The sequence below is a fragment of the Dermochelys coriacea genome, chromosome 19, assembly GCF_009764565.3.
Source record: "Dermochelys coriacea isolate rDerCor1 chromosome 19, rDerCor1.pri.v4, whole genome shotgun sequence".
Lineage (NCBI taxonomy): Eukaryota > Metazoa > Chordata > Testudines > Dermochelyidae > Dermochelys > Dermochelys coriacea.
Window position 1 is genome coordinate 1,151,512 of NC_050086.2, and position 143,362 is coordinate 1,294,873.

The following is a 143,362-nucleotide window of genomic DNA, read 5'->3' on the forward strand; positions in this document are numbered from 1 at the left end:
AAGGAGTACTTGTGGCACCTTAGAGACTAACAAATTTATTAGAGCATAAGCTTTCGTGAGCTACAGCTCACTTCATCGGATGGATCTCTATTTGTTAGTCTCTAAGGTGCCACAAGTACTCCTTTTCTTTTTGCGAATACAGACTAACATGGCTGCTACTCTGAAACATATAAAACACAGCACTAGCAAACGAACAGCCTGGTACTCTGGTGTGTATGAGCTCCACTGCGCATTCTGAAATCATAAACAAACAAGGCAACAGACCCTCCGCAGCCACGCTCTGAGCGAGAGCTTCTCTTGGGGGGAGTGAACACCGAGGAACAACCAGAGCTAGCGCCGCACTTCTCTTTTGTAATGTGCTGGGGAGGCTCTAATTCACCACAGCTGACCCAGCCTGGCTACCGTCACAATCACTGTGCTCAGTGCACGCAGGCCTGCTCGTTCGCCGGCTCTTTCCTTGCTGGCCCCAGGACTGGCTCTATACAGCCCTACAGTATGTCCATGCAATACTTGTGTTGCATTTCAAATTTCCTTCAATTCATCTTAAATATGTTGCAATTTAGTCTAGAATGTCCTCCAAGGGAAAAAAAATCTCAAATTATACGGCAAAGAAATTAATGGGAAACAATGCAATGCGGTCACTGTTTCTACAGGGCCTCTGAGGTTGTATGCTCAGTGCTAGTGAGCCAGGAGAGGGATCCATCACTCACGCAAATCATCAGAAACTCTACTGCTTCCTGTAGAGTCACCATGTGAATTTGCAACATGCTCATAGAAAATTTGTGCATTTTCTTTTGGAATCAGGGGACAGTGAAAAGATTTACATTATTATTATAGAAACATACTAAGAAAAATAGCTTGGAATGGTTTTGTCTTTGTGGGAGATGAGAGAAACAAATCCATTGTTTCCCACTTTTGAAAGCCGAGTCCCCCTTCAAGAAAATCCTAGCCACAGCCCTCTTTAAATTCACCCTGTTAGGAGGCAGCATGGGGGAAACTAGCTCTACTACTGTACTACATCCCCCTGGCTACTCCTCTGTGCCCCATGCTGGTCCAGTCTATTCAGACAGCACAGAGAGCTTTTCTGCTTGCATAGTCCTGGTGGAACTGTAAATTGACCATAACCCAAAACAGCTGTTTGAAATTCATGTCTCTGTAGCTTTCCCTATTAACTTAGCTATACATACATTTTCAAAAAACACTGTTTGGGTTGAAAGAGGACTGATTACAACCAAGGAAAGTATAACATAAGGATTGCACCATCAGACCCCAGATCTTGCATGAAGCGCTATTGACTTAAAATAAATATTCAAACCCTTGCACCGCTTATTAGCAGGGTTACATAAAGAGCAGCTCTGCATTTATACACTAGCACTAACAACACAGCTTTCATTAGGCATATTTATTAATATTATTAGGAATACAGTGTTCTGTAACTCAGGCTCAAGGCATATTTTAATATGACTGCAATAACCATATCAAATTAATCCAATTTATTATGACACGCAGAACTGAGTCTGACTGGTAACAAGCTGAGAAGCCAATCAAAATCCTGTCTGATATCTGGGGATCTTAGTGAGTCTGACTCTAGGGTGACACAAGAGTAGTGTTCTTTTTACAGTTTACTATTAGAAACCTAAGAGACTTACTATTTAACAACAAATATTGCCTAGCTTCTTATGGTTAATTTGATTTTCTAGTCCTGCTCCTCTTTATTGTTCAAAAGCAGAGATAGGCAAAAACTGGAGCTACTCTGGGGTTTTGGACGAATGGAGAAAAGATTCAACTCTCTTCCCTTACTTCTGGGTTTGATTTTGCAAAATAAAATCCTGACTCCACACTTTTTGTAGATTACCCATTTGCTAATTTTTCATTAACTGCACCAGGGAGCTGAGCTCATTCAGTGGAGAGGGCCAAATTACATTTTTAATTAGGGTTGATGCGCTGTGACTATAAGGACATATAGTACCCTCCACAGTAGATTTCCCAATGATACTGAGGGCAAACTATGACCCTGACGTTGTAATTTGATTTTTAGGACCACTGATATTTCTGCCCTTTGTTTAAGTGTCCACTTATGTGTGGGTCTGAAGTAACCGTGCATATGAATTACACAGGCAGCTGAAAGCCGTTCTGTATGCACAATTGTCCATCTATGTTTCTAGGATCCCGGGATGTAGCCATTAGGCTTCAGAATCACAAACTCATCAGCATGAATAGGAGACGCTCACATCTTTCAGAGATGTTGCAATTGCATCACTCTGAACAGCACAATGACACCCCCCCCCCCCAACCTACAGGGAAGGCTTTGGACTTGGCTCTAAACTGCTCCCCCTGCCCAGAACCTGACATCCCAGAGCCCTCTAAATCCCCAGCCCTATGGAGTGGCTACATCCCACAGCAACTCTGAGCCACAGGCCTCCAAATTCCAGTACAGATCCCTGAGCCCCCCAGGTCCTCCCCAGCACTCCCAGCTCCCCCCAAGCCCCCCAGCTCAATCTGAGTCCACCAGCCCTCTCAACTCTGCTAATCCCAGAGCTCCCCCAGTTCCCCCAACCCCAAAGTCCCAGTATTTCCAGATCTCCACATCCAAGAACCCCCCAAGCCAGCCCTGCTCCCCCAGCACTCTCAGAACTCCCCAATCCCAGCACTCCCCGCCCCCCCAACGCCAGAGCCCTCCCCCCAGCGCCAGAGCCAGCGCTCCCCGCCCCCCAACGCCAGAGCCCTCCCCCCCAGCACTCCCCACCCCCCAACGCCAGAGCCCTCCCCCCCAATGCCAGAGCCCTCCCCCCAGCGCTCCCCGCCCCCCCAACGCCAGAGCCCTCCCCCCAGCGCCAGAGCCAGCGCTCCCCACCCCCCAACGCCAGAGCCCTCCCCCCCAGCACTCCCCACCCCCCAACGCCAGAGCCCTCCCCCCCAGCACTCCCCGCCCCCCAACGCCAGAGCCCTCCCCCCCAATGCCAGAGCCCTCCCCCCAGCGCTCCCCGCCCCCCCAGCGCCAGAGCCCTCCCCCCCAGCGCCAGAGCCAGCGCTCCCCGCCCCCCCAGCGCCAGAGCCCTCCCCCCCAGCGCCAGAGCCAGCGCTCCCCGCCCCCCCCAGCGCCAGAGCCAGCGCTCCCCGCCCCCCCCCGCGCCAGAGCCCTCCCCCCCAGCGCCAGAGCCAGCGCTCCCCGCCCCCCCAGCGCCAGAGCCCTCCCCCCCAGCGCCAGAGCCAGCGCTCCCCGCCCCCCCCAGGCGCCAGACGCAGCGCTCCCCGCCCCCCCAGCGCCAGAAGCCCCCTCCCCCCAGCGCCAGAGCCACAGCGCCCTCCCCGCCCCCCCCCCGCGCCCAGAAGCCCCTCCCCCCAGCGCTCCCCGCCCCCCCCAGCGCCAGAGCCCTCCCCCCAGCGCTCCCCGCCCCCCCCAGCGCCAGAGCCCTCCCCCCAGCGCTCCCCGCCCCCCCCCAGCGCCAGAGCCCTCCCCCCCAGCGCTCCCCGCCCCCCCAGCGCCAGAGCCCTCCCCCCCAGCGCTCCCCGCCCCCCCAGCGCCAGAGCCCTCCCCCCAGCGCTCCCCGCCCCCCCAACGCCAGAGCCCTCCCCCCAGCGCTCCCCGCCCCCCAACGCCAGAGCCCTCCCCCCAGCACTCCCCGCCCCCCAACGCCAGAGCCAGCGCTCCCCGCCCCCCAGCACTCCCCGCCCCCCAGCGCCAGAGCCCTCCCCCCCAGCGCTCCCCGCCCCCCCCCAGCGCCAGAGCCCCCCCCCCAGCACTGCCTACTCCCCTTCCCCTAGCGCCTGCCCCACCGAGGCGGGCCCCGCACAGCCCCCGGCCCGGGGCAGGTTAACCGCGGGGAGGGGAATGAACCCCACGTTCAACCTTAAAACAGACCGCGCAGGCTCCACCCTCGGCTCCGCCCCTCACTTGTTATTGGCTGGTAGGGAGACCCGCCCCCGCATGCCCCCTTCTCTGAATGGCTGCTGGGCTCCCTTGGCCACGCCCGTCCCTCCGGCGTAGCTATTGGGCTCCTCTCCCCGCCCCCACCCCTTGCGTGCGGCCGCGCCCCCAACCGCTTTGCCCCTGCCGCACCCCGCGTCGTGAATGGCTGTTCCCCATCCTCGCCCCGCCCTTCCAGAGCGCCTGTCGCTGTGATTGGCCGGTGCCGACCCTCGCCACGCCCCCTCCCGCTCTGCTCTGCCCCTCGCCGCGCGTGGCCGCCCCTGCCTCCGCCCCCGGCCCCCATTGGCCCGGCTGCCGGGGGGGCGGGGCGCGCGCCCAGGCGAGCGGGCTCGGCGGCCGGGCGGGCGGCCGGGATGAGGGCGGCGGCGGCGGCAGCTGGAGCCGCGCGGAGTCGGCAGCACCATGGAGACGGGCGGAGGCGGCTTCCTTGTGCTGCTGCTGCTGCTGCTGCTGCTGCTGCCGCCGCCCGGGGCCGCCGCCGAGGAGGGTGAGTCCGGCCGGGGGGCGAGCTGGGGTGCAGGGGATCCGAGACGCGGGCAGGGGCAATGTGTGGGGGGGAGGGGGCAGTGTGGGGGGGAGGGCAGGGGCAATGTGTGGGGGGGAGGGGGCAGGGGCAATGTGTGGGGGGGAGGGGGCAGGGGCAATGTGGAGGAGAGGGTGAGTAGGGGTAGCGTGTGGGATGGGTGGGGAAGGGGCAATGGGAGGAGGGAGGGTTGTGACAGCGAGTATCTGTGTGGGTGGGAGGATTGATTGTCATTGAGCCATGAGCTGGGCTCTGACACGAACATCTTCAACCTTCCTGTGCCCCATGTGGTTCCTCCCAGCCTCCCGAGGAGGGTCCTTTGCCAAAACAGGGTCCTTTGCATTGAAGAGAGGGGAACAGTTTGGGGATGAGGCGATGGAGACTTGGGGGATACGATGAATGAAGAGTTTCTGCTATCTGCATATAAATAAAGTGTTTCCAGCATGTTTATAAATAGTTGTTGTTGTAAATTGCATTTCCTGAGTGTCCCTATAAACAGCAGCTAGTCCTCATCCTCCTTTCCCTTCCCCTGAGCAGAGAGGAGGATAGCTGGAGGCTGGGATCAGGGGAGTGGAGTCTGCAAGAAGCCTTTCTTTCTGTGGGGAGTCTGTCCTGGACTCAGGTTGCTCATCCCTTCCCTCTAGACTCGGTGCCTGGTCCCTTTCTATCTTATGCCTGGAGATTCCTTGCACAGATCATTCTCTTTGGCACGTGCAGCTTTACAAGGAACCCCTGGTTTTTCGTGCTAGTTTTGTATGCTATGTGAAGAGAAAAGGCAGAATGGGGAAAAGCAAGCAGGTTGCTCAAAAAATCAACAGCTTGGAGGGTACACATGTTTCTCAGTCTGCCTCCAAGATCCAAAACCTCCGCAGACTATTATTCTGGCTGTGTGAACTCCTCCTGGTTCATAATGGGATCAGTATCTAAAGAGAACATATATAATGCGAAATCATGGTAGAGCTGTCAATTTGTGGTTGTAAAGATGTGAATTTTTAGTATTGTACTTGTGCTATTTTGGGGACAATAGAACATGTGACAGTAGGTGAGTTTTATTAGGCTGTGCAGGTTTCAGAGTAGCAGCCGTGTTAGTCTGTATTCGCAAAAAGAAAAGGAGTACCCGTGGCACCTTAGAGACTAACAAATTTATTAGAGCATAAGCTTTCGTGAGCTACAGCTCACTTCATCGGATGCGTGAGCTGTAGCTCACGAAAGCTTATGCTCTAATAAATTTGTTAGTCTCTAAGGTGCCACGGGTACTCCTAGGCTGTGCAGTTATCTTTCCTTTCTTAATTGACAGAATAACACAGAGAGACAAGGTGGGTGAGGTAATACCTTTTATTGGACCAACTTCTATTGGTGAGAGAGGCAAGGGTTTGAGCTTACACAGAGCTCTTCCTCAGATCTGGCCTGAAGAACGGAATAACATAGAGGCTACAGCCAGAGATGGGAAAAGGTTGGAGTGTAGTCTGGCCAAATCGGTGAATTTTCACTTCCTCTGTCCCTGGATCTATAAACATCTAATTTAGCTGAGAGAGGTGTGTCGCTTAAAGATTTGGACAGCAGTTTTATGGTTTCCAGGAACAAAGAATCGAAAGCTTCCATCCTTGTCTGATTAATTCTTACTGTGTTTGCTGGGTTGTAATCCTATCACTTAAGGAGAGTGTAGAAGATGGACATCTGGTGATGTGAACAGTAGAGTCACTACTAACTCTAAATTCCAGGGCAGACTGGCTGACATTGTGGATAATCTGGTAAACTAAACCATATAGATTGTGTACCTTATGTACAATTGTCATTCAGGTGAACTAACATGAGGTACTAGTATAGAGCTTGTAATTAGTGCTGTAACCAGTCTGTCCTTGTATTATTGGTGAATAATGCACTAAGTGAGAACATGATATATGACTTAGGCCCTATGTGATAAAAGTTCATAATTCAGGTAGCTATTGCAAGTTCTGCAATATGTTGTTGCTTGACTGGAGTTTTTTTCCTCTTTGCTATGCACGTGTATAGTTGGAGAAAAGTTCTGCTTTTCTGTGGTATGCTGAAGTTAATTTAGAGTCCCAAAATTCTCCTGTTTACATGACTAGAATATTCTCTGGAATGGAAACTCTAGATTCAATTCCTTTTCCTTTCTTGAATTAATCCAGAGGAGATCCTGGTAATAAAGTCTCATCAAGTGTAGTTTGTTTTGACTTGAAATCCTATTTCTGGCTGCTAATTTCCTGTATGTCTAGGTGCCACGTGACTGCTATTGCATTAAACTGCCCGACATGGCTTTGTTTTGTGTTGAAAAGCGTGAACTGCTGCTTCTGTTTCCATTGCCATTGCAATGTGGGTTCTCTGGAATCCTACACTTCAGAGCATCCTTCATTATAGGTTCCCTTTTGGCTTACAAAAAATGCCCCATGGATATTGTGTGCGGTTCCCCATCTGGTCACTTACCCAGCTGTGTATTTATCTGTAGATAGACACACAAGCTTGCCAACACTGGCTGCCGCCTCCAGGTGTTGAATAGATTACCAAGAGCAATGCTACTGACAGTGGATCTCACTGGAACTCTGCTGAGAGACTGAGTGTGCCCACCTCTGGGATGGGACAGTATCTGATAAAAATACACAACTCTGAGATTGGAGAGGGGGAAGGAAAGTGAACTCCTGTAGGTTGAGCTTGTGCTTGCTGTACTAAATTTATCCTGAGGCTTCAACCTTCTCTCTAATCCCCCCCATCCGTCTGCCCTTACCTCTGCTTACCTCAACTGCTGCCCCTTCTTCATACTTTTGGGTGATGATGCTCCCTATGTCTGGAAAGACCCTCACTCCCCCCCGTGCTCTTCATCACTGACCTCCCCTCCTGGACTGTCTTCTCCTCCTCCTAGCTCAGGCTTTGCTTAAAAGTATTTGAATAGATCAGATTTACTTCCCTCAGTTCCGCCTCTGTAAAGAGTGATGATAATCCTTCCTTTCTTGATGGTAAATTCTTCAGGGCAGGAGCTGTCCCATGCTAAGCTTGTGCAGTGCCCCGCACAGCAGGGCCTTTTACTCCTATTGTAATACTAATAACTGGCTTATATTTTAAGCTTCTTACCTTCTCCCTGTATCTATCACGGCTGTGTTCTATGCTTATCTTCTTTAGAAAGAGATGTCCTTGGGGCAGTGACCCTCTCCTGCAATCCCTGAAAAATGCTGTGCAAAGCTCTGATGCTGCATTAATGGTTAACGATACAAATAACAGGATGCATGTTGAAGCTGTATTGAAAAGTGTGGTTCTGTCTAAGTGCTGTGATCACCTGGAAATTCTTGCTGGCAAGTTCCCTTTCTTTACACTTGATTACACAGCAGCTCTCTGAACTTGCCTTCTGGAGATGCTTAAAAATGTCCTAGGAGGAAAACTCGGATAGGCTGACTTTGTTCTAGGCTCATGTCTCTCACCCCTCTACCACCTTCCTGCTTTGCTTTCACACTCAAAACCATTGAATTCAATCTGTCTATAGTGTATTGATCTGCTCTCTGCAATATTTTTCATTCAAATAAAGCAGGCAAATAAAAGGCTAGGAGTTCATATACTTTTTTTTCTAAATGAGCCCAGTGAAGCTTAATTTAACAGCCTTTGCATTTCTGAAGAGCTGTAGTTAAAATACACTAGGGTCACTAGTGTTGCTGAAATTCCCATTCACACCATGAAGATGGTGCTCAGTGTTGCACTGTGGTGTGAAGTGGCCCAAGCCCTAGAGAATGCTAAGTGTTGTTGTCAATGTTCTATCTAGAAATGGCATGGCAAGCTTGGTTTCTTTCCCCATTCTGCTTCCTGCTTTCTGATTACGTTGCACTCTGCTTTTCCCCCAACATGGAGCTCTGTGCTCATGTTGGCCTGTGCTTTCCACTTGCATGGTTGTAGTGATGGGTAGTGGTTTGATTTATCACTGATTGATCAATCTATTCTGTCCTGCATGTGCTCGCTGCATTTACAAATTCCCATGGGGGAGAGGAGCCAGGACTCCTCTGAATGTCTGCGCCATTCCCTTCACAGCAGAAGGCCTTAGCGTGGGAGGCTGGACAGTGAATCTAAGATCTGACACTTTATTCCTGGAAGAGCTACCATGCAACCATTTGGATCCGAGAGCTGTTGCTTTTAAAGACATGACCTGCTCCGCTGTACAGTAGTCTTCAGAATGCTACTTATTCTGTGGCGTTCAGATTTGGCTTAGAAATCTTGTGCAATCTGTGCCTATAGTGTGGTTTGCTTGAAAGGAAATGTTGAGTTCTCACTGTAACAGCAACCTGGCCTCTCCTGCCGTTGTAGGTGAAATGCACTCCTTTTGTAACTAAGAAGCAGTGGGGGACTTTCACATGCAGGAGCTGAATCCTAATCCTGGACTGTGTGAAGTTTCTCAGACTGAGAAGCAGTCCCTACACTATTGAGAACGTTCCTGCATTGGGTTGCTCTGTTTCTTCTAGGACCATAGAAGAGTTGGCCACAATTGCTTTTGTTCAGTAGATGAAAACAAAGTTGAGCCCTGGTCTTGACCCCCCCTTTCTGTTCTGTGCAGCAAACCCTGATCCTGGCTGCATGGTAGAATTTGCCCATGGTGAATTCTGGGGGAGGGAAGCTCCCTCTTTGAAGTTAAAAAGTTCCTGGTGGTTTCAGTGCATCACAGTGTCACTGTTCTAGCCTTCTCTCTTTCCTCTTGCCCCTTTCACAATTCATCCATGCCTAAAATACTGTATTGGTGCCCCAAATCTTATAGCGCTGTCCTTGCCACAATATCCCTCTGGGAGTGTGGTGGAAGGATCGGAGTCTGAACACAGTCCACCAAGAAAGCTTACGGTACGTGGATAGAAACATGCTGAAAGCCCAGCTGGATCTGGTGGTTGTGTGGTTGCAATGTTCATATTAACAAAGCCTGATTTAAACCTTGATCTGCAATTAAAATGACCCCCAACATCAAGCTGCATTGCTGGTTTTCATCCAAGATCATTTGACTGAACACTCTGGCTCATTTGAGACGGCTCCTCTGCCTGTCTTCCCCTCTCAGTAATTAGGGCAGGTGCAGTCCCTTGGAATAAGGCAGTTTACTGTCTGCCAGCCTTGTATGTTTTTAGCTCTGCTTCACTCTAGTGACGCCCTTTGGCGACTGCAGCTTTTTCATTCCAAGTGATCCCACTGATTGCACCTATTTAGTTCCTGACATGGGTTGCATTGACCTTGCCTGTTAGCCTCTGTCAGCTCCAACCTTTTGCTTTTCCTCTAGGAGCCTGAGGAATTTGAAAGTTTCTGTTTACACAACTCAGCTTTATGGGTAGGGAGACCAAAGAATGATGGTTTGAAATGCAGTGGTGTTGTAACTTTGTCGGTCCCAGTATGTTAGAGAGACCAGGTGGGTGAGGTAATAGCTTTTATTGGACCAACCTCTGTTGGTGAGAGATTTCAGAGTAGCAGCCGTGTTAGTCTGTATTCGCAAAAAGAAAAGGAGTACTTGTGGCACCTTAGAGACTAACAAATTTATTAGAGCATAAGCTTTCGTGAGCTACAGCTCACTTCAGCTTACACAGAGCTCTTCTTCTGGGAAACTCGTTGATGAATTGATCATAGAATCATAGAATCATAGAATATCAGGGTTGGAAGGGACCCCAGAAGGTCATCTAGTCCAACCCCCTGCTCAAAGCAGGACCAAGTCCCAGTTAAATCATCCCAGCTAGGGCTTTGTCAAGCCTGACCTTAAAAACCTCTAAGGAAGGAGATTCTACCACCTCCCTAGGTAACGCATTCCAGTGTTTCACCACCCTCTTAGTGAAAAAGTTTTTCCTAATATCCAATCTAAACCTTCCCCATTGCAACTTGAGACCATTACTCCTCGTTCTGTCATCTGCTACCATTGAGAACAGTCTAGAGCCATCCTCTTTGAAACCCCCTTTCAGGTAGTTGAAAGCAGCTATCAAATCCCCCCTCATTCTTCTCTTCTGCAGACTAAACAATCCCAGCTCCCTCAGCCTCTCCTCATAAGTCATGTGCTCTAGACCCCTAATCATTTTCGTTGCCCTTCGTTGTACTCTTTCCAATTTATCCACATCCTTCCTGTAGTGTGGGGCCCAAAACTGGACACAGTACTCCAGATGAGGCCTCACCAGTGTCGAATAGAGGGGAACGATCACGTCCCTCGATCTGCTCGCTATGCCCCTACTTATACAACCCAAAATGCCATTGGCCTTCTTGGCAACAAGGGCACACTGCTGACTCATATCCAGCTTCTCGTCCACTGTCACCCCTAGGTCCTTTTCCGCAGAACTGCTGCCGAGCCATTCGGTCCCTAGTCTGTAGCGGTGCATTGGATTCTTCCATCCTAAGTGCAGGACCCTGCATTTATCCTTATTGAACCTCATTAGATTTCTTTTGGCCCAATCCTCCAATTTGTCTAGGTCCTTCTGTATCCTATCCCTCCCCTCCAGCGTATCTACCACTCCTCCCAGTTTGGTATCATCCGCAAATTTGCTGAGAGTGCAATCCACACCATCCTCCAGATCATTTATGAAGATATTGAACAAAACGGGCCCCAGGACCGACCCCTGGGGCACTCCACTTGACACCGGCTGCCAACTAGACATGGAGCCAACTAGACATGGATCATAATGCTCCTTTCTTGCCTTTGAGTCTATAAATCAAGGAGTCCTACGCTGACTGTGCTCTGGGATTGCTTTCATATTTAATGAAATAAATACCATGTCTAACTCATCTGCAGAATTTGGCATCACAGTGCTATGGAGCCTAGAGAGCATTGCTGCAGGATTTCGACCCTAGTGTACCATTGTGTACACAGAGCCATGTATGTTACACGGTGGTATCCCTACATTCCTGCTCATTGTTGGAAAGCTACTGAACTTTCACAGATTTCAGAGGGTAGCCATGTCAGTCTATATCAGAAAAAAAACCGAGGAGTACTTGTGGCACTTTAGAGACTAACACATTTATTTGGGCATAAGCTTTCGTGGGCTAAAAACCACTTCATTAGATGCATGCCTTTCACAGTGGCTTCACAATGAACTGGAAAATGAAAGGATTTTGCCCAGTGTGCTAATTTAATTTCCTAGACACCTGCCTGTCTTTCTGGGTGTCCTCTCTCGCTTTCCTGGGGTGATATGTACTTGATATCACTATTCCCTTCTTGGCTTGCCCTATCTTTTTGCCACACTCCTTAGATGTCCAGGAGACCGAACCACTTGCCTTGAGAGGAAAAGAGCTTGAATGAATGTTGTTAGCAAGGGATGAATGGAATCCAACAGAATAAACTGATTCTTAGTCTCTTAGATGATCTTAGATGATGATTATCAAGAGAGTTTATATGCCTGTGTCTTCAAGATGTGTTTTTCAACAAGAGCCTGCTTATTACCCGGATATATAAGGAATCTACAGGCAGATGAGACTCTGAAAGGCAGAAGAGAAAAATAGAGAGAGAAGAGTGACACTCAAGTGTTTAACTGACATACAAGAATTTTAAGGAACCCCTGCAGCACTTCAATCATCAGATTCCTAAGGCCTGCCAGGGATTCTCATCCTTCTACAACTCCCGTAACCAGACATTAGCATCAATTCAGTCATCCGGGGCTGAGTTCAGGTGTGCTAGGTATAGTGCTGCACAGAGCTCTACCAAACATGGGCAGAGCTAAGTTGACCTTGACTATGTATTCTGCCTGGCAGTCCAGGAATTGTCAGTGTTAACCCTTTACAGTCTCTGTCCCAAGCCCACACCTTCAGGCATAGCTGTACTCTGTCTGGACCAATAGCTCCATCTCAGCCAAGACAAAGAAATTTTGAGTATCAATCTTGAGCTGTGACAGTTTCATGGCACCAGAGACCCAGGGGCCAGTCTGATAAAGGAGGTTTCATTCTTCTGTTCAGATGTGTCTCAGCCATTGCTATTACATTGTGATAAAGTGCCCTCCTCCAGCATCTGCAAATCCTTCATAGAGTAAGTTAGTGGGAGCAGACACAGTTACAGCAAGGCTTACGGTTTAAAATAATAGACCATCATAAAAGTAGTTTATTGCATCAATATGGAGGTTTTCACACGCTCCGGTTTTTGCAGAGTAAGAGCTCTAACTATTCAGCTCCACTGATTTCACAAATTAAACAGAGTTGCCATCCCTTGTGCTGCATCAGAGAGCAGGGTTATTTTTATTCAATCTAATACAGCTCGTAGGTCAACTCAAGCTCCCTCTTTGCAGGAGAGAGTTAGCATTGTACAGCCAGAAGCAGTAGTGGGGGAGAATCACTGTCCTCTTAACCCCCAAGCAAAACAGAGGAAAGTTGAAAACCTCTATTGCAGTTAGCCCCATGAATGAGCCACCCACACAATGGACTGTGCTCCCAGCTGACTGGAAACTCAAGAAATTGGAACAGCGTCTCCGTGCAAACCTACTTAATTGGCCTTCTAGTAGGAATATCCCAGTGCATTTCTCTCAAAGCGGGTTGTCACTTAGATGGTTTGAGCTCCTGGGCCCAACTATCCCCAAACAGAATACCTGCAGCTCCTGCTAGAGCCAACCTCCCAGCGACCAGGGGTCATAGTTAGATACTTGAGTGTCACTCTTCTCTCTGGATTTTTCTCTTCTACCTTTCAGTGTCTCAGACATCTGTCTGCAGATTCCTTATACATCTGGTTCATAAGGAAGCTCTTGTTCAAGCACACATTTCGAAGACATTGGTATATAAACTCTGTCCTCAGGAGGCTGCCCAACATGCTAGGGGGCTTGATGATCATCATTGAGAGATTGAATCAGTTTATTTTATTGGATTCCACTAGTCCCTCGCTTGACAACAACGTTCATTTGAGCTCTGTTGCTCTGGGGATGAGGGCATCTGTTTCCTGACCTCCAAAGGAGTGTGATTGTAGGAGAGGGAATGCCAATCCAATAAGTTAGCAAGTATTTAACAACTCTGGTGCTCAATTAAATTCGGGAGTTGGTGCCATAGCAACTGTTACGGTATGGCTTAGCTTTCTCTGTGCTGAGCTGGTCAGAGAGTTTGAGGCCAGAAAGGACCCAAGATCATTTAGTCTGACTTCATGCATGGCTCAGGCCACCAACGCCCACACGCTAAACTCAACAACCAAAATTAGGCCAAATTATCACAGCCCACAGGAGACTACACTGTTATGTGCCGCAAGCAGAGAATAGGAGGGACTGAGGTGCACCAAAGCCCGAGACGCATTCAGTTGGCAGGGAATTGATTGAGAGAGAGACCTGGATAATCCTGGCAAGTGACCCTTGCCCCATGCTTCAGAGGAAAGCAAAAAAAAACCCTCAGATCACAGTCAGTCTGACTTGGGAGCAATCCATTAGACCCTGAGCATGTCAGCAAGAACCAACGAGGCAAGTATCTGAGAGAGAATGCTTGCCTGCCCACCCATCCGGTGTTCTACCTCCAGCCAGGGCCATCTCAGAAGAAGAACAAAAAGCTTGCTCCAGAATACATTGGGGGGAGGGGGAGAAATCCCTTCCTGACCCCTGCAGGTAACCAGCTAAGTCCTGGAGCATGAGATTTTTAGGAACATAAGGCATGAACCAGAAGAGACCCCAAAGGCAGCTGACCCCTGCTTTCCCCCCAATCACAAGCAACCCTGCCATCAGGGCCAGATTAATGCAGGGGCTTTAGGGGCTGCAGCCCAGGGCCTTGGGCTAAAGGGGGCCCCGCATAAATAAATCCATAATTATATACAATTCAGTGGTCACCAACCTATCGATCCTGGAGCCTCTGGCTCTGCCAATGGGAGCTGTGGGGGTGGCACTTGCGGGTGCACGCAGCGCAGAGAGACACGCTGTCTCCCTCTCCTCCTCCCCCTCTCCTGCCAGGGGCGTGCAGAGATGTGCCGGCAGCCACATGCTTCTGGGAGTGGCATGGGGGTATGGCAGGCAGCCTGCCTGAGCCCTGTTGTGTTGCTGGCCGGGAGCCACCTGTGACAAGTGCCTCCCAGCCAGAGGCTGCACCTCGCACCCCCTCCTGCACCCCAACCCTCTGCCCCAGCCTGGAGCCCCCTCCTGCACCCAAACTCCCTCCCCAAAAGAAACTAATATTACAGCTGTTCTAAGGTAAGACGTAGGCTATTTTGAATTAACTATATTCTACATGTTTTAAGACTGAAATGTAACCACAGAACGGCTTTATGTTAATTAAAAGGCAAGTTTAGTATAGCGTTAGTAGCCTTGATGCCATAATTGTGATCATTTTATTTTAATTTAGGAAGAAGACTTGTATACAGGGGCCCCACACAATCTAATAGCCCCGGGCCCACAGGAGAGTTAATCTGGCCCTGCTTGCTATATAATCCCACTCTGATTTGTTCAGAATTTAAGTACCAGGTTGTATTAGATAGGAAGTATCAGGTTCTAAGTGCTGGGGAAGCTGCTGCTTGTGTGTAGGTTCTGCAAAGTACATAATGCAGCCAAAGTGTGGGATGGAATTTAGGTCTGGCGTTCTGGCATGCTGTGTGCTTTACCTGGCAAACTAGGTAAAGTAGGTTGGTCAGAAAGACCTGGAGCTCTTGCGGAACCTGGCTGCACAGTCCCTTGAACAAGCAGCTTGAAGATACCTTTGGAGTCCCTGTTATAAAGTTACCTGGTGGATGTGGTGCACCCTGTGATACTTGAATTAGCCAGCAGAGCATGCTGAACGACACTGCCATCGGCTGGCCAGCTGGTATTCAGAGAGCATTCAGTCTTCAGCAGACCGCTGAGCTCCCATTGCCCTGTGGGGACTCCAGGAAGAAGGAATGACTGTGTATACGGTTAACCTTCTGCTCTGCCAAATACATGCAGTCAGTGCTCCCCATGGGGCTCAGTTACTGAGGCAGGTAATCTTGGTAGCGCAGACACCTGAGCTTCACTTGAATCCATGCACGCTGACAGGCGATAATAAACTCTCCTGAAATTGAGAAATCCAAGAATTCAGCATCAAACGATTTATAAATGATGTGATTTTTCCAAAACATCCCTTTGTATTTTTCCAAATATTACAACACTGGCCATCTCTGTCTCTCTAGGTTCATGTTCTATGACAAGCTAAATGTTCTCTGAAATAAAGCAGAATTTTCTGCACCTTGGGGTGTTCAGTAGCCCATGGATGAGTGGGAAGAATGGAGCTGCAGCCTAATGCAAGGGGAAGGATGGGCAGGATAAAACATGTGGGATGCAGGCTTCTGGGACTCCCACCCTGTCTCTCTGCTTGGCACACTTCAGAACTAGTGTCAATGCCTATGGGACGGTATTAAGAGCAGGCATGCATCTGGGATTTTGGAGGGTGAAAGGTAGATCGTATGGTTTGAGAGGGGAAGGAGGGTCAGGGAGCAGCTAAAGCAACAGTGTGGGATACTGGGGTCTGAGAAAGCTCCCGCTTGTTCCTGTGGCTAGGAGCCCTGGGGCTCGGGACATGGAGTTGTGGTGTGTACGAGAAGATGGAGTCAAGGAGCACAGAGGACTGTACCCAGAGTGGCCCCACAGAGACTTCTGGGACTTAAATTTACTGTACTTGTTACTCCACTGCAGCTCTGAACGCTGATTTGCATATGCCTGCTTTCTTAGCTACTGTGCAGTGGTAGCACTAAGAAGAGATTTGAAATCTCAGTACTTTCCTGTCATGTTGTGGTGCTGGCAAGGAGCAAACGAGCGCTTTGCTGTGCTTTGAGAAACATGCTTAATTGCCACTCCACCAGGAAACAATATTTGAACATCTCATTAGCTTTTAAGGCCTCTCTTGTATGTGTTTTTATTCTCTTATCCAGATGTGCATATATTTGCTTAATTTTTCTATTAAGCTTCAGTAGCAAAAACATCTGTCTCTTTGGTCTTTGGAGATAGTCTCTCCCAGGGGATCTCTCTTCAAATGGCAGCACAAGTGGATTTTATAAATATAATTTAAAAGGGCAAATAATTAATTTTGTAAAGTATTAATTGCTCCTTTGAGAGCTCCCTAATACAATCATGGCGTTCTGTTACCTGATATCAGATCTGATCAATCAGCGGGTCCCTTGGAGAGGGGATTACGTATTCCATTACATTTCAGTTACTATACAGCTAAATGGACTGCATACAAATTTGCCTAGCAGGTACGATGGTGTGTTGCAAATATGGAGCTCAGCAGCATTGCCTATTGGTTGAAGCATGTGGTGCAGGAAGGAGAGAATCTAGCTTCTGTTCCTGGCTCTAGAACAAACACGATGTGCCTTGGAGAAGTCTCTTCCAGTTGTCGGCTGAGCGTGACACCCACTTAGGTCTGACATACTTGAATTTATTCATTCAAACCTTTGTTTGAACCAGAAGCATGCCTTGGGATTGCAATTACTATTAAAATAATGAATGACAGATATACAGAAAAAGACAATGGCCAGCTATTTTCTCCTGGGGCATCAGCGAGTCACAATGGGTTTCTCCTACAAAGCTCTGACAATCTATCCTGTATTATGCGCATCCAAATTGCGTATTCATTAGTTCTCTTCCAATCACCATTAAGTATCATGAATATTGCATATCTTATGTAACTCATACAGTACACATGTAAACTTTAATTGGCATAACTTCTGTTTATCTTAGCTATTTTCCTGTGGTTATTTCTCTTATCTAATTGCTTTATTACCATTGATCATGTAAATTTGGCCAGGTCACTTTGACCCTTTACTCTGTGTAGGGACTTTTTACCTGTTTTTCTCTAATTGTCTCTTGGCAGTACATTTTGCATATCTGTTGTCCCAATAACTCCCTTCAGTTTATGTAATATCTGTGGTCAAAACATCCCCTTTGTCCTATGCAGCCTCGGCTGTAAGCAAGTTTGCTGACTAGGAATACACTCGGGTCACACACAGCTGAAGCCAGCCAGTCAGTACAAACATCACCTTCGTCTGTCCAAACTTACTCATTGGATGCAACTTGTAGCACTTCTCATGACCTTCTTTGCCTCTGTTTTTTCATCTGTAAGGCGAGGACAATGTGCTCCTCCCAGGGATGATGTGTGGCTTCATTCATTACTGCTTGTAGAGTGCTTTTGAGGCCTTCAGTAGAAAGGTGCTAGAGGACAATGAGTTGTTCGTGTAAATTGTGTGGCGGTCCGCATTATTAACTGTTTTCCTTGTTAGCCTCTGTGTCTGTCACACTTTGTTGCAGTTAAATCTAAAGCAGCCCAGAGTAACACAGTTGAGGCAGGGAAGAAAACCTGTGGGGCTTCCTTTTCACCCTCCACCCATCTCTTCCCCAAACCCCTTTTACTTCTAATACTATAAGACTCCGTTATGGGCATGTAATGATCCTGCTGGCTGGGTCATCCATGGGGAGTGAACCCAAGATCTGTGGATTTAAGAGCATGAGCAGGTGTTGCCAGAACTCCAGGTCTGTGTCTATTAGCCTGGAGGTAACAGCAGCCTTATACCTACCCATGCCGAACCCCGAAAGGGACACAGAGCCAAACTATGTTAACATGGGTTATGTGCAGATGAAATCTGGATCTTTTGCCTAATAATCCCCCTGGAATTGTGGGTACACTGAGATCGCTAGAGTATGTCTTGCTGACATTTTTAACCACAAAGAGCTCTGTCTGGAGAGGGCAGAAGAGTGTCTTAAAAAAGTGATGTGAAAACTGAGTCTCCTCTCCTTCCTCCCACCTCCCCAAATCAGAAACCCCTGATCCTAGAAGAAGAAACTGGCTGCCAGTGACTTGCTCTTGCGGTCCGTTTTTTAAATTGTCATTCATTTGTTGAGGGTTTTTATTCATCGCTCTAGATTTTAAAATAACGAATGCCCCATTACTGGGCTATTTGGTGATTATGTAAATAGTCCCACGAGTGTGGTGAATAATAATAATAATTCCTCTAAACTCAATTGCGATCTGGATATACAGGTGCTTCATTTGCACATTCTCAGCTTGAAATGAAGCTGCGGACCGTGAAATGCAGGGAGGGAGGGAGGTTATTTGCGAGAAGTACTGGTTTTGTCAGAATTTGTTACTGTAAATAATTTCAGCATAGCTGTAATCCACTCTACTATAATGTAGGAAAAGAGCATTATCTGAACTGTGGCCAGTGGATTGTGGCCAATTTGATTGGGCTCTGGAGTAAAATGTGTGGTCTGCATTGTAACAAACACCCTGCTGCAAATGAATGATTTGAGGATGGAGAGAGCCAAGGTTTGTTTTCATTTCACTCTGAACTTCACTTCATACAGATTATATTTCTTTTAAGTATTGCTCATTGTGCTGTCCAGAAACAGCCCTGTCTCTCAATTTGCTGCTCAGATACTGAGAAGCTAATGCTGCTAAGCACCATTGGTAGTGATCAGCTGAATTTATGAAGTGGTACAATATGGTGGGTATGGCAGGGGGCATAGCAAATGGCCAAATCAGCAGTATTATCATTTGATGGAAGAACTAGCATCTGCTAGGAAAGCACAGCAGAGGCTGGCAATTGAAGGTTCACAGATAACTAAACTCGATGGTGGGGGGGAATTCTGCATGTGAATTAAAACTTCTTTGATTCTATGGAAACCGAAGCCCTGAGCCCCCTCCCACATGCCCAAATTGCTGCTGCTGGTCCAGGCTGCTGCAGAACTCATGGAGGTCACGGAATCCATGACTTCCACGGCCTCTGTGACAGACATGCAGCCTTACTCGTGAGGGAATCCGTAAGGAAAAAAAACATTTTAATTATTATCTGTTAACTGAATAAACAAGCTACCCTCTGTTCGTCTGTGACGGAAGTTATAGCCATAAATTCCTGAGAACTCAGTATCTTCATTGTATCCGTTTAAATGTTTGAGTCTTTATATTCCAAAGTGGGTGTTAAAAATGAACATTTTAATGACTATTGTTGATAGTCTCTTCCAATAAAAGGCCCATGTGCCACACATACACCCGTGAAATATTTATCACTGTGATAAAAATGCAGATGGTTCCAGCCTATTATTTTTGACATGAGCCTGTAGGAGATTAGCCTTTATACCCTGTTAGTTTTAGAGGGAATCCCACTGCAGAGAGATGGGGTCTTTATGACTTTCAGAGGGAGGAGTGAGTTTGACCCTGCCTCTCTCGGGGTACTCTGCCAAGAGACCTGGTTCACTTCTACTCTGGAATAAATGAATGACTTGGTATATCCCCGGCATGGAAACTACAGCTATTGAGAGTAGAAAAGACCTGCTGGGTCATCTCGACCGTCCCAGGATCTGTCCCTGCTGGTGACCTGTGGTGTTTGGCCATTACATAGGGGAATCGAAGTGGGCGTTTATATTTAGTGTAAAACGATATCTAGTATCTGAGGCCTGGTGGTGGCAACGGTGCATTTGGAAAAGGCAGCACCATTTTCCAGTGTGTCGGAAACTGACCTCGCCTAACCCCTTCTGAGTAACTTGGATCAGAAACTGGGGAAATTTCCAGCAATTCTGCCGTTGTAAAGGTTTTGATGTTTTGATGTTTGTAAAGTGGAACACCGTGCTTTGCTCCAAGGAGCCGGGTGGGCTAACCTGACCTAATCTCAAGCATTAAAGTCAATTTCAATGTGGTATTTAATGTCAAGTGGGAGTAGTACTGAAAATCACTTGTTGTAATGTCATGATATTTCTAGATCAGACTTACACATGTGAGTCATGTGGCTGATATTTTGGTTGTAGTATGAAGGGCTGTGTTGCAAGGCACTACACAGAGGCCAATGCTTAGCTGTCTTTAGCTAGCTAAAGATTTTTCTACTAGTACCCATCCCCATGGTATCTGAGCGTTTTGAACTTCTGGGATGAAAGCTGTGCCTCATTGAAGTTAGTGGGACTTTTGCCATGACCTCAGTGACACCAGCATTTCTCCACTGAGATGTAATTGTGCGCTATAATGTGTATCCTGGGGTGGTTCTTGCCACTGTAAAATAGACCACCCTCATAGCTATGATTACAGGATAGCTGGGTAGGGCTGCTGAAGTTTGGTGAGGCAGCTCTACCATCATTGATTTGTCAGAGGTGCACAGGAAAGATTGTAGAAATGAGATTAAAGACTCCACCTTAGCAGTACAGTACAGACCCGTTTACACGCGAATCCGCTGAACATGTGGTAGCGCTATGCCTCCCAGTGCTACCTATTTAACACGCGGTACAGGAAGTCGCTATGTAGCGCTACAGTTTGCTCACTGACATAGCAATCGACAGGAAGTGCAGAGCGGAAACATGTTGTAAGTCTTTACCGCTGACGGGGAGGGGGAAGGGGCAGCAACGTTAAAGCGCTGCCGCGGCAAAGGACCCTGCAGCGCTTTAAGGTCCCTGTCCCTTTTGCCCCCGTTGGCCGCTGACAGGTGGGGGGGGCAAAGGGAGCAGCTGCCCTGGGGCCGGCGATTTAAAATGGCCTGGGACTCCGGACACTGCTACCGCAGGAGTGGTGTTGGGAACCCTGAGCCCTTTAAATTACCACGGGAACCCCGGGCAGCGTGGACCAGGTGGCCTGGAAGGGCTGGCTGGGGGTGCTGACCCCTAGCTCCGCCCCTTCTGCTGGAAGCCCTGCCCCTTCCAGGGGCCAGAGCTGGTCCTGCCCCATACCGGTAAGTGTCCTGAGTTACTTTCACTCCTGTGTAGTAGTAGTAGTAATGTTTTTATTAGATTACGCATTTGAGTTTATATCCTTGCAAAGCGCCATTAACAGATAGGCCTGCAGTATTTGGGACGCTATTTCAGCATGGCCCTCTTAACCCGTGGTCTGTTAACACGCGGTTGTGACGGCTTGACTCCCGACATCTGCGCGTAAACGGGGCTGTACTGTAGTAAGTTCTTGAACTTAACAGCTCTCAATTCACTTACATGTTTGTAACAAAATATTGGATGGTCTGTTCCCTGTCTTTCTCGCCCCACCTGCCCCACGTTCAGGGCTCTGTGGTTACCCTGCGATAGTTGCTGACCTTTCAGCCCCCCAAAGCACATGTCCTCTGGCAGTTTTGCTGCTGTTGTTGGAACAGTAGAAGTTTGCAAATGCAGAACCTGCAACTCGGGTCTCAGCTGGTCAGGGAAGGCAAAATGGCCTTTGAAATAGTTTGAAGATGTGACAGTTGTCATCATTAGTCTTTAAGGTGCCACCGGACTCCTTGTTTTTTTGTGGATACAGACTAACACAGCTACACCCTGATAGTTGTCGTCATTATGTTTCTCGTGTCCGCTGGTGACAAACTGGGATTTTAAACTGTTTCAGGGTCTCCTTTAGAGCATGGTAGCGTCACTCCTGTGAAACTGCTCAGTGGGGTGTACGTCTGAGGCAGACTGTGCCCTTTTAAAAGCGAGAAGTGGTCCGAATGCTGTTTCCAAATGGTTGAGCCAGTTGGTCATTTCAGAGGCTGGATGTTCAGTGTAGTTCGTCAGGGTGGTTGAGATGGGTGTGAGTTCTATAAATTCACTTTTTAACGCATCTGTCTCCCATGCAGTTGTTTTGCTGGATTCTAAGGAGTCACAGGCCGAATTGGGCTGGACGTCGCACCCATCGAATGGGGTAAGTGAAAACATATGCAAATATGTTCTGTCGCTATAATACAGCTCCGGTAACTCACCCGTCCCACCCCGGTCAGCCTGGTTAACTCTGATTTAGAGCAATGGTGTGCATCCAGCAGTACTCTCCTCCTACAAGTGTCATGAATCTCTCCTGATTTTGCGTGGTGATTCTGGGCTGTCTGTATTTATGGGAATGGCTTCATGGCTCGAGTGAACTAGCTTCAGCAGCTGAGTAATGCCACCTGTGGAAGTGCATTCATTGGTGCACTCCCTTCAAGAAGGGGAAGACGGAACTCTTGATCCCTATGATCTCCCCAGGGGTGTCAAATGCTCTGTACTGTGGAGGGCCTTTACTTTTGGCTATTGCTCATCTAGATAGGTATCTGCCTTCAGCCACTAATAGTGTTAGAATGATGGGTAGACAAAATTCTGCTTAAAATCCAGATCCCAGACGTGAGCTGAGAAGCAACGATGCGTCTCTGTGATGTGAACAGCAGGCTTGACAAGCTGACACAATGCTGCTGTGACATGAACAGTGATGTTTGTCAATCCCAGACAGCTGGGGAGAGGAGCGGAGTGAGTGTATTGATTATGTCAGAGGAACACTGCAAATTGAGCATAGCTCATGACAATGCGCTTTGCATTCTTGTACTAAGAGAAGGAACTCAAGTCAATTAAAGCTTTTCTCTGTAGTTCACTTTCCAGGCCAGTTGCGTTAAGGACAGGTTTCAGAGTAGCAGCCGTGTTAGTCTGTATTCGCAAAAAGAAAAGGAGTACTTGTGGCACCTTAGAGACTAACAAATTTATTTGAGCATAAGCTTTCGTGAGCTACAGCTCACTTCAAGCGAATGCATCTGATGAAATGAGCTGTAGCTCACGAAAGCTTATGCTCAAATAAATTTGTTAGTCTCTAAGGTGCCACAAGTACTCCTTTTCTAGTTGCCTTAAGGATTCACTCAGTTCCCCGATGAGTAGAAAGGGCCGGATCTCTGGAATTCTTGGGGAACTTGACCCCATATGTATATGTGACTCCTGAATGATTTATAGTTTGTCTAAGTGAATGGCTGCATTGCTGCCTTAGTCTATAGCTGTGCCCACTTTCATCTGAAAGGGCAAATCGGTGAAATCAGATGTTTCTTGCTGCTCTTAACTCCCTCTTCAGAAGTGATTCTGCATGTTTGGAGCTTGGCTCAGGGGGTCAGCTGGACTGAAGCTGTGGGTGGCTGGGAAGGAACTCCATTAGGGGGTTTCTTCGGTTATCTCACTCAAACTCTGCCACCTGTGGAAGGACTTGCTTTGAGCAGCCCTCAGATCACTTCTTTCTCAGGGCTAAGATGATCTAATCACCATCTCATCAATCAGCACTTCCCTGGCCGCTGCAGGGAAATGCCCCTTCACTTACACTTGGGTGAGCTTGTTCCTTGAGAGAATCAATGTCCTTGGCCTGCTTTCAGGCTGGAGATTGTACCTGTTGGGTTTGAGGCATCCAGCTCCTTCATCCCCAGCCATCTCTAGCTTCTTTTGATATTTGGCAGTGTGAGTTGCTTCTGGGTGATAGTGCAAATACTACCTCTACGGGAAGGTAAAGCCATGAGAGACAGCCGGCCTTGGGGACTTTGCCCCTCGCTCTGACCTGAGTTGCTCAGCATTGCTGGAGTCATTCTTGGCAGGGAGGGTGGAGTCCTTCCTTCTCCTGCCCACCAAATGACAGGCGAGGAGAAGTTGGTCTGACATTTCCTCTCTCCTTACTCTCTCCCCTCCCCCATGGTGCTCTCTAATTAGGAGAGTAGTTTCCTCATTGGGGAGCTGTAATTACTGATGTACTATACTAAAATACAGCCTATGACCTAAAGCTAGTGGAGTTGCAGAGAGACTGGCAGTCACCACCTTCAGAACAGTACAGCTGGTGCTTGGAGAGAAGAGGTCAGTCAAATGAGATTGGAAACTGGCCCTAATAATACTCTTAACTGTGACATTAGTCACTAATAAAGGGAATGCCATCCCTGGCCCTGCTGGAGTGAACTGGGGGATAGTGCACCTTGCCTCTAGCTTGGCAGACAAGACTTCTCTGGCTTTTAGAAATTAGATCCTTTTTAGACATTAAATCCTGTGTCCGTCGACTGTTACTGACTGTGTTTCTCCCTCCTAAATATGTAGAAACTGGAAAACACTGCAGAGTGGCTATGTTGGGATTTGTGTATTCTGTGGGCTTCAGGTTTTTTTTAACGCCTGTTATAATGATGCAAAGGTTAAGGAGTTTTTAGTGGCTGTACTTACAATGATCTTGGTATGGAGGGGGCTTTACTTAAAAGACTGGTTCTCACTAAATAGCAGATATCAAGATGTGTCTGTTCTTTTTATAGTGGGAAGAAATCAGTGGAGTGGATGAAAACTACAAGCCGATTCGTACCTACCAGGTCTGCAATGTCATGGAATCAAATCAAAACAACTGGTTGCAGACGGGCTGGATTGCCAGGCGCAGTGGCCAAAGAATCTTCATTGAGCTGAAATTCACCCTGAGGGACTGTAACAGCATCCCTGGGGTGGTTGGCACATGCAAGGAGACCTTCAACCTCTACTACATTGAGTCAGATTCTGATCTGGGCCGCAGCATCCGTGAGAACAAGCATACAAAAATTGACACCATTGCTGCTGACGAGAGCTTCACCCAGGGGGACTTGGGCGAGCGCAAAATGAAGCTGAACACAGAGCTGAGGGAGATTGGGCATTTGAGCAAGAGAGGCTTCCACCTGGGCTTCCAGGATGTGGGTGCTTGCGTGGCTCTGGTTTCCGTGCGGGTTTATTACAAAAAGTGCCTCTCCACGGTGCAGAACTTGGCGGTGTTTCCAGACACTGTGGCAGAAGCAGCTTTTGCAACCCTGGTGGAAGTTAAGGGCACCTGCGTCAATCATTCTGAAGTAGACCTGGATAGTCCTCCCAGGATGCACTGCAGTGCAGAGGGGGAGTGGTTAGTCCCCATTGGGAAATGTACATGTAGTGCTGGCTTTGAAGAGAAGGATGATGGGTGTGAAGGTAAAAATGGCCATTCATGCTCTATTTCTATTTCAGGCCCCAATCAGTCCATCACATTGTTATACTGTGTCCAGCACCCTGGTATCAGAGCACAATGTAAACAAACGGAATTGCATTTTGTCACTCTTGTGTTTGTGGTTTTTTTTTAGTTCATTATGATTTACTAATCCAATAACCAGAGTTTTATTTGGGGACCAGGGAATAAGATATATTGTTTTTTGTGGTGGTGTTGGTTGTACTGTGCCGACTGATTCAGCAGCATCTAAGAATAGCTTCAGATATTTTCCATAACTTTGTACATGCCATAAAATGACTCTAGAACATTAATGTCCCCATTGTCGTGCTTTGCATTCAATTTAATAATTTAATGACTTTACAGCTTGCAAGGTTACATTTAATGACAGCTGTAAAAATGGATATAACCCCTACTTCACTAGTGTTACTTTAATGATGCTGAAATTCACTTCAGTTTCTCTCTTTTTTAAAATGATGGTAAGAAGAAAAACTCATCATTACCAAGGGGCTGAGTGAGCCAGGGGCTGGTGCTGTCCTTGGAATCAGTGTTTGGAAATGCTTTTGGAATGGAAGAGGATTTTGTTAATATCTTTTTCTTAGTTCTTGGTCAGTATCTAATCTCAGCTCAGCATTGTAGCAAATGCTTCTGTAAATGAAGTTAAAAATGTCAAAGTAACTAAGATGCATCTCTTCAAATAATTTCAATTGGCGCTTTGAGTGGTGTTATCTGTGCAAATATTAGGAAGTTCTTGTGTACCCTTTTGTCATGGGCCTAGTCAAGTGTCCCCTCTTGGGCACTGTCCAGACTGCTGTGAGGGGAACCAATTGCTGGATCCCAAGTGCTTGAGGCCTAACAAGTTCCTGTACCGCCCTTAGTCTGGGGTCCCAGCATGCAGATCCTCTGTCTAGCAACCCCTCTTGTGAGCTGAGGCCTCCATGCCCAACGGTCCAGCTCCTATGGTCAGTGCTGACTCCCCCTCCCACCGTACTCCCCCAAAGCTTAAACACACCCTGTTCCAGAACTCCATCTGTGTGAGCATGCTGGTCCCACAGGTTAACGTTTCAAGGGCCTGAGATAGGTGTAACACAGTGCTCATACAGCCTTTGCACAGGAATCTAACATGATTGCTCTTACTTAATCATACAAGAAATACACAGTTCTAGATAAAAATAATAAACTTTCCATGCATTTGCCTTGGTTTCCTCCCTACTTCAGAGCATTCTTTGGGCTGGGGTCAATCTTCCCTGCGGGCCTTCAGGGTCCTTCTGCAGCTGGTTTGTCTTCCTAATCATGGCACCTCTCTCTCTTTCTGTCAAGGTCAGCTTGCTTTGACTTTGGTTGGTCACACAACTAAACTATGGATGGAACAAGCAAGCCATATGAACAAAGTCTGAAGGAACTGGTTATATTTAGTTTGGAAAAGATGAGATTGAGGGGGAACATTATAGCGGTCTTCAGTTACTTGAAAGGCTGCCATAAAAAAGATGGAGAAAAGTTGTTCTCTTGCCACAGAGGCAGGGCAAGAGGCAATGGGCTCAAGCAGCACAGCAGATTTAGATGAAATCTCAGGAAAAACTTCCTAACTGTAAGACCAGGAGGACAATGGAACAGACGCCTCGGGAGGTGGTGGAAGCTCCTTCACTGGAGGTTTTCAAAAGGAGGCTGGCTAGCATCTGTCTTGGATGGATTAGACACAAGTCCTGTATCATGGCAGGGGGTTAGACTAGATGACCCTTGTGGTCCCTTCTAACCCTGTGATTCTAAAACTGAGTGACTGTCAGGGTAACTTTATTTTTAAGATTGCAGTGGCTCTGTAGCTATTGCCAAAATGCAGATTGGGTGAAACCCCAGCTACACTCTGCTTCTGGAAGGCCATGCAAGGCTGCAGAAATCTCGCTCAGTGAAGAGGCGAGAGGAGACGGGACGTAAATATGTCATAAAGTGCTAACATTTCTCTCTGGTAGAAATGCACCCGTGTATTAGAAGAGTGAGCTCTGCCTAGGGATAACAGTTCAGTTGTCAAATGAATACTTGGTGCCATGCAAACCTTAAATTCCCTTTACAAGATGCAGTGTGCTGGCCATCTCACTCTCCTCCTCCTCCTCCTCCGGAAGGTGGGAAAGCCTTTAATGGTGCTCTTGGTAGTAGTGATTCACTTAATGCCCTCTTTAAGAAGACCATAATAAAACTATTGAATGGAAATCTTGGTATTGTTCATTGCTTCAGTGCTTGTGTGGCAGCTTGCCATGCTCTTCCCATCTGTTTGGAGTGGGGAATTTACATAGTGAGTCCCAGAGGGCTCTTGCTAATGTTTCAGGTTTCTCCGTGTTGAGTTTAAATTCATATTCTCTTAGGAAAAATATTTGAAGTAATTTAATGGATATAATTAAGTTTTTTGTTTTTTTTTCCCCATTCACAGAAAGCAGGTCATTAGTCACTCTCTATGGAGCTGCATCGGATGTCTGGTCAAATATCAAAATAATTTTGAAAAGTGGAGATTTCTTTAAGTCTTGCATTAGCATAGTGCTAAGTGAATAACGTTAAAGATTTATGATGAAAGCATCCAAGTCAGCAGGAATTCTTCGACAAGGACAAAAAAAATAGCTTCACTTGAAGGCAAACAACAATGGCTTTTTGTGGATGTTAAAATCGACTGGCTGTGCAGCAAATCTGTCTCCAGTGCTTTGCTCCCAAGATCTGTTCTGAGAAGGGCCCTACTCCAGGTTAAAGTTTTCCAGAACCTCCTTCCCAGTGAAACTGTGACTCTAATCACTGACACCGGTGCTTTTGCCTACCAGTGAGGGAGAGAATCCATTGGAGGGAGCAGCAATTCCAGCCCATGTGATTGCGGGCCAGCTCAAGCTGGCATGCCCCTGGGGAGCAGCAGCTCTGACTTGGGATAGTGGGAGCGGCTTGGACCGGCAGTAGAAGTCCTTTCCCAGGGTATCATTTTGGTTGCAAGGCACCATGCTGATGTGTGAGCTGGGGGTAAAGGCCAGGGTCTAGGGGAGAGTGTGTGCAGCGCTGTCTCTCACACACTGAGTTGGCCTGCCAGAGCGTTTGCCATGGTCTTTTCTCTCCCCCAAGGAGAGGGCCTCATCAACCCTGCTGGGCTATTCTGCTCCTCTGTCTGTTGAACACCCCCTCCCTTTCCCTCTGGGGCCATGTCTGAAACATGGGGCTTGACTGTTTTGCGATGAATTGCTCTGAGGCTCCATTTGCCTGTGGGTGTCACTGCCTGATTTGGTGCTGTGGCTGTGAGCAGGACCCTTACTCTGTGAAGTGACAGGTATAGAATCCTAATCTTAACGGGTTTCTCTGGTTCATTCTTTGTTGGCAGCCAGAAGTACCTGTTCTTTTGTTCAAGGACAGTTCCCCATTAAACTGGGATTAGCCCGAGGCAGACCATTTGTCTGGTGTAATGGGGGCCTGGCAGTTAGGCGGCCCTGCTCTTTGCCAGGCCTTTCCTCATGTTACACTTCAGAGCTCCCTGGCCTCTGTCTGTTTATCCTTCGAGACCTTCTTTGACACCCTTCTGGCTGCACCTCGTGTTTTGAGATTTGCTGGGAAGAAGTAACATGTGCGGGACCACCAGTCACCTGGCATCACGTCTGCAGTGAGCTCCCCAGGGCTGGTAACTCTCTGAACGCAGAGGGGCAGCGCCAAGCATGAGAGGGAGAACTGCCCCCGCAGTAAGATCCTGCAGGATCATGCAGACTGCCCAGCTGAAATTGTGACCTGCCTGGGGGCTCTGCAGTAAGAGGATGCCATGCCACGTGAGCGCTTCAGGCAGGGGGCCATAAATATGCCTGAAACATGGCTGCTGAGGGCACAGTTCTGTGTGTTTGCCTGGCGCCAGGTTATAGAGGTGGCGGTGAGCTGGGTCAGAGCTGGTGCTGCCCCATGAAGAGATCAGCAGGAGTCAGGCAGCTCTTTGTGGCCTCCCAGCTGCTCTTCCCATGAGGGCTTCCAGTCACTAGGCACGGAGCTATATGGTAATAAAAAGCCATGGCGTGCCAGACCAAATCCAACCCTGCTGTGAGCAGTGGCAGCCCAGCTGACTTGGCATTGCACCTACTAATGCAAGCTTGGATCTGGCCCCAGTCTTTTAAAACATGTGGAAACAAGAGACCCTGCAGCAGGGCTGTGGCTCAGACAGAGCAATGAAATTATTGGAGCACCTCTGCCGGAGTTAACATCTTCTCAGTATTCAGCCTTAAAGGGGGGTGCTGAGCAAAGCAGTGTCTGTCTGTCAGGACCTGATCCCCATCCCCAGCCTCTGCTCCTCTCCCCCTACATAAGCCAGGCCCTAATGTTTTTTCTGTTTACTCCCTCTTCCAAATGTTTCCTGCCTGCCCTGGTTCTGACGCTGTCATTAACGGAGAGTGCACCTACTCTGCACCCTGCAGGAAGGGTGAAGAATTAGGCATTCATTGCAATGAGGAAATGATAAAGTAACTAAAGCTGGATGCGTCTGAAAGCGTGTGTTGCCCTTTGCAGATGAAAAAGCCAGGGCTGAGTCTTTCTCCCTTACCAGTGGCACTGGCCCTGCTCTGGACTGGCCTTTAAAAATGAGCCCTTGAAGACAAGACACAAGCTGGCTCCTGAGTTAATTCCAAACCCGGGTAGCTGCCAAGCCAGGAGCCTTTCCCAATAAATCGATTTTTCATTTTCAAAATCTGCCCCATTCTCCAGCTCACAGTAAAAGTGAAGAGCGGATTCTATTATTTTAGATTTGTAATGTGCTGGGTGCACAGAGCTCACGGACAGATGTGTTTGATTAACTCTAACTCCAAATAGGAAGAAAAAATAAATTAAATGGTGGCAGGGAATGAGAACCACGCGAATAGGCCCCCCCACTGACAATAGTATCCTTTTGTGGTTCTCCTCGGCAACTTCTAAACCTGAACTATAATGACCCTGATTGCAAGCATGGTGCACTACATCTAGATCAGAGTCATGTGAACCAAATGAGTGATGGGGTCTGTAGGAGGTGTATCAAGACTTCTGGTCAGTTTTATTTCCTACCTTGTTGATCAGTATCTCTTTAATTGGGTGCTATAAAATTGGGCATTAAAGCTAGCATCTCTAGCAAAGCAGAAGGGATGGGGATCGACATAATGAGAGTTGGATAAAATGAGTGGGGCAGAGTCATGGACTGAATTGGTGGGGAGGATGCAGAGCTTAAACTTGATGTGGTAGAGAAGGAAGCTCATTTAAGACATGCTTTTCTCAGTGGGGAAGAAACGGATTTCTGTGTCTTCTGGAATTTGCAAGGCTGGGTTCTAATTAGATTATAACTCTCTAGTATTCTGGTGATTAAAGTACTGAAGTTATTGTAGTGGTGAGGGAACATTCATGGTTTAGCACAGTAATCAGCAGAGATTTTTATAAAAGGGCTAATAGGATTTATAGCATGCACTGATCACTGCTGCAATAAATCCAAATATTTTTGCTGTTCATCTTTCTATACAGCTCCTTTCATCCTACCGGAACCCAAGGCAGGTGACAAACTTTGTATGTGTTCTCATACATTATAAACCACTTCACCAGTCACTGAAATGCAGCCACCTCTAGGGTAGAATGAGGTAGCTGTTGACTATCTTCTCAAATAAGATGAGGTTCTGTCACTATAAATACGTTTGAAACATTCTTCTTGTTTAGCTGGGGCTGCAGCCAGATGCTGCTCTGTGCTTATCTTGATTTTGAAATCTAGCTCCAGTGATCACATAGTGAGTGAATTAAAGGTCTTATTACACTGCAGCTGATCAGACCTGTCCACTCCTGCTTTTTTCCTGACAGGCTCCCCAGCAGCTGTGTCCTTTTACCCTTAATATCATGAGACACATGCTTTGGCCCCTACCTATAATTTACTTTCCAGTGTATGCAATATCTTTTGTGTAACTGAAGCCCTAATGTAGAGACTCTGCCTGATATTTGTTCTAAAGTTATCTCTGCTTCATCTTCTCAATCCTTCTCTTCTTTGTATCTGCAAGGAGAATTTCAACAAAGCCCAAGGTTAATATTTACAAGCCAGATTTGTTGCAAATGAGACAACTTCCACCAGAGGGTAAATTAATATGACGGAGACCAGTTTCCAAAAATAGCTGTCAGCCGTTTTTCTTTGACAGAAACATAAATTTGTGCTGTAGCTAAGGTTTCTTTTCAATTTATTTCTGCCCAGTTTTGACGGCCCTGGTGGGAGCTGGCTGCGCGTTAGTATTCTGCTGGGCTTGCAGCAGGCACTGGAGAAAATAGCCTCTTTATATGTCGTTCTTACTTCACCTCTATCCCCTGCCAGTCAGCATCTTTTTCCCCCCCCAAGAGGCTATGATCTAATTAGCAGGCAATTCCACGGGCTTTAGGACACCTTCCTTGTGGGGATAATGGCACCGAAACCAATTTTGGGAGGGATGTGGAATCTCTACTGCTTTGTCAGGATTTTAAAAATCCTGTTAAAGTGAATTTAGTGCTGGTGAAAAGGGTCAGCTTGACAGGTCGGGATGGTCTCTTGTTGCAAAACCATGCTCTGAAGTGTCCTCTGTTTGCCAGAATCTGCAACGGGCGACGGGATGGATCACTTGGTAAACTGGCCTGTTCTGTTTGTTCCCTCTGGGGCATCTGGCATTGGTCACTGTTGGAAGGCAGGATAGATGGGCTAGATGGACCTTTGGTCTGACCCACTGTGGCCGTTCTTATATGCAGAAGAGGTCCAGGCACAGCAGTGGTACTGCATGCTCCTAATTCCTTGGTCTGCCTCAGGGTTAACTGGGCAGGACTGATCTCACTGGAGTTCAGCTTTGTCTTGTATCTGCTGTGCTATAGGAGCCAGTGAGATGGCAAAGGGACAGTCCACATTACAAGCCACTACCTTAAAGAAGAAAAGGAGTACCTGTGGCACCTTAGAGACTAACATTTATTTGAGCATAAGCTTTTGTGAGCTACAGTTCACTTCATCGGATGCATTCAGTGGCCACTGAATGCATCCGATGAAGTGAGCTGTAGCTCACGAAAGCTTATGCTCAAGAAATTTGTTAGTCTCTAAGGTGCCACAGGTACTCCTTTTCTTTTTGCGAGTACAGACTAACACGGCTGCTACTCTGAAACCCACTATAAAGAAGCTGCCTGTGAGCAGTGGATCAGTCTGGAAAGTTTCTCAGGGGGGGGGGGGCGGGTGTAATAGAATGTGCCAGGATGTGAACCATTGCCAAAGGGTTAAATTATCTATAAATGCAACAAAGCTTCTTTCTCCAAGTGCCCACCTCACGAACCCTCTTCCCCTTCTCTATCCTTTAGTACACTGAAAGCAAAGCTTAGATTGTGAGCAATCCCCATTTATACTGTGCCTTCCTGCCCCTATAGTTCTCCTCTTCCTCCTAACTACAGGGAGTTGGATTTAATTATTCCTGGTCCCAGGTTACTAGGTCTTTTCCTTAAGAGGCGCTGACAAGAACTCAAATTAAATCAAATACTCAGGTGACATTAATTAGAGAGAAATTCTTGACACTAAGACCTAGCCTACCTTAGAAAGCAGGGCTATGACACAGACCATCAGTGTGTGTTAATGATGGGAAGAGCACACACTCTGACATGAATATGGAAAGGCTTTAATATTAACATAACAAGCAGGGCACGTTCTAATTGACTCTGTCTTGTGCTCTGCACATTGAGATGGAAATGTGGACTTTGCTCCTGGACACCTGAAACTGTGGTAAATTTTAATCAAACTTTCCAACAGATTTCTACTGGTGGCGTGAGACATAGCCTGGGCTTAGCCCAGTGCTCAGGAACACCATAAATGCGATGGCAATTAGAAATGGACATGCACACTTAAGAACATCGGGGCACCATCCCAGAGGGGGTGATGGGCTAGTATTATACTTTCATAAGGTAATTCACACTGAATTATGTAAAAAGAAAAGGAGTATTTGTGGCACCTTAGAGACTAACAAATTTATTTGAGCATAAGCTTTCGTGAGCTACAGCTCACTTCATTGGATGCATGTAGTGGAAAATACAATGGGAGATTTTATATACACAGACTTATGTATCACTTTTAGAAAATGCACTCTTACATGTCCTGGACTTTGAGCCCTTTGTGCGGCAAAGGGTTTTTGGGGATGAGGGGCTTATCTCGTGAGCTGTTAATCTGTTCATGGGAGAGATTCCTCTGATTTCTCCTTTATTTGTTTAACATATTGAATGAATTACTGTGGTAACTGCAACCACACTTACTGTAAAGGAGCAGGCTCTAGAGATACATTCTGTAAACGCTTGATGGTCATGAGTTCTGTCCTCGGCTTATAGTAGTTAATGCAGAGGAGGAAAATGTACATAAACACTCTCCTAACAGATCAGGGTGATGGTACACTAAGCGCTATGTGCACCTGTTTTGCTGTTGAGGGACACGCTTGTCCCACAAGCTTTATTGGCAACTTACTGGCCTCATCAGCTCATTATCTAAATGTTGTTGGGTAACTGTTGTTGTGAAGCACATTCTCTTCCCAAGTTGCTGATTGGATTTTTGAGCAGCCAGTCAGACTTGACACAGCACGGAGCATTGGAGCTGTTAATTCACTGTGTGAGTAATTGCAGACGTTGCTTATTCGCTAATAAATCTACAGCAAATAATGGCCCAAATCTCTACTTACCCATGGACTTGGGCTGGGACAAAAACCTCTTAAATATGGATTTTTTTTTTTCACTTCTCTGGTACGACATATTCACTTTATTTTTGGGGCAGGGGAATCTTGTGGTTCCCCTTACTCTCTATTGGCCATTGAAACCCCATCACCCCACACTGGTGATAGAGATTCTGCCCTCTACAGGAATCAATCTGTGGTAAGATAAGCATGCTCAGTGAAAAAAACAGGAGTACTTGTGGCACCTTAGAGACTAACAAATTTATTAAAGCATAAGCGTTCGTGGGCTAAAACCCACTTCATCGGATGCATACATTAGGTCTCACCCTTAGGGCTGTGTAACTGTCTAGCGTTTTGTTGATCGCTGAAGCTAATGGTTTGCCCCATTGTCTTTCAAGTGTGTGCTAGGATGTCTTTACCTATATCTAGTGTGTTGCTTTTCTATTTTGCTCTTTCCACAGCCCCCTGTTAAGCTAGATTAATACAGTCCTACAGGAAACTCTAATAACCCAGTAAAAAGGAACTTCCCTTTGCTGACCATGTCCCAGTCAGTGTTCATGAAATTATTAACTTTTAGCATTCTTAGATGGTTACGTAGCAATTCCAAGACCATCACATGCACAGGCAGAAGTGACATTCAGGAACTTCTAACTTGTTCCTGTCTAATGCAAAAGCACCTTTAGAAACAGCGGGAAACAAGGAGAGTCAGCACCAGTTGACCAGCTGTCTCTCCAAACCCACCAGCAAGTTCCCTATGGGAGCTCTGTCCTGTGTTGCAGTTACTTCTGAATAACCGTTCATCTTCTGACTTGCTGCGTCAATGGCAAAGGCCCCTAGTCAAGTGTGAACTCAGCAGAGGGAACAGTCAAGGTTCAGTCAGAAAAGTTCATTTTGAAACGTTGATAGAAAAATAAAATGTGCAAATGAGAATCCTAGGAAAGGCCTTTTCCCTGATCCTGAAGTTGGAGATACAGCCATGGTCAATGACCAGTAGCCTTACACTGCACCTCGGAGTGATGAACTTCTGTTGAGCTCAGCTCTTCCTAGCTGTGTTAGACATTTGGAAAAGGAGAGTCTGTGTGCCAGGCTCCATCTCATGCCCTGTGTGCCATCCCTCTGTGAGCAAACTGTACTTCTGCAGGAAGTCAAGATGCTCCCATCGACCCTGCAGTTTCTCCAGGTGTCTCCTGCCTCTTCCATTCCTTCTAGTCTTCCCAAGCAGCTTCTGCCATGAGACTGTGATAGAAAGTGAGCTGATGTTGGGAAAGCATAGTAATGGACAAAATGAGTCTGACTAGGGACAGCCAAGCAAAACTTCCTGCAGAGCCGAATGTTTGTTGCTAGGCTTGGGACTCTGTGCCCAAACCGCTACAAATGTCGCACTGCTAACTAGGTTTGAGTCCCCATAGACAAGTCACCTAACCCCAAACTCTCCCCAATTCTCCCACCAAGACACCTGGGTCTGCCTTTCTTCTGTGTCCCCACTCGTATTGCAAATGTGATGCTTCTCCACCCATTCCTTCTCAGAAACATTCCAACTAGTTTAAAAGGAGCCTGAGGAGGAGGGAAGGGAATGCGGTGGAGCTAGTGGGATTGCTGATGCAGAACTTTCAGCAGTTGTGTAGATTTTTGCAGCATACACAAGTTTTTCCTAAATTCTGTAGATGGGAAATGAAAGCTGTGCCCCGTGTTGGGGGAGGATTCTGGCCAGTCACATCACTCTCTCTTGCATTCCTATCAGCTTGGAGCTGTTTGGCATGTTTGTTTATGTGGGGATTTCTGTATTGGCCAGAGTCTGTGGGACTGAAGGTAAAGTCATTAGCTGTTCTGGAGTTAGGAGGCTGCTTTTCCACCTGAGAGGCTCCCAGCAATGCTGCTGGGTGCTCTGGGGAAGGGATTAGCAAATGGGATAATTAACAACCTGCAGATATGGTGTATGCCTTTGGAAGGCTTCCTCACTGGCTGAAAGGGGCCCTTTATTTTGCAATGTGTTTTTAATTAGTAACCATACTGTGCCCTTTCTAGCACCTTCCACCTGAAAGGTTCGAAGGACTTTACAACCACTAACTCAGCTAGCAGATGAAGTGAGCTGTAGCTCACGAAAGCTTATGCTCTAATAAATTTGTTAGTCTCTAAGGTGCCACAAGTACTCCTTTTCTTTTTGCGAATACAGACTAACACGGCTGCTACTCTGAAACCAGTAACTCAGCTAGCGTTATTTTGTTCGTCTCTAAGATGCCACAAGTACTCCTCGTTTTTTCAGCTAGCGTTGTTAGCACTTCCGATGAGAGACATGGTCCAGGTCGATCGTCATTCCAGTTACAAGTAAACGGTCCTGGAGAATGGTAGGTGCCACTGGCACTTGCTCAGAGCTGTGCAATGGGGACAAACAGCTTCGTGCTTGGTTATGCAATGGGATTCCGCAGTGGGCGGCATTGTACCTCTGCTGTGTAATTAGGCCAGAGCATGTTATAAATAGCTTGAATTGGCTGTTGAATCTAGCTGAGTGCACAGTATAATTATGTTCTCTGACAGCATGTAATTGTTGTCGGTAATGATGAGACAAGATTTACGATGGCAAAGCCTGGCTTGTTATCGGGGCTCCTCACCCATTCTTTACGTACTCCGAACACTGAACATCCAGAGACACAAGGTGGGGGAGGGAATAGCTTTTACTGGACCAATTTCTGTTGGTGAGAGAGACAAACTTGCGAGCTACACAGAGATTGCCTTCAGGACCTGAAGAAGAGCTCTGTATAAAGCTCAATATCTTTTCTCTCACCAACAGAAATTGGTCCAATAAAAGCTATTCCCTCCCCCACCTTGTCTCTCTATTAGCCTGGCACCAACACAGCTACAGCAACACTGCCCTGTACCTCTAGACTATAGCCCAAGAGTGCAAACGCAGCAAGGAAACCTTCAGTCTGCCTGTGCTCTGGGTGTTACTTTCTCTTCCTTTGGCAGTTGTTAATGGTCCAGCTATTTCTCAGATGCCGCCATTCTGCCTCAACCTTTGGGGGAAATGTCTCTTGCTGAGCAGCCACCATCTCTGCCCAGTGACCATCCCTTTGTCAAACACAAGGACTTTGATTTGCAAATACCTCCTCACCTTTCCCCATCGCAATTCAACCAGCTAAGATCCTGCTGCAGCACAGGCTCGGAACTGTGGTCTGCAAAGGACAATTAAATTGGGCTAGGCCTTTCTTGCACTGATGTATAAAGAAGGCCTGAAGTATCTAGTTTGGTTTTTACTGCAGAAATCTTAGGCAAGAAGTCTTTTCTTTCCTGTATTTGGCTTCTTGAGCCCTTTAGCTGAAGAGTTGGTGCGCAGAACCCTTAACGAAAAGCTTCCCTCTGTAGGACTTTTCTACAATTCAGATTGGTTATGGGTCAACTTGAATCTTTGAGTTAAAAGGCCACAGGGTGTGTTGCAAATCTGGCTTTTTAACACACATGGTCAATCAAAGTGTGTGCAGATAGCTGCAGAATGACTTATCCTGCAGCAGCAACAAAATAGCTTTAACTAAATAGGGAAACAAATCTTCACAGTGTTTAATCAGCCCTCATTTACATACAGAGCGGGTTGCAAGTTTTTTACCACAATCTTTTTCCTGTCAAAAAGGGGATTTGTCGAACCATAACAAGAAAATCTCACTTTGGATTACATTGTTAGATTTTTTTTTTTTTATGGAAAATTTTGAAATGAAATTAAAATTGTTTCATTTTAGTTTTTGAAAACAAATAATTGGTGTGTCCCCATCTTTCTTCCCTATTTGCCTCCTCTCCCCCTTTTGACACTGTCAAGATTCCTTCCCCACTCTGAACTCTAGGGTACAGATGTGGGGACCTGCATGAAAACCCCCTAAGCTTATTTTTACTAGCTTAGGTTAAAACTTCCCCAAGATACAAACTATTTTACCTTTTGCCCTTGGACGTTATTGCTGCCACCACCAAGCGTCTAACAAATATATAACAGGGAATGAGCCCGCTTGGAAATGTCTCTTCCCCCCAAAATCCTCCCCAAACCCTACACCCCCTTTCCTGGGGAAGGCTTGATAAAAATCCTCACCAATTTGCACAGGTGAACACAGACCCAAACCCTTGGATCTTAAGAAGAATGAAAAAGCAATCAGGTTCTTAAAAGGAGAATTTTAATTGAAGAAAAAGTAAAAGAATCCCCTCTGTAAAATCAGGATGGTACATACCTTACAGGGTAATCAGATTCAAAACATAGAGAATCCCTCTAGGCAAAACCTTAAGTTACAAAAAGGCACAAAAACAGGAATATCCATTCCATTCAGCACAGCTATTTTCTCAGCCATTTAAACAAAACAGAATCTAACGCATCTCTAGCTAGATTACTTACTAAGTTCTAAGACTCCATTCCTGTTCTGTTCCCGGCAAAACAACACACAGGCAGACGGAGCCTTTGTTTCTCACCCCCTCCAGCTTTGAAAGTATCTTGTCTCCTCATTGGTCATTTTGGTTAGGTGCCAGCGAGGTTATCCTAGCTTCTTAAACCCTTTCACCTGTAAAGGATTTTCCTCTGTCCAGGAGGGATTTTAAAGGTGTTTACCCTTCCCTTTATACTTTTGACAGACACTGAGTACAATATAATGTATCATGCCCAGGGCATGTGTGGGGTTTTGTTTTATTTTATCATTTTGTAACTTTTCAAAACTTTCCCAACTTTGGAAGAATTGCAGCGTGGCAAAGTTAGTGTTTCAGTTTTCCTTTTGCTTCTAACTTGTCCAAAGCTGGGGAAGTTACAGAATGTTAATGGGGAAAGAAAGAATGGGAGAAAACTCAACGTCTACCTCAGGCACTGTCCACGCTACGCAGTTTTTAGCGACATGGCTGTGCCATTACAGCCGTGCCGCTAAAAGATGCGCAGTGTAGCCGCTATTTGTCAACAGAAGAGAGCTCTCCTGCTGACAGAAAACTTCCACCCTCAACGAGCAGCATTAGCATTATCAGCAGGACAAAGCACTGTTCACACCAGCGCTGGTCATCGACAAAACTTTTGTCTTTTGGGGGAGTGTGTGTTTTTTTTAACACCTCAGAACGACAAAAGTTTTGTTTTCCACTTGCTAGTTTAGACATAGCCTCATTCATTGTTACCAAAAAGAGAAGAGACACGTCCAAAATTTTTTTTTTGTTTTAGAATACTGATTTGAAACGGCAAAATTGATTTGAATCAAAATGAAATCTTCCTGCAAAAAAGTCAAATTTTGAATGAAATTTTTCATTTTGAAATCTTTCACAGGGGGATGGGGAGAGAAATTGGGTTTTCAATCAGCGCTACATGCAGGAGTTGTCCAGTATCTTAACCTTGCTAATTTTCTGGTCATCTATAGAGACTTATGGATTGGACTGAAGAACTTATGGATCTAAAGGTAGAGGAGGCCTGGGATTACTTTAAATCAAAGCTGCAGAAGCTATTGGAAACCTGTATTCCAAGAAAGGGGAAAAAATTCATAGGAAGGAGTTGTAGACCAAGCTGGATGAGCAAGCATCTTAGAGAGGTGATTAAGAAGCAGCAGAAAGCATACAGGGAGTGGAAGATGGGAGGGATCAGCAAGGAAAGCTACCTAATTGAGGTCAGAACATGTAGGGATAAAGTGAGACAGGCTAAAAGTCGAGTAGAGTTGGACCTTGCAAAGGGAATTAAAACCAATAGTAAAAGGTTCTATAGCCATATAAATAAGAAAACTAAGAAAGAAGAAGTGGGGCCGCTTAACACTGAGGATGGAGTGGAGGTTAAAGATAATCTAGGCATGGCCCAATATCTAAACAAATACTTTGCCTCAGTCTTTAATAAGGCTAAAGAGGATCTTAGGGATAATGGTAGCATGACAAATGGGAATGAGGATATGGAGGTAGATATTACCATATCTGAGGTAGAAGCGAAACTGAAACAGCTTAATGGGACTAAATCGGGGGGCCCAGATAATCTTCATCCAAGAATATTAAAGGAATTGGCACCTGAAATTGCAAGCCCATTAGCAAGAATTTTTAATGAATCTGTAAACTCAGGAGTAGTACCGAATGATTGGAGAATTGCTAATATAGTTCCTATTTTTAAGAAAGGGGAAAAAAGTGATCCGGGTAACTACAGGCCAGTTAGTTTGACATCTGTAGTATGCAAGGTCCTGGAAAAAATTCTGAAGGAGAAATTAGTTAAGGACATTGAAGTCAATGGTAAATGGGACAAAATACAACATGGTTTTACAAAAGGTAGATCGTGCCAAACCAACCTAATCTCCTTTTTTGAAAAGGTAACAGATTTTTTGGATAAAGGAAATGCAGTAGATCTAATTTACCTAGATTTCAGTAAGGCATTTGATACCGTGCCACATGGGGAATTATTAGTTAAATTGGAGAAGATGGGGATCAATATGAATATCAAAAGGTGGATAAGGAATTGGTTAAAGGGGAGACTGCAACGGGTCCTACTGAAAGGCGAACTGTCAGGCTGGAGGGAGGTTACCAGTGGAGTTCCTCAGGGATCGGTTTAGGGACCAATCTTATTTAATCTTTTTATTACTGACCTTGGCACAAAAAGTGGGAGTGTGCTAATAAAGTTTGCAGATGATACAAAGCTGGGAGGTATTGCCAATTCAGAGAAGGATCGGGATATTATACAGGAGGATCTGGATGACCTTGTAAACTGGAGTAATAGTAATAGGATGAAATGTAATAGTGAGAAGTGTAAGGTTATGCATTTAGGGATTAATAACAAGAATTTTAGTTACAAGTTGGGGACGCATCAATTAGAAGTAACGGAAGAGGAGAAGGACCTTGGAGTATTGGTTGATCATAGGATGACTATGAGCTGCCAATGTGATATGGCTGTGAAAAAAGCTAATGCGGTTTTGGGATGCATCAGGAGAGGCATTTCCAGTAGGGATAAGGAGGTTTTAGTACCATTATACAAGGCACTGGTGAGACCTCACCTAGAATACTGTGTGCAGTTCTGGTCTCCCATGTTTAAAAAGGATGAATTCAAACTGGAGCAGGTACAGAGAAGGGCTACTAGGATGATCCGAGGAATGGAAAACTTGTCTTATGAAAGGAGACTTAAGGAGCTTGGCTTGTTTAGCCTAACTAAAAGAAGGTTGAGGGGAGATATGATTGCTCTCTATAAATATATCAGAGGGATAAATACAGGAGAGGGAGAGGAATTATTTCAGCTCAGCACCAATGTGGACACAAGAACAAATGGGTATAAACTGGCCACCGGGAAGTTTAGACTTGAAATCAGACGAAGGTTTTTAACCATCAGAGGAGTGAAGTTTTGGAATAGCCTTCCAAGGGAAGCAGTGGGGGCAAAAGATCTATCTGGTTTTAAGATTCTACTTGATAAGTTTATGAAGGAGATGGTATGATGGGATAATGTGATTTTGGTAAGTAATTGATCTTTAAATATTCAGGGTAAATAGGACTAATCCCCTGAGATGGGATATTAGATGGATGGGATCTGAATTACCCAGGAAAGAATTTTCTGTATTATCCGGCTGGTGAATCTTGCCCATATGTTCAGGGTTTAGCTGATCGCCATATTTGGGGTCGGGAAGGAATTTTCCTCCAGGGCAGATTGGAGAGGCCCTGGAGATTTTTCGCCTTCCTCTGTAGCATGGGGCATGGTTGACTTGAGGGAGGCTTCTCTGCTCCTTGAAGTCTTTAAACCATGATTTAAGGACTTCAATAGCTCAGACATAGGTGAGGTTTTTCATAGGAGTGGGTGGGTGAGATTCTGTGGCCTGCGCTGTGCAGGAGGTCGGACTAGATGATCAGAATGGTCCCTTCTGACTTTAGTATCTATGACTTCTAAGACAGGGTTGAACAAGGCCTGGATGTCTGTTACTCTTAAAAAAGCAGTGATGTCCCCACTGTATTTGAAAGGGGAAGATTATACCTTTCAGGCCCTTTCTACCCATCATAAAGAAGCAAATAAAGACACAGTGTTTTCCTGCCATGAACCCTAAGATGGGGACTCAGCAAAAATGGAAGAGGTTGGCACAGCTGCAGGAACTGAGTTGAGCATCAGTGCTTGCTTGACATGAGAGTCTTGACACAGTGAGCTTCTCACTGAGAGCTTAGTGGGTGCTATAATCGCTTACTCCCAGAGGTCAGATGAGGATGAGGTAGCAGCAAGTAAATCCAAATGCCTCCCCTCCAGTGCCTTAAACTCAGGACTTGATTTAGTGTCTTCTGCCAGAAGCTGGCAGTGAAGTTTCTTCATACAGAGGAAATGCAAACATCAGCTTTATAAAAGGCAGTTGCTGGCACTGAGTGAGTTATTGGCAATGTCTTTCCCGTATTGGCACTCAAATGCGTACTGCACTTGTCCTTGTAAATCCTAAGGGTTATTTGTTCGCATTGCACATCAACCGTTCTCTCACTGTCCTCAGTATTCATCCTTACTTGAATGGCAGAATTACTGGAATGTGGAACAAATAAGACTGAACTAGAACTAAGATGAGAGGGGCAGATGTGGGGATTCAGGAGCTGCAGAAATAGAATATATTTATATAAGATGTGTAGGTTTTAATCACAGGTGTTTAAAGAGACTCCATCTTCGCTAAATAGGGACAGTGCTTTTGTGGCATCTTTCCACGTGGCTGGGACGGTGTGACTGAATAGTACTTGTTTAAATGGGAAGTCTGGTGCAACATCTGTCTTTGTTCTGTTTATACAGTGTCTAGCACAGCGGGGTCCTGGTCCATGTTTGGGTTCCTTGGCACTATGATAATACAAATAACTAAGAATAATAATACCTAAATCCTGGAGTGCTCCATGCCATGTTGGGAACAGAGACACTTACATTAGCCAGGTAAAAAAGCAGAATTCAAAAAGGTTGAAGACAGTCTGAGCCTTGAGATTTGATGGGGGCCACACACACTTTCTCCTGTGTCTTTCCTTATGAGAGATGTTTCTGCTGTAAATTTCTTTTTCGAGTGCTTATCAAGCTTGGGGATATTTTATTGTCCTGTAAATACTATTGCTATGTTATGGTGCGTCTGACATAATTAGGGCCCTGGAAATCATGGCAGAGCTAGACACAAATTACCCAATGACTCTTAATTTTAGCATAAAATACTCAGAAAATTACAAGAATCACAACTTGTTTGCATAACTCCTGTCAAGCTTAAGGTTATAGATGCTAGGTGGACATAGTGATTGTTCTGCTGAAAGGCAAGGCAGGCGATAAACATTGCACTCTCAGCCAGGGGAACTCTGGAAGGCAGGTAGGTTCCAGGTTTTTATCTGGGGTAGGCTGGGGATATTCCTGTCTAATGTACGGACTGACCTGTAACTTAGTGAATTATGTTACGAAATTGAAACCGACAACTGTAAACTACAGTTGACGTCTGTTGATGTTTCTGCTTTTATGTGGCCTTGGGGAGAGCTCTACATAATAGAAATGTTTATAAGGGTTTTTGTTCAGTAGTGGTGATTGCATTGAATTCAAGTGAATATTTTTGTGGACTTCACATAGTGGGATATTTCAGTGCTGCCTTACTGAATACAGTTGGGGTATTTAATTTTCCTTTAGATAAAATCACTGAATTTAATTTCTCCTAGTAAGAGCTTATTAATATTTCAAGACATGCACAAAATTCTGGCAACTGGACATAATTTATTTCACTAGTGTTCTTAAAATTATTTAAGAAGGGCAAAAAACATACTGTAGTGTTGTCCTAAGGATTTCAAAGATATTGAGAACACATTAGACTGTAGACTTTGAAAAGTATTGTTGAAAACCAGTCCTCTAGCAGAAGAAAAACTACCTTTGATTTCCCCCCTGTTCCAAAGTGGCACAGTCTGAAAGATCCATTTTAACAGTAAGGTAGCAAGATAACAGGAATTTAAAAGGGAAAAGCATGATTGTCCCTTGAAGAACTGATCAACTGCTAGTATTGATCTCTCTTTCATACTGACTTTGTCCCTCTTCCACAGGCATGGAGATTGTACAAAATTTCCTTTTCTTCCTCACAGTGGGGCTCTGTTCCAGTATTGCTCACCGCCTGCAAAATATTGATGACACTTTTTGCAATAAGACAAGGCAAGATTGCAAATCCAGCATGTATGGGGAAGACAGGAGAGCTCCTCTGTTAGACAATGATAGTTGTTGACTAGGCTTTTTCTCGAGCTCGGGAGCTGTACCACTGTAATGATGCTGGTTCTGGCAGGACCCAACTGAGAGTGCCAAGTCAGGACAAGTATCAGAAGGGTAACCGTGTTAGTCTGGATCTGTAAAAGTGGCAAAGAGTCCTGTGGCACCTTATAGACTAACAGATGTATTGGAACATAAACTTTCATGGGTGAATACCCACTTCGTTGGGTGAGTTTAACTACATGCATCCGACGAAGTGGGTATTCACCCAGGAAAGCTTATGCTCCAATATGTCTGTTAGTCTATAAGGTGCTACAGGACTCCAAGTCAGGACAAATTGCTTCAAGCAGGGCAGTTACAGCCCAAGGCTGGGGTTTTCACCTCTAAGGCAAACCAAACCAGCCAGACAGAGATGACTTTGGTTTTACCCCACTGACTAACCACAAGTCACAAAAGCAATTCCTCTAGACACTCCAGTTTCCCATTATCACCACCAGTGCCACTCGTTATGGGGATGAATGGTTATGAAAACTAATACCCCAGTAAAAGAAAAAAGGTTCTCTCGATCCCAAAGGACCAAGCCCCAGACCCAGGTCAATATACAGATCAGACCTTGCCCCCAAATCACGCTGTTGCCAATCCTTTAGAATCTAAAATATAAAGGGTTATTCATAAAAGGAAAAAGATATAGATGAGAGCTAGAATTGGTTAAATGGAATCAATTACATACAGTAATGGCAAAGTTCTTGGTTCAGACTTGTAACAGTGATAGAATAAACTGCAGGTTCAAATCAAGCCTCTGGAGAACATCCACAGCTAGGATAGTTCATCAGTCCTTTGTGTAGAACTTCCATTTGTAGCAAGGTTCCTCCAGAAGTAAGAAGCAGGATTGAAGACAAGATGGAGATGAGGCATTGGCCTTTTATATTCTCTTGCCATGTGGTCTTTCTTTCTTTGTCCCAAAGACAAGCTGTCCATCACCTGGCCTGGAAAAACCTCAGAGTTCTGTCCATGGGCAGGTCCCTGCACACCTTGGTGAATTGCAAGGCGTCTACCTTCTCTCAATGGGCCAATTGTATAGCTGATGGTCTTTAATGGGCCATCCAGCAGACTAGGCAGAGCTGACACCAACTTGTCTGGGGTGTCATCCAGAAGCATAGCACAAGTTTGAAAGTATAGGGCCAATACTTTAAATACAAAAATGATACATGCATACAGATAGCATAATCATAACCAGCAAACTATAACCTTGTCTTAGACACCTTATTTGACCCCCTTTATACAAGATTTGGTGCACTATAGGACTTTGGTTGCAACAATGATCTATATGGTCCCAGTTCATGTCAATAACCTCACAACCACTTACACTTAATTATAGATTCCAAGGCCAGAAGGGATCATTGTGATAATCTAGTCTGACCCCCTGTATGGGGGAGGCGGGGAAGCCTGTAGAATTTCTCTCCCCCTGCCCTGCCCACCCTCCTCGAGGGGGTTCCCAATAGGTGCTGGAGCAGCATATAAATAAGACATTCAATAATATGCCTATCTGAGTGGAAGAAATTGCTCTGTAGAGATTGGTGTGTCCTTAACTAATTGAGCCTTCCTGCCGCTGCCTGTCTCTCCTCCTCTTCCTTGCAGATGCCAGGTGTCGATTGCTTAGTTACAAGAGGGCTGGTGGTGATTCCTGAGAGGTGCCCATAGTAACGAACAGCAGTTCAGCTTTGATCTGTAGTGCAGGGGCAAAAGTCCGGACAGGAAACGTGAAGATGATTTTTCCCGAGAGCCCTGAGTTTTCTTCTCGAACAAGCTGTGTGGCCGCTGTTCGATTTAAAAGGTGCTCTTCAAAGGAGCTGACCCTTATTTTAAAGTAAGACCTGCTGCATTAAGTCACTGATCGAGTGCAATAGTTTTAAGGAACAAATACCCGATGGTTTTTTCAGATATATCAGGGAGGGGCAATTTCAAGTGGGGTAAACTCCAATTAGCTCCATCAGTGCAAGCTACACGTATGGGTCAGCACCAGGCTAGCTGTCCCAGGTGCTGGGCATTGATTGCTGAACAAGAGCTATTCCCTAGCATAGACCAGGCCTGGGATGAGGAGCTGGGAAGGTAGTGAGATCTGTCAGACTTCTGAATGAGTCTGCGTAGAGAGCAGTGACACAAAGGCTTCTCTTCCAATTTTCCTCCAAGTAAATTTCCAGTAATGATAGCAGATGTGACACTTTGATATCAGCTGCATCTCCATCAGGATAAGTGTCCTGCACACTCTGCTGGTATTTCTCATCTTGATGTAATTGGTGTGTGTAGCCCAGGAGTAAAACGCAAGAGATCGCAGCCCTAATGAAAACGCACTTGAGCAATCTATCTCATCTGAAATTACTTCTATCTGAAGAATAATTTTTTTCTCTTCCTAGGTAGGTGTAGAGAATTGAACAGCTTGTTCTCTTGTGGTCAGTGGCTGGGCCAGTTTGTGTCTTGAGCAGCCAGATGGTATGCTAAGCAGCAGGACTGTGTTCTGCTGTATTTAAGCTTTTTCTTGCAGTACCAGAAAATAAAAGATTTGCAAGAGCAGACCAGTATGCTGCCCAGAAATCTGCCCCATAGCTGGGCATACCCAGGGGCAGCTACCTCTGCTGCCTGGTGTTATGAATTACTGTCTGAGTGCTATGACCCAAATCTGTACATCACCAGGTGTGCAGTGGAGGGAATGGCTCTTCTGCACGCTGCCTGGCAGGGTTTGGAACTACGTAGGACTCTGTCTGTACTTGCTATTTGGGAGAGGCAGGGGTTGCTGCTGTTGCCCTCTACCCGAGGGTTTCTTCGCATGACTGTCACAGTGCTTCCAAATTAACCTGATGGCAGTCTCGGCATCTGAGCAGCTGTCTGTCTATGAGTGTGGTCCTTATTTCGGTTGCTCTCTTTATTCACTCTAGGAGGAGGATGGAGTGGAGCCTGTGCTACCTGCTGCTAATTTGGAGCTGTCACGGTGAGCCTCAGAGAGCCCAAGCAGGGAGCAGTCAGGGCTCTGTAGGGATGACACGTCTTTCCATTCCGACTGCAAACTTGTTCACAAACCCACCCAAAGTGTTAGGATGAAGCTGATGCTGTCTGCAGAATTGCTGTGTGTTGATTAGTCCTCCTGCTGGAGTTCACTGTCCACAGTGCGAGGCCAGGCGCCGTTACTTCTAGGGTGACCAGACAGCAAATGTGAGAAATCGGGATGGGGGTGGGGGGTAATAGAAGCCTATATAAGAAAAAGACCCCAAAATTGGGAATGTCCCTATAAAATTGGGACATCTGCTCACCCTAGTTACTTCCAGTTCAGAAAGAAGCCCAGGCCCTTCTGGGGGGAGGATCCACAGGAACTTGCTTCCTTGTGGGCAATAAAATAAATGTCTTTAGACTCTTCTGCTTTCTGCTCCATCCCAAGAGTGTGAGCACTAGCAGGGCTCTCTCTCCAGAGCGCTGACTGAGCTCCTGCCTGCATGCACCGCAGGCATCTCAAACCAGGGGCACAGCCACATTCTCCCTTGATGGCCCTCTGCTGAGGGAGATTTCCAGGGCTCCCAGCCTGCCCCTGCCCCACCATTCTGCGAGTGCTAGGAGCTGTGAAGGGGCTGGTGTACAGCTAGTTTCAGATGGCCACTTAAATCAGACTGGCAGGGTTGGGATAGGTCAAGGCAGGCTCAATGCGGGCTGGACGCTATCTCAGTCCCAGAACCATAGACTGGGCTGCACGTTCTCTGCTTAATGCTGGCAAGAAATTCTGCTGTGATTATTCCAGTTCATTAGACTGGGCTTCTCCTTTCCTTGATCTCCTAAGCACTGCAGCTAATTGCCAGATACCTGGTGTGGAAAGATTCAAACGGTCAGTATAATGGGGGCCGGGGGAATAGATGTGCTAGAGAAAGATGGTTCAAATGAAAGCTAATGGAACTTGTGAGGAGGGCCAGCACACATGTGGCAATAGCATTTTACAAGTCAGCCGGCAAAACTTCCCCCAGGGCCAGGCGAATGAAGGGAAGCGGCAGCTCGCCTTTGTCAGTAACTGATACGTCTCGGTAGTAATGGAGGGAAACCCAAATGATGGACAACTTCAGTGTGATGATCTGATGCTCACAGGGGTCGTGGCTGCATTGTCCCTCAGAGTTGTGAATCAAACACTCCCATCCTGGCAGCAAGCCGGCAAACTCCAGGCTCAGCATTCAAAGTGTGTACAGTTATCCAGACTGGCTGAGCTTTGCTCGACCCATAGGTTGTGTGTTCCATGGGCTACCTTGGCTCTCTGGTGCTGGCAATGGGTGAGTGTGAGAGAGACGCTTCCTTCCCCACAGTCAGAAATAGAAGGGAAATGAACATACTACCCCTCCAATAGCTTCCGTGGGAAGGAAAGGGGTATGTGGCCAGCTCCCATCCCCCACCCCCATCCTCCAAGCATCTCTTTGGTGGTATCAGGGCTATTCTGCCCCTATTTGGGGTGAGGAGCAGGGCATGATGCTTATTTGGGAGACTGAGTGGCCCGTTGTGAGCACCACCACTTTTCACTCCAGATAAGCTTTGGCTGGAAATTAGTTGGCCTGTTTCTACATCAGAGCCAGGTTTGCTGCTGAGGACCAAGCCGCCGTGCTTCTCACCCAGACTTCCTTAATGATATTTTAATGTAATCTTTAGAGTGTGAAACTTAATTACATGAACTCTGCAGCACCTCGTAGCTCCTGTCGGTGCTGGAGGAGCATAATAAAACCTCTGCTATGCTCACAGGACAGAGGAGAAACCTTGGTGCTTTGTCCGGGGATTAGTTCCTTGAAGATCTTGGGCTTAAATTTACTTAAAGTAAATTTGAGACAGCAAGGGGCAGATTTCCAGAGGTGCTGTACGTTAACAGCCCAAGTGCTCAGCGTCCTAAAAACCAGACCTTTCGTATCTCAATGTGGGAACCCAAAGTTAGAAACCACTTTGGAACATGTGGGTCTTGGCTCAAATGTGTAGTGAGTGCCAAAAATGGGGAAATTTTCCCAGATCCAGGTGATCACCCAGTGGGAATGTGCATTTATTAGCAGTGGGAATGTCTCTGATCTACCTGGCATGAGATTGTGGGTGAATTTCTCCAAAGTTTTAGTACTTTGATATTCTGATCCATCTCCCGCCGCTCCCCACCTGCCATGGGGCTTGGGGAATCTATGACATGCCTACACAGAGCACTTGTAGCTCTTCCTTGACAAGGGTTCTCTTTTCATCCATGTGTGTTAAGAAGCACACGTCCTCCCTGATAGTCTGATACAATATTTGAAATATAACAGTGAGTTAAGCTTAATAATGGCAATCAGATGGATGAGAGGCCAGGAGTCAGCTTGGTACAGGGGGCATCAGTGGTAGCTAAAATCCATGGGAAGAACTCCGGAGAGAAATTGCAGTGAGAGCAGTTTTGTAGTTCATACTACTGAAGGCAACATAAATGGCAGGTGCAGCGACAAGGGAGACTGATGTTTATACAGTACTTCAAATGTCCAGTTTGCTGTAGACCGTGTAGTTAGGACCCTTTTCTTCACTGACATTAGGAAGGGGGGTGGCTTGCAGCTGTAACTGTGCTTTCATGTTACTTCAGTCACACAACAGGCAGGACACAAGGAAGTAGCCACTGTGTAGTCCACATGCGGGGCTCCACCTAGGGACCTGCAGTTTCCAGTATGTGTAAAATGCATAAGACAACCTGTGAAGAGCTGTTCGGTCCTTTTGTAATGAAAAGTCACTAACAATATGTGCGGCGATTGTTCTGAGTAACCACTTCATTTGCCTTGCACTGGAGGAGAAGGTACTGGCTAGCCAAAGACTGAAAGGGGATTTGTGGAATCACTGGAAGAATGTGCTAGGTTTTTCAGATGACTAGACACCTGAAGGCCAATGCTACTGGGAGAAATGAGATAGAATAGGATCATCACTAAGAAAAATGAAGACTAATTCTTTTATAGGGAAAAGGGGCTATTTTAACGGCTGCCCCTCTATCTGTGATTCATCTCTCATCCTTGCCCTTTGTCGGGGAATAGATTATTCAGTTAATCCTTGGCTCACTGTGGGGGGCCTGTTGCTCACACCCCTCCCTCTCCTACTGCTGATGTACTAGACCAAATCCAGTTCAATGGTTCATCCAGCTTTTTCTCTTATAAAAGGTTTCATCCTGGCATTTCATTTAGTGACAGCAAAATCTGTGATTTTATACAATGGACACCAGAGAATTTGCCCTGGTCTCCAGGATTGTTTTTTCTTCCTTTTTTTTTTTTTCCCAGGTGGATGAAATGACTGAGTTCTTTTGAGACCCCTTGGCTCCTCAGTGGAGCAGAGGCTGGAAGTCCGGTAGCACAGGAATGATTTCTCTGCAGCTAGGGAGAACAAGGCCAACTTACCAGAAAGATCTTTGTTTGTTGGTCTGTGAAAACCCAGTTTGACCCAGTCTAGGCAGGCCTCCCCATGGGGAGGTGTTTACAACCTGAGTGATATATCTTAACTCCCCCTCCCCTCCCTCCCGCCCTATGTTTGGCTCCTGGAGGAGCTGTGGGAATCCTCCCCTTTGGAGTTGCATACAATCTCTGGCCCACGGTGATACATAAACGTAATTCAATATGGTTCCCAAAGATATTGCATGATATAGCTGTTACAACTGAGACAGGGGCAAGGCACCAAAGAGGATCCCGTGAAATGCTGGGTAAAATCCAATTTGCTAGCTGGCCGACAGAAGTTTCTGCTCTTCCCTTCTGGTGTCTCCTGTCTCTGAGGGCTTGTCTACATGCAGATGTTTGTGTTGCCTTATCCGTTTCTCAGCTGATACTGTTTACAGTTAAAGCAGGATGACCTCCCAGTGTGGATGCAGTTCTAGCAGCATAAAGGGGTTCAGGGACCAGGCCACTTTAACTCTTTGTCTAAATCAATATAGTTACAGTGAAGCAAAAGCTGTACGTGGAACAGCCCGAACACAGCAAAAGCCACTGCAGAGTTTCTTTAACACAGAACAGCATTCATGTTCTGTACATCCACTTCTCTGCTCTGTCTCTTCTTTCCCGACCTGGCACCTGAGAAGCTATAGGCAGAGTTGGAACTCCTCTTCCCAAAGGAGTGGGACTAAATGTGGGTCCTGCAGCCTTCTGCTCGACTTCTATTTTCCCCATGGGCAGCGCCAGCAGCTTGTCAGACTCTGACCCCACTCGGGGAGGGTAGTGCTAAGTTGGCAGCACATTAGCGAATGCTCTGTCGCCTCCCGCTTGGGGGCTTTGCTTTGACGCTTCCCTGTTGTGACACACCAAGTTTAGTCTGACATGGACTGGCCCACAAAGGTAACTACCATCTTGAAATGTGGGGGTTGAAGATTTTGGAGAGGGGAGACAAATCTTAGCTATCATACAGGTTTCAGAGTAGCAGCCGTGTTAGTCTGTATTCGCAAAAAGAAAAGGAGTACTTGTGGCACCTTAGAGACTAACAAATTTATTAGAGCATAAGCTTTCGTGAGCTACAGCTCACTTCATCGGTAAATGCATCCGATGAAGTGAGCTGTAGCTCACGAAAGCTTACGCTCTAATAACTTTGTTAGTCTCTAAGGTGCCACAAGCTATCATACAGTATCAGCTGGTTCTGCCCGTGTCTCCCCTCTCCTAGGAACCCGAATGACGAGTCTAGGGCATTCAAATCAATTGCGGATGGTGATGGAAAAGAAGCCCTACAGGCAGAGGCAGAGTTGACAAAGTGAGACTCGCAGAAGGGAATGCACTAAAGCTGCAATCCCTCTCTCTGAGCTCAGCAATCCCACTGCAGGTGGGGCTCAATGAGGGGTGGGAAGAGGGGTTTTATGGTAGAGCACCAGTGTGCCAGTGTCCATACTCTGCCTGTTTGCTTCTCTCACAACAGTGTCTGTATTTTCTTCCATCCCAGCCTTATGCCCTTTCTGAGCTGGTCTGTCCAGCCTTCTTGGCATTCAAATCCTTCCTGAAAGCTCCTTCTACTTCCGCCCCTACAAGCACCCTGCCAGGTGTCCATGGCTCGGTAGCAGAGCAGCAGGTGCTCTAGTATACGTGCAAAATTAAAGTGGGGAACTAAGACATGTACCAAGTGCAACCCTGCCACCTATACTCCACCTGTTTTCTCTTTCTCTTTGGAACCTCTGCAGGGCAGGGGTTTTAACCTCCTACTTCTGCCCAAAGTCCAGCATGCTTTGGGTGCCACTGCACTGCATCTGCCTGATACAACTTGCACCCTGTCAGAAGAGAGACAAGTTCACTTGGTTCAAGACCACAAGGTAGAACAGCGGACGGGGTGACTGCCCCCGGGAATTCTTCGAGGCGGGGATGATGGCTCCCATTCTCCTTAGTGGTCTCCAGAGCAGTTCCCCTGGGTTTCCATTGTCCCTTCACTCGTTAGTCTTGCCTCACCCGATCAGACACGTAGTCCATCTAGTTCCATGGCCTGCCTCCCAGGTGCGGCCAGCGACTTCTGTTTCAGAGGGAGGAGGCTGTCTCTAGAAAGTTCCTGGCAAATTGTGCAGTGCTGAATGTGCCACTTGGACTTGTCCCAGAGGTGGTGTGATGTGGGTTCTTCCTGCTTGAACTTGTGTGCTGCCCTAATTCTGACCACCCCTCAGTTACGTTTGCACAATAATGGTAGGTGAGTGTTAATTGGGTGGAGGGTAAAGGCCAGAGCCCTGATATCTGTTCATCCTGTATCATTGGCACCCAATGCCACAGAGCAGACTGTAGCACTACAAAGTAGCTGTCTATGGAACTTTACAAACGCCATTGTGGGGAGCCACACACAGATAAATATTGATTTTTATTTCTCCTCTTTGGCGAAGAGCAAATTAATTCCAGCTCATGTTGTTTGTGGCTATTTGATTAATAGGCGGCAGCGCTACTCCAGCTGGGACAGTGGCATTTCTCTTTATATGAATAGATGTCAGCTTGGAACATCATTTTATCTATATGACCGAGTTGAAATTTGCAGCAAATGCTCTTGCCTTAGGGGAAACGATGTAACTGTTTTACCGCCATGTGACAGGAGCTGGCTTTGGAATAGGGACTTTGAAGGCGCTCAGCGTGTGTGATTCATCACAAGGCCTCGACACAGCAGCACAATTATCCTCTGTGAAAGCCAGTTCCCCTCCCTTCTAAACCTCCATCCTATGCACCTGATGGAGTCTAAGGAGAAAATTTGTTTAGTGCTATGTTCTGCCCTGTCCCTCACCCACGGGGAAACAAAGAACTTTCTCCTGCAATGCTGGGTGCTTGTATTTGTTGCCACTGTGCTTCAAAGGGGGTCTTTCTACAGTATCTCAGTACCTACCCCATGGTGTGTTAATTTGTGTATAATACCTAGAGCTTTGGGTGAGCCCTGTTACATTAGCAGAGAGTTGAAGGGGCCAGTTTCTGAGCAGAGGTTAAGGGGAACCTAGAATGTAATCCACTCCTCTTTTGCCCCTGCCCTTCAATGTTTTCCCTGCAAGAAACACCCACCACTAAGTGGTCAGCCATGTTCTGTTGGGAACAGATTATCAACAAGCCTCAGAATGAACCTGTTACTGCCCCCCCTCCACCTCAGAATACAGTAATGGGGTGTATAATGAGTGTGTGGAGCACTTGATGTGGATAGAACAAGTTAATCCAAATCAGCTTGCATTCCCTCTCCAGCTAAATAGCTCCTCTGGCTCCATGCCAGGGACCTGTTTGAAGGAGGCTGGGCTGGTGGCTCTATGGCTGGGAGGATGTGAGGGGATTGAAGGTTCCACGTTTAACTCGTGAGGACGTGTACATGTCACTAGTAACGGTCCATAAACATACTGGTCTGAATCACTAGGTTTGGCATGTTTGTCCTGTCATCTCTCCTTTATGGCCTTTTCATGAATGCATGCTATTAAACATCTCAGCACAGAAAATTAACGCACGTTAAAGGTGTACAAACTTTGTCAAATGCAATTTCTCACAAAAAAATGAAAGGAATTGATTTTAGAAGACTACTGAGCTGTAGTGTTAATTATAAATGATCGTATAGGCGTTTGAGGGAGAAACTGCAGGCTCTATTGATTCGTGCTGGCAAGCATACAGCATTTTCACTATAGCTATGAATTAAACAACATGAACAAGTTCAATAGTGCTAATGCATACTGTGTCCTCCAAGTTTTTTGCCTCTCTGCTTTAGAGATGTCTGTAGGGTTTGTGGGTGAACAAAGTAAGTTGAGACAATGAAAAGAATACAGATCTGTCAAAAACGTTCAAAAAATAAATGCTTAAGAGGTATATTAAAAAAAAACAAAGGTAAAAATGACCATATTGAACAGCAGAAGAGCCATTGTTAAGGGAAGAGAAGAATTCCAGAAAGGGGGAGTCTGATTTCACAAAGACAGCTATCTAGAAGAAACAAACTCATGACCAAAATTTGGCTGCAAAGCCACAGTGAATGTGGGAAAATCCCAAGGAGGAGATGGATTTATTATAGGAGTTCAAGTAGAAGGTGAAAAGTCAGTGTGGCAACTGCTCCAGAAATTGTTTACTGGTCTGAGGTTTGGGACAGCGTCCTCAGGCTGTTATGGAAACGTGATGAGGAAAAAAGCAATCTGTTTCCTCCTACACTTACTGTTAAACAAACCCTCTAGATTTAATACATCTGAGCCTCACACAAGAACAAAAAGGGGAGAGTAGAAAGAATAGAAGAAAACGTGTTTAATTAGAATCTCCGCTTCTGTTAGGGTGTTTGAACTGTAAAGCTCTACCCTTTGATCTGAACCACTATACATCAGTGGGCAGCTTTCTACCGTCTATGAATGTGCCACTGCCATGTGATGCAGCATCACAGGTTTCAGAGTAGCAGCCGTGTTAGTCTGTATTCGCAAAAAGAAAAGGAGTACTTGTGGCACCTTAGAGACTAACAAATTTATTAGAGCATAAGCTTTCATGAGCTACAGCTCACTTCATCGGATGCATTTGGTGGAAAAAACAGAGGAGAGATTTATATACACACACACAGAGAACATGAAACAATGGGTTTATCATACACACTGTAAGGAGAGTGATCACTTAAGATAAGCCATCACCAGCAGCAGGGGGGGGAAAGGAGGAAAACCTTTCATGGTGACAAGCAAGGTAGGCTAATGCCAGCAGTTAACAAGAATATCAGAGGAACAGTGGGGGGTGGGGTGGGAGGGAGAAATACCATGGGGAAATAGTTTTACTTTGTGTAATGACTCATCCATTCCCAGTCTCTATTCAAGCCTAAGTTAATTGTATCCAGTTTGCAAATTAATTCCAATTCAGCAGTCTCTCGCTGGAGTCTGTTTTTGAAGTTTTTTTGTTGAAGGATAGCCACTCTTAGGTCTGTGATCGAGTGACCAGAGAGATTGAAGTGTTCTCCAACTGGTTTTTGAATGTTATAATTCTTGACGTCTGATTTGTGTCCATCTATTCTTTTACCTAGAGACTGTCCAGTTTGGCCATGGTACATGGCAGAGGGGCATTGCTGGCACATGATGGCATATATCACATTGGTAGATGCGCAGGTGAACGAGCCTCTGATAGTGTGGCTGATGTGATTAGGCCCTATGATGGTATCCCCTGAATAGATATGTGGACAGAGTTGGCATAGCCAGACAATCCTGCTGTCAGGGTGCCAATGCCTGAGATGATGGGGCATCCAGGATTTCCAGGTTTATGGATCTTGGGTAGCAGATAGAATACCCCAGGTCGGGGCTCCAGGGGTGTGTCTGTGCGGATTTGTTCTTGTGCTTTTTCAGGGAGTTTCTTGAGCAAATGCTGTAGTTTCTTTTGGTAACTCTCAGTGGGATCAGAGGGTAATGGCTTGTAGAAAGTGGTGTTGGAGAGCTGCCTAGTAGCCTCTTGTTCATACTCCGACCTATTCATGATGACGACAGCACCTCCTTTGTCAGCCTTTTTGATTATGATGTCAGAGTTGTTTCTGAGGCTGTGGATGGCACTGTGTTCTGCATGGCTGAGGTTATGGGGTAAGCGATGCTGCTTTTCCACAATTTCAGCTCGTGCACGTCGGCGGAAGCAGTCTATGTAGAAATCCAGGCTGCTGTTTCGACCTTCAGGAGGAGTCCACCCAGAATCCTTCTTTTTGTAGTGTTGGCAGGAAGGTCTCTGTGGGTTAATATGTTGGTCAGAGGTGTGTTGGAAATATTCCTTGAGTCTGAGACGTCGAAAATAGGATTCTAGGTCACCACAGAACTGTATCATGTTCGTGGGGGTGGAGGGGCAAAAGGAGAGGCCCCGAGATAGGACAGATTCTTCTGCTATTAACCCACAGAGACCTTCCTGCCAACTGGACTCCATCACTCAGCCGAGTCATGATAGGACACAATGCAGAGCCTTGACCTTTGAGTGTGTCTATGTCCCCCTGGAGACCTGGGGGGATGGTGGTTCTCATGCTGCAGGTCACAGAGTCCTGGTTACCATAGGTACCACTGCAGAGCAGTCTTCACTTGCTCGGCCTAAGGATTATATGGTGTAGCTTTGTGTGCACTGGCAATGGCTTCATGTTGCTTGTGTCTAAGTCACTATCTCACGCTACAGTACTTGCGTGGAAGAGCTGGAATCCCATCTGTGGGACAAGATCAGTCTCTGTTCTAGGGGTCTGGTCTTGTTGTGCAGACATGGGAGTGGGACTCAAGACCTGGGTTCAATTCCTGGTTCTGCCATTCTTCCTGTGCGACCTTCAGCCAGTCATATGATCTGTACCTCCATTTCCCTATCTTTAAAACGTGGTTAATACTTTCCTACCTTAGAAGGAAACGGAGGATAAATTAATTTGTTTGAGGCTCTCAGTTACTATAGGTTTCAGAGTAGCAGCCATGTTAGTCTGTATTCGCAAAAAGAAAAGGAGTACTTGTGGCACCTTAGAGACTAACAAATTTATTAGAGCATAAGCTTTCGTGAGCTACAGCTCACTTCATCGGATGTATTCAGTTACTATAGGGTGCTGTGAAACAGAGAGGATGTGGCAGTTCTGTTGGGCAGGGGAAGACACAGATGTCCTACCATAATCTGAGCAGCTTTGTCCTGTGCGTCTGAATGCTGCATCCCTACTAGCACCTGCTCTCCTTCCAGAAAAGGTCAGGCATGAAAGTTGATGTCACTTTCTTCCTTTGATAGAACCATCTCCACTCCTCCCTCCACTGAAATGCAGCAGCTGTGTATGCAAGAGCGAACCTTCCACGGGTGCATCTGCCAGGTTATCTGTCTGCCAACCTACAGCACAAATCAATGATGCTTGTTTTGCTACTATTTTGAGCACACACAGTGTTTTAACAAGATGGGAACAAGTGTGCTTGCTGTAAAGAATGCATGGTAAGCGAGGTCGCTTGCATGAGCATCAGTGATGGGACTAGGAGGGAGGCAGGCAGTTTGGTATGCTTGGCACCACACGTTTGGTCATAGAATGCTACATTATTGGGTCATTACCATTATTTAACATTTATGTTGTGGAAGCACCTGGAGGCCCAGGAGTGGGGTGCAGATGACAATAAAAATTGGGATGCCATTATGTAAATCAATGGTGTGTCCTCATGTGAAATACTTTGTGCATCGTTGCCCCCCCCTTCAGAAAGGATAGTGCAGAATTTGGGGCGTGGGAGTGGGAGAGGATTGGAGAAGCATTCCAGAAATGGTTAGGAGGCCTGGAAAAATTCTTCTAGAAAGAGACATTGAAAAGTTTGGGGTTGTTTTCCTTAGAAAGGAGACGAGGGGGTGTGATAAAAGCCTATGACATATCGAATGGATATTGGGGGATTTTGTTCTCCCTAACACAACAAGGGGACATTCAAGGAAATTCTTCATCATCATGGCAAATCCCACAGGAACGTTGCCTCCTTGCAAATCGAGCACCATTCTCTTGCAGCAAGAAGTGAACAAACAGGAAGGGACAAATCCAGTAGAGGGGAAAACGCTGGGCTTGAGGTTTTTTGTAAGGTTTGCTTAAAACAAAGACTTCCAAAAATATACACTATTGTGTTCTCTTAAATGGACCCCAGCTAAGAGACTAAGAGTAGGATCCAAAGGCCACTAATATTCGTATTCTCTGAGTCCTAGTTTGGCTTCCTCACCATGATTAAGGGCCTGTGGTTTGTTATGACTTGGGCAAGGCATGGAGATCTGGGGAGGCAATTGTTGGCAACTGCATGCTGCAGACCCTGGTTCCCTATTTCAGTGCATCATCCTGCAGCTTCCCCAGCATTCCGGTGAATGCCAGGAAGGCAGACAAGGAGAGAACAGCTGCTTCAGTGGCAAGATTTCTCCCGATCGCTCTATTTTTGCTTTCAAGAATTCTGAGCTGACCTGACCGGGCTTAGGAGACTTGGCTTGCATCCCATACAGAAGTAGTGTTGACAACGGCCAGGCAGTTGTTAGGTTTTTGCATGGCTGTAACGTTGTGCAAGAATCCTATTTAATTTGGGTTTTCAGAGACAAGAGCGGATTCACTGTCCTTTTACAAATAGGGAAATAATCCTTGTTTTAAGGTTGAACGCTGCAAAAGATGCTATCGATACCCACTGCAGCAAAGCTCCTCTGCTGTACACAGCTGAGAACGGGCAGTAGCTCATTGCAGCGCCTGCAATACCGACTGTATGCAATGCTTCCGTTTCTGCCGGCAGTTTGAGAAGATGTCTCTTACTGCGTGAAAAAGAAGAGTGGGTGGCTCTGCCTGAGTTACAGACCTCTGGGAACATGACACATTAGTCTTGGGAAAGCGCAAAGCTGGAAGTCTCTCCCGTGCTGAGTGGGACTTGCAGTCTAAGTTGTGACAGCATTTTGTTGTTGTTACTGGACACATTTGGGGAAGCTTGTTGGCAAAGTCTGCTCCATTCTTTTCCCTAATGCTCTTGGTTTGCTAGAACTGAGACAGGACATTGCAGGGATTAGGACTTAAAAATGTGGGTTTGGGGCAATTCCTGAAAGGCTATTTATGTAACATTTAAAAAAGAAAAATTTCTCTCAGTTGTGTGTTAGACCACAACTCTGCCAGCCAGCAATCCATACCTGTGCCAGACTCCAGGGAGTACAGAGAATGGACAGCTGAACTTTGCTCTCAAGGAAGAGGAAGGATTAATAAGATGCTTCATGCCCCGCTTTGATTTCACTTCCAGGGCAATGTGAATTCCAAAAAGATTTTGCAATAGATGAAAATCTGCCTTTCACTTTGTGTTGCCTGAGCATTCCATTGTCCTATGAATAAATGTCATCCACAGCTGATGCTATATCTCTGGTACTTTGTCCTAAGATCACAATTGTAGTTGCCAGTATTCTATCACAGTAAAAAATTAATGAACTCCACGGAGTGCCCTGGAATAATCTCTTGTAAAAGGAACAATCTCAGCAGTGAACTCCTTAACAGCGATAAGATAGGGTTGTTTTGTGGAACTGTGCAGCTAGGAAGTTTAAAAGTGATTAAGTTTAAATATTCAGGAAGCTGATGCAGGCATAGCAGACAGCAGCACCTCACAAATGAGAGGAAGGAGAAGCCAAGCAAAGCGTGATGCTCAAAGTTATGTTCTGCTCACATGTTCGGCTTGAACTCAGGCTGAGTCAATCTCATTGCAGCCCCTATTGGCTCAGCTGGAGGTAGCTCCCGCAACGGACACAGGAGCTGCCTAACAGAGCAAAGGAGTCCCGATTGGAGCTCCAGCTCCATAAGCAGTGCAAGAAAGCGCATATATCCAAGTCTGTCTGTCTGATCCCTCCATGACACTCTCACGCATTTGTTTTCAGGCTTCTCTCGTCCCAAATGCTTTCAGGGTCACCATTGAAACTACTTCCTTGTTTAGTTGAACCTCAAAGGTAATTTACAGAGAATACATGGGAACCAAAAGTTGTTTGTAAAGTTTATTAGGTGATAAGTTTATATTCTTATCATTCAGTATCGATGACTATATTATACCACCTCACCACCCACAGTCCATCTCTGGTGTTGATAAAGCCACATTCCTCCTATTTGCCCAGGCATGCAGCTTTGTGGCTTGATTCTCATTTACAATGAGTCTCTTTACACCACTCTGGCAGTGTGAAGGGGCCTTAGTGTAAATGCTCTTGTTGTCATCGTTGGCTCTTCCCTTTTTCAGTACCTCCCTCCCATTCAGACTGTCACTAAATCCTACTGCTGTGTCTGTGTCATCCCTGGAACTTTCCCTGTCTCTCCTGACTCTGAAAACCCTGGCCATGCATTATTCACTGCCTGCCTCATCCTGCAGCCCCCTCCTCCTTGTCCTTGCTGAGAGCCCCCTTGCTGCCCCCCCCATCGCTCTCCTCATGCCTCTCCAACCTGCTGTAGCTAAAATCTGGCAATTGCCCAACTCTTTCCTTGACTCTGCAGATAGATTTCTGAACACTGAGACCCAAAGCAAAGGGGTCCTCAGGAACTGGGAAAGGCTGGTCACTAACAACCACTCTGTTTGCTTGTGCTGCCAGAACTCGGCTTGCCATAACAGTCTGTCTGTCTCTTCACAGCTTGCCCTACTGGATTTTATAAGCTATCCCCCCGACTCCCTCTCTGCTCTCCCTGCCCCGAGCACAGCTTCACACATCGAGAAGCCTCCACGTTCTGCACGTGTCAGAAGAACTACTCCCGGTCCCCATCAGACCCGCCATCTGCCTCCTGCACCCGTACGTCTCTCTCAAGCAACATCCGTGGTTCGGTAAATGGAAGGGAGAGAGAGGAGCCAGCCAGATCTGCCGCATGTGCATGTATGCTGCCTTGCCCTAGGGCTGGCCAGGCCCATGACAGGCCAAGGAGCTGCCCCCCCACCCCGGTGGCTAGGTCACCAACACCCAAGCAGAGCCGCTTGCCCTCGGTAGCCGTGTCCCAGGGCATTAGCATCACCGGGCGTTATTCTGGGTATTTCAGTAGCACCCACAAGGAGCTAAGTGCTTTCCAAACAGATACGAAAAGCCAGGCCCTACCACAGGGAGCTCACAGTCGGAGGTTACAAGGCCTGAAATCTGAGGCTATAGACATGCCAGTAAGGACTGCAGGCATTACCCCAATAAAACTAGGGCAAGCTTGTATAGACACAGTCTAGCCTGGCACATGTTTTTAATTAAATGGCATCAAGTTAATTAAATTTGATTAATAGATACTACGGCACTTTAGAATTGCTTATATAATAAGAAGCAGACTTCGTGGTTTGACTGACAGCTAGCATGGGTGAGATGCATCTTATTCTTGGACTCTCTGCAGAGCCAGATGGCTTGGCTCTAAGCTATTTCACGGTGGGAACCCAGCAAAGCTTGGAGCAGTGTGAGTAGCTGGCATGTGTAAAGTGTCGGCAGGTATCAGACACTAAAGGTATGTGGGCACTGCAATAACGGGTGTGTCCTTAATCGGAGTTAAAACAGTGAAGTTACGGCGTCTTGGCTTTTAACTCCAGTTAGCAGCTTGAGTTCAACCCCGTGCTTCCCTACAGGCTTTCATTTAAGCTGCTAATGCAAGTTAAAAGACAAGCTGCTGTGTCTTCACTGCTACGTTAGCCTGAGTCCGCTAATGCAGATTAGCTAACCTGAGTTAAGAGCACACCTTCCTCTGCAGGGAGACTGATCATTAATCCCGTGCTGCATCCTCTGCAGTGTAGACATATACTCAGACTGCAGGTTTCAGAGTAGCAGCCGTGTTAGTCTGTATTTGCAAAAAGAAAAGGAGTACTTGTGGCACCTTAGAGACTAACAAATTTATTAGAGCATAAGCTTTCGTGAGCTACAGCTCACAATGCATCCGATGAAGTGAGCTGTAGCTCACGAAAGCTTATGCTCTAATAAATTTGTTAGTCTCTAAGGTGCCACAAGTACTCCTTTTCTTTTTACTCAGACTGCAGGGAGTCTGATCATTAATCCCATGCTGCCTTGCTCATCGCTTTCTTTACAATGTTGCTTCAGTGTGGACATTCTCCATGCTGCACCTGCAGCACATATTGCACGTGGGTGAGGTTGTGGGACCCCTTGTGTTACTGGATGGCATTATGATTGCCAGGCTCTCTTGGATCCAGCTTTGCCTCTGCCATTCTGTAATTTCCCCTGCATTCCAGTGCCAGTGGCAGTGTGGTTATATCTGTGATGGCCCTGCACTGGTGCTGCTGCTGGTTGCACCCAGTGCACATGCAGTGAAACGCTCATGCTTCTGCTTGCAGGTCCCCCATCTGCTCCAAGGAATCTCATCTACAGCCTGAAGCAGTCCACGCTGGTTCTGGAATGGAGTGCACCAGCAGACTTGGGCGGCCGGACCGACGTCACCTATAACCTCCTTTGTGACCGCTGCTCAGTGGCTCTCCGGCGGCAATGCGAGCAGTGTGGCAGCAGTGTTGGCTTTGTGCCCCAGCAGACGGGATTGGTGGACAGGACCGTTACTCTGGTGAACTTGCTACCACATGTTAACTACACTATCCGTGTGGCAGCTGTCAATGGCGTCTCTGATTTCAGTGCCTTGTCAAAGCCGCAGTATGTGGAAGTGAACATCTCCACCAGTCTCACAGGTATGGGCCACCCCTGGCTGCACTTGCTGCTTTACTCCCCCTCTGCTCCTTCCTGTGAGCTTCTGAAACTTGCACTTTGTGATGCAAGAATCCTGAAGGGGTAGAAAGGGAGTGCTGTAGAGAGTGCCCCCCGCCCAAGTCCAGTGAATGAACCTCCTCCAGCCCACTTGCACTACGAATAAGGTTCCAATCTTAACCCTTGGTTGCAAAGCCCACAGCCACTGGCTTTAACTCCCCTCAGTTTCTATGAGCTGCACCCAACAGCTGGTGGGATGGCTGGACACGCAGATCTGGAAATAAACTATAAAGCTGGGCAGAGCTCTGTAGGTAGCTGTTTTTTAATACAAGTAACTAGTGAAACCAGCAATGCCCTGCCCCTTTAAGGGCTAAGGAAAACAGAGCCCACCCAATGGGGTTACAGGAAGGGGACGGCTCAGCCTGCTAGACAGCGCTAGGATGCCACACTGTCTCCCGTCTGCTCCAGTGACTCCCCCAGCTTTCTGCTGACTCTAATGGGAGCTGCCTGGCTAAATGCAGTGCCACTCTGGCCAGCGAGGCGTGCAGCTGACTGCGGCCCGTGGAGTATTGTCCAGCATGGCAGTGGCACAGCCCTAGAATGAAGTTAGTTGGCTTGGAGTTCGTACCATTTTTGTTAATGTAGTGCTCTCCTGGAAAGCCCTGAGCAGCTCTGCAGTTGAGCAGCTCTGCAGCTCTGAGCCCCAGGACCCCTGGGGAGGAACAGTCAGGTTACAACAGATGCTGCAGCGCCCATCTTTACAGAAGGGGCATGGGTCACGTTCACTGCTGGGCCAATATGCTCCTCTTGAAGCAAGTGACATATACAGGAACCACTGGGCCTGATATGCAGGTGTGTGATGGAGAGCAGAATCCCAGACATGCTTTGAGTACGTAGTGCTGGGACGTGATGTTCCTTGGCAGAGCTCCTGGGAATGCCTGGCTGGATATTGTCTCCCCAGTAACATGAGACCATTTGCCCCTGGAACTGGCCTGTCCAGCACTGCAGCTCTTTCTGCTGCAGCCTGTGCTCTGTGCCGAGTCGTCAGGGTCTGGGCTGGTGCTAGCTGAGGGAGCAGCAGTTTCCATAGTCTCTGAAAGAACCGCTGACCCATAAGCACTCACTGAGAGCGCTGGGGTGGGGGATACAGTGCGCAGGGCTGAGTAGTCACTTCACAGATCCCTGCATTCCCAAATGTGCTGGCCATGTTCCTGTCCTAGTCCATTTCCTGGCACCTTTACCAGGAAGCCAGAGATCCTCTCATTTGTCTACCTGCTCTCATGATCTGTTAGGAATTTTTCAAAGACAGCTGAGCGAGCCGGAGGGGTTGACGCGACTGAGCTGGTTTTTCCGTAGTTTTGGCTGCTGGGAGGATGTGATTGCTCACATTCAGCTTGGCCAGTGGATTTCCCCAGCATGAGGACTTGGCAGTGCCGCCCCCCACCTTCCCCCAGGGCCTCTCACCTTCACCCCATCCGCTGGATACTCGGGGTCACACAGATACTACAGCCATGATGAGGACCGTTCCAGTGCCTAGGCAGATAGATGGGAAGAGACGAAGGCAGTCTGTGGCACTCGGGCTGGGTTTTCATTGCTAGAATACAGAGAACAGAAGCTTGCTGGGTTTAGAAAAGCCCATTGCTCAGCAGTGAAGATGGCCAGTTGTTCCTCTGCTACAGACAGGGCTGGATTAACGCAGGGGCTTTAGGGGCTGCAGCTCAGGGCCGCAGGCTAAGGGAGGCCCTGGTGCAGCAGGGCTCAGGCAGGCTGCCTGCATGCTGTGGCCTCACACTGCTCCCGGAAACAGCCGGCTGCTGGCACATCTCTGTGGCCCCTGGTGGGGGCAGGAAGGCAGCTCTGCATGCTGCCCCTGCTCCCAGGGAACCGGCCAGTGGGAGCTGCAGGGGCGGCGCTTGTGGTCTTAGGCAGCTCATGGAGACACGCTGTCCCCCTCCCACCAGGCGCACACCACCCGGCCGCTTCCGGGAGCAGTGTAGAGCTGTGGCAGCAGCCAGCCTGCCTGAGCCCTGCTGTGCTGCCGGCTGGGAGCCACCTGTGATATGTGCCTCCCTGACAGACCTTGCACCCCGCCCCCCTCCTGCACCCCAACCCCCTGTACCAGGTCAGAATCCCTCCTTCACCAAACTCCCTCCCAAAAAGAAACTATTATAACAGCTAGGTAAGAAGTAGGCTATTTTGAATTAACTTAACTATATTCTACATGTTTTAAGACTGAAATGTAACCACAGAACAGCTTCATGTTAATTAAAAGGCAAGTTTAGTATAGCGTTAATAGCCTTGATGCCATAATTGTGATCATTTTGTTTTAAATTCAGAAAAAGACTTGTAGACAGGGGCCCCACACAATCTAATAGCCCTGGGCCCACAGGAGAGTTAATCCAGCCCTGTCTGCAGAGCCCTTAGCTCTCCTTGTACTGCGCTATTTCAAAGCTACACGACAGCAAGGCTATTCTGACAGTGAGGTTCTGAGCTCCATGGAGCTGAGAGTCCATTGCATGATTAAGTTACAGTCTGAATTTATGGATCACAAAAGTGTCTTCAGGGAATCAGTTCTTGCAACCCAGCCACGTGAAACTCCTTAACAGAGAGTGATTCAGCGGCTGGCTGTCCCATAGGACTAGGAGAGTGTTAGAATTATTGGTTACGTTGTTTTCTCCAGGCCACATTTCAGGGCACAATTTCCCATTGTAAATGTCTTCCTTCTCTCTAGGGGCTCACACCTTTAATTTCCTGACCTGAGCAGAACTGAGGAGCCTTTCTGTCCGCATTTCAGAGCCCTTCCCTGGTGAAGAGGGGCTTGTTCTCATTGCTCCAATCCTGTTATATTTCTGTAGGTCCCTCTCCATGATTTAAACCTCCTCAAGGCAAGCCTGCGATGGCTTGTTGTGTCCTTGTCTCTCCCTCTGTTGGTGTTAATTTGCATGAAAATCCATTCCCCAGCCACAGTTAATGGAGATGAGCCATCTCCATGTCCCTCTCCATAGGAATTGGCCAACAATTTAATCTTGAGAGATTAAACTTTGATCTTATGAATAATTTCCCCACCATTTGATCAAATGTTTTTTGCTCACATTGCTGCTTTTCCTTTCCTCACTCAGTCATTTCTATGACTGTGCAAGGCCAACATGGACCCATCCTTCCGTACAGGAGACCTCTTCTGGTCAGTGGAGAGTCCTAGCTTGGTAAAAAGCTTTTTGCGCCTCAGCTCATGTTAACCCCGTAGGTCCATGTTAGGCAGTCAGATGGCTTGCTTCAAAAGTAGAAAAAGTCAGATTAGCTCCCAGGGAAATGCTGTTGCTGCAAGAGAGCTTGTTAGGGGAGCTCTCTGAGAGGCAAGGGTGGGAGGAAGGTGTGTTTGAGCCACTCACAGGTCACTGACTGACAGATTCTTGCTGCCATTGGAAAAAGACTCTTTCCTGGCTTGGCAGCAAGCAGGCAGAATGTGTTTCCGTGTTGCTTTGACTTCTCCACAGGTGGGAAGCCAACACTGGTCACAGCTGACAAGTGGGGAAGGGCAAGAGGGCTGATTTGCAAGTTTCCAGAACCAGAGTGTATTAGACACGGGGACTGGGTGAATCTGTTGGCTGACAGGAATGAGAAACGGAGAGAAGTTTCTCTAAAGCAGGGGCTCTCAACCTTTCCAGACGACTGTATCCCTTTCAGGGTCTGATTTGTCTTGCTTACCCCCAAGTTTCACCTCACTTAAAAGCAACTTGCTTATAAAATCAGACATAAAAATACAAAAGTGTCCCAAGCACACTAGTACTGAACAATGGCTGATTTTCTCATTTTTACCATATAATTATAAAATAAATCAATTGGCGTATAAATATTGTACTTTTCAGTGTACAGTCTATAGAGCAGTATAAACGTCATTGTTTGTTTGAAACTTTAGTTTGTACTGACTTTGCTAGTGCTTATTATGTGGCCTGTTGTAAAGCAAGGCAAATATCTGGATGAGTTGATTTACCCCTAGAAAACCTCTGTGTACCCCCAGGGGTATGTGTCCCCCTGGTTGAGAACCACTGCACAAAGGTCTCCCAGTAGAAGGCAGTGGGGAGACAGATGCTCTCAGAATCTGTATCCTGAGTTATTATGTCATATAGGATGAGACTAAGACAAAGCTAGGACAGCAACTATTCTGCAAGATCCATCCTCCTCTAGTGAGAGAGAAGCAAGTGGCAACACAAGTCAGATTATCATACACCCCAGATGTGCGTATTTAACGTGTCCCTTCTCCTTGGTTAGTGGGAATCCTGGGTGGTTCTCGCAAACTACTTAACAGATACATGACTCCCAAAGAAACTGAAATCCAGACAAAGAATATGGCAGAAGTAATCTCGTAAACTATTCCAAATCAATGTCTCTTGTCAAGCCACTGAGATTCCGGATGCAGATGGCAATACAGAAATTAGCTAACCAGCTGAGACTCTTGCACCATTCGGGAAGTTTCCTGAAACACCTTCATTTTTGCTGCTGAACCTGATTTTTATCTAGGTGGTGAGAATCAGTGGAATTGCTAGCTTGGAATGGCTGATTTTGTTCTTTTTGTGTTTGGTCTTTTGGGGTTGTGCTGAGTTGCAGGAGACCCAATTCCTCTGTTTTGATATGTTGTGTAAAAAATGACTGTTTATAATTAACTTGTGCCTACCAACCAAGAAGGAAAGGAGGGCACCTTCCCACACCAAGGTGGCTTACAAGTCTGACTTGCCTGCAACGTTCCTGCAAGATAAAAGACCAACCTTCCTTGGTGAAATCCCTGCACCTGCGTGTGCGCCCTGCTCTGGGGTGGTCAGACGGGAAGGGCAGCAAAACTCATTTTGAATGTGCAATCCAAACCCTGGGCATTGCAGTCACGGTGCTCTGGGCCTCCGCTTTGTTTAACAAGCTGTCACTTGCAATTTTCTGCGAGCCTTGATGTTCCCGCAGGAGAGCAGCTCTGTGCCCCCAATTAAAGTGGGCTATTAATGCACTGCAGAGCATGAGCCCATTCTGCAAACTCTGTCCTGATGATATGAGTAGGGCTGAAGTTCACACCTGGGGTTCTCTGCAAACATGCATCTTCCAAGCAGCTCCCCTTGTGGGGAGCGATGTGCTGCCAGTGGAACATCCCTCACATAAGGGAAAGACAGTGACCAGAGGAGAGCTCCAGGGCTGTTTATATTAGCTCCTGCCTGCCTGGGGAGAACTGTTTCTTTTACAAGGGCTTTTAAGCTACTGCTCGGATCCTGAATGTGCACTGGTCTTGGTCGAGGTGCAATAGAAAAGAGCAGTAACCGGGGTTTTGGGACTATAGTTCATCGCTCTGAGCTGTTGTTAAGAGACTGGGTCTGAGAATCGCTGAACTCCCGCTATTTCAGAGCAGCAGAGACTTCGGAGACATGTGTTGGACTGAGCCAGGCACAGGGAGGCTGTAGGGGGGGGAGGGAATGAGCTAGTGTCCTTTAAGTCCAGCTTTCCCTCTGGCCTCCCACCTGCCTCCTTTCTGGGTGTTTTGCCTTAGAGCCTGGGTACCTGTGTGGCACACTCTGGCTCTGAGTCTGGAGACAGTGAGAGGAAGGAGGCCTTTCAAGGCAGCATGCTTAGCACATGTGAGGAATCCACCATATGGCTGGGGACCCTCAGGTACAAAACCAGCAGCACCGGCCACCGCACTGGGGTGACAGAGTTGTCGGTGCAGGCAGCGCTGAGAAGCTCTTTCACGTCTCAGTGGCTGCAGAGTTATGAGACCCTTCTAGGTTCCTGGAGCACCTGTGAGAAGGTTGAGCCTGAGCATCCCCGTCTCTTGTTCCCTTGTCGGGTGCCTCAGCAAGCCCAGAGCTTTCGGACCATTCCAGGCCTCAGCTAGTCTGCTTCACAGATTATGAGCATCCTGACTATGGGTCTGGAAAGAAGCAAAGGACCTCAGGCTTCCTACATTGCTGAAGTGAGCGGTAGCTCACAAAAGCTTATGCTCAAATAAATTGGTTAGTCTCTAAGGTGCCACAAGTACTCCTCTACATTGCTTCAGTTACTATCCGAGCACAGATGCATGTGTAGGAGGCTCACTGAGCTAAGGAAGGGGCTGTTCTCTTTTTGGCATGAGCCCTATAAGTTAGGGTTTAGCAGGACTCGTCAGAACAGGCATATCTCCGCTGTGTCCTGAACTGCTAGAGCTGCTCTAACTTCCCATGATAGCGCAGTGTGGACCTGCTCTGTGGGAGCAGAGAAGTGTGGAAAGAGAGAAGCCAGGACCAACTGGAAGATGCAGAAGCAGAGGAGACCTTGTTCATGGCTGGAACGTGGCAGCTTCAGGGGATGAGATCTGCAGCAGCAAAGCTCCAGCTGCAGATATACAGATTCAGAGGAAAATTTAAAAAAAAGAAACCAGGTCTTATTTAGCTGCCAGGTCCCGGTTCCTGTAAATATAGCTTTGACTAAAGCTTTCAGCTCTAACCACTTCCCGCCCCTTCAGCGTTCACAAGAGGTTTCATTAACACGTCTCCATTGTGTCTGCAGATGCAATTTAGTCCACAGGAGGCAAAATTAATAGTGTTTTTTTCTAATCTGACCCAGCATGGGGCTAAGTAAAAGTGTTTTGAAGAGAGAATGGAGCTGCTTACCTGCAGGGGAGGAGTGCATTAACCATGCAAATGTACACTGTAGGACAAGGTCCTTTACATTCCCGGCAGGGATTGGGTTCCGTCTTTTTTAAATTTGTTGCAAATTAATAGTGTGGCCATTGCTGAACTACACTCTAATTTCTGTGTCTGTGGAGATGTGATTTGTGCCCAATTAGGGCCTGGCAGGGAAGCTTTATATGGCCACACGTGGCTGGCATACACCTGACCACACTGCCTAGACAGGGTGGTAACCAGACTTCTCCTGGCCTATTGCACAAGAGTGAGAAGACACCAGGTCAGTCTCCTGCAGAAACACCCCTGGGGCTCTTTCCTATCTGCTCAGAGGAGAGAGGACCTTGGTTTTTAGTGTCTATTTTGAAAGAGCCTCCCAATGAAATGCTTCATTTACAGCTTAGATGGCAAGTTCTTTGTGGCATGAACTGTCCTGTGCAGTGCTCAGTTGGCCGAGGGAACCGTTCATTACCCCAGGCAGGCCGTTCTGTGGAATGTGTGAATTATTTTGCTCAGTTCCCTGACCTTCTCCCCACTTATCTCTAGTCTCTAGCAGGAAAGTGCTGGCATCTCCAAGTGCTCGTGCCAGTCCTAGCGCACGCTCCCTCGGCGTTTCCTCACTGATTTTGGACTCCCTTTGAACCGGCACCGGGGCTGGCCATATGCTCCCCTTTGTCACAGTTCATCTGGATGTGCCAACAGCGGCAGGAGAGGAAGCTGGACTGTATTAATGAGGGAAACTCTCTCCTGGATTTGAGTAAACCTGAGGTTTTGAACTATAATTACAGTGCTCTATCTTCACCAGCCAATAACTACTCAAAGTGACACTTATTAACAAGGAAATTCAAATGTCCTCCTTCTTACCAGTACAGGGAGAACCATTAGGTACCAAGCAGGAGCTGGGCACAGCCTACATTACAGCAGCAGCTCAGCAAATAAAGGGGAGCCACCGTTACCTGCAGAATTCCCAACAGGCCTTGGCTTCTAGCCAGCTGACTCAGCTGAGCTGCCCTGCCCGAAGCTGCAGTTTAGTCCTGGCTCCCAGGTGCTCCTCACATACCTGCACTGGTCATTGTTGCTGGGTATGTGGATTCAGTTATTGCTGCATTTCATGGGCAGCTTTTCTAAATACATTAAAACAAATTCAAGAGCTTTGTTTGTACTAGTCCAACACAAGCCATGCCCTTGAGCACTAGCATCACTCTCTGGATCTTCTGGAGGGAATGCTGTCTCCTGAGGGGGGAAAGGGAGTCAGGACTCCGGGGTTGTATTCCTGGCTCTGCCACAGGTTTCCTGTGTGAATTCCCCTGTCCGTGCCTCAACATTCCCATCTGTAAAATTGGTCAGCATGATTACCCCCATCTCCCAAGGTGCTTGTGTCTGTCAAACACTTGTTTGCTGAGCACTCACAGTTCTCACTGAAGTCAGTCCCCCTGCTCCCAGGCCCTAAGTGTTTGATTTTCAAATACCCTATAGAGTGAGAAGTAGGGTTATTCCTGGTAAATCCACTTCTTCTGCCCCGATATCTGGTCTGTGTGCATAACTGGGCAAACTACCAAGGCAGGAGAGTCAGTGCAGTGCCTTTCAGGGACACTAAGAACTAGATTTATAGCTCTCAGAGTTCATTTAATGTCACAGCCTGGAGTTCTCTGCAGCCAATTCACACAAATTAACAGGTGTGAATTAGTGTTTGTGGCTTAAACTTCTGCTGTGTGTCCCTGTTGTCATTTAGGCTTAGTCTTGCCTCTCTTATGGCTGCTGAACACACTTGGACCTCAGGTATAGAATGTGCAATGGCTGAATGCTGATTTTTGTAAAGCAATTCACGAGATAGGAGTGAATAGTTCCCAGCATCACACATCCCCAAGCCATCTTTTCTTTGGCATGTCTCTGTGGCTGTTGGGCTCTGTCCAAGTTCAGAGAGATCAGCTGCCTTTCCACAATGTTAGCTCCAGCATTCGTTCTCTTCCCTTCCTGCCTTCACTTTGGGACCCTCATGCTAATTTTTTTGGATGGTTTTGGAGTGTGACTTTGGTTGCAGGCTGGATGTGGTTTGCTTCGTAGCTCTGACTCCTGGGGGTCCTGAGCTCTGCCCCTTTGGGCTAGGGCTCTCTCCCATACTTCTCCCCTCCCCCCCCCAGTGTGATAACTTGGAGTGTGTAGCTTGACTTGTGCTTATTACACGTGTTCTCCCTGCATGCCAAATGGCAAAAGAGACGGACAGAAAATGTCTGTGGAGAATAATATTATCCTCTAAAGATTTCCTGAAGGGCCCCTCTCAATTCCTTATCCATTAAATCACACGTTAAAAGTTCTTTTTCATAGATACCATAAGCACCATTAATTTCCCTTCTGTGCTTTCCTGGGAAGCTCCCCAGTGAGTCCAACAATAACTGTTTATGTGCTTTCCCGGTCTGAAAATTCTTCCTTTTGTTTCTGGGATTTTTGATACTGACCCAAATGGGGCAGGATTTTCAGGGACTACTTGCTGAAGTTCTCTAATAACACGATGGCTCATGCCCTGTTAAACCCAAATCCTTGCCAACTCTGTGTATAAACTGGGATGCCTGATCTCGTATCTACTGCCAGCATGCTGTGCTAGGAAGCTGGCCCTAGGTAGAGAGGAGTTTAGGCACTGAGGTCTATTATCCGTCGCTGGCCATTAAACCCCAGGAATAGCTGCACGTAAGTAGTTAGGTTTAAAATGAAGGGTGCGTCTACACTGCAATTAACCATCCACGGCTGGTCCATGTTAGCTGACTTGGGCTGCGGGGTGGTAAAATTGTGGTTTACATGTGTAGGACCCTGTGAGGGGGGGAGGGTCCCAGAGGCCAGACTCCAGCCTGAGCCCGAGCCTGAACGTCTACACTGCCATTTTACAGCCGTGCATCCCGAGCTGATGTGGGCCAGCCCAGCCACAGGTGTTTAACTGCAGTGTAAACATAGACCACCTGAAACTGCATTACCCAGAAAAATGGAATCCTCCTGGCTCTGGATTTTTTCAGTTTCAAGAGAATTAATGCCTTGCACATTAGCCACTTAGGCTATTTCAGCCTTTCCAAACATCTCATTGAGTTTATAATGATAAATACCTTGGGGGGAAGGAGAGTGGGGAGGAGGGAATCTCTTTTACTGCCCTATTAAAGCAATGTGTCCCGTCTCTGCCCCCCGCCTCCCATTTGGAATTCTTGAATTATAAACTGGGCAGTCCCAGACAGTGCTGCTTTCTCCTATAGATGTTATGTTAGTGAAGTGCTCTTTAAATCTGCTGACATGATGCTCTTTTGGTGGGTGGGTGGGAGCGTTTAAAGCAACAGTGGTTTAGACCTCATGTTATTAACTGATTTCAACTTTGTTTCCTTGGGGTTGCCCTGGGCAGTCGCTGGCTGCATCTGCCTCAAGTCATGTTCCAAACCTTTGCAAGCATGTTCATCTTGGAGTTGTTTGGCTTAGACCTTTGTTCCAGAATAAAAAACCTAATATTTCCCTGCTCCGGGGGATTTGCATGATAGCCACAGTTTACAGGGAAAGATGCTAAATTAATGCCGCATTAAAGGACATAGGATGCCTATGGGAAGAAATTGAGCTGGAAAATGAAAGCTTCTCTCTCAAAATAAAGATGACTTGGTGAATTTGGAAGAGACATCTCAAAGCTCCTTCTTCTGCCATGTAGCCACCCATGTGGCACCTTCTCCGGGATGCAGACTAGTTTGACTCTCTGATTATGACGGAGAGAGGGGGATTTGTCTGGCATCCCCACAGATCTCCTCTGTTTCCCTATTCTCTCCTTTCTGAGCCTCCGCTTCCACTCCCAGTAACACCACAAGAGTTGCCCATATGCATGGGGAGGACACTTCCCCAGAAATAGTTATTAATGTCTTTGCAAAGCCTCCCTCTCCCATCCCCCTGGGGAATGGATTGGAGAGACACATTTCAATGAGTGTGGATCCCACCCTCCCGCAGGTCTCCTGGGCAGACAGGAGGCAGGAGCCCCCCCCCCAGGTATTTAGGACATCGCTAGACATCTCCTGCTAGAATCCATATTTCAGATGCAGTTGTTTTCTCAGCAGATGGCTGCAGTGAGTACGCCTATTTTTATGCCTTTTCTGCTGGCTGGTTTGTTAATTAAGAGGAACAAAGCCACGCACAATGAGATGGAGTTTATAAAATCAGGCAGAATGGTGAATAATTTAATGTTTGCTTTTCAGAATAGAGGCAATGTTAGGGAGTTTAAAATATTAATAAGAAACATTTTATTCACAACATGAATTACTCTATAGCTGTATGATTTTTTTAATTCCTTTTTAATGCATCTGGGGCTTTACTTTGTAGTTGGTATCTAGCATATGGCACGAACGAAGAAGTCCTGCACACAAAGCTGCAGCAGATCACTGAGTTACCAGAAAAAAACCTAAGTATGATTAGCAATGAATAGGGTTTATTAACAGCAGCAATGATTGGAGGCGATACAGAGGTGGAATTGTGTGGGTGGCTCTGATTGTTAACAAAAACAATCTGACTTTTCCCAGCTTGTTGGGAAGCAGAAGGCCCAGGAGCAGAACTGCTGTTGGTCACTGGTAGGAATATGTCCTAAGTTCAAGATGTGGAGGGTCTTTATTTAAATTACGCAAAGCTAAAAAGGCCCAGACCCTAGGCCCCCTGCACAAGTTAGGAGAGCAACACTGACGATTAAAGAGCAGGCTGCTCTCCAGAAGCCAACAAAACTTGACCTCTTACAAAGCACAAAAATATTTGTCCTGTGACTATAGGTTAACAGGCCGTTTGACAGTGATGGTCCCTTACAATCTGTGCTAACTTCTTATGCTAAACTATCTGTTTGACCTTGTATTTAGCTGTGAGTACCTTTCCCAGATCGAAGGAGAGCTCTGTGTAGGTATAAAGCTTGTCTCTCTCACCAACAGAAGTTGGGCCAATAAAAGCGATTACCTCACCCTTCTTGTCTCTCTAAAAGTATTACAGGCATGCAATAGCCACTAAACATGGTGGAGGTGGGCATTTTTCCAGCTGTTCCAGTTACTACAGCTGAAACTGTGTGTATGTGTCTTTGTCTTTGTCTTTGCAAGGCTGGCAAAAAACTATCATGGTTTCACCTAGAATATTTCTGTTTTTTCTCTCTTGTTGAAAGACTCTTTGTAGGTAAAAATAGTTTCTCCCTCCCACCCTCATCCCTTAGCAACTATTGCACTTGAATTTTTGCCATCATAGAAAATGGCTCTGAGGGAAATGGTAGCCAGGTGTAATTTGCAAGATGCGGTATAAGGAAGTGCAGAACCGGCAGTAATCCTGTCATATTAACTATTGGTTTCAGAGTAGCAGCCGTGTTAGTCTGTATTCACAAAAAGAAAAGGAGTACTTGTGGCACCTTAGAGACTAAAAAATTTATTTGAGCATAAGCTTTCGTGAGCTACAGCTCACTCAATGCATCTGATGAAGTGAGCTGTAGCTCACGAAAGCTTATGCTCAAATAAATTTGTTAGTCTCTAAGGTGCCACATATTAACTATTGTTTTCTGAACTACCACAGGGGGGCAGCAGGCTTCATGCCATTCCTGTTGTTCCTGAACTGTAGCTTTTAGTGTCTTTGGTGGGATGGGACCCTTTAATTGCTGACACCTGAAGTTTTCGAATACAGCTCCACACCAGAGACTCTGGTGCAAAGGCAATGCCAGCAAGACGCATGTTGCAGGAATTAGACGGAATCTAAGAGTTGTTCTCTACCTGTTGTTGCGATTGCCTGACAGACCATACCGGATGCAGAGTTAGCAGCCGTGGCAGATGCAGGCACACCGGTGCTGCTTCAGGCCACACCTGGACACCCACCTGCAGAGCTGTCACAGGTCTGCTTCTCTGGCTTCATGCTCTCATTGGGTCTTTAATTTCAAACACAGCAGAATCCTCCCGCTCCCTCCCCAGCACTACACAGGGGCTAGCATCTCAGAAAAAGAGTTGCCAAAACTTGAGGGCTCAGGATGAGCCCGATGTTTAGCTTCAGTAATAGGTCATCCTCTGTTTCAGGTCTCAGTTGAGCTGTGGGAATGATGAAGCGGACCCTGGTGTCTATGAAAGTCCCAAACGGTCCCTTTTCATTCTGGGCCTTGAAAAGGATTCCAACCTCTGCATTCATTCATGCTGCTCCCACCCAGGGAATTAGGCCTGTTCTGTCACTGTGTTCTGAAACCTTAATAAAGTTTGTTATCCTCTTTCCCCATTGCTGGAGTGAATTTGCTCCACCCTCTTTACATATGGATAATTCAATATCCTCCGAAAGGTCAATGGGCAGAGCTTGTATATTTACTTGGAGAATTTGTTCTTAAAATGTCAAATAACAACGTCTAGTCAGATTAGAAGCAAATGACAAGTGACCTGTGCAAAGAGAGTGCACGCGCGTGCAAACAGCGGCTCCCTGGCTTGCTTTTGCTGGTGGCACATGTTGAGGCTGCTCCGGCCTGTGACAGCTGTTTAAATAGAGGCTGAAAGGACCAGGAGCCAGTCAACATGAATAATTCATCAGCAGGACTTTTCTCAGCAGAGATTAATGAGCTACATAATAAATCCAACATTTCGCAGCTACTTAAGTTTGCTTTCCAGGGACTTGTTCCTCTCACCGGAATGCCCTGTAGGATAGTCAGGCTCTAGCAAGCTCCCAAAATCTGGGGAGAAGGAAGACAACATAGAACTAGCTAATTTCCCAGGCAGTTTTTCCTCAACAAGGTTCCTTTCAGGCTGTCAGCTCAGCCCTGCCATCCCCTGGGCCAGCTAATGGAGGGGTTGTGAGAGACTCTTGCTCTGATTAACAAAAAGTAAAATCTGCCTGGCTTTAGCGATTGGGGATTTGTGTTTGAATTACCTGGCAGGATATAAATGAGGAAGCCAGAACTGACCTAGGAAGACGGACAGAATCCATGAAAACAGGGCACCCTTTCACATCTCTTTCTGACCTTCCCCAGGCCCCCATTTCCTGTCAATGAGCCATGGGGGAGGGGGGCCCTCTGGAGCCAGAGACATCCTAGGTGTGCTCATGTACATAAGAATGCTGGGAGCTCCCCAGAGGAAGGATGCTACAGAAGGGCAAAATAAAGTGTCAGTCCAGTGATTACAATTCACAGCGCTTCTGTTGTGAGACAGGAGGATTCTGGTCTCAGCTTTCCAGAGGAGGACACTGGGGAACAAGGATGAAGCATCTTGCCAAAGGCCACCCATGGTGTTGGTGGTCGAGTTGGTATAGAACCCAGGAGACCTGACCCCCAATCCCTTGCTCCAGCCTCCCAGATACGGATGCTTCCTCTGACTGTGAGGGAGGGAATGTAAATGCCCAGCTCAGTGGGTGTGATGGAAAATGGGAGCAAACCAGAACTAGGGAAACAGCGAACTCCACTCCTTTGGGGTCTGACCGCTGAGACGGATTATTGCTGCTTTTTTTTGGTGACTACTGAGGATGGGGGAAAAGGAACATCAAAGAGTTTGTGTCCCTGATTCGGGGCCATGGTTCGGCCTCTTCGTTGCTCCAGCAGCAGAAAGGGGACAGGTGCAAGCAGTGTCCCCAGTGGGGATTGTGTCCCTTTGTTGTGAACAGCCACCTGCAGACCAAAAGTTCCTCGAAGTTCATTTCAGAGGATAAATCAGTGTAAACTCTCTTCTCTGCTCTTGCTTTGCGGCTTAAAGGGGTGGAATGCAATGCTCTGCTCCTTAGGCGTTTCCAGGACCCAGATCTTAGAATGAACAGCCTAATGGCTGGGGGAAGGTGGGAGGTATTGGCAGCCCAACAAGCTACAGCCCACCGCGAAAGAGACTTTATATCAGGAGGAACACGCCAAGGACGGAAAACATTTCCCCTCTCCTGTCAGAGCAATCAGTACTGCCTCAGGGGAGAGTTGGGTTTCTCATTAATCTGGGACAAAAAAGGAGTTTCAATGGACATTTGTATCCAATGTACTAGAGATGGATTTTTAGTGCTGAACTATTTAGCAAAGTGGTTGGCATCCCCTGGGCTTCTCCAGCCCAATCAGCCCATTCCCCAGTTCCTGATAAATCAGCAAAAAATACATCAGTGGGGAGGCGAGGCTTGGAGTCTAAAGCCTCTATCCCACAGCGGGTGCCCTGTCCCTGACCCAGCTCCCTGTGCAAGTGTAGCCATGCCCGTAGAGTCGGGTTGTCACACGGGACTATCTGGCCAAATAAAGAGCCTGATTTTCATGTCACTTGAGCAGGAGCTGAGCTCCTGGGTGATTACTGGAGAGAAGCTGTCTGCGTATCAAACTCTGCCCCATGTCTGATGTTCGGTGAATGCCAGGCCATGCTATGCTGAGTTATGTCCAGGCAGAGATTTGATCTCTCTTTATTATCTAACGGGCTGGAAGGGCCTGACCTCGGGCTCTGCTCAGATTTCCTCTTCTAGTGTGAAGCTGACTAATGGGAGTGTTGGTATTTAGTCATACTTCCCATGGAGTGTGAAGCATTCCAATTGTCTGCCCAGGGGCCCAGTTACTGGCTATTATCAACACAACAGGAGGCTAATGGGGCAATAAACAGCTGAACTCTGGTCTCCTTCATCTACTCTACATTCACAAAGCATCCCTCAAGCCTAAGCAAAAGGTTTGCAGTGAAGAGATGCCAGTGGGCTGTAGCTGAAAATACCTTCCTGCTCTGATAGCTTGCCAGAGAGTTTTGCTCTAAGGTTAGCAACAACCTGTAGCAGCTGATGGTCTGTGCATTGGTGAGTTTTGTACTTATTTCCCAAATGACTGGAGCTTTCTCTTGATAAGCCTTGAACTCCAGCTAGTCATTCATCATGGTAAATGGCAAGACACCTGCTCTTGCCTGCGTCCCCATAGCAATAATGTATGTTGCCCCAATGAAGGGGGTGCATCTTTCCCATAAATACTGCTAGCACAGATGGTTCCTGGAAATCTAATAGCAGTCATGTTCCCTTCAATTCATGGGCGATTGCAAGGCATACGCTTTTGGAAAAGAACCCCAGGCCTCCCAGTGGAGACAGCCTTGTTCTCAGATCTCAGCTCTGCTAACACCCAGCTTCTGGTGGAGTTTTATCATTTCTTTGGCCATAACAGTCACTTCAAGGAAACCGAGGCATGAGTTAATTTATATTGTCTGTATTTTGTGGGCCAGATTTCCAAAGGGAAAGTGAAAAGGTCTAAAAAACCTCACTACCGGAGATGAAAACCAGGAGCTGTGACCCTGTGGGGCTGAACTACGGTACAAGTATCTAGGGAAGCAAAATGCTTTCAGGGGATTGTGCAAATGGACCTTTGTGTCCATTGGTATCTGTTTTGAACGCACGAATATGGGCTCCTGACTCTGGGATGCACCTTGCTCCTGGATGTGCTGCACTGTATCCCATGTTATTCCAGTGCTGGAGGTTGCCAGTTATGGAGTGATTTTCTGATAGACCAGTGTCCTCTGGAGACCCCAGGAGACTCATTTGCACCTGTGACCATGCAGCCCTATAATACTGTCTGACTGTAGGAGCCGTGTTAGTCTGTATTCGCAAAAAGAAAAGGAGTACTTGTGGCACCTTAGAGACTAACAAATTTATTAGAGCATAAGCTTTCGTGAGCTACAGCTCACCCGAATGCATCCGATGAAGTGAGCTGTAGCTCAGGAAAGCTTATGCTCTAATAAATTTGTTAGTCTCTAAGGTGCCACAAGTACTCCTTTTCTTTTTGTCTGACTGTAGTGAGAGTTCACAAACTCTGACGGGCAGAAGGTTCCAGGAAGTTGTGTGATATAAACCCCAGTCCCACTTAGTCTCCCTCCTAAACAGCCCAGCATAGACTGACTAGCCACTAATTTTTCTGCTGGCAAGAAAACGGTGCTCACTTAACCCAATGGACTCAGGGAAAATTCCCCTCCCAGCTCTGCACTGCAGAACGCTACTCCAATACCCTGCTTTCCAAACACTGGCAGAATTCCTGGTGACAGTCAATGAGGGGATGTGTGCGTAGCAAGAAGGGAATGCTGGAGCTAAAATACAGAGCTGGAAGGAGAACCGCTCCCAGTATAGACATTCAATGCAAGTCCACAGAGCTAAGCTGGCTGGCTGGAGACCCCCTTAGGGCGACTGGGGGGGGATCTGGCTCAGGGTGCTTGCGTTCCACACTTAATAAGGTCCTTTTTTAGCAAAGAGCCTGTTTATGTTGCCTGGACTAATTGACCAGACAGATCCCTGTGTGTTAGCTACAAAACAATTATGCAGCAGCAAAGAGGGTCCCAGAGTCCTGTAGTTTTTGCTGTCTTCATGTTTAAAACCAGTTGCCAAAAAGTTAAAGCAGCTTCCTCCTGTTTTAATGCAAAAGATTTTGGCTGTAACAAAAAACACTTTTTTTTTAGAAACGTTACCCTTTGAACGTGCCTTCGGATGACTTTTCCTGGGCTCTGCCAGGCCACGCCTGACAGGGTCAGTACTTTTAACCAAAACGGAACAGCCTAATGAAATTAACAAAACAACTAAGGTTACAAATTCAGCTGTGCCCCCCCTAATGTATTTCTGCCTGTTTCATCAGCTCTTGACCTATCCGGTTGTAAATGCAGGCAGCCAGGCCAGGATCTAAGCAAGCCCCAGGGGATGTGACCAGCTGACTGAATAATATATCAGGAAGAGCTGATTTCCTCTGCTCCATGTTTATACTCTGAATCCTGACAGTTCCTGCACATTTAGTGCAGGGCAGAGCCCCAGGGTTTGTAAAATTGCAGACAGGGCACTGGCCAGACAGTGGCTGGAAGGCCACTAAAGGCAGATGCAGTTGAGTTTATTTCATGCCTTTTAAGTGCTCTGTGGAAACTTCTTGCCTTCTAAAGGAGCTAGTTCAGGGCCTATTTTATCAGCACAGGATTACGGTGCAGTGGAATTACCTGGGCAGCAGCAACTAGTGGGAGTCTTGTGACTAACCCTGGGCCTCTGTCTCCTCGTGGCTGGTCAGTAGTCCTAGGGAGGGACTTGTACTTCAGGATCTTATTGCTCAAATAAAACCCAGTCCTCCTCTGCCGTCTCACTTCTTGGCCACAAAGCAGGTGCTTGCGAGCTGGGCGGGAGGGTCTTGCTGTGTTCAATACCCCGGTTTTATGGTAGAAGAGGGAGATTTCTCTCCTCCCTTCCAGCCTCTTGTCTCAGCAGAGAGAGAGAACAAAGGCGGTTCTGTGCACGGTGTGTGTGTGTCAGGCAGATGCCAACTATCCCTTTATTACAACACAACTTAGGCTAATGTGGAGTGACACCTATTGTGTCAAAGGGTTTGTCTGTGAAACTGTCTGCCCAAAAGCTGACGCCCTTTGTGCTGCATTCAAAAGTGATCTGTCACTGGGGCACATTTGTATTTTACTACCGTGACCAAAAAGAAATGGGTAGTAATGGGTTGTTGATACTGTTCCTCAAGGGCCCAATTCTGCCACAGCTCTGCGCATGGAAGTCTCCCTGAGATGTCTCTGCATGGCGCGGCTGCACGGTCAGACTCTATAATCAGGGCGCTATTTTTCTGGGGAGAGTGGTGGGGGAGCCCAGCCTTCTGGGGCGATGGTATTAGTGATCTGCTTGTTTCTTCTCTCTGCTTTTTCAGCACCAGCTCTTATCACTGACATCCACACAGATACAATTGAACAGAAGAGCATTTCCTTGTCATGGCAGGAGCCGGGCTTCCCAAGTGCCAGTAACACTGAATACGAAATCAAGTACTATGAAAAGGTAGATCCTTGTTTCCCATCTTTTCAGTGACATGCCAAAAACTCCAAATGAGAGGTTCCCCTGCTTCCCAGCCAGATTTGTGATACATAGAGCTGTCCTTACCAATGCTGTCTGCATGATGTTTGCTGTGACCCCCTTGCTTTGTAAATCCTCAGTAATGGAAAATGTACAAGGGGTGTGTGTGTGTGTGTGTGGTGCATGGCATTGTTAAGACTTTACTGGCATGAGTTTGGGATGCTCCTGCTACTTACAAGTTCCACGTTCCCCAAATCACCACCATGCAATTTGGTTATGCTTTAAATTATTTTAGCTATTTTTAGAGTTTATTTTAATTGGTTTTTTTCTGTCTCCACCTGTGAAGTCAGGTTGCATCAGCACTGCAAGTCCTAATATAAAAACCTCCAGGAAGAAAGAGTAGAACTAATCATTTTTAGAGGTTTTTAACAGCTTTTCCTTAAGTGCATTAGAATTCTGAGACTTGGGAGCTTGCAAACCAGCTGAGTTCAATACAAGTGCTTACTCCCTTTGGATGAGGGGCATTCCCAGAACTGCAGCAGGATGAGGCTTATATTTTTGGCACTGACGGATCACAAAATACTGAACCTTAAAACTTCAGTGAGTTCAGGACTGATTATTACCAGTCCTGGATTTTAGAGCAATGATTCGTGAATGAAATTCACACTGGAGGGGAATGAAGCAAACGTTTTTGTGATTGTATTTTAAATTTAAAAATGGCCACTGTTTGATAGCTGTTGCAAGGTTTGAGAATGTTAGAAGTAAAACTAGTGAGCAGACAGCAGGGGAATATGTAGTAGTGGTAATGAGAGTGGTCCATTTCAAACAGTTGACAAAAAGGTGTGAGTAACAGTAGGGGGAAATTAGTATGGGGGAAATTAGGTTTAGTTTTTATAATGACCCAACCACTCCCAGTCTTTATTCAGGCCTAATTTGACAGTGTCCAGTTTGCAAATTAATTCTAGTTCTGCAGTTTAATGTTGGAGTCTGTTTTTGAAGTTTTTTTGTTGAAGAATTGGTATATGCCAATGTGATATATGCCATCATGTGCCAGCAATGCCCCTCTGCCATGTACATTAGCCAAACTGGACAGTCTCTACGCAAAAGAATAAATGGACACAAATCTGACATCAGGAATTAAAACATTTAAAAACCAGTAGGAGAACACTGCAATCTCCCTGGTCACTCAATACAGACCTAAAAGTGGCAATTCTTCAACAAAAAAACTTCAAAAACAGACTCCAGAAACTGCAGAACTGGAATTAATTTGCAGACCTTTTTTTTTTAAAAGGTGTAGTGACATGCTGAAATTCTTTCCCTTGAAACATATGAGTCTGAAATCGATTCACATTAACTTGCTCTTTAATATCTGATAGTTTCCAAGAGAGGAATTTGTTGTGAGGTCAGGTGCTGAAATATAATATGATAATTTCTTAGCAAAAATTGTATCGCCACGAGATTTGGAGCATATGTGAAATAACAATCCATTGCCTCTGAACTTGGTAAGTAAGTTTAACTCTACAGTTTAGCAATTGCTCACATGTAAACAAATCAATATTTGAGTTGACTCCAGAAAACTGACTTGATACCTAGTCCTTGTATTTAAGGACTCAGTTTTTTCCTGATTGTCTACACAAAGGGCTCTGAGAAAAAAAACCCTCAAATAGATAGCATGTTGCACAACAACATATACAGACCCTGGAGAAATGTAATTAACTATATCCAGGCTGTGGCATTAATGCTAGAAACTAGGGTTTGAGAAATTTGTTAAGGTTAGTTATTTGGCATAAATAGTGTGCGAGAAACCCAGGCTTGAGCTCTGCTAAACCTTTGACACAAAGTACAGCTGTATTAATTCTGGAACCCACAGACTGCAGTAAAACCTGGCCTCAAATAACTTCTACCTGAGCTTTGGGTGAAAAGAGTCTAACCTGTTTGCCAAGCAATTTGTTCCAAAATGTCATTGTTACCTCCCATAACAGCAGTAATCCATTAATCATCAGCATCTAACGTCCCAGCTTTAACAGTGTGTTTCCCCACATCTCACTCATGCCTGCACACACAGCCCCAACTGGCTGGGAATGCCTCCTTCCTGCCTTGAAATAGCGAACAAGGCAGTGAAAATCCTTCTGTTTTCACCTTGCTACCTACTATTGCTATTACTTACTTTACAACACCCAAAAACGTATGAGGCACCTCACAGAAAACCCTTAAGTTTAGTTCCTGCTCCAGGGTGCTCCAGTCTAATTGATGGGAATGTCACAAACACACCCTAACGCGGGGGGCAAGGAAAGATGTAGGTTCTGGACAGGGGCATTGGAACAATTTGTGTAGTGGGGGTGCTGAGAGCCATTGAACCAGACTAAACCTGTATATGAGTCGGGGTGGGAACCGGCCAATGGGAGCTGTGGGGGCAGTGCCTGCAGGCGAGAGCAACGTGTGGAGCCTCCTGCCCCCCCTCGCCCCGCCCCACCCCGCCTAGGAACCAGACCTGCTGGCTGATTCCGGGGTGCAGCATGGTGCCAGGACAGGCAGGGGGCCTGCCTTAGACCCTCTGCGCCGCTGACTGGGAGCTGCCCAAGATAAGCCCGAGCCCCAACCCCCTGCTCCAGCCCTGAGCCCCCCCCCGCCAAACCTGGAGCCTCCTCTTGCTCCCCAAGCCCCTCATCACTGATCCCAGCCCTGAGCCCCCTCTCATCCCCTGAACCCCTCATCCCTGGCCCCAGCCCAGAGCCCTTACCCCCTTCTGCACCCCAACCCTCTGCCTCAACGTGCACTCTGAATCCTTCGGCCCCACCTCTCCAGCCTGGAGCCCCCTCCTGCACCCCAAGCCCCTCATCCCTGACCCCAACCAAGAGCCCGCCCCCCCACCCCAGCCCAGTGAAAGTGAGCGAGGGTGGGGAGAAGCAAGCCACCAAGGGAGGGGGAATGTAGTGAGTGGGGGTGGGGCCTTGGGGAAGGGGTGGGGCTAGGGTGTTCGGGTTTTGTGCGATTAGAAAGTTGGCAACCCTATAGATGATGGAAATCACTTCAAGCCAGGGGGTGCAGCACCTATGGGATGCTACGCATGTCTGGATGGTTTGAGTGGTTTGTTAAGCGTAAGCTCCTTCTCTGGTGATGCTGTGCGAGTGATTGGATTGAGGAGAGTGGAGGCTTTGGGAGGAGCTTTCCTAACCTGAGGTGCTGCCTGGGAGAAGCATGAATATACCCAGGGGCCTGAGACTTTGAGATTCCCAATGGAGAATGTCATCTGCCTGTGGCAACATGTGCCTGCTGTAGGCCTGTAGAGGCTGCATCTCTGGAGCCCATGGAAAGTGTGTCTTTAAGTACAAGGAATACAGCAAAGCCCTCAGAACTGCCATTCTGCCACACTGAGACCCATGGCCTTAGGCAGTGCTGCAGCCGAGCTCTTCAGTTCAGGGCTGCCATGCAGACGCAGCTTCCGCCTCCAACTCTGACATTTGTCAGCTGCTGCTTGAAAGGTTCTGTCTGTCCCTGTCATAACAAGGCAGAAATCTGGAGCTAGCTGGGTAGGTAAATCACATTCGAGGGACTGGAATCACTAGAGAATGTGCCTGCCAGCTTTGATTACTCCAAGTGTGCTAATACATGTTTATTTAGTCTTGAGACACAGCCCACTGCTGGTGCCAAGAGCAGCCTGCATCCGGGAAGAGCTCTGCCCTCTGCATTCCAGGCTGTTCACAGAGCTCTCCAGCAGGGCTGCTCCAGTCAAACATACCTGGGAAGTGCCAGTGGATTTAATACCATCCCCCTGTCATGGCACTGGTTAGTAACAAAGAAATCAAGTTAGACTTTGCATTGCCATAATGAGAACAATTAACTTTGGATTGCAAAGATCCAATGTGCTGCCTTTGCATTAGCCATAATGAGAACAATTAACTATCCAAACTGCTTTCCCTCTGGCCAAAGAGTAGAGCATGCAGCACCCAAGGAGAGGGTGCAGTACTCTTTATGCTGACACTGTGCGACTTCCATCCTGGGCAGGAGAGGCTGGGTGAGCGCATTGCAGGGCCACGGCCGCTCCAGACCAGCTCAGCTAAAGCATTTCTAAGTGGATGTGTCTTTGCTGTAGTTGGTGCCGTGGCCGAGAGATTTCCCCCTGATGCTGTTTGCTGGAGCAGTTTAAAATGCTGTGTTCTCTCTAGGAAACCTGGTTTGTGTGCCAGGCCCTAGTCCACTCTGTAGAATCGGGAGGAAGGGCTTAGATCTACCTGTCCGGCGGCTTTCCACTGGCTGTCAGCTGATGGCCCAGCTGGAGTGTGGTAGGATTCTGGCATGGAGATGGTGATCTGGTGCACAGAGGCCTTGTTGGTCGGGGTAACCCAGGTCTCCCCTAGACCACCTGCGTGTAGAACAGCATTCAGAGCTGGCTCCAGTTTGTGGAGAGGGCCCTCTCCAGATGTCCTGGTGGTGGCAGCTGTTCAGATTCCAAACGGTGGACGTGTTCTCCTCCTGAGTAGTGCAGTGGGTACAAGTGCTCCACTGAGGCGGATTCTGTTGGGCACTGTCTCCTCTGTCCCTCACACCTCCACCCTGCTCATTGCTTTTTAGGGTTCTCCTGGGCTCTGGCCCAGCTGCAGCCAGAGCCCTCTTTGGGGCTGTGGCCCCCGTTTGGTGCCTTTCACTGAGAACCTGCTTATTGCTCAGCCTCAGCCCCCCCCCCTCCCGCCAGAGGCTGAAGGTCCCTTCTCCTCTCCTTGGCTTGTAGCAAACTCCCAGGGCCAGGGACATGCAGCAGGTCCTGTTCAGTTTAAATCAACCCCTCTCTGCAGACCCAACTGCAAATTCTCACCCACTGTCCCAGCCTGAAAGCTCCCTTTGTTACAGAGAGAGCTTAAAGAGATGGCCATGCTGCTGCCAGGATGCACTAACTTGCCTCTGTCCTAACCTGCCTCTGCTCTCGCTCAGCCTGCTCTTTCCCCTTCCCCTGATTCCTCCAAGAGCCTCTCTGTTCGAGCCCTCCCCCCATTGAGCATGGGACTCTTGGCCCCTCAGGCGATTCATCCCCCCAACCTGCCCTGATGCATTTGGGGGTCATTTAGCACCTTCCAGCCTGTCCCTCCCTTCAAACTCTTCTCCTCTTCTCCAGCAACTTCCCAGGCCTGCTTTCAGGCAGTGCCGTTGCGCACCCGAATCCCCTCGATGAACTGGGCCGGTCGCTGGCTTGATTGTGTACTCAGTGCTTCCCCCAGCACACGCCACGCAACCGCTCCGAATGTCCTTCCATATCAGGGCTGCCCAGGGTACATTCACAACCACCCTCTGCCCGTCCTCTGGGGTTCTTTGGAGATGGTAACTCGGGCTGGGCTGGGGGACAGGAGTGCGCTGGCTGGTGTCTGAGTGCATGTGGTGTGTGAATGCACCCACTGCCCTTTGCTGGCTGGAATGCCAGGCCTGGTTAGCTGTTTATTTTCAGCCCTACCTGGTGGAACTACTTTTTGCTATATGGTGATTTAATATTAATCATGTCCTATAAGCAGTGCCACACTCAGGACCTCCTTGGAGGAGGAAGGGGAAGGGGCTTGGCGTGCACTCTCCCAGCGTGCAAGGTGGTGTGAAAGAAAATGTAAAGACGTGAATGGGAGAGGACAGCCCAGGAAGCTGGTGTCTCTCCTTTTATAGCCACCTGTTCCCTAGCCTCTCACCAGTCACATCCTCTAGTCCTCGCTGCGTTTGATTTGCCCTTCTTGTAATTTAATTTCAAAACCATTTCATTTTCGCTGATGGTCTAACGTTTGGCTAGTCAGCCCTGCTGGGACCCAAAGACACAGCAATAAGACAGGTTTCAGAGTAGCAGCCGTGTTAGTCTGTATTCGCAAAAAGAAAAGGAGTACTTGTGGCACCTTAGAGACTTGTTAGTCTCTAAGGTGCCACAAGTACTCCTTTTCTTTTAGCAATAAGACAGCTGCTCCACAGATCAGCTAGAGGACAGCTGTCAATCTCGTTAAATCTCCTGTGTTTCATTATTTCATAGGATCAAAGAGATCAAAGTTACTCGACCATGAAAACCGCGTCGACGGCCGTGACAGTCAGTAACCTCAGGCCTGGCACACTCTACGTCTTCCAGATCCGGACGGCGTCAGCCCAAGGTTATGGAAACTATAGTCCTGGCATCGAAGTGGAGACCTTGGGGGAACGTAAGTGCAGGCAGGCTGGTAGGGTGCGTATCAAACACAGAGCACACGTCAGGTGCGTTACTTTGAGCTGGAGCAGCTCTATGGCTCATGGTTCATGCTGGAGACTCAACTGAGTCTGTTCTGGGTATGGGCCTGTCCCCTAAGGAGGGAGTGGGCCCTTCTGTTGAGCGAGGGCCTGTTCCTTCCTTCCTAGGCCCTCGTTTTCTTCCAATGTCAGAGATCGATGTAGTGCCAAAGAGGGCTGCTGGCTTGACAGCCTTGCAGGCTGACACCCTCAGATTGTCCACAGAGCATGTGCAGCATTGACAAAGGCACCCACCTGCCCTGCCCTAGAGGGAGCCCCCTCGGCAGTAGGAGGGGAGAAGTTAACTGGACATCTCTGAGATTTCTACTGAGGCTGCCAAGGAGGATGCCCACTAGGGCCAATTGTGATTTGGTTTTTGTGACATTGACATCTGGATGGATCCCCCCAGTTCCATTCACAGGGGCCACCAAACAGCTGTCAGATGGGAACGGCTGTCGGTCGCTGCCTGCTGAACTGTGAAGGGCCCTGTACCTGTCTTTCTATCCTCTGAGCCACAAGTAATGCCACGGAAAAGATGGGTTGAGTGCACTATCGTCCAGCGAAAACAAAACCAGGGTCCTTCAGATCATTTCACATGGAGGCAGAGCTGGTCTCGAGCCTGTGTCCAGATCAGAGATGGTTGCTGTACCTCGCTAGGGCCCTGGTCTGTGGAGCACTTAGGGTTTTTGTCACTTTGTTGACTGAATCGGCTTCACTTGATTTTGTTGGGGTTTTTACCTTTTACAGCTTCCATTCAAACTTGTTGTCAAGAACATCTTATTTCACTATCTAAAGGAGGGGGTCAGGGAGATGGTAGGTTTCAGTTTAATAACCTGCCCTGGATAGAAATGAATGTCCAGAAATATCTGGCTCAGTATGAAGTTCTACAGATTGTGTTTAACAGAGCTTTAAATTGCATCCATTTACCACACGGAAATGTTTTCAGAATGAATTGAATCCAGTAAAAGTTGTCTATCGAATGTCCTATCTCAGACCTCTGTTCACCAGCGCAGGAGAGGAAAGTATTGAACTAGTGAGGGAGACCATTTGCAAGCTATAAATTTTAATGCGTCTCCCCCATAAACAGGACTATTTCCTTAACACCAGCTAATAGAATGAGGCGTCCGCCAAGGCTGAGAGCTAGAGGTTCCTCTGCTCACCCTGTCAACACTGGCCTTCACTCTGCCCACGCTGGCTCTGGCTGCCAGAATGGCCTCAGCACGTGAGTTGGAGAAATAACAATAAAAAGCAGCTTGGCGCCTGCAGAGAAAGTTTCTCAAAGTCTGTGCTAGAGGAACCTGAGCTGGTTCAGCAGGAGGAGGGGCCGAGCTCTGGGACAGGGAGATGCTCCAAGGGATCATGGCAAGGTTTGAGACTCAAGCGTGTTTACAGCCTTACCAAGGTGTGGCAAATCCTCTAGCTTTTCTCTAGCTGCCTTTGCTTTGGAAACAAGCTACCAGTCTCCTTGTGAAATCAGAGTTAAAAACCAGTCCTAGTGCTGCAGACCCTACGAAAATAGCATGTGGCTCTCCCTTGCTGCCTTTACACGAGCAGCTACTGTGACCCCTTGCTCTCAGGTCTGGCCTGACATCAGACAGGTCGTTTGCTGCTAACAAAAGGTCAGCATGAAAGTCACTTCCTGCATTTCAAATGCATCCTGGTGGAAATAAGAAAAGGAGTACTTGTGGCACCTTAGAGACTAACAAATTTATTTGAGCATAAGCTTTCATGAGCTACAGCTCACTTCATCTTGTGCTCAAATAAATTTGTTAGTCTCTAAAGTGCCATAAGTACTCCTTTTCTTTTTGCGAATACAGACTAACATGGCTGCTACTCTGAAACCTGGTGGAAATGTTTTCTCAGCTTAAGGGCAAGGTTGTGGCTTAGGCAAAGTTTTCAGACCATGTAACATCTGCAAACTGCCGGCTTAGTCTAGTGCACTGGGCTCTCAATTTTGTCATACTACTGTACCCCTTTCAGGAGTCTGATTTCTCTTGTGTACCCCCAAACTTCATCTCACTTAAAACCCACTTGCTTACAAATTCAGACATAAAAATACAGAAGTATCACAGCCCACTGTTACTGAAGACTGGGTGACTTTCTCATTATGTTTGTATACAATTTTAGTTTGTACTAACTTTGCTAGTGCTTTTTAAGTAGCCTGTTGTAAAAGTAGGCAAATATCTAGATGAGTTGCTGTACCTCCTGGAAGACCTTTGCATACCCCCGGAGCTATGTGTCCCTCTGGTTGAGAACCACTGGCCTAGGGCAAATGTGCAAGGGGAGGCTGTTTAAAAGTGACCTGCTTTGTCCCCTTTCTTGGTGCTTTATGATGCAGAAAAGCCTGCAAGATTTTTCACCCTACCTCAGTGTCTCTCTCTCTCTCTTGTTGTGTTTTTCCCTAGAAATACCTAGAGTTTTGTCCCCTTTTCAGGTTGTGTTTAAACACAACCTATCAAACACTGCCAGTGATGCAGGAAGTGCTGTCCGGTGCAGAAGCGCCCTGGAGCTTGGCGCTTTGGCAGGCTGGGAGTGGACACACACCATGACATTGCCAGGGCTCTGCACTTGGTGCTGGGTATTCCTGGTGCCATTGGTGCAGGAATGCAGCACAAGCCAAGACAGACTGATCTGGAGTTGTAACCATGGTGCTGGGTACGTGCGGAGGGGAATACAGACCTAACCCCTGTTTCGCTTCCCTCCTTGGCAGTGACTGTGGCTCCCAGTGAGCAGAACCCTATCATCATCATCGTCGTGGTTGCAATCACTGGGTTGATCGTGCTGGTTTCCATGGTGATTGGTGTGATGATCTGGAGGAGGTGAGCAGACTTCGTACCTCTTCCATTGTGCATATTGCTATAGACCAAGGATTTCTGGGGGCAGTTGCTGACTTGGTGTAGCTAATACTCCTAATGCTGCAGCTGGGATTCGGGGGACACTGGGATAGAGACACGTCTCTGTAGCAGCCAAGTTCTGCCCTGTGGACTGCATGTTTGGCTGCCTTAGGGTCGAATCCGCTCACAGACAGGGCCAACACAAGGCCTAGAACTGGCCTTCTGCACAGGGGTGAATGTCACCTTCCTGTTCCAGGCTTGGAATAGCCGGTGTTTGTGCCAGGGGATCAAGTGGGCTTACAGGGTTCGGTAGCTGAAAAATGCTTTGGCAAATCAAGTGTGAATCTGCCCGTGGCCAGGAGCGGCTGGTGGCATTCAGAGCTCCCCCAGGCACTGGCTAGCTAGTGTTCTGAGTGGTCCTCAGTCTACCAAGGCCCAGGCTGGGCTGTTGTCACGCACGTGAGTCACTTTCCCAAGGTCAGAGGGTTTTAGGGAACGGGCAGTGGGGAAAGCTTACCCAGAGCCATGTGTCTGCAGCCACAGTGGCGCTCAGTGAACTAATGATTTGTTAGTCTTTAAGGTGCCACAAGTACTCCTTTTCTTTTTGTGAACTAATGATGTGACTGTGACAATAGGCCTGGGTGGGAAGCGGGGGGAAATCTGGGAGACTTTGTTGGCTCCGGTGGATAACAACTAAACCCCCAGGATTCTCTGCATTGTTTGCAATGTGGCCACCATGCTGGCCAACTGGAGACCTTCAGAGAGAGCACGAGAGTCTCTGCACTCCTGACCGTGTCTTGGAACTGTACCAGACTTGCATCCTCTGTGGTTCGGGTCATGTGTCACTAGTGGGTCAGTGAAACTGTTCACTTTTCCAACTGGTAAATCAAGGATAGAAATTCCCTTAAGTTACCTTAGCATTTTTAAAATCTATATTTCTGTTAATCTTCCTAATCTGGGGCTTTTCTAAGGCTCAGGTGTTTGCTTTGGCTGGGTCTAACTCTGGAGTTGAAGGATGGGTGAAACCCAGACAGCTGGAGTTCCAAACTGCATTGGGAAGTATATGAAGCAGATAATTGTGCTATCTTCGGAGCCACTTGCTCCGATCTCCATTCCTCCTGCCAGAACTGCTAGATCAAGGGAAATGGTTCAGAGAGGCATCTGTATTCATCTGACAGATTGTTCAGTGTAACGATCTGTAATTTTTTACTTAAAAGATTAAATTGAGCCCCAAATGAGACTAATTTAAGTAAATAGAATAATAAAAAATTGAGTGAAGACTAGTGTGTTGTGTAACGACAGTGCTGGAGTGAGAGCAGGCCACAGTCACTCACTTCACCTCGGGAATCCCAGGTCCCTAGGCCCCTTGTTGGAGCAGCGGGGCTGCGGTGGGGCTCCAGAGTGGCAGGCCAAGCTCCAGTGCACAGAATGCCTGAGCTCCAAGAGCCAGGCTCACACAGGCAGCAAGAGTTCACTTGGCTCCTCCTTGCCCCGTAGCGGCCGTTTCCCCTGAACGCCCTGGGGTGGCAGAGGAGCAGCTCCAAGGGAGGGGAGGCTTGTTTCCTTTGTTTAGAGTTGCACAGTTTGCACATGCAGGCAGCCCTGGTGCAAGGCTCCGGGCCCCTGCTTTGTAGCTGGGGAAGTTCCTTCCTCCCTCCGGCGTGGAGCAGGTGTCAATGGGGGGGCTGAGGTGGGAAGTTGCCAGAGGAACAGCAGGGTGTGGTGTTGGCTTTGCTTTTAGTTTATGAACCAAATGGTCCTCTCCAAGACAGAAGCCACCCAGCATCTGGGGCAGCCTCACACTCCAGCTTGGTCCTCACTAGGGCCCTGCTCCCTTGGATGCCAGCAGGACTTTTGCCATTGCCTGCAGCCAGTGCAGCATCAGCCCAAGGAGGGTTTAGGCTGCTGACTGGTGGTCCATAGGAGCGCAGCAGAGCTGGCTTTGTGTCTATGCTAACAGGAGTCCCTGAAGGTCAGAGCAGGGATCTGACAGTCACACTACAAGTGCCATGTCTGAAATCCTGGTGACTTCGTTGCTTGCTGCATTGGGGCGAGTCCGTCCATCCCAGGGCGTTTGACTAGCATCTTTTCTGAAAAAAAGAAGGTGTCAGGCTGAGATTACAGGGGGATGGACACACGGGCAAATATCCTGCCTGCTGCAGAGTTTAGCTGCACCTGTCAGAGGATGTGGACATCTGAGTTATCCACATGACCGAGCTAGCAAATGCTCTGTGTGTCAGAATACCAGGCGTCTGGTGCCCATCGGCTTAAGGAGACCAGAGTGCTCTTCGTGTGGGCTGGAAATGACCTGGAGATGCTGCTCCGTCATTATCCCTGGGAGTTCAGAACTTGCCTTCATGTTGCTGCTCCAGATTTGACCTGCCCTTTGTTGGCTTCTACCCCAGCCCCGGATCAGCCTGGGCCCACTCTGCGTGGTTTGCCCCCAGCCATTTGCTTGTCTGCTGTGCTGCAGAGTAACCCCTAGGCTCTTCCACTCCCACAGCGGAAGATGCAACTCCACATCCAGTCCCTGCCACAGCAATTCTCTCCTGCTGGGGTTGGGATCACAGAGACCACAGTGGTTAAGTGTACAGGTTTGCTTGGTCCTGACCTCTGGCTCCTTTTGCTGGTGTATTTTGGGGGGTTGGACAGCACTCTCAGGCACTGGCATTTGGGGCTGTGTATCCAGTAGGAGATTCACACCCAAAGCCTAACGTGAATATTGCTTCTCATTGCAGACAGTGTGGGTACAGCAAAGCCAGCCAGGACGGAGACGAGGAGTTGTACTTCCATTGTAAGTGACATCTGGCCACTGTGCTGTCTGATTGCATGGTGAGCTCTGCATTTACTGTTATTAACAACCCTGCTCTCTGCAGAGCAGCCTGGAATCCTTCCTTTTGAAGTGCTGTCATCCCGTGTTAGCCCAGAGAAGGCCAGCTCAGCACAGCAAGGCTCTCCGGAGACAGCTGGCTTGACAGCTTCATAAGCCAGTGGCCGTCCTTCCTGCGCACAGAGCACTGGCTGCTCAGGGAGGTCACTGGCAAGCCACAGGAAATGGAAGTGCTTTCAGCTTTCTCGAGGGCATATGAATTATTCTGTCAGCTTTTCACACCCAGCTACGGGAGAGCGGGGGTTTGTTTTCTGGGGCATCTCTTGATTATCAAGCAGCGATAATTTTACAGACAACAGTTGTCAAAGGAAATGCAAATGTCAGAACTGACGAGTGTATTTGATTCCTGGCATATGCCGGTTAAGCACACACCTCCTCTTCTGCTCCCTGCAGCATCTGAGAGGCAGCAGAATCCGTACGCTTTCAGACAAGCCTTTGCTGCCGTCGTCCGCTTTTCAGGATCCTTGATTATTGCTGGGAGTTTTCCATACAAAGCAGGGAGAGATGAAGTGCAGCAGCTGGGGTTTCTTAGGCTACCTGTTAGTTATCTGGGTAGGGAGGGGGTTGCTCCTGGTGTGCTGATCCCAACCTCCGGTGCCATTACACACAGGCAGGACGCCAGAGGAACCGCATGCGTTATAACAGATTTCAGAGTATATCCGATGAAGTGAGCTATAGCTCACGAAAGCTTATGCTCAAATAAATTTGGTAGTCTCTAAGGTGCCACAAATATTCCTTTTCTTTCTTGCATGCGTTATATTTACTCTTTGGAATTTGTGCTCGGTAGACGTGGGATTGGCCTTCGCTGCTGATTTGGTTCCCCAATTGGAGCAGCACGCACAGCCCCCTGCCTGTTTGGAATATGCAGAAACTCAGTCAGTCTTTGCCCCTCTGGGTTGAGCAAGGCAAACCCCTGAGATCAGGGCACCCAGTGCTGTTGTGTTGGGAGCAGAGGCCCCAGGAGCAGCAGAGCCAACATGCTCCTGTCTTTGTTATTAGTTCTGGGAATTTAAAATGAAGGTTTACAGGAAACCTGAGAGTGGAAGCAACAGTCCCCACCCGCGCTGTGCAATGTTCTTTGTAATTGGGTTGCTCTCACTGCACTTCCCTCTCCTGGGCGCAGTCCAGGCAGCATCAATTACCATTTAGCAGATGGTAGTGGCTTGCGGGGGAGGTTTTGCAATCCATGCTGCTGATCATCGGGGCCTGGAACAGCTCGTGGTTATAATTATCCCTGCTGGAGGGCTTGGACTGTTCAGGTAGGCGAGGATTAACCTGGGAGGTGGATCTGCTTAGACTCTGAGGGGCGGCTCCTTGAGTTCAAGGGCTGTCATCTCTGTTTGAGCTGGGCTGTGTGAGAATGAGCAGAGGAAACGGTTCCCTTTTCTCTCTGTAGGAACTTGGTAGCATACTGATAGAGCCAAGTTTCTCATAGGTTTTAGCTAGTGCAGTGTCAGTCCCGAGAGGCAGGAGGTTCCTGCTGAGGCAGATCCGGGGAGAGGCAGCATGTCTGCTCCGTCAGTCCTGAAGCTGGAAGCAAAGCTCCTGCGTTCAGATCTAGAGACAGCACTCCCAACAATGCTCCCTGGCTTGTCCTAATGGCAGTTCTGACCAGCCCTCCAGCCCACATAGAGCAAACCTGACCTGTAGCTGGAGCTGGGTGTATCTCTAGAGGTGGTCTGGGGGCTAAAGCAATGAGGAGAGGAGCTCTGTGTATTGGCGCTGCGATATCGCTGGTGGTTCAGAATGGTGCTGTGTCAATATGGCTGTAGCCTGAATGGATAGCGCGTCCTGGGGAATGGAAGCCAGGTCCCGTGGCCTTAGTGATCGTTTCCATAGACGACCGTAACAGCTGCCTGCCTCACTTCATTTTGTTTCATTAACAGTCTACGGAGAGGAGAGGACAGTCTATTTGCCAAATGTAGTTTGGGCCTGTGAGATAGAGCAGAGCCTTACAAAGATCTCCCCAGTGCGGGAGGGGCTGGGAGCTGCGGAGCATATTGTAGGCTGCAGAGCTGCATGTTCTTTTCCAAATCACCTTGCTACGCAGACAGGAGAGTGCCTTCACAAGGGGCCCAAGCAGCACAGCTAGAGGACACAGGTTTGTAGGGTCCTAGGGAAGTTATTGTCGGCCTTTCATTAAGCTGAAGAGCTAATTACCTGTTTAAACAGCAATGTTTTTAGTTAAATTAAATCCAGAAAGATGCTGTTGCTCCAGTGCTGAGTCCAGCTCCTGCTGCTGCTCCCATCCTCTGCAGAGGCCTGCATCCTGGCGCTCTGAGTGCTACAGAATACTTGTGTTTTCTGTATTTACGTGGAGCACTGTGGTCAGCCGATATGTGGACGCTGCTCTGGTGTGACTGTGACTGGCTTTCTCCGAGCTGCTTTCTCAGATCCTAAAAGGGGACACGGTGTCCGAAAGGAAAGCTGAGGGCTTGGATTAGCTGCTGCAGTGTCCCTCAGTGTGGGCCCAATTCATGTCCTGAGCCCCAAAGTGCAGCTAAAGGCCAGGGAGTAAAGAGCAGCAGCAGCAGGAGTACTGGAGACAGTGAGGGGGCTGCAGCCTGGAGTGGGTGGGAGCTGGAGAGGGGTTTGCAGTGCTGGCAGGTAAAGAGAGGACAGAGCTCCTGCCGGTTCACACTCTGCTCCCTCTCTCTCAGTGGGGTCCCGGCTGGGCAGAGCTTCGCGGAGGTGACACACGGTTTTCTTCTCATACATACTGTGTTTGTTCCCCCACTTTCCTGTAGTTAAGATACCAACCAGGAGGACATATATTGACCCTGACACCTGTGAAGACCCCATGCAGGCCGTGCACCTCTTTGCCAAAGAGCTCGACAACTCGAGTATCAAAATCGAGCGGATCATTGGAACAGGCAAGTATTCTGGTTGGAGACGCTGCAGCGTGGCTCCCAGGGCGCTCTGCAGAGGGGCATCCCTGCTGGGCCTCAGGGACGCAGCGATCAGGCTGAAGAGGTGCACGTGTCCTCAGCCCATTGGATGGGCATTGGGTGTGGAAATCCAGCCTCACGGGGAGGGAGGGTGAATTCACAGCTGGGCTCCCAGGGCTCCAGGTTGCAATCCCAGGCTGAGACAGGATTTACAGGTGGAGCAGGGCATAGCTTACCTCCTAGCTCAGTTCTTCCCCAGCCTCTGCCATGGAGCCCAGCAAGTGCTGCTGGTGCCTGTCTGCAGCCTGACCCCCAGCTAGGAGCCAGGGCGAGTGCCGTGAGAGCTCACTACCCCTCTGGCAGGTGCTGACGGGCCTGCATTCTGAGTGACATTGCTCACCCCCCAAAAACCCTTCTGCACTCCCAGGTGATGAATCTCTCAGAGGTGAGGGAGCGTGGCCCAGCTCTGTGTAATCCCCAGCCTCTGTCTGGCCTCGGGGTTTGCCAGGCACAGAGCCCTGGTGCAGCTCTTGCCATTAGTTGGGACTTAAGCAAAACCGTAAATCCATTTTCTGAGCAGTATGTTGAGTCAGCAGCCAAGAGTTTTCTGTTTTAAAAAGCAGAGCTGTGTGTCTGACTGGCTGAGCTGTCAGGCTGCTGTCTGGCCCCCTCCTAGGGAGCCAGAGAGTATGAAACAGACACAGAAACTCGGCAGTATCTGAGACCCTGCCTGTTTCACCCTGGGACTAGAGTTCCTCCTGCTGACTGCAAGGAACAAGAGACAGAGAATTATTAATATTTTGGCTTGCAAACACTTTAGAGGTGTTTCAGAGTAGCAGCCGTGCTAGTCTGTATTCGCAAAAAGAAAAGGAGTACTCGTGGCACCTTAGAGACTAACAAATTTATTTGAGCATAAGCTTTTGTGAGCTACAGCTCACGAAAGCTTATGCTCAAATAAATTTGTTAGCCTCTAAGGTGCCACGAGTACTCCCTTTCACGTTAGAGGTGCTCAGACACTACAGGCATGGGGCCCTAGAAGCACCTGAATAGAGAGATCAAATGTCACTCGAGCCTTTTCTAGATGACAAAATGATCCTCCAAAACATTGTCCCCTGCAGGGACTTTGGGAGGCTGTGGATGTTACTGGGTTGTGCAGAAAAGGCTGGCTGAGGTGTGGATCTGACTAGCTGGATTCAGGGTCACAAGTCTGATACTTTGCATTCAGGGTTGCATCAGGTCATTGTTCCATGCAGCTGTAAGGAGCTGGTTCCAGAAGTGCTACTTCTCCATCTAATGCAACTCGTGAGATTTAGACAAGTCACTTGGGAATAGGCTCCTGTCAGAAATCAGCAGTGTCGCTCTCTGGGGCACGGGGACCCACTTAAACAAGCTTTTAACCAAGACCTTTTCCCTGCAAATGTGTTCCAAGGTGCTCTTCCCCCCCCAGGAGACTGAGCCATATCAACCTGTTCACAGCAGCTACTTAGCTAAAATCGATGCAGCTCCTGGCTCTGTAAGGTGTTGGAGCACTCCAAGAGATGACTCCTTGCATTATTGCAGGTGTATAAATACAACCCTCGGTTTTCTTTCCATGGTGAGGTTTCTGTGGGAGCTGCCATTTGCTAGGAAACAGATACCTGGTACTGACTGGGGTGGAGAGAATTGAACTGTGCCATGCACTTGGATGGTGGTCCTGGCAGGACCTCGCCAGCTGTAAGGCAGGTGTAAACACCTTACTTCCCCCATAGCCCTCACAGCCTTGTCTCCCGTGACCCCTTGCTGAGTTCTGGGGAATGAGGAGAAATGTAAGAACTCGCAGTGCATCCCACTTGGGCTCTGGATGTATTCAACTCCGCTCCTTCTGTTGGAGAGGAGGGTCTCACCTGAGACAGGCCTGGGAGGAAGGTGGAGAGTGGCTCCCTCGGAGGAGAAGTGAGTCTGTCTGCAGCATCAGTCAAACACGTCAGAGATTGTAAAGGAAGGAGGCACCACTGGGGTGGAGGCACAAGATCCCTGGGAATGACTAAAAGGATTGTGATTTTCACCTGCTCCCTTGAAGCCAGGAGGACAAGGGCCATGGTGCCGGTGAATTGCTGCTATGTGCGCTGAGAGGACCGTAGCGGGTACCAGTGTAGGAATGAATCTCAGCAGCCCGTTGTTACCGGCTCGGCTCTTTGTAGGATTCTGGGAGCCTCGTCAGGGTTCTTAAAGCCATTTACATAGTTCCTGTTACCAGCTTCATTAGGGATTTTCAGTCTCACTGTGGTCCTGGCCGGTTTTGTATGCTCGTAGCAGGGAGAAGCAGAGTGCAGTTGGTTAGTACTTTGTACATGAGCTTGATTTAGTGTCCCTGTTTACTTCCTCAGGCGGAGCATACAGTGATGTGAGCAGCATCTCATAGAGAACATCGGCAATTATCTGCTTCTTAGCAGGTTGACAGCGGCATAAAAACTTTTTATGAATATGTTAACTCTCAATGATTTATTGATTTTCATCGACTTTACGGTCTAAAACATCAAAGCAAATTAAAATCCCTGCAGCTTTAATTGCTAATGCAAGCCAGATCTGTGGAGGCCCTGGTATGCTGGGTGTCATTTTCCCAAAGAGAAGTTGCAGGGGAGTAGCTTAACTAGCAGCTTAAATATGAACATGGAAATAAAAGGTGATTGTCGGACAGTGGAGGGAAGAGGAATCTTAGTAGCTGTCAGGGTAGAGAAACTGGCCCAGTGATTCTGAACTTTTAGGAACAGATAATTAATGAGAAGGAAATCCAAGTAGAATAGGTCTTTTAAATAGGAGGAATGTAGAACGGTTTGTATTAGTCTCCCGGGTGACCTAGCCGGATATCTGTCTCTCAGATAAATAAAGCTCTTCATATCCATTGGCTTTTCCCTGTAAAACCAAAGTTGGTCTTTTCTTATTAGAATTTGTCACTTTGTGCTGCCATGATTGTGACTGCGACTGAGCAGAAAGTTCTGTCTCAAGTGCTGATGAACAATGCATGGCCCTGACTATACTTCATGTGGGCAGGAGGGAGTCACCAGAGAGCTGACATTTGGGGTGGTTTGGGAATGGAGAGAGTCAGACCCCAGCGAGGACTCTCTTGATCTCTACGAGATAATCTTCCATTTATGGAAAATCACTTCAAAAGTGCAGTGTGCACTCGGCTGGTGCATTAGGGGAATGGCCTAAGCCGCCAAAGAGAGGAATTTGCATCATGTGTTGTTGTATCTGCTAGTTGGCACTAAAGAGTGTCACGGTCTGTGTGTTCACAGCAGGTCATGATGCCCCCCAGAAGTGGGAGAAGATGGTAAACTGAGGCTAGGGTGAGAATTTTTAAAGGGACCTTAATCCACCTTCCTGTGTTGTGGGTGGATTTTTCCCCTGAGAGTTTCTGGCTGTACAGATCCCTGCTATGTGAGAGCAGAGCGCATCTGCCTGATTAGCCAGGTACTCTCACACCGGCTGCCCACACCCCAGGACCTGCTTCTTGGATCCCAGGTCACAGTGTTTGCAGGTCCAGAGGCAGAGGTCCTGTTAGGGGATGTGGGGCACAAGGAAACGCCACCAGAAGGGGAGCTGATTTTCTAGAAGAGCAGCGCTGCCCCTTGTTCTGTCAGAAATTTCAGCCCTGCGACCCATTGTGCAGCAGCAGATCTGTACAGCTCTCTTTTGCGCAGTGATATTCAAAGATTTGAGAAAGCCATAAATAAAATCAGCTGTAGCAATAGCTCCCATTTTCATAGCCTGTGAGTGACCAAGAGAGCAGCTAGCTCAGCTCCTAGAATGACAGTATGAAAACAGTCCCATATGGCATTCTTTTGGGATGTTAACACCCTCAAATGTCTAACCACAGGGATGCTAAATGTCCGCGCTCCTTCAGCTGGAGACACTCTAATTCCCGTCTCTCCTACGGCACAGGAGAGTTTGGAGAAGTCTGCCGGGGATGCTTGAAACTTCCCAGTAAGAGAGAGCTCCTGGTTGCCATCCAGACCCTTCGAGCTGGCTGCTCAGACAAGCAGAAGCGCGCCTTCCTGGCAGAGGCTAGCACCATGGGCCAGTTCGATCACTCCAATATCATCCGCCTGGAGGGCGTCATCACCAGAGGTAAGGCTTATTAACTCTGCATGTCATGGTATGCAAACTCATTGCGTTCCAAACAGACCAAGCTTTCCCTGCCTAGTGCTCCTGGCATGGATGGCGCCCACAGCATTGGTTTGAGCTAATCTGGGTTCAGGCAAGACATTTGTGTGAGCCTTCCCCTTTTTTACAGTTGCTCTGCCCCCCACTTCAACCCCAAACGGCACCACCATCTGTTGATTTGGTCCTACGTCTCTGTGGCACAATCCCACATGACTTCCTTTCTGTTCCAAATTGTGTGTGGTTTGGAGTTTTTTAAATGACAGGGCCAATTAATCTAGGACGACACTTGCCAAACCCATTGTGACTAGATCCTAGAGCTAGATTTGAATCCAGTCCTCATGCATGGAAAGCCTAATGTACTAGGTTCGCTGACCCCTGCATCCACTCCCTCACTTTCAGCTTGAAAAGGTTTTGGATTCCTGTTCCCCCTCTCTGAGAGAGGGCCGAATCCCAGAATACTGGCAGCTTGGTGCTGCGTTGTGGGGAGAGAATCCCACGCTTCACTCACTATCCTTGCAGTTTTAACACTGTGCGATTCTCAGAGTGAAGGCAAGAAAATACAGTGAATGGTCACACAGCCCCCTTCATCCAGGGCACCCGAAGCCCTCCACAAAGACAGGCATGTATTGTCAAGGCTGCCTGTTGGGGAAACTGAGGCATGGGGAGGGGCGAGGACTTGACAACACAGACTGTGCCTATACTAGACTGTTTGGCCAGCTATTTCCAAACACATTAGCACCGGTTAATCACCACTGTGGTACCAAGGCTGGGAGTGCTTGGCTGCTGACTTTTGTATCCCCTGCTTAGAGTAGGCCTGCATGATGTGGTGGTGAGAATGCCAGTGGCTGCCGGTGCTTTGGCTACAGCTAATGGTAATAACAACAGGAAATGTTGAGGCCAAAATAGAACCACAGACCAGGAGCCTGTGTCAGAGCTACAATGGAGGCCAAGTGTCCAGGCACCTGCTCACCGTCTGCAGAATCACTAAATGGAGATATTCAGGACCAGAGAGATGTGTGTTACATGAGACTTTATGCTCAACACACGTATGGGACCGCTGTAAAAACATCCTATCCACACACAGCAGTAATGACATGTTTGCTTCAGCTTACGACACAATTCCAAGTCCTGGGTAACTCAGAGCATTTGTGGGCTGATAATGATGCAAGTTGGGCAGCGTAAGGGAGATGTGCACAGACAGTTGCGCTGTGATTGCATGGCACTTACTCTGATCAATAGATACAAAGTGATTCGGTATTGTTATACGGTTACTAGTGCCCAAGAAAATGAAGCGATACGCTCCCTGATCTGATTTTTGTGGCAACAATGCGGCCTCATTTACTTGGTAATTTAAAAGCAATAGAAAGTGATTGTCCTGTGGAAAAGCAGGAAGAATGCTGATTGTTTTCTTAATTACCCACCATGGAGTTTGGGTCATTAATGCAGGAGTCTCACCTTTGAACTAATCCAGTAATATGCTCGAGCAGTTGTTTAGCAATGTGATTATCTGGTGGTGGAGATGCTGTATAGTTGCCCTCTGGAAGCCAAACGTTTGCTTGTGTTGGTTTTTATTATTTTATGGTTCTGATGTTGTTTAATAGAATTTTTACAGCTAGATTAATAAAGCCAGGGAGCCAAACTGGGTTAGCAGCAAAACCCAACTCTTATCATAAAAGCAAATTAAAATGAGGGTTTTGTCAGCAAACAGATGAGTGTGTGGTTGCTGTCTGTCCCTGTGGGAGTGTGTGTCCTCTATGAATCTGAGGAAGGTGTAGTTAGAGATCCACATAAATACGGAGAAACATGAACACGCATGTTGTTAACCGTGCTATTTATAACACAGGGGATCAGCTTCTGTTTTAACATAGGGCCCGTTCCAACTACCCTCCCTCATGTTGAGTAATACTTTTCTCCTCAACGGTGCTACTCAAAGTGTTCCTAGCAATAGTATTTAATATTCCTCCCCAAATCAAGAGCAGGGCCCCTTATGCTGACTGCATTCCTCAGGGTGAGATCCATGTCTCCCTCTGAGACACCAAACCTGCGCTTGGATCCATGGAGGCAGAGCAAACTGCAGGATTGGTGCAGAAGGAACAAGAGAATCAGGCCCTTAGAATTTAAGCCGCTTGTGTGCAATACAGATGTACAGAAATCCATCGTTTGATGGTCAAGTGTTTAAGTACCCCTAATTATATCCATTCCATTTCCTACCTTTTACTAATTTCTTCTTCAAAATACGACGTGTATGCTTGCTCTGTGGGTGTGTGAATTATGCCATTTAGATGAACAGCTCCACCCTTAATAGTTAGGTAGTCAGAAACACTAATTAGTTGCTTTCATTAAACGTTTGTGATAGAGAATTGCAAGTCTCTCGCCCTGAGCAAACGCACCCTTCTCACTGTTAATGGCCCTTTTTCTGTGTAGTTCTCTCCTTTTCTGTTTGGCAGATGTGATCTTGTTTCAAAATAAATGAATCATCTAGCTGTGACTCTGGAGAGACATATCAGGGTCTGATAGCCTCAAAAACCCACACAAGCTTTGTGTTCCCATCATTCCCACAGCTACTTGATATTCATGAAGCATTTCACCATATAGGAATTGTATAGTGAGCCATACTTTTTGAAAGCCCTAATTCACTGTTCTCATAGCAGAAAGTTGAAGTCTGTAGATGTAAAATCTGAAGTATGGCTGGGAGCTTGTTGAAAGGGGGAAAGAAATGTGTCTGTGCCTTTTTCAGCTGTCTGATGATACGGGAAGGAGGCCTGGATTATTGCTATTTATTTATTATAAGGTTTCTTTTTCTGCTTTTTTACCTGAAAAATATCAGGAATATTAGGTCATGTCTGTCTTGTTTTTGGAGGTCCCACTGCAGCAGTGGTTCTCAACCAGGGGTACACATACCCTTGGGGGTAAGCAGAAGTCTTCCAGGGGTACATCAGCTCGTCTAGATATTTGCATAGTTTTACAATAGGCTACATAAAAAGCACTAGCGAAGTCAGTACAAACTAAAATTTCATACAGACAATGATTGTTTATATTGCTCCATATACTCTACACTGACATATAAGTGTGATATTTATATTCCAGTCAACTTATTTTATAATTATTTGGTAAAATGAGAAAGCCAGCAATTGTTCAGTAATAGTGTGCTGGGACACTTTGTATTTTTATGTCTTATTTTGTAAGTAGTTTTTATGTGAGGTGAAACTTGGGATACGCAAGACAAATCAGACCCTGCAAAGGGTACAGTTATCTGGAAAGATTGAGAGCCCCTGCACTGGCGGATCTAGAGACCTGAAGCAGGACCTTTCATAAATTCGTAGAGTTTATAGCCAAAAGGGACCATTTCATCATCTAGTCTGACATCCTATATATCACAGGCCAGTAAATTTCACCCAGTTGTCCCTGTACTGATCTGGATAACTTCCAGAATGGCATCTAGTCTTGATTTGAAGATAAGAGAGGGAGAAGCCACCACTTCTCTTGGTAGTTGGTTCCTAAGGTTAATCACCCTCACTGTTAAAAATGTGTCTGATTTCTAATGTGAATTAATCAGCCACTGGATCTTGTTCTGCCTTCCTCCTCCACTAGATGAAAGGTTCCTTCAGTGCCTGCTATTTTCTCCCCGGAAGGTCCTTGTAATGGAAATCAAGTCTCTTCTCAGTCATTGTTTGGATAAACTGAGGAGATTGAGTTCTTTTAGTCTCTAACTCTCAGGCATTTTCTCCAGCCCATAAATAATTTTGTGGCTTTTTTTTGTATTCTCTTCACTTTTTAACGTCCTTTTAAAAATGTGGACACCAGAAGTGGACGCACTATTCCAGTACAGGTCTCACCGATGCCATATACAGAGGTAAAATCACCTCCCTGCTCCTTCTCCCGCTTCAGCCAAGGATTTCATTAGCCCTTTTGGCCCCAGCATTGCATTAGGAACTCTTATTGAGTTGCTTGTCCACTGTGACCCCTAAATCCGCTTCAGAGTCGCTGCTTTCCAGGATACCAAACCCCATTCTATAGGGATAGCCTGCATGCCTGGTTCCTAGAGGGATAACTTTGCATTTGGCTGTATTAAAACACTGTCTTTAGCTACCAATGGACTGGAAAGTACTTCATCGTCCTCATGTAATATGAGCACATGATCCTGCTTCTTTCAAAATATGGAACAGAAAAATTCATTGGACACTTCTCCCTTTTATGAATCATTATTTGCGGTTTTATCATCTATTTTTAGTAATAGGCCTACAGGATTGCTAACTCTTCCTAACTGTCCTGAGCCTTGCCTGCCATGGATTCTCCTCTGATGTCTTTAGCTTTTCTTATCAATTTCCTTCACTTCTTATTCATATTGATTGCTTTCTGTTTCCTCCTTTTTCCTTTCGATACATGTTGCTAATTTATTTCTAATTGCTGCCTTCACTTCAACTCCTGAACCAGGATGGGCTTTTATCCAGAGTTGTCCTCTTTCTTGGTTGTGGAATTGTGGCTTTTAAGCCACATAATAAACTCTTCTCAAAGAACTCCCAAACGTTTCTGTATTCCTGGTTGGGACTGTCCTCTGATTGCCCATATTGAATGAAATGGGGTCATTATCACTGGTCCTTAGGCAAGCACTAACTTCCAGTAACTTCCATCATAGTAAGGTCCAAATTAGAGATACCTAGCATGGGGTGAATACCTTTAGTGCTACATTTTACTGATGGCTGCTTTAGACCTCAGTACATGCCTCCCAGTAACGAAGCATACTCCCTGCCAGCATGCCCACTTGTCTCCGGGTGCAGTGCTGCAGAGGTTTCCTCTCCGGTGCCCCCGCAGTCTGTCGGTCTTTGTGCCGGTCAGCCCTCTGGCTGAGAAGCAGCTGGTCCAAACTCCTTCCGGATAACATAACGGCCAGGTGCAATCCAAATCCCAAAGAATCAACCTGCTCTCTGGGCCCTGGGGTTTCACTGCCTTTCCCTGGCTCTAGTATCAAGTCCTGTCTTGCCCAGCCTACCTCCTCCTGAGGCTGCTAGCCTCCAGGGTCGCTGGCCCTTTGGCCTGTCACAAGAGCCAGCAGTTCCCTGTGGCTTCTCTCCCTTGGCTACAGGCTCTCAGATTATATAGACGGCCCAGGTGACTGTTATCACCTCTGGCTGAGGAGTAACTACCTAATTACCACCCAGGTGAGGTGACTGTGATTAACTGGGCTTTTCACCCTTTCTTGTCTGGATTGGGGGTTGAAGTCCCCCCCTTCCCCCCATAACACCACAGTTTCTCTTTCCGCACATTGTTAACAGGTGCTTCAGGAGTAGCTCATCCTGCTCTCTGGTTTGAGTTGGTGTCTAACTCACCTGTACCCCCTCCTGGACTTCGTTGCTTAACACATTGAGTCATACACACTCATGGTCCTGAGACTCTGAGCCATTAGTAACTCTACAACAGGTCCTGTCTCTCATCTAGAGCGCTGGCCCACTACAGCCTTCCTGAGTAGGCTGTAACCAGTGATGTTAACATTCCCCTCATGGACAGTCCGACCATTCGGGAATGCCAATTTTATCAAGTTCTTCTCATCAAGGAGAATTTCCAGTTCCTCTTTCTTCTTACCCAGATTCCCAGTATCAGTTTTTAAGCCACTGAAAATTTTCTTCTCTTCACTTTCTTTGTCATATTGGTTCAAATTTTTTGCGACAAGCTAAGTTTGTGCTTGTTCTGCATTTGTCTTCTGAGCACCCTCCCCTCTCTTGCTCTGACTGCTCCAGTTAGTCTCCAGCTGAGAAGATTAGCCCCTTCCCTAATGTAGGGATGTAGACCATTGCCTGGTACAGCCCCATCTTCCACTGGACTGTGTCCCAGTGTTCCACAAGACCAAAACCTTCAGCTTCATGCCCGGTGTGCAGCCAGCAGCTCACCTCCAGGAGTTCTCCACTTTGGCGGCAAGAGGTGGGGTTGCTGAATCTTTGAGAGATTTTCTCCCCACTATTTATCAGGCATTTGAGTTTGAGGCTTTTAAAAAGCCGGTTTTAAAGGGTGAGTAGAAATCCCTTCCCTTCCCCAGCTCCCCTCCTTCTCTCAGGAGTCCCTTCCTTGGAATGTAGACTAACTCTCTAGTTATGCACAGAGATTCCCACGCCAGACAGAGCTGACAAGACCCAAATCTCTTGTGTGAAAAGCAAGCAGCAGAAAACTGTCTGTAAAGGAGTGGAGCGTTGAGGGCTGGGCTGGGCATCTTTGGCTCTGCAGGCTTTGCTGGCTGTATGTATTTATATCTGTGCAGAACTATGCTCAGTAAAAACCAAGGTTAGTTAAATACTCCTTTTCTGTCTGTGCACCAGGAAATACCATGGCGACGGTGATGGAATACATGGGGAACGGAGCGCTGGATTCGTTTCTCAGGGTGAGTGTGCCTGGGCGTCAGTTACCCCCTTGAACTTTGCCTAGCAGTGCTGCCATTTTCCCAACTGAAGAGTCAGAGCACGAGCTGTTTGTGCCACCTGAGCCCAAGCTGAACCTCCCTGAAATGTAGCCTTCCCTACTCCTGCCTTGCAGAAACACGAGGGCCAGTTCACAGCCGCCCAGCTGACCGGTATGTTACAGGGGATTGCCTCCGGCATGAAGTACCTGACTGAGATGGGTTATGTACACAAAAGCCTTGCTGCCCACAAAGTCCTTGTGAATAGCAACCTGATTTGCAAAATATCAGGCTTCAGACAGTCCCAGGAAGATAAAATGGAGACCATCTTCACCACCATGGTAAGCTGCGGGGGACTAGCAAGGACTGGGAGCTGCTCTCAGTGCAGTACCTGTGCTGTGACAGAGCTGGATACTCATTAACTTTGTGGGGTCGTTGTAGGGGGGAAGTGGAGGGGCAGGGTTGGGTTTGAAGGTGCATGAGATGGGATATCAGGGACAGTCATTGAGGAACATAAAGATGAGCTCCCTGGGTAATATGGTTATTAGACCATCTCTTGTGCTTGGAAATGGACTGATATGTTTGTGCAGCATAGAATTTGAGAAGCAAAACTTTCCAACCTAGGTTCGGAAGGCAGGAGGAATTCCCTTGTACAAAGTACAAATCATGGAGGACCTGGAAATGTAAGAATAGAGAAGCCTCCTTTCTATGGACCTGGCGGGTGACAGAATCACCTTCCCTGCAAAAACCTGATAGAGAAAAGAACAAGTCCAGATCCCTCTGAGATGCTGAAAGCCCCTTCCACGATGGAGCCAAGGGTCTGAGGCTATTTGTGCAGGTGCTGCTGCCACCCATCAGAACAGGAACATAGTTCTGTCATGGTAGGGACTCGGGGAGTGTCTTCTTGCACCGCCCTGCCCCTGAGAGAGACATGTAATAGTCTTCTCCCAGCAGCTGGCGTTACTGCTGTAGCCATAAACCAATCTGGTTCCACTTCACAGGGTTTGTGAGAAAGTTTCCTTTGGCATCTGATTCCAATGTTTCCCAAAGCAAACCTTGGGCAGAATGGCCACGTTCTTATGCTGAATCTTTGCAAAACCGGATCTCTCCTGGTTTCGATGCAAAGCCACAATCAGGATAACCTAAAACTAGGCCCAGCATCGCCCAAGAGGTTTGCAGGCCTGATCTGAATGTTGAGTAGGGATCAAAATCTGAAGCCAGCTGAGTTTCACAGCTCTGCTTAATACCAGATGCAGCGAACCTGCCACAGAAGCAGTATGTTTTCTGGTTGCCTGGTCTCTTCCTGCTACATGAATCCAGTATTTGCATGTAAACAGTTTTCTTTTCAGCTGGAGATTAAAGTAAATGGCAGTGAAATGCTAAGGCTTTCTGCTTAAACTACCTATGAATCTGAATTAGTGCAACACAAATTCTTCCCCTCTCATCGCCTGTGTGTGTGTGTGTACGTAGACGGATTTCAGAGTAGCAGCCGTGTTAGTCTGTATTCGTAAAAGGAAAAGGAGGACTTTTGGCACCTTGGAGACTAACAAATTTATTTGAGCATAAGCTTTCGTGAGCTACAGCTCACTTCATCGGATGCATTCGGTGCCTGGGAGCTGTAAGCAGCTCACTCAGACTGAGGGTTCGTTGTGTGTGTTTTATCACTTGTAATGAAATTCATCGTTTTCAGTTAAGAATTTAAGACCTGTCTGATTCACATACATGCCTATTCAGCGTTCCCAGCCAATACACTTCCTGAACACACACACTCAGAGATGGGGCTTGAGATCCCATTACATTGCCCCAGAAACACACCCGCACTCCAAACATGACACTTGGAGGGGGGATCTGTCCTGAAGACTCCGTTAGGGAGGCAAATTGTAGGTTCAGGGGAATGACGCACATTTCCCCAAGAGCACATCTTTAGCATGGCAGTATAACGCTGCTCTCACTAATTCGCTTACAGTCCAATTTAGACCATTTCACTTGCCAGTGAAGAAATCAATGTACGGTATTTTTAACTGAAAAGCAATAAAAAATTGTTTCATTTGATGCCCCACTGCCAGCGGACATGAGCCAACACCATTATATCATCACATTAACCACGGCATTTGTATTTAAAAATGACAATGGATTCTTCACTCCAAAGAACACGTACTGTCACAGGCAGTATTCTGGTAGCACAAAGAACTAGCGGCTGCTGACACACTGCCTTCAGCCAGCCCTTGGGACTGAGGGTGTGACTCTCTCTGCCTTGCTGGCTTGCGTGGGGAGCTGCTGACGCTCACCAGCTCTGGCAAGCCTGGCACTTAAAGATCTGGGTTAATCTGAGTGTCTGATGCTGGTGGAGTGTTCCACACGTCCCCCCAGCCCAATCGAGTGTCAGGCCAGGGAAGAGCCTGACTTGGAGGCTCTGTGGAATTGGAGGGGAAAGCATGTCGCTCGGAGCTATAACTGAGACTCCGAGTCCCAAATGTCATGGATGGAAATCTCGTTGGTGTTAACGAGAGACTGGAGGCCAGATATATCCCAGTTGAGAAAAGGCTGGAGAGTCCTGTGGAAGCATCAGGTTTCTCTCTGTCTAACAAGCAGGGTGTGTGACTGCTGGAGTCCGTCTCTGTCCCTAGCAGTTAATTTTATTAAAGTTAATGTTTAAAATCAAATTTACACAAGTTAAGAGGGAAGGTACTGTAACCTCTGGGGTCAGGCTTGGGTTATGGGGGATTGCAAGTCTCAGTTACAAGATTCACAAGGTACATACATATCACATAACCAGCATAGATCCAGATGGGGGTGTGGGAGTTTAAAGCATCAGTGGCTAAATGGGCTCGGGTGTGCCCCCCATGGAATGTATCCAGAGTCCAAGTTAGTGTTGGCGTAGTGCATAAGCACATGGGTGCTAGTATTAGCTGAGAGGAGCCCAGTGCCGGCTGTCCCACGTGCAGCCAGAAGGGTTCTGCAGACGCTAATTACAAGAGAGGTGAGGTGGGAGGGAGTGGCAGTGTGTTTTCGTTCAATATTAATGGATAAAATGCCATCAGCTCCTTCAGGAGACTGAATCTCCCACGTTACTGTTTCAGGTCTCGCCCTGCCCTTCAGACTAGCATTGGTGCTTGTTCCACTGTTAAAGAATTTGGTGCAAAGTTTTCCCCTCGCATTAAAACTGCACGTGGTGCCAAGGTCTGTGGTCACTAAGTGCTCCACGACACAGGTGGGACGCATGCTGATCGGAGGTGTTAGTGAACCTGTGTGAACGCGTCCCTTGCCCTGCTGTTGCTGAGAACCTCATGGTTTCCTTTCTTCTGCCTGGCCAGAGCGGGAAGAGCCTGGTGCTGTGGTCAGCCCCCGAAGCCATCCAGTACCATCGCTTCAGTTCTGCCAGTGCCGTGTGGAGCTTTGGCATCGTGATGTGGGAAGTGATGTCTTACGGGGAGAGACCCTACTGGGACATGTCCAACCAGGACGTGAGTCGCTTTGCAGCCACTGTCCTCTGACCCCCACGGAGAGAGCGGCACTTGATACGTGACCATGTTTCAATGCTGGGCATTCGTGGATAGCGGGAATTGCAAGCCATGCATGTCACTCGAGTGGCTCTGTAGTTCCATCTTGGGTTAATGTGGTGCAGGGGGATGTTTGTATATTTTTGGCCTATAAGAGCAGGGCTATGCAAATAATCCAAAACATTTAAAAACAATTGTTTCGGGTTAAACAAGATGGTCTCTTCAGCCTGAAACAAAACTTTTCATTTATTTTTTGACTGTTTTTACCCTTTTAAAATGTTTAATGACATTGAAATGGTCCCTTCTGACCTTAGTATTTATGAATCTATGAAAGAAAATTTGAAACAAAATAAATAATTTTGAATTGATACATTTTGTTTTAACATTTTCAGTACAAAATGTTTTGTTTTTTTCAGGGTTTTTTTCCAACCAAAACAAACAATTTGGCAATTTCAACACGAATTCACTAAATTCAATTGATGCAAATCGGCAATTTGTGGTGAAAAATGTTTCCTCTGAATAATTTCGCTTCGCTCTCTCCAAGCAATGGGAATGTCATACTCCAATAGTGCTGACAGACAGGGACTGCTCTGCTGCTCTTCAATGACTCCTTTGTATAACTCTCTTCTCTTCCTGCCCCGTGTGGGATTTCAGGTGATAAAGGCCATCGAGGATGGGTTCCGGCTGCCTCCCCCGATGAATTGCCAGCCCCCGCTTCACCAGCTCATGCTGGATTGTTGGCAGAAGGATCGCAATGAGAGGCCCAAGTTCTCACACATCCACAATATCCTAAGCAAGATGCTTCAAAACCCAGAGCCACTGAAATGTACCACCTCCACTTGCACCAGGTTAAAATCTGCCTATATCACTGCTCTTTCTCTTTAATTCTAGAATGCTGCAGCGTTCACCTCTGTATGTATCCCATAGGCCACCCCACACAGCTCACTCCAGGTGCTGAACTCAGTTATGCTGAAGCAAATCCAGAGCCACTCCATCTAAATCATTGCAGTAATTCCCAGACATGCACTGCTGTAACTGAGATCAGGATTGGGCCCTCTGAGTCCAGTCTGCCTCATGGAATATGGCTGGATTGCAGGATTCCTGGTCAATTGAAGCTGGGTTAACAGAGTGCTGTGTGGATCTCACTGGGCTGACACCAGTGATATGAACCTGCCGAGCCTTGGCTCCAGTGAGTTGCCATAGGGGAATGGCCCCAGTTCTACCCTCCCACTCCTCTGGGAACACAGGACCCTGGATGCAGCAGAACCAATACTACCTCATTGCACAGGGTGGGTGGCAGGATTCCCAGAGGGCCCCCAAGGAGTCTGTCTCCCCTGCCCCCCATCGATCTGTGTGGCACCCTGCATGCCAGCGCAGAGACAGGTATCGTGGGAAGTGAGATCCAGCGAATGCACCATTGTGAGGTTCCCCTGGCCACACCCACATTGTTTGATGATTTCTCCCACACTGCCTCTACTGCAGAGCCAAACCTCTCCCCTCCTCCAGCTAATGCAGCACTGACGGGTCAGAGACACACTCTCCTCAGCTGCAGTGGATAGGTCTGGGAGCTCTGGCTGGAGGAGGATTCTGTAACTGAAGTTGACTAAAAGCAGAACCCTTCAGATGAGGAACCAGGGGTTTAAGAGCAGCTCCTCTCCTGACTTGTCAGCAGAGACGCTGCACGTTGGGGTGTGTGTCTGTGTCAGGCCATGTTATGTGACTGAATGACTTATAAGCAATTGATAGCCATGCTGCATGGCTACACTGGTGCAGCTGCAGGGCATCTGGGACTTTCAGGTGCCCTGCTCTGCTCCGGTTCTTGGTGGAGGGTGAGACCTGCTCCAGGCAGACTGAGCCTTCTCTATTGTTGGATCACTTGGGATGAAGATGAAGTGCCCAGTAACCTAGGATCACAGCCAGAGACAGCTCCTGATGGAACTGCAGAACATTCTGTGATCCCAGATCCCCACAGAGTGGGTAGGAATAGGGAACCAAATAGCCACCATCCCTCAGTTCTTCCCTTCCTTACATGGCCAGTGCTCACAAATTTCATGTGCCTTGCCTCAACTGTTCCCTGAAAACTTGCATGGGCCAAGCCCACTTTCAGGCCTGCTAGAGAGGTAGCTGCCAGATTAGTCCTATGGATGGGAGCTTAACCTTCTTTTGGTGTGATCTAACTGCTCATGTGCTGTTTGAGTTGGCAGGCCTCACAATCCATCCATCCCCCTGGCCGAACGCACTTTCTCAGCCTTCCCGTCCTTCAGCTCCGTGGGTGAGTGGCTGGAAGCCATAGAGATGGGCAGGTACAAAGATAACTTCACCGCTGCGGGGTACTGCTACCTGGAGTCTGTGGCAAGGATGATGGTCCAGTAAGTGAAGAGTGTCCTAGAAATAAACCAAGAGAATAGATGCAGCTTGAAAAAGCCTGCTCTGAAATACCAGGCAGCTGCTATTACATGTGAGCAAGAGATATGCATGGAGCGTCTGACACCCTGGGAGAACATGCTCCAGGAGAGGTTGGAGCTGCATGTGTTTGTGTGTGTATCTGTCCTTTGTTTGACCTGTGGACTTTAAAGCTGGAAAACCGGAGGCTACTTATAGTATTTATGGGTGAGTGGCTGGCCGGCTACCTCTCCCAGCACAGCTCAGATCTTACCTGGAGTTTATAAAGCTGGAAATAAATAGTCCTATTTCCAGATAATACAGGTATTACAGCCCCCAAGTGAGCTCCATATCTCACTGTAACCCTTTTCCTCCAGCCTGCTTCCTTTGGGTTTGGCTTCTCTTGTCGTGACTCCTGTCACTGTTCCAGTCTTTCTCTAGTATAGTGGAGATTATAATGTGGGACCCCGTCCAAAGTCTGCAGGGCAGAGAGCATCGGTTGCCTGTGAAATGCCCAGCATGCTGCGGGCATCCATGGTCATTGAACAGTCTCTGTCCCTGAGCTGCTGTCTCCTTTGTCTGGGACTCCTTGTGTGGGCTGCTCCAAAGAGAATTGCATGGGGTTTCGCATCCACACGAGCTGTAACCCTGAGTCCACAGTTGCCTTTTAGACTAAAATCTCCATTTCTACCATTTGCTGGTGGCCTTGGGGTCTGACGCTGCGAACTCACCTTTGCTGTGGGGCTTGTTTTCCAGAGATGTCCTGAGTTTGGGAATCACCTCAGTGGAACATCAGAAAACCATCCTGAGTGGGATCCAGACCCTGCGAGCCCAGGTGATACAGATGCATGGTCGAGGCGTGCAGGTGTGAGCCCAGCAGGGACGGACACTTTCAGAGCATTGACTTAAAACTCCCTGGGGACAATGGTGCAGCAGGGCCGGAGCTGGCCCCTAAACTGGACCAAATCTCTGAGACTTTATCAAGAGCAGCTGTGTGAGTGGGAGGTAGGAAGTACAGGTCTGCTGCAAACTAGTCATTCCAGAGTAGCGAGGGAGTCCAGGAATTGGTGTTTCCTTCCTGGGGTTCTCCCTACAGCAGCTTTAGTGCAGTGTGCTTGGTTGGTTGTGTTTTTCCCCAGCAATATTTTGTAGGATGAGAGTCAAGCTACAATGATGCTGTTTCACATGGTACCTAGGTTAACAGGGTGGACTGGACACTTGTGTACTGGATTTGACAGTGTTTTAGTATCTAGTGTTCTACTGATAAATCCATAGGTATTTTTTATACAAGCTGATGTATTTTACTGACCCCACGAGTATCTTCTGTTGTATAGAGTCCAGAGCACAGCACACTCTAATGGCCTAGCTTTGAAAGGTGACTTGGCCCATCCATTCCTGGCTTCCAGAGGAGATTCTGAATTCCCACTCTTCCCCAGCGTGATCCGTTCCATTCCAAGAGTTACCTCATTAAGTCACAAAAAGTGTGTGAAAAGTAACTAATTCAAACCAAAGTGGCAGGCAAAAGTCCCCAGATTCCATCAGAAATGGGACAGATAAAATTAGGGAGTCAGGCTGGAAGAATTATTATTGTATTATTGAGAAGAATACAGCATGTATCTGTTCTTCTTCAACTGGACTCTGTCCATTCCCACTCTTGGGTCGTGCCCACAGCCACTGAAAGAACAACTCTGGTTACAGGTGAGTAGCCTCCATTTCTCCGCCATAGACTGTCCCAATTAACTCCCTAAAACTGTTCTCTGGAGCAGGACTAGAAATGGCTTGTTAGAATCACCCTGTTAAATCCTAGCATGATATTGACGTTTCACATTACGGATCAGTATCACACTATGTCAGAGCCAGACGGTGCATCCCAAAGCTGGTCACTGGGTGTGAGATGCCTGTGCTGTAGCACCAGGAAGAGTTGGGCCGTGTGTGCTGTCTGTGATGAGAACGCTCTACACTGTTTGGGAGTTGGTTTGATTAGCCACAGTTGGGGTGTCAGTTTGAGGTAATCTCAATGGTGATGTTACCAGATTAGATCCCAAAACAGGAAATTCTGGCCAAATGGTGGAATTGAGTATCAGAACGGAATCAATGAACCAATGGGATCTCTGAAACTGTCGTGAAATCCAGACAAGGCAGGCAGTATCAGCACCTTGTTTTGTTGTAAATAACAGGCCCAGTCCTGCATTCCTTGCACATCAAACACACCCATTGTCCTCAGTCAGGGATCAGACCCTACATCACCAATGGCATTTGCTTAGCAGTACAAGTTTCCTTTAAGTTAGTTAATTAAATGGATTTTTGCAGCCTGGATTCAGTTGGATGTACAGAGTTTTGTAGGCCTTTGATTATCATCTATAAGCATTACAAGTGAATTATCGATGATGAAAGACAAAGATCTACAAAGGGAATTAATGCAGTGGAAAGTATTCAAAGCACATTGAGAAATCTGTTTGCATTGTGATTCAGATGTGCCTACTAGACTACACCATAGGGATAGAAAACTAAATTGAAACTAAATACAGGACCTTAACTCCTCATATCCCCTGTAGTGTTGGCACAGTATTTACCCACTGCCTGGGCATCCTTCCTTCTGCTCTAAGTGAAACAAAGAGGCAATAGTATGTTTTACGTTGGGGATCTAACACTTTTATTCAGAAAGATATATTCTGATGTGGGCTTTTTTAATTGTCCATACTTGAGTAAAATTCTGTTTCGGCTCAGGTACTGTGATCTATTCAGAGTCTGGAGACCTGGAGACCAAGGGTTTTGTTAGCAGGATTTAGTTTTATTCAGATTTACGTTGGTTTTGTTGCATTTCAAAGCAAAAGGGAACGTTCTTCTTGAGAGGAGATTTTCTCAGATAACATTTAACGAACACTGCCTGTAAGGTGGGGAATGATGTGTACACATTTTGTGACTCTCTGTTGACAGTTGCATGGGACTTGGCTGGCTTGCTTTCTTGGTTATTTTGTACTGCCTCCTTGCCTCATCAGGCTGGATTTATATCTGTTTAGTTCCACAGAGGGACAGTATGGCCCTGGGGATGGATGTACAGAGAGTGTTCATCATGTCACTACATTAGATCCTCTAGATATGGCACCAAGAGGGTATGTATTTTAAGTACAACAGAAGTCACAGCTAAAGCTCTTTGTAATGTTCCTGCCCATAAAGAGGCTTTCAGGCAATGTCACAGCCAAACTCTCCTGTCAAAGGATCCTGAATCCAGGCAGCTCAGACTGTGTGAGCTGACCTTGAGGAAGTTGCCTCCTTTCTTTGCAGGCTTCTGAAACAAATTTAAGCAATTCCTTCTAGTAAAGATAAGGAACAATGGAGTAACCAAAGCACAAATTGTGTGCAAAGCAAGAGATAAGAAATATTGCCCTGTGGAGAACTGGACCGGTCATTTGTGCTACAAATCTACAGAGCATGCGGAAATCAACATGCCTTTCAACATACCATTTCTTGGGGGAATTGCTGGGGTCGGGAACTCTCCCTGAGGTAGATAAACTCTCTTCTCCTTTTCACTTCTTCAGTTAAGAAAAATACACCTGCCCCAATGTCACCTCGTTAATGTTTAATGGAAAGAATTTGTCTTCAGGGTTCATCTAATTCCAGCCCACTTAGTCAACATCCTGTTGTTTCCTACCCAGACAAATAATAATTGTGAACTGAAACCTTCATTTGGTAGAAATGCCAGATCCTAAGGATCAAGTGCAATTTGTATGCTCTTTATGTTTACATTTTATCTATAGAGAAAGTGTACTATAGTCCTCTAGGTAAGAAATTGAACCAACTTGATTCCTGATCATTTCATTGCATTTGAAATCTTCCCTCGGGTTCCCAGTATCTGTAACCTCTTGGCTGTGATCATTTCTAAGGGTCGTCTGCACTCTGGATGGTGTGCAGAGGGGCTGTGGAGACCATTTCTGGAATAACTGGGTCCAGCTCTGGGCTCTACTCTTTAAATAGGTGTTGAAAAATTGGAAAGGACCCAGAGTACGGTGAGACAAATGAATTAAGGTCTGGAAAACATGCCGTACAACAGGAGTCTAAAGGAGTTCAATCTATTTAGCATATTAGACAATGTTAACAGGTGACTTGTTCATGATCTGTAAGTACCTGCAGAGGGAAAAGCTACCTGAGGACTCGAATCTAGCAGACAAAGGCATAACAAGATCTAATGGCTAGAAACTGAAGTCAGCAAAGTTCAAAGTGGAAATCAATTGCAGATTTTTAGCAGTGACTCTAATCAGCCATAGGAACAGATTGCCAAGAGATGTGGTAAATTCTTCATCACTTGGAGTCTTTAAATCAAAACTGGATCTCATTCCAAAAGATGGGGACGAACTGGAGCATAAATTGTTGAGTTAGATGCAAGAATCGCTGAGTGAGGTTCTTTGGCCTGTATCGTGCAGGAGGCCAGACTAGGTGAGCATAATGTTCCCTTTGGCCTTAAAATCTACCATGCTAGCAGAGGAACGCCTAACATGAGCCCAAGGGCTGGAAGTTGAAGCTAATCAAATTCAGACTGGAACTAAAGTGTGAATGTTGACCCATGAGAGTAATTCACCATTGGAATATGGTATTGAGGGTCGTGGTGGATTCTCTGGCACTGGCAATTTTAAAATTGATTGGATATTTGTCTAAAAGATTTGCTGTTGGGATTATTTTGGGCAGTTCTCTGGCCTGGGCTAGGCAGGAGGTCAGACTAGGTGATTACAATGGTCCCTTCTGGCCTTGGAATCTGTCTCTATAATTGGCAGCTCTTGGAGCCAGATGACTTGTATTCTGGAACATGTAATCAGTCCACTGTCTAACCAAGGAGCAGCGTATACAGTGGTATGGCTCCCCTGAGCTAGATGTGTCCTGTGTTTATATCCAATAGAATACTATGCTGCCAGATGAACTGGCAGACTACCTAGAGGCTTGGCAGTGGAGGTTAAAAGGCGGGGAAGTCCCAGTAGTGTTTCAGCAGCAATGCTGCGGCTTGTGGGATGGTCAAGTTTCTTGAGTCCTCACAGAACTGAGACTGAAATGGGAGGTTCCCTTCCCAGAAGATTAAGCATCATTCCCTGTTGCCTAGGAATGATTCAGGTTCCTATTTTTAGAGAAGCCCTGCACACCTAAAAATGGCAACCTTACTAACCTCAGATCTGCTTTCTCTTCAATCAGTGCAGAGGCTCCAGGAACTCAGTAGCCAATAGGTAGGTGACAGTAGCCTGATTTAAGGAAGGATCTAATTAATTCAGAGCGATCACGACCTGGCACCATGGAGGTGACTGTGATGGGGGTGCGGACTGGTTTCTTGGGAAGCACTTTGCAGCTGAAACATGCTATGGAAGCACAGAGGAGGGAGGAGACGGATGTCCCCAACCTAGGTATTACAACATTAGTGAGTGGAATGGCATAAGCAGCAGCTGGCTAGAAAGAGAGACCAGCCTTTACTAACAGCCCAGGCAATGGAGCAGCCACAACAGGAAGAATCAACCACTACATATAAATAGTGTGGGGGTGGTAAAGCTGTTAATGCATGGCAGGAGGGGGAGAGTCAGCGCACAGCTGCCCTCTTAGCCCCAGCTTCTTAAAGGACCTCCTGTCTCAGTAGTTAGCTGTGTACTGAGGGGCAAGTTACAGCTCCATTGACTTCACCAGAGTGACGACCGTTTATGGCAGCTGAGGATCTGCTCCTACGTTCTGAAACACCTGGTTTAATGTAGTCAAAAAAAGTTCTTTCCCTTCTTCTCAATTATAATCAGAATTGCAAACTGCCGTGTCTCATGTTAGGTGAACTCTACCTGTTTCCAAAGTGAACCAGGGAGTTTAATTACTTTGCTAACTAACTCTTTTGAGGGGCTCAGGCTTGGTCATTGGAAGGGGCTCTCTGTTAGTCCCATCCAAAAGCTCTGTACTGTGTCTGTCAACAGAAACAAGACATAACATTGCCCATGTCAGAGAACACTTCCTTGATCTGAACAATAAACTTCTTTAACTGCGCTCCCTCATCAACAGTGCAGCCACTAAATAAGATGAATGGAAGATGTCATTGATAGGGTCCTACCAAAGTCATGGTCCATTTTGATGAATTTCATGGTCATAGAATTTAAAAAATTATAAATTTCATGATTTCGGCCATTTAAATCTGAAATTTCACAGTGTTGTAATTGTAGGGTCCTGACCCAAAAAGGAGTTGTGTGGGGGGGAGGGGTTGCGGTACTGCTACCCTTACTTCTGTGCCACTGCTGGTGGCGGTGCTGCCTTCAGAGCTGGGCAGCTAGAGGCTGGTGGCTGCTGGCCGGGAGCCCCGCTCTGAAGGCAGCACAGAAGTAAGGGTGGCAATACTGTGACCCCCACCCCAAATAACCATGTGAAACCCCTGCAACTCCCTTTTGAGTCAGGCCCCCCCCAAGTTGAGAAATGCTGGCCTCCTCCTTGAAATCTGTATAGTATAGGGTCAAAGCACACGGAAGTCCAGATTTCACAGTCCGTGATGCGTTTTTCATGGGCATGAATTTGGTAGGGCCTTCATTATAGACGATTGTTATATTTTTAATATTAACTTCTATCCCATTAGTAGCTAATCTTTAGGGCTGTGTTCAATACCTTATAATTAAATGAATTAGCAACACTGTTTGTCAGCTGCTCGACCAAGGGGATTTATTCTCTTTCCCATCCAACCTTGGACACAGTGAGAACCGGCTTCCCTCCTCTGTTAGTCACAGGGATGCCCTGATCACTTGGGTTGTAAGGAAGGTTTAATGCTTCTGCCCCAGTACTCCCTCTCTTTCCCATGGGGCATCAGTGTAATCTGACCTATTGCAAGGAGAATAAAGAACACTTTTTTGTAATCAGCAGGCTTTACTAAAGCTAATAAATGCAATTACAACAGGATTAGATTGTAGACATTAATGCGGCCAAGGCACCAAGTGTCTGTGTGTGTGGCAGAAACCACACCCAAGTAGGATTGTGCTCTGGTCTCCCTTCCCCTCCCCTGCTCCAGGAGTAGGAAAAGCCACTGAACCCAAATCGGAGTTCCTTAGCTTGTCCCATTGGCCAAAGGCACCTCGCTGCCATAAGCCAGGCCACAGTTCTGGACCTCTGTAGGTATGGGGCCGTTACCTTGTATGTAAACAGCTGAGCTCCCAGTGGCTAAATGCTGGGTGCTTTTCCTCAGTCATGGCTCTGGCTGCAAGCATGAAACAAAAGAACAGCCGTTAGATCCCAGATGTCCTTCTGCAGAGCAAAGCGACCCAAAGAACTTAACATGCAAAGGCTCAGTGACCTCCTCAGGCACGAAGACTTTGTCAACATCTGCATTGGCAAGTGACATGGTGGCCAGTGAGAACCAGCATTTCCCTGCAGGAGGGTGCTGAAAACCCCCATGTTGTCACCCCCTTGGTGAATTCCTTGTCTGGGTAAGTGAGGAGGACTTGTCAGGCTGTTAGTGATGTCCTGGTTCAGCACATGCCTGTATGGCCAGCAGGCCATGCTCCGAGGGATGGATTTTCTGCACCCATCATGCCTGGAGAGCCTGTTTGCTTATGCAAGAGGTGCCCTTGGAAAGACACTGTAATCTGAGTAACCAAAATTACTCCAGACTCACAGGTCAATTATATTTTTAGTGCAAACAATTGGCCCTGAGCAGCAGCTTCAATCCCCCCTTCAAAGAGGCTTATCAGCAATTGCTTCCTCTGTCCCTGCACGCTCCAGTGAAACAATCTCTCTTCTGGAGGGGGAAGGGTGTCCATCTGCCCACCTTCCAGGCTGTCTGTTCAAATTCGTGCAAAGCTCCTTTGAGGGCCTCTGCATTGATCTGCTAACAACGCTGTGACAAAGGGTTTTCTTTGGATGATGACGATCAGAACAAAAGTACTGGTGCAAAAAGCACTCGACAGGCAAAGCTGCTCTTGGCATGCTGCTTATGCAGGGCGATGCTAGCGGGGGGACTTAATTCTGTTAGCTTACAAAGGATAAACTTTGATTCAGGTCTTGGCTGAGGGCTTGACATGAGGCCGTTATTCTCACACTTCGGCTTTTCCTTTTGTTGCTTAGTCTCCGGCTCCCTTCCGGCAAGGATTCTGTGCCTCGTGTGGCTGCCAGGGCCAGGGGCTTCTGGTATTTCTCAGGAAGAGTATGGAGCAGACCCGAGCGTGTCATCCCCATCTCCTGCTAGGTGTCTGAGCATATTATTGGCTTCCTCAGACTCATTTTTCTACTCCTTGCTCCGGTAGCATAATTGCCACCTCAAGCCATGAACAGGGAGCAACATTTAAGGGCTTTTCCATGTAATCCCTAACTAATACCTCTCCATTGAAAATGCAACTCTGCCTGGGTACAGGTCATTTGCCTGCAGCAATTTGGCTGTCCCGCGGGGGCGGGGAGGGGGAGATAATTGTACAGTGTCCCTGCTGTTCAGCTCCACCGGCATTAGCTGCGTTAGGAGCCCGTGCACGGCCAGGCTGCCATCTGGCACCGGAGTCGGAACTGGTCTCCTCAACTTCTCTCCCATTGTTTGTTAAACCCGCTTCTTGCGTCTTGTCTTTAGGCAGACAGGCCCTGTCCTGAAGGATTTACCTGTGTGGGCCATGCCCTGCACAATGTGGCCCTAATCTGATCCGGATCTCTGGACACTACCACAATTCCCATAATCCAAAGTGGGGCTGGGCAAGTGGGACCAGGCAAACTGGTGTCTCTCTGCTAGGGGATACTGAGGGGAGGTTTTAAAGTAGGAAAACTAGCATCATATTCAATAGCGTTAGTACCCACGAGACCTGAGGGAAGGGACAGCCTGAAATGAGGATGGTCCAAAGTGCTGATCTTAAAAGCACTCAGCACAAATTAGCTCCATTCTTTAATTTAACAAGAGTTCATGTGTTCAGACTAGCGAGGTATTAAATACTGCGTTCCCCCCCGCCCCTCCCCAAACCAAAATTAGAATCAAGTTGGTTCAGCAGTTTAGGTTTTTTGATATTCATTAACCACATGTGATATATTGTAAATACATACTGGAAAAGTCTATATATATTTTTATAAGTTTCAAACAAATGTAATATAAGAACACAAGGGACACTGAACATTTCACTATTTGAATTCTAGTCAGGCGTCTCCAGGAATCATTATTGTTTTGGAATAATAATATAATTAATAAAGCTATATTGACATTTTTGTTAACTTTGTATGTATTGACTCATGTTTGAAGGTTGCAATAAACAGATACTATATGCATAAGTGAAACCCAATGCCAGCTGTGCCAGGACTTGTCTGTGTGGGTTTATTTCAGGTTTTCTAGTGAAATGCACCAATTAGCACAGATGGCAATTATCAGCCAATTAGTAGTTTAAGCTCTGGCAAGGTGTGACATAATATGTCAATGGTTGATTAAGTAGTGTGCATGCTGAAAGGGAAACCTCCCCTCCTGCGGCAGAGGTGGTTGGTAAGGCGGAAGTAAGGGGTAACCCGCCCCGTGATATTTTTTTGCCTGGTGTTCTACCTCAACAATCCATCCCAGGTACTTTCTTGGGTGAAGAGCTGTCTCCATCTGCCTGTTTCCAGGAGTGAAGGATCCCTCAACATTATTCCAAAGAGCGGGTGACCTTGGAGCTATCAGCCGTACAGTCTTGCTGTCAATACAGATGCAAACTGTCAGTCTATTATGCATGTTGCTGCAGGGAGGGGAGGGGAGGGGGAAGGATGCTTGGGATAGAGGGAAAACCACGGTAGATTCTGTGCGTAAAGCCGGTAATTGTTTTATTGAGTAAATGAAAGCAGCATACAGCCAGCAGGTTAAATGAAAACGCAGCACAGAAATAGGCCTTTAGAAATAACCAGTTCAGTGCAACTCTTCGTCAGCCCCTATTTCTTCTCTCAAGGGGCTTGAATATTAATTCTAATCTACATAAACAAAAGCCCCTTTTTGGCATCCTGACAGTAGCAACAGCTGCTGGAAGGAAGCTGAATGGAAGCTAAAATGGGTGAACTCCTCTGTGCTCCCTGCAGTCTACCAATTAATTCAGCTAGCCTCCACCAGGAGCTGTCTCAGCAAATCACACGGGCATTAAAGAAATCATCAGAGGCTTTAGCAAGTCAAGGGGATAGTACACTCGCCTCTCCAGCTGGGAAATAAGGCCCCGGTTCTACCAGCACGTAAGCACCTCCTTAGTCCTGCTGAAGTCCGGAGTAAAGTCACATGCATGCTTGTTTGCAGGAGTGGGGGCCTACCTCTTGTCTCACTAGCAGAGAAGCATTGGCTCCATCAGTTCTCCTCTCCTCTGTGCCAGGGGACTCACTGGTCTACTCTCTAGGATCCTGCAGAAAGTACGAGTCCAGGTGCAGTTGGGAGGGGTGAGTACAGACCACGGATCCAGGATCTTTGCCTAAGCCAGTGGTACTTGGCTTACGGGTCACTTGCGCTCAGCTGTGGCCTGTGTGACATCCTCAGGGTACTATATACATTGTGTGGATGCTGCCCACATAACACTTACAGAGCTGCATATGCAGCCCACAATGATAAATAGATTGAGACCCACTGTCCTAGGGGCTGCCCTCTTCTGGAAGGGGCAGGCTGGACAGGTGGGGTCTGACTCCTTTAAACATGGACCAAGGAGCTTAAGTTCATGCCTGTCCTGCACAGGTGGGTGTGGGGCTCATTAATCACTGAGTGAAGATGTGCTTTTGCTACACCCCAGCATCTCCAAGGGAGCTTGCCAGCTGCGTGGTGAAGATGCTGCCTTTGTAAATCAAGCCATTTATAATTGAAATCTTGTCATATTGAGACAAACCCTCCACTGGCTGCATGCGGCAGCACACAGAAAGAACTGAAATCATTAGCGGCTGCCTCCCTACACGTGAGGGAAAGGTTAGTCTGAAAGGCAAGGTTAGCAGGGGAGGTGCTGGGGCTAATTGGAGACAAAACCAAGGTTAAAAAAAATTGTTCAGGTGACAAGACAACCACGCCCTGCCCAGAAATACAAACCAGCCCTGACCTTCGCCGTCCTCAGGAGCTCTGAAGGGGAAGGCTCGGCAGGAGGAGCAGCCTAAACACTGAACATCTGCTGGTTTGCCACCCTTTGGCACTGGGACTGGTGTTTAAATGCACTCGGCTGAGTGGATCTAGTGTGATTTCTGCGCCAGCACTGAGTAGTTGAATTTGGGGAACACTGTAAAGCTCATGCTCCTGAGCATAAAGAAGTTGAACAAAATTTAAATCATTAAAATTACAGTAATTAAAGGTGGGCTTTGGGGGATCTGGGGTAGATAAGGTCAGATGAATAGTTTTTAATACAAATGTTTAACTTTTTTAACTGATGGAAATGTAATTATTTGATTGAAACAACTAGGGGCACGAGATTATATAAACATTGCTAATCAGACAATTCAACAATGTTTTCTAAAATTATGTACTTAAAACTGTAAAACAGATTTTAACTCTAGAAATAAATATAAAAACAGGGCCATGGTCCCACTTTGCATCAGGCCCTTCCATTGGTACAATGACTACGGGAAGGCAGGAGCCTTTGACCATTGCTCTTGTCCCCACTCAGCATCCCAAGCCTGGGGCCTTGTCTCGAGCGCTGCGAGGATGGTCGCGTTAGTCTAGTGAGTGTCAGTAGGGCACAGTGTGGCCCTGCCTGTAGTGACGCAGGAACTCTGCTTGAGTTAGGTTGAAACTCACCGTTGAACAAGTATTTCCCACCCCAAGATGCTCTAAAATCCTCATGCTTAGGCGCATTGTCTTGAAAATCGCAGTGCCTCATGGGCCTCTGGGGAAGGGTATGTGATCCAAGTTTGGGGGGGGGGCAGAAGTGCCTAAGATATAGCCCTCCTAAAAGATCATGTGTCACTTTCAATATCACAAACACATAGTTTAGACCTCCCAACACCCCCAGCCACGCAGTGGGAAGTACCATTGCGCCCATTCCACACAGGGTGAGTTGAGGCACAGAGAGATTAAGAGACTTGCCCACGGTCACCCAGAGTGTCTGTGGCAGAGCCGGGACTTGAACTCAGATCTCCCGGGGCAGAGTCTGGAGCTGTAAACCCACAAGACCAGCCCCCATCTTTTGCCTGACAAACCTTGTCTCTACCTTAGTGTTTCATGTGGGTGAAAGGAAAATTGCCAAGAACTGAGTTGTTACAGCCCCACCACCTGTCTAATTAGCTGACATTAATTAATGGTATGAAATGGGCTCCTTCACTTCTGCAGTTCAGGAAACAGTTCCACTGCTGCGGGATCTCCATCTCGCTGAGCCACGCTTGAGCAATTCCCTGAACTGACCAAGGAGGAGGCTGGTTTTCTGGCTTATTGGATTAAGCTGTCGTATTGAACAGCGTCAATGTCTCTCCGCTCTATTCATGTTGGATGCTTTCTCCGTATAGCTGTTCACAGTGTTAGAACTGGCCCCATTGCTGGGACTGGTTAGATAAGCTGACATTGACTTTGGGGCTCTTCCCTCCCACCCCCCAGGCTGATGCAGGTGACTGGTCTGCAGATATTTTCTGTACAACACACCAAACCCCCCATATCACTTCTTCTAGAACAGATCCTGCAATGCAGCAGAGGAAAACATTACAGCCCCATCGATTACCATGTGTATGTCTTGCATATTCAACAACATTCTTAGCATGGTACCAACCTCTCCCAAGAGGAAATTACCTTCTGAAAAATGTCTGCCACAAACACAGCAAACATCCTGGCTAATTGTAGCTGTCCCACCCGCCAAAGGAAAGCCCCGTCTGCCGGAGCTACAACTGCTACATTAGTTTCAGAGTAGCAGCCGTGTTAGTCTGTATTTGCAAAAAGAAAAGGAGTACTTGTGGCACCTTAGAGACTAACAAATTTATTAGAGCATAAGCTTTCGTGAGCTACAGCTCACTTCATCGGATGCATCCGATGAAGTGAGCTGTAGCTCACGAAAGCTTATGCTCTAATAAATTTGTTAGTCTCTAAGTGCCACAAGTACTCCTTTTCTTTTTGTAAGGAGAGTGATCACTTAAGATGAGCCTGTGATGGCTCATCTTAAGTGATCACTCTCCTTACAGTATGTATGATAAAACCCATTGTTTCATGTTCTCTGTGTGTGTATATAAATCTCCCCACTGTATTTTCCACCATATGCATCCGATGAAGTGAGCTGTAGCTCACGAAAGCTTATGCTCAAATAAATTTGTTAGTCTCTAAGGTGCCACAAGTATTCCTTTTCTTTTTGCTACATTAGTGTTTGCCTTTGATAGCCTGGCTGGATCCTCCCAGAAAGATCTATCCCAGGGTTCCCAAACTTCATTGCACCTCAACCCCCTTCTGACAACAAAAATTGCTACAAGACGCCAGGAAGGCGGACCGAAGCCTGAGCCCGCCCAAGCCCCACTGCCCCAGGTGTGGGGGCTAAAGCAAAAGCCTGAGGGCTTCAGCCCCAGGCAGGAGGCCTGTAACCTGACCCCCACTGCCCAGGGCTGAAGCCTTCAGGCTTTGGTCCCAGATGGTGGGGTTGGGCTTCAGCCACTGGCCCCATCAAATCTAAGCCAGCCCCGGCGACCACATTAAAATTAGCTCACGACCCACTTTGAGGTCCCGACCGACAGTTTGAGAACCGCTGGTTTATCCAGTTCTTTGCTGAAATTGCTGCTATCCACGTCTCCTCTGTTTACAAAATTCCAAAGTCTTGTCCCTCTCCAAGCCTACTCTGCCACAGCCCTGTCTGCATCTAGAAAGGAAGCCATCTGATGCATGGATGGAAAACAAGTCAGAGAATCCCTGCCCCAATGGGGATAACAATGTAGGGAGTGAAGGTCCCGTACTCTGGTCTGTGATAGAGACAGGACAAATGGGAGGGGAATACAGTGCAATCAATCACCAAGTAGGTTTATCAATTGCCCTTCAGTGTAATCTGTTGTCTGGTTTATCTCCACTTCCTAACTGGTCTCAGGTTGAAAGTTTGATCAGAGTATCCCCCCCAATCCCATCGCATTCGTGGAGCTGTGCCAGTATCCATGGGTGTAGGTCCATGCTCCAGACTGGGTGGGTGTGACATGTTGGGAGTTGACCTTGGCATATTCCTTCAGCAGAGTGTGTTTACCTGCCATGGGAAGTAATGAGACAAGGTGGGGGAGGTGTAATCAGAGACATAGACACGGCCCATCATGGGACACCGCCAGTACCAGGTCGAGTAATCGAGACCGCCGGCCAGGGAAATAACCCACTTCCTTCCTTGATGAACCAAGGGATGCACCCCACCCATGTGCTTATGCGCTACACCAGTACTGACTTGGACTCTAAATACGTTGGATGGCGTACTCAAGCCCACTTAGCCACTGACATTTTAAAAACTCCTACACCCCAATCTGGGTCTATGCTGGTTATGTGCTATGTATGTATCTTGCAAACCTTGTAACCGATACTTGTAGTCCCTCATAACCCAAGCCTGACCCCAGAGGTACAGTACCTTCCCTCTTGTGTAACTTTGACTTTAAACATTAACTTTAATAAACATTTTAAATCTTTTACTGGACCAACTTCCGTTGGTGGCAGAGACAAACTTTGCAGCTGTTCAGAGCTCTTATTCAGGTCTAGGAGAGGTAATCAGAGTGACACAGCCCTGTGCAAGGTGGAACACACTGTTTTGCATTAAGGTTGCAGGAGACCAGTTAAATGAAGTGGGCAATTAACACCTCTGCATCACAGGCCAAAGAAGGGTTAGTAGGTTACAAATTGTCCTAATGAGCCATAAAACTAGTGTCTCTGCTGAAGCCAGGCTTTTTGGTGTCTAGCACAGTTAGGAATGTGAGTTCCCAGGCTCCTCTGTGGAAGTTTGTTATGCAGGTTTCCTTTGAGGAGGAGGATTGAGAGAGTCAGTGTTAAACTGCCGCTAGGACAGAGGCAGCCCTTTGGACTGGGCAACGGCAACGATTAACCCAAGCAAACTGGGAAAGCGGATACAGCAAAGCATCAGACTGGCTGGGGAGCGGAGCTGGTCAGCCAGGTGGGGGTCTTGGAGGGGTGCACCTGCCTGCCTGGTCTGGGGCACAGCGGACACTAGGCCTCTGCCACCAGCTCCCGATGGGCCTGGGTGCCTTTCTGGAAGATGCCTTAGTCAGAGATGAGTCACTGGGCTCAGCACAGGGGTGACTTGGTCACTATGCAGGAGATCAGAGTAGCTGGTCTAAGGGTCTCTTCTGCCTTAAACTCCAGGAAGTGCTCCAGGGCAGGGTGAAGGACCTTGTGACCTGCCCTCTGCTCACTCCTTCATGGAGTTGGCTTGCACAGGGGGATGAGGGCCCAAGACGCTCAGCAAGGACTGCTGACCAAGGGATCCAGGTGAACCTGCCAGGAGCTCTCCAGTGTCTCGAATGCATCCGATGAAGTGAGCTGTAGCTCACGAAAGCTTATGCTCTAATAAATTTGTTAGTCTCTAAAGTGCCACAAGTACTCCTTTTCTTTTTGCGAATACAGACTAACACGGCTGCTACTCTGAAAAGTGTCTCGAAGGGCACTGACCCTCTGCCTTGCTCTGCATGGAGCGCTGTGAACGCCTCTCACTCAGTGAATGCTGAGACTGTGGCCAAGGAGGCAGAGAGAGGAGCCAGGCCAGCCTCTCCCTTGTCATAACTTCCTCACTATGGGACCCTCAGCTCCAGCTCCTAATCAGCACTCACCGTAAGTTCCTAGCAATTACCTGAGCCATTATCACTGGCTTTATGGCCTTATTAATAATCATTGTCCAGAAAGGTGCTGTGATATTTTCCCAATGAGAATCTATTAACCCATTAGCTGGAGATGAACTGCCTTGTCTTTGAAGTTCCAGCTTGTTAATTGGCCAATTGCAACAAACAGGGACATTTGCCTAAGGTTCTGAACTTGCTCGGCCCATCCCATGACCAGCATTTGACCTGTTCCAAGGCATGCTGTGTTAGTACAAAACCTGTAATGAACCATGGGCAATTATATAGGTAAGTCGTACTTCCCCCGCCACTTCTGCAAATGGACCGTACAGTCTGATCACCCTAACACGCAGAGTAATTTGCTGGGATGGTGGTTCCGTGCACGCTCACGTGCTGGGCTTCACTGAATGGTCTGTGTGCTCTCCGGCATGCAGAGAAAGACAGGAAGAGGAGGCCTCTCTCTGTCAGAGTGGGCTGTGCACTCCCAGAAATGGGGGTTTGTCATGGACATCTGTCACCTCTTCCACCTGCAGCAAAGGCTGGAAAAACTGTCCTAGTGGGCATGTTGTTTGGCTGTGGAAGGACAAGTTCCAGCCCAAACAGAGAAATGCAGGCTGGTCTTGTGCCCTGGATTAGGGTTCTGGTGAAGTGGGTTAAAGTCCCAGTTCTGCCACAGACTCCCTGTGTGACCTTGGGCAAGTTCCTTAACCTCTCTGTGACTCAGTTCTGCCCCGTACAGAATCTGATGCACCTGCTCCTTGGTTTGTGTGGAGGAGTTAACCAGACTGTAATTGTTTCATTGCCACACACAGCAGCTTGACTAAATCGCATTCTGGTATCCAGAAAAAGGTGTCTTCATTTTCCAGCTGAGGGACAGCTCCTCAGCTAGGGAAACCAGCATTGCTGTATTGACCTCATGACACCAGCAGAGCACGCGCTGAGGAACTGGACTGTTGTTCGCAGGGACAGTCTGTTTGACACCTGGCAACAGAAGAGAGTTTGGAATTTCACTTCCCAAGGATGGAATTATTATTGTTGCTCTTATTAAATAATGAGTATTATGTGCGGTACAATGGAGCCTAGAGCCCCAGCAGAGCTCAGGGCCCCATACTGGGGGGAGGGGCCCAGACAGACCCTGTCCCACAGACAGGTAGAGAGTGAAGGCGAAGGACCTTGCCCCAGGTCACTTTGCATGTGACTAGAATATTGTAAAAGTGTGTTCTGTGGCTCTTCCCTCTGCGACAGTTTTATTTATTCCAGATACATCATTGTTCTCCTAACTCGGTTTCCCTATCAAGTCCTGGAATTCACAGGAAACCGGGACAAAAACCAAGTTACTTGAAAATGTTAATGATACAGTAGAAACGTCCTCAGAACAATGATCAACAATGAGGAAGAGAAATACTGCTGTTGCAGCCTCTGAGATTCCTGATCAGTCTAGATTAAATTCCCAGACAAACGCAAATGCTTCAAACATGAGACTACAACAGCCAGGACAAAGAGCTGCAATGCTGAGGAAGGGCAAACCACAGGGTTCTTGTTGCACCATCCTGATGTATCGTGTGCACGGCAGTACCCTCTGGAGGCCCAGCTCCGTTGCTCTCGGGCAGCACACACAGGTACCGTGCTCTGCCCAGGCTGGACGTGGTCAGTTGGCTGGACTGTCCCGTGCGCTCGGCTGCTATCATTGCTCGTTGCTCGGTACCGGGCAGTGTGGCTAAGTTACCGCTGCTGGGGAACAGTCACCTTTAAACACGAGCAGGGCACAGAACTTGCCTGCCAGCTGCCCAGAGCCATGGGAGGTTTTTCTGGGGGAGGCAGGAATGGTCAAGCTCTTCCACCATGCTGAGGAAAAGAGTGTGTGTGTGTGTGTGGTGGGGGAATACACCTGCTCCCGAAGAAGGAACTCGACTGGTCTCCCTGGTGGAACACCCCCCCCCCAAAAATACAGGAAATGGGCTTTTTCCTCTTAACCTTGCTGCAACACTACACGCCTGGGGCATGCAGAGCCCTTGGCTGGTTGAGTAGCAGAGACCCTTGGAAATGTGCAGTGCTGAGTGTGGACAGACTGGCCCCTGGCTCCCAGAAGGCAGGGATGGGGGCCGGTCAGATGACCCCGCCTGTCTCCCTGGGGCCACGGCAGGACAGTGCAGTGAGTGCAGGCTGTGGTTTACAAGGCACTGGAGGAGGGTGGGCTTGCCGTCTCTGGAAAAGCTGTTGCCACGGCCCCTTGGTTGGTTTGGGGCTCGCTCAGTCCCTGGGGGGACAAGGAAGAGTTCCACACAGAGGTCACTCGAGTTGGATCCTGGGAAGCGGCCCTATAAGGGGACAGGATAGAAGGAGATGTGATTCTGGGGACTATTAATGAGCGCCCAGGTCTGGAGGGAGCGTAACATTTAAATATGAACAATTGCTAATTATCACGAAGAGCCTGCACCATCCATCATCCTAATCAGCGATTTGTCAATGCGAGTGTCACGGAAATGGCTGCGTCTTTCCTAGTCATATTAATCTCCCAGCATCTCCACGCTAATGAAGCGAGCGCTTCACTTGCTGGATCATAGAATCATAGAATCATAGAATATCAGGGTTGGAAGGGACCCCAGAAGGTCATCTAGTCCAACCCCCTGCTCAAAGCAGGACCAAGTCCCAGTTAAATCATCCCAGCCAGGGCTTTGTCAAGCCTGACCTTAAAAACCTCTAAGGAAGGAGATTCTACCACCTCCCTAGGTAACGCATTCCAGTGTTTCACCACCCTCTTAGTGAAAAAGTTTTTCCTAATATCCAATCTAAACCTCCCCCATTGCAACTTGAGACCATTACTCCTCGTTCTGTCATCTGCTACCATTGAGAACAGTCTAGAGCCATCCTCTTTGAAACCCCCTTTCAGGTAGTTGAAAGCAGCTATCAAATCCCCCCTCATTCTTCTCTTCTGCAGACTAAACAATCCCTAGCTAGCTGCTTTCCAGCCCCCCGACCCTTCACCCTGTTCTGTGGCTCTGGGGGTGGAGGCAGTAGCTGATACTCCGGTGCTTTCTTTACAGCCAGCTTTCAAGCTGCTAACTACATTTGGCTAATGAATGAAGCTTCGTGCTCTCTGCTTCCAGTGTGACGCTGCAAAGAGGGACCAGGCTGTCTGCACTGACAACACACACCTGGTCCATGCTCAGGCCTACAGCATGGCGGGCTCCCAGGCCAGTGATCAAACCCCTGGCATGAAGGGAAGCAGGGGGTAGGTTTAAAAAAATAAATTACCCCTGCAGCGCTCACTGCAGATGGGTCATCTCTGAGCGAACAAAGCAACTTCCCTGAAGAAGGGTCAATTGGGAGCCACTGCAGATGTGTCGATAGCATGTGGTGATTCCCCCGGAAGCTCCATGGTGTTAGCACCAGGGCCACGCAGCTGCTTCTCTCTGCCCTGCAGGCAGTGTGCACAGCCTGGATCTCTGCCAGCGGATGAGATCTCCTGCCAGTGGAGGCCAAGTCTGAAGTGGCTCTTTGGGGCTCGTGGTCTCTGCAATGTCCCAGAGCAGATAACCTTTGCAGGGGAGCTGGTGCACAGGGCATCTGCGCTATCAACACTTCCAGGGCAGAGGTAGCCTTGGATGTCTTGCCATTTCCTACTGATAGCTGACAATAAAACTGGCTGCCCGGCAGCAGGAGATGCCCTTCAAGCACAGGAGCTGTTTAACTGCACAATTAGAAATGAGGTTTTATCACAATGAGCTTGACAAGCACCTTCCACATCCAACAAAGGGAGGCCTTTATCACTGCCACACACAGCCGCCAGGGCAGGGCAACGGAGGGGATGTGAATGGGTGTAAACAAAAGCTAGCCGCAGAATGGTAATGAGGCTGCATTTGATGGCACCAGGGGAGGAATGGGTCATGCAGCTGGCAGGCATGGTGGCATGGGCTCTGTTACACCGACGGAGCTTGAGGACCTTGTTTCTGTTTGTTCCAGGCCTCATTTTTTATTGAATTACAACAATCTGCTGCATAAATAGCCCAATGACGCCACCGAGCGCACAGGATCCCTGGGGTGGTGCGGGGTGCTGGCGCTGGGGTGAAGCAGAATGCACCCAGCTCTCCAGACGGCTGGCACACTGAGCTGTAATGAAGACGCGTGTGGAAGCCAGCAATATATCTCCGGTGACAAGGGGAGCAGAGGAGAGGCACAGTGGGTTATTTATAGGCTTTAATAAAAGCAGAGATAAGACAGCTCGTCGGTCCAAATTTTTTAAAAGCAGCATCTAATTTACAGGACATAATTAAAAATGACCTTTATGAGCCCCTGATTTATTAACAGGCCCAGAATTTTAGGGCTCAGTCCTGCCAGAAGCACAATGCAACGCTGCAGAACCAGCACCGGAGACATAAACAGCAGCGCCGACAGTGGGGGCCTGGCCCACCTGGGCACATCGTCACCTGGGAAGATATGAGCTCTAGACCCCCCAGGAAACTGACCCAGCCTCTCTCTTGGATTAAAGCCTTTGGGGGAAGCAGCAGCTTTCCTTAGCGTGGCAAAGACACTGGCCTTGCAGGCTTTACTGTCTGCTGCTCTCTCTGGGTCTGTGTCTGCATTTCAGCCCCTTCTCTGCCGGCTGAGCTGGGCCATTTCCCCAGCTCACCATGTCCCACCCCCACTTGGCTGGTTTGTTTTCAGGCTCAGATGTTTTTAACGAAGGCAAAAAGAGGCCCTGTGCCCTCTGGCTCCGTGCTGGCTGGGCGAGCAGAAAGGCAGAGGTTGCTAATGCTGCGGCAGGCTTGGAGTCTGTGTTCATGCCAGTGGGCTATGTAGCAGCGTTCTCCACCTCCTCTCTACCCTCTCGCCCCCGTAGCACACTTGGTCCCTACCCTAAAGACTGGGGCCCTTGCCCAGGAGACTGTGGCTTTGACAGAGCAACTCATTCCCATGCATTGTCTGGTTACAAGGGCAGCACCCTGGGAGAAGGGGAAGTCCAATTTCTAGCCATCCCAGGCGCTCTAGAATAAAACCCAGCGTCATAGGGCATATTGAATCAGAAGCCAAAGCAGCTTCCCGCTGGAGGAGGAGCAGTGGAGACATTAGATCAGCGAGCTCCTTCCCTCTGCAGCCCAGCTCACAGAACATGAGGGCCCAGAGTTTTAAAGGAATTGAGGCGTTGCTGTTCACAGGGTTTTCTGGCTTGCCTGATCGTTCAGTGCGGCGTGAAGGGAGTGGTAGCCTGTGCGTAGTGGAGTGCAGCCCTGACGCAGCATGGGGCTGGCTGGGTAGTCATCCTGCTCCGAAGATAAACCTCATCTTCCAGTGGTTTTATGGCCAGACAGCACACAGCCAAATGCGATTACAGTCCCTGTATGGAGCGCAGTTCACTGCTTTATGTACAATCATAAACGTCTCCATTAAGTTGCACAGTATTTAAATTCCGTAATGGACTTGAACTAAAACAGCAGTCTCGTATCTGAGTTAGAATTGCAGATCATACATTACGGAGTCACCACTGCGCAATCCTGCATATTTCCAGCATGAATTTACAACCAGGCGATTCAGGTTTTGATTGGAATAATCCTTTGCTTTAATGATGCCCACTCATGCTGCTGCGTCCCTCATTGCAGCAGGGTGCCCATGCTGGCTAGCGTTTGATAGCACGCTGCCCCCCCCATGGGGTGGGGACCAGACAGACTCATGGGACTGCGTGACACTCAGGAACTGCCAGGCAACTGGCTCCTTGATACCGTGTCACTCGCCACCACTTGGCAGAACCTCAGACAGCAAAGTTCTGCCAGACCATGAGCTCGGATCCTCCCCCTTCCCCACCAGCGGTTGCTCAGGAGTGGTGACGAGCCTCCAAGGATTCCCCTGAACACCAGGCTCTCTGTTGTATGAGGCAGCCCTGCAGCATGCACCCATGGTATCATCCCCCAGCACAGGGCATGCATATCCCCTTCTGGGACTCAAACCCCAGTGCAGCGCACTCAGGCCAGTGCACAAGAAGCATGCGCTGCACTTTGACAGTGTCTCTGAGATGGTCACAGCCAGAGCTAAGCCAAGCGTGGAGGTAAAGAGTGGCACAGAGGCAGCCACTTGCATCAGCAGCTGCTTTTACTGGGACCTACAAAACCCAGCTGCTGTTACCTGATCTATCAGTTATTCAGCTCCAGAGCAGTTCTGCAGCAGCCAGCATTTGCATTTGAGTGCCAGCCCCTCACTCAGGCATTGGGCCCAGCGTCTGCCAGACATGCCCTGGTTATCCAGAGAACCCTCCCCTTTGCAGCCAGATGTTCTGATCAAACCCACCCACGAGTAGAGGTTATTGTGCATGGCAGGGGAGGGGAGGGATGAGCCCCTGACAGGTGCAGAGCCCTGGCATTCACTGCTGGAGGAGAAGCGGGACAGGTGCTTGGCATCGCCAGGACAGCTGGGCAGTAATTAAAATGAGAGACTCACACCTATCTCAAGGTAACGACCTCTAAAGACCCAGGGCCAACAGGGCCAGAGGTTGCCCTTTGCTTCGCATAGTTAGCTCTGGAGCTGTGGGCCCAGTGCTGAGATATGCTCATGGTTCGTATTTCAAGGCAGTGCAGGGAATGATATTCAGTCATGGTGTTTTTATTCTGTTAAATATTTTTAAGTGAATCCTATTAAAGCTCAGGAAGAGGTGAGATTGATGGGGCAATGAAAATGCTTTTTGTGAGATTTAGGTGCTCTGGAAGCATGGCAATTGCACCTCTGAATAAATAGCCATTGGAGGCTGTAAATATAAACTTCCCAGGGTAAGTGGTATGTAAATTGGCAATATTGTACATCTCCTGAGAAGAATAGATTCTGGGACCCAGATTGCATTCATTGCACCTCTTTCTGGACAAAGTTAAATTAAGTGAAGATATAATGCAGTTTCTGCTGGGAGAAGTAGAATTTATTACAGTGGCTCATGTGAGCAAGAGCAACAGATTTATTCCCTCTGCATGAGCTCATAACCAGGAGCTCTGAAACAATGTCTTTCTGTGTGTGTGTGTGTGTGTGTGTGTGTTTGTGTTGCACAGGCTATGATGCAGCTGCCTTTGTTATCTCATTCAGAAGATGATATGCCTGTATAGTACAGTCTGAACTCGAATGTCGGCTCTTCCAGGCTATAGTCTGTCACCCAGCAGGTATGTGGGGCCCCTGACCTACCAGCTACCCTGACTGCATGGAGTGTGGGTCAGGAGTTTGTTCTCACACTTAAAAGCTCCTGTTGGGGTGAAGCACCAGCCCTAGGGCGGAAGGGCTCTCTCCAAAGGGCAGGTGCTGAATGGCAGTAGCCGGGCTCCACTGATGGGCTGGGCCGAGGCTTTTCATTGGCGTTTCTAATCACACAAGATTTTAAAGACAGGTTTCAGAGTAGCAGCCGTGTTAGTCTGTATTCGCAAAAAGAAAAGGAGTACTTGTGGCACCTTAGAGACTAACAAATTTATTAGAGCATAAGCTTTCGTGAGCTACAGCTGAATGCATCCGATGAAGTGAGCTGTAGCTCACGAAAGCTTATGCTCTAATAAATTTGTTAGTCTCTAAGGTGCCACAAGTACTCCTTTTCTTTTTTCAAGATTTTAAAGCAATTGTACCAGTTGAGTGTGTGTGTAATACAGTGAGTGTGAAACTGACTCTGGACAGCTGTCACGTTGTGCCTGCTATTGGTTTAGTTGTGTTCATTAATTTATTGCTGCTCTAACCTTGCAGATGTGAGGCTCAGGCTGGCAACCAGGATGGGAACACTCTCCCCTTTCAGTCCAAAGGTCACTGTGCGGTACAGCAGGGTCACACACTCGCCCAATTCCTACTGGCACAAACACGTTTGCTCACTCCCTATCTAGTAACTGTGCAATGGCACCATTCCAAGTACACGGGCAAAAAAAGAGGCTGGGCCAATGAATTTGGGTAGTAAAAGCCCATGAGCTGCAGTCTAAAGTCGTCAAGTTGCAAACACACGTGTAGGTTAAGAAGGTTGTTAACTTGACAAGTTAGAAGAACTCTGATGGTCTTCCAGCTGTGGCTCAAGGGACTGGTAACGAAGACATCAGATCTGCTGATGTCCTAGTCCTGCCAGAATAATTACATGTTCAATTTCCCACCATATCCTATGGCCAGGCAACGACAGCATCTAGAATCCGGGAAGCCCCTCCAACGCAGCACTGTCAGCTGTAGTCGTTTCAAACAGCAGCTGTGGTTTTGGCATCCCCTAGCACTCTCCATGAATGAAAACATTGCAGGACTGATTCAGCATGTGCCCTGCTGCAAGAGGAAATCACATGAGCCAGATCAAACTTGGCCTTTTCGGGAGGCTGAAGCATGTTATGCAACTCCCCAGCTCTCCTCAGCCATACAAGGCACATCCTGAGCCCTTCTCATTTGTAGCCTTGGCAGTCTCAATCCCGACATTACCGGGGAGGGATGTTGGTGCTGGAATTGACCAGAATGCAGAACAGCCTTTGCAGCAGTGTAATCCATACACGTCACTCATCACATTAGAAACACATGGCAAAATGTCACGCCTAAGTGGGAGGACTCGCCTAGTACCTGCCATTTGGGAAGATCCCTTGGATCTCCACTTGTCCATCAGTCAGGGTCAGGAAGTGCAGTTGCTCGCATTAAAATAGCTTTTGGAAAAACAATAAGAAAGCAACCCCACTCAACTGCCCAAGAGAGATCCAGGGGTGCACAAGGGTAGGTTTTGAATCTCTCTCTTTGGTACGCAGAATTAATAATTTCACCCACCAACTGAAGGTCACTCTGCTGTCTCATAGCGCAAGATTTGCCTGTCTAGCCAATAAGACAGGCAAAGGGTCAGAGAGAACAGACTCCCCAGAATCACAAAGCTAAGAAGTGGCAGAGCTGCACTTCAGGTCTCCTGAGTCCAGTCCAGTGCCTGGCCACCCTACCACCTTCCAGCTGGGTGGAATTTGGCCCTTTGTATTTGTTAGCCTAGCCAGGGGTGCCCTGAGGACGGCAGTCTCAGTGAGGCAGACCATTTGATACATAGCAGTTTTACAGCTTCCTGAACGTTTTCCATTTTCTGTTAAAATGTGTGATTGGATGTTTAATGTCTGCACTTGGGCCAAGTCCTCAGATTTATGTCTAAATTGGTGATTTCTGAATCTTGTTTTCTAAAGCGCTACGTGAACTGCTGCATTTGTCTGCAAAGAAGAAAGAAGGTTTTCCAAGGGCCTGTTACATTTTCATCTTTAGGATGTATTAATTGCGTTGCTTGGTAAGGTTGGGGTAGATCTCAACTCTTTAATTTATTTTCAGATGCTGATACATTGTGTTGCTGTATAAAGCAGAGTTATACATTAAATCGTTACCTTGTCTTGCATGGAAATGTGATGTGTCAAATGTCACATCACATACTGTCAAAATGTGATGTGGCCATAATGAATCAAATTTCTGAAAATAAACTTCTCTGAACAGACCCATCACTGTCAGTTACTGACTGCCACACAATGGCCATTTAATGCAAATTACTTTTGCCCGCAACTTGCAGAAGTGAGTGTTTTTAATGACTATTTATAACATGGGTGGGGCTGCAGAGGGGGGGAAAGACATGGCTACCCAAGTACATGTTACAGATGCAATGGAAAACCTCCAACCCAATCCATACACACAGCGCTACCTTTGCCAGGGTGCCTGCCACAACACGAGCTGTGCCACACTGGGTGCGCTGCATGACTATGGCATCACTTACAAACAGTCAGTATTGTACATGAAAGTATAACAAGGAAAAGGACTAGAAAATTTACCAGGTCCTTAGCTGGTGAAAATCAATGCAGCTCCATTCACTTCAATGGAGATATGCCAATTTACAGCAGCTGAGAATCTGGCCCTACATATAAGCAATATGGCTGAATAAAGGTTGCAAGAGAAATTATAGGTCTGTTTTTTGTAAGTCAGCTGGAGGATGTCTGGTCATGTGTGTTCAATCATGAGGCACGCTTTCCTCCTGGCTTCAAGACCCCCTCCTCACTTAAGCTTGCTGGATTCCTCAGCATTAGCATTGTGCAGTGACACAGGCTCTGGCATTTCATGTCCCAGGGGATTTAGTTTGTTTTTATACATTTCATTTTAGTCACAAAAAAGGGCAATGCAAGGAGAAGGGGGTGAATTAGAGATAGACATGGAAAGATAATTCTTTCCACTTGCACATGAATATTACAGTACAGCTACCGGGTAAAGTCCCTGCATTTTCTAAAACGTTGTTTAAGTGGAAGAGTAAATTGTTCAAGGTATTTTAACCATGAACGAAGAACTAAATTAGGCTTTAGTGCATCCTGCTGTTATTGTCTCCTGTAAAACAGGATAATTAACAAGGGGAGATTTGATGAACAATTGAACAGTCAGCATGTAAAAACAGGGCATTTTTGAATGGCAATTTATTTTTAAACAATCCCCACTCGAACCAGCAAGCATGAAGTCATGCTAAAAAAAATCGCCTGTTTTATAATCTTTGCTTGCTTTGTTTTTATAATCACAGCTAAGGGTATAGCTGCACTGCGATACCAGACTTGCTGCACAGCTGAGGCTGGCCCAGGCTCGTGGGGCAGTGGAGATGTTCAGGCTCATGCTGGAGCCAGGGCTCTGGGACCATCCCACCTCCTGGGGGCCCTGCTAGCCTGAGTCAGCTAACCTGGGCCAGCCAAGGGACTTTTATTGCAGTGTAGCCATACCCTAGCCCAGAAAGGATCCCCTGCACCCAGAGAGTTACTTAGTAATTTCCAAGCTGGAACAAATTGCTGGCTATGTTTGCACAGAGCGTGATCAGAACTTGCATTTCCCAGATTGCTATGGAGAAAGGGACAGGAGGGCAGTTTCTTCATTTTCGGTGTGGCTGCTGGGCCAGCAGCGTCAAAGGGCTTGGAACACAGGCGGTCTCCCTGAAGGAAGTTTTCATGGAGCCAAGGTTGGGAAAGGACAATTTCTAGTTGGGGGATGGGGAGGCTGGAATATATTTGTAGACACCGACAGAAGTTTGAGCAGACTCAGAGGCAGAACTTTCTTGGGGGCTCTCTGAGACCAGAACAAATGCCTGCGGGAATGAAGGATGATCCCAAACCTCCTGCTGCAAGTGCCAGGCATGTTTCTCCAACCAGCTGTCTTTACTGAACACCGAGCACCGGGTTTTAAAAACCCTACCCAAACAAACCATGCTGCAGCACACACAGCTCTTCCCACGGGAGACGGACGGAACCACCGGTGACAGATATTAGTCACAAGGCTTCATGTACAATATTGCGGGGTGACGGAAGGATACGAATCTGAACTAAACAGCCCAGACTAGCCAGGCTAGATTTTCTTGGCATTAACCTTGATTTACACCGGGCGAGTGACGCTGCTCAGTATCGGGGGAAACGCTTCCCTTGGCGCTTGCTGGAGTATCTAGGAACACTCAGCTGGGGTCTGGCCCTCAGCCAGCCCCGCCATTGCTGCCGGTTGCCCTTGGCTAGCTCCAGCTCCCTTCCCCCACTCACCGAGTCCCTCACAGCTCAGATACATTACCTAGCCATGCTGGGTTGACACAGGGCCTCGTCCAACATGCAGGAGCTTGAGGGGGTGGCAGGGCTTGGAGCTGGAGCTCAGGGCCCATAGTGAGGATTTTTGCAACTGCTGAACGCCTTGAGTCTGCCAAGAGGGCAGCTGAATTCAGCTGGATGTCACCCTCCTAAGGAGTGACGCAGCAACCCTGCCAGGGAGGGCGACTGGAAGGGACAGCAGGCTGTGGAAGGCAGTTTGGCCTTCTGTAGGTGGCACTGGCTGGTGGCTCCAGAGAACTGGCATCTAGTCCCAGCTCTGCCATGGACTCCCCAGGTGACCACAGCCGTGTCTCTTTCCCCTCCATGAAATGGGGTGAACTATTTTCTCCCACCCTTGTCTGCCCTGCCCCTTAGCCTGTCAGCTCTATGGGGCAGGGGCTGGCTCTGATTAGGTGTCTGCGCAGGGCCCAATGCAACGGGGCCTCTAGCACCAGCATACTGCAAAGACTAAATCATAGCAAAGGAGCTGAGGAGGTACCTGGCTTTGCCTCTGCAAGGGTGAGGCTGCAGGGAGAGCTGGATGGAGGGATTAAGACAAGAGAGCAGATGGCTTCTCCCTGTTCTTACATGGCAGGGCAACAGCTCTTGGCAGAAGGTCTTTTCCTGCTCCGAACAGGCAGGACCTGCCAGGTTGGGTGCTAGGTAACAGCCTCAAGCATTGCCCAGAATCCCTGCAGGGCAGACCAGCCCTGGAGCTCTCCCCGCTCACCGAGCAGCAGGCCCGGCTTGGCACACCCGCCCCAGGACCCTCTGCCAGGCCTGGCAGATGGATCTGAGCTGCTTCCTCGGCAGGCAGCTTCTGCTGCCCCTCCCCAGACAGACGCCCTCTCGGCGTTTGCTGGGGGCTGGATTGCCAGGCACGGTCCAGGTGCTGATTTTTCAGCCCTGTCAGTGGGGGATGTAATCAGACCGGCTCAGCCTTCAGCACATGCAAAAAATAAAGAAGTGATGGCACTTTAATCGCAGGGGAAATATCCTAAAGTGATGTATCACCAGGATGGATTGGGTTGCCTGGCCTTTTTCTCTGATCACAGCTGCCGCCGAGATGCTCCTGCAATCAACTATCTTTGGTAAACTTTGTTTCAGCTGCGTGCACGGGGCCTGGGGCTGAGCTGGCTCATGGAGACTGGGAGTGAACAGCAGTCCTGTCTGGACGTTTGAACTCAGGGAAGCTATGGTCATGACATGTGTGGAAAGGGGAGTTCGAACATGCGGCCAACTTTGCAGCTGGCGTACGCTGGCAGAGCGATCCTGGCCGGGACACAGTTTCTGGTTTTTACCCACTGAGAACATGTAGGTCAGAAATTTCTCACCTCCTGCAGCGCAGCCTCTGCTTAACATCCTACTTCCTGCTGCCTTACAATGGCAGAGGGTCCACATACAGGCTCTGGGGTATGGGGAAGGCACAGAGCCCGCCTCAGAGAGATTGGAGCCGACCCCTCAGGGCCTGCAGGAACTTCACTGCTCTCAGGTTAGGTTGGGACGAATTATAATTTCACCAGTCTCCTGCACAAGTCCAGGGGAAGGCAGCAGGCTACACTCACTACGGCCATCCTTGTTTACAGCCAGGCAGTAGCCAGAGACCTCAGCCAAAGCAGAGCCCCACTGAGCCAGATTCATACAGATACACACATGTAATAAATGGTAGTCGCTGGCCCAGTGTCTTAGCAGCCACTGTGGTGAGGCTGGGTGGGCCGGGAGGGCGGTTTATGTCCCACCTCCAGTCCACTGCACAAGGCCTAGTTACTCAAGTTCTGCGAGGGTCAATGAGGGTTTCACCCCAACACTCTCACACTGAGCAACCTGAGCATCAGCATCAGGCGTCCAACAGCCCCCGTAATGATCAGCAGCCCAGCAACAGCGATGCGGGGGCGCATCCCCCATTCCTGTCTCACAGCCACACAGAGGCCACCAGGCAGATTTCATTCCGAGGGGGTAGTTTATAAATATAGACTGCAAAGGGTGGGTTACCATATCCCCTTCCTTCCCCACTGGTACATCAATGACATCGCCCCAAACAGCCAACACTTGTTTCAAGGAATCTAAATCTTCAGAGCACACACAATAATTATACACCTCATCCCTCCATGTGCATATGCACAGATCTCAAAGCTGTGAGGTCTCCTCATTGTTCATGATGGTAACAAACTATCTGCAGGGGCCAGTTGGCAGTAATTCCTGAGATTACAGCCTAGAGGCAGCACCAAAACTCAGCAACCTTATTCCTTCAGCAAAATAGGCCCTGGAGACACTCCCCTGATTCAGACTCACTCAACGGGAACTACAGCCTAATGCCCCTTCCGCTGCCTCCAGCATCACGTTACCCCGTAAAGCACTGAAATGAAAGCTGGCCTGGCTTTCAGCACGACACACTTCAGCTCCGCTTCTTCAGTGATTCCTCCCACTGTCAGAGGCCCAGAATGGCCGTGCTTCATGCAAACCAAGCAACCTCTCAGCCCCTCTGGGGAGGGTTCCCACGTCCTTTCCCATGATGTACGGATGATTTCCAAAGGAAAATATAGAAAATCTCTGCCTCCGCCCCCGTTTTTCCATCAGAGTCCTGGAAGGCCTGTGGCTGAGAGACGGTGGAATAGTTCTGTACAGTGCTTGGTCATGCCAAACTTCCCGATTGCACTTTTGACCCACTTTGCCAGCACTTCAGCCCTCATTCACCGGCCAGGTGAATACCCTCTGGACAGATGCGCAAGGCTTGGGCACCACATACTCTCCAAAACACGGGTGGAATGGGACAGCATGGAGAGCTGGTTTCATGCTGGCTCCTCGGAAAGGGGAATAGCTGGGCACCCTCCTGACCATAGTGTCTGAGCACCTCACAAACATCCACAGGTTTCATCCTCCTCCCCTCTGCGCCTTGGAGGTAGGACGCGTTCAGCCTGTCACCTGCAGAGGTCTGCAGCAGCGGCAGGGACAAAACCCAGATCTCCCCAGTCTCAGCCCAGCTGCTCCCACCCTATGGTCACACTGTTTGTATGTTAGTCGTGTTAACTGCGTAAGGGGATGTTGTCAGGAGCAGGCTTGTAGCCGTGTCCCCATTTCTCCAGGTATCAGGCCTGATTCCACCCCCTGACACACAAGTCCCGTCCATCCTGTGTGAGCAAGGGAGGCAGGCTCGGTGGTGGGGTGGAGTCCTGGGGTAGTCCCAGGCTGGGAACACAGCCCAGCTCATTCAGTCCAGTCCGTCAGGGACTGAACCAGGCTTTGCTCAGCCATGGGGACACAGGAGGGATCCCTAGTGGCGGCTTGGGCTGTTGGGAGTGACACATCAGGCAGGACTTTAGCACACCCAGGATGACCCTCTCAGCACAATTACAAGGCAAACGTTGCTGTGCTTGCGAGCTCAGCTAGAAAGTGGGGAAGAGGGGGCAGAGGAAGGGAAGACCGCTGGGCAAGTGGTAGCAGGGACAGAACTCTGTGCAAACCTCCCTGTTCTTCTATTGTATTGTTACCTTCCATATTCATTTCCAAACAGCTGTTCAGAGCCATCCCAAGCCCTCTGCTGTATAAATCACAAAATGCAGCTGGTCAAAGTGACTGTCGTTAGAAGTAGGTGTCTGAGGACTGGGGAGAAGTGGGGGCAGCTTAGGCGCCATTACTGGTGGGAGGAAGAGTTCAAACTGATCATTTATTTTCATTAGGCTTCTGTAGATGTCTTCATCGGAGTGCCCCCTACATAGGACGACATCTGTCCTCAGGAATGCGTTAATTGCATTTTCCTCGCTTTACGCTGCGCGTAGCTAATGCATTCTGGCTTCATTAGATTAGCCACCCCTTGTCCTGAGGATGTTGTCATGTTTTCAGATGGCTTCAGTCAGAACCTTCCAGGCACTGGCTAGTTCAGGAGATAATAAAACTGAAACCTCCTTCAGCCTGGGTGAGTAATGGAGGTGCAGTCCCACCCCCACGCATCCTGGCTTTAAAGCTGACACAGCTGACATGCCTCAGGATATTGACAGAACACAATTAGCTCCCATGTCTTGGAGGCATTGGCTGCGTGTGGTTACACACTGCTTAGCAAGAACAGCTTTGCCACATAAAGTTGGTTTTCAGTGATACTGCCATAGCGAACAGTGCGGCAAGCTTCAGTGACCGGCCAGGGAAACAGTCAAGATCAAGTTTCAGAGTAGCAGCCGTGTTAGTCTGTATTCGCAAAAAGAAAAGGAGTACTTGTGGCATCTTAGAGACTAACAAATTTATTTGAGCGTAAGCTTTCGTGAGCTACAGCTCACTTCAGTGGATGCATCAATATCTGTAGCTCATGAAAGCTTATGCTCA

The 143,362-nt window shown here is 47.7% G+C and overlaps 1 protein-coding gene across 6 annotated transcripts; it reads left to right on the forward strand.

The window, feature by feature from the left end:
- The first annotated feature begins 4,255 nt into the window (after positions 1-4,255).
- On the forward strand, positions 4,256-118,058 carry EPHA10 (EPH receptor A10). 6 transcript variants are annotated; one of them, XM_038377567.2, is made up of 17 exons: positions 4,256-4,418; positions 21,868-21,932; positions 24,295-24,964; positions 60,230-60,385; positions 61,903-62,244; positions 80,486-80,610; positions 86,621-86,783; positions 89,558-89,666; positions 92,420-92,475; positions 95,319-95,444; positions 99,381-99,566; positions 105,911-105,972; positions 106,125-106,328; positions 109,302-109,451; positions 110,142-110,335; positions 111,692-111,856; positions 112,626-118,058. In XM_038377567.2, the coding sequence occupies exons 1-17, from the start codon at positions 4,334-4,336 to the stop codon at positions 112,738-112,740; spliced, it is 2,973 nt and encodes a 990-aa protein (XP_038233495.1). In that variant the 5' UTR covers positions 4,256-4,333; the 3' UTR covers positions 112,741-118,058. The 6 variants fall into 6 exon arrangements, with proteins under 6 accessions (XP_038233495.1, XP_043361811.1, XP_038233496.1 ...); XM_043505876.1 differs by lacking the exon at positions 111,692-111,856; XM_038377568.2 differs by lacking the exon at positions 60,230-60,385.
- The last annotated feature ends 25,304 nt before the right edge of the window (positions 118,059-143,362 follow it).

What these genes read in the sequence shown, in the direction of transcription:
- EPHA10 (XM_038377567.2), top strand. Translation starts at nt 4,334, where the DNA reads ATGGAGACGGGCGGAGGCGGCTTCCTTGTGCTGCTGCTGCTGCTGCTG. An exon ending in AGACCATCTTCACCACCATG is followed by an intron (nt 106,329 to 109,301) that starts GTAAGCTGCGGG and finishes CTGCCTGGCCAG; the next exon opens with AGCGGGAAGAGCCTGGTGCT. An exon ending in GTGGCAAGGATGATGGTCCA is followed by an intron (nt 111,857 to 112,625) that starts GTAAGTGAAGAG and finishes CTTGTTTTCCAG; the next exon opens with AGATGTCCTGAGTTTGGGAA.